The following is a 144,179-nucleotide window of genomic DNA, read 5'->3' as shown; positions in this document are numbered from 1 at the left end:
AATCTGTCATAAAACGTTTCCTGAATCTTTTTTGTTGTCTGTATTGTTACAGACATACTTGTTGACAGGTATTTTGAAATAAATTAGCAACATAATTGAAATTGGTGTGAATTTATAGTGTTATTATGATAAATAAAATATGAAGAATTTTGCAGAATTTTAAAATATTATGTGCAGAATTTTAATTTTTTTGATACAGAACTCCCCCAGGAGTACTAGAGAAGCCCTCTGTTAGCAAAAAACCTATTTGGTTAATTGTTCAGTAATATTTGGGAAAAAATAATATATTCATAAACAAATCATGGTTTCTGCCAGTAAATCACTAACTAAAAAGTGGGCTAAATTTGTAATGAATACTTATGTCTACTCTCATAACTAAAACAGAGATCCTCACAACTTGAGTTTTTTTGAATGCAGGTTTTCATTGATGCTTAGCAGTCTACGAGAATGTTTGGTCCATTTCAAAGTGGTAGCAAAAGCCAGGCATGTTGAAAATGGTGATCTCTCCTACCTAAACCTCACCCCAAATTCCAACTGAATCTGAGATGAGCATATTTTCAGGGTCCATGTTGAAGATTAATGTTTTGCTCTTTTTTGTGCACCTTTGTACTTCCTGGTTTAGCTTGCAAGTACCAACATTGGATTTCCATGATAAAGCTTTTCTTGTAGTATATCCAATCTATCCAGAATCAGGAATTGCCCAGTCTCATGACAACTTCTTGTGTGCTTTCTAGCCTGATATCAAGATGGAAGTGGTTGGGTATCTAAACTTATCATTGCTTATCAACACAAACCAAATCCCCAGAATTTAGAGGGTTGTCTACTATTAATCATAGAAACATATAGAGTCACAGAACTATAAGGTTAGAATGCACCACAAGGGTCATCTAGTCTAACCCCCTGCCAAGATGCAGTATTGTGTCTAAACCATCCAAGACTGATGTCTATTGTGGCAAAATGTACTATGTTGGTATGGTGGGTCAGGGGGGCAGGAGTTAGGACACCACCCCTCGCTCCTTGCTTTGGGTGCCAAGGGCCCCACTTGTGACCTGGGAAGGTTGTAGAGGAGGGAAGCATGGAAGGGATCTGGGTTTACTCCTCACTCTGAGCCCCAGACCCTTTCAACCCTGGCAGGTTTTTTAACCTCTTCTCCCTTGGGTAGGGTTAGCCTCGATCCTTGACACTGGGGGACAGAGTCTCCCTTCCTCCAGTTCTTTGGTCTTTCAATTGTCAGTAACACACCTCCAAACTCCAATCCTCTCTCCTTCCTCACTCCACCCTGTCTGCCTGAAGCACGGGATTTTTATTAGGTTCCTTACAGGGCCTTAATTGACTACAGGTGCTCCAATTAACCTGTAGCAACCCTCCCTAGTCTACAGGAAACCACGCCTTAATTAGCCTAAGGCTTATATATCTCCCCTCTCCCACTCCTCCCTGGCTCTGCTGTATCACATGATATAGCCTCTTTTTGAAAACCTCCAATGAAGGAAATTCCATGACTTTCCTAGGCAGTTTGGACCATTGTCCTACTTTTCTTACAGTTAGGAAGTTTTTGCTGAGATTCAATCTAATCTGTATTTTTAACCCATTGCCTCTGGTCCTGTCCAATTTGGCAAGAGAGAACAATTTGCTCCATTTTTTATGGTAGCCTTTCAAGTATTTGAAGACTGTTATCATGTCCCCTCCTTAATCTGCTCGTCCAAACAAAACATCTACAGTTGCTTCAGACTTTGCTCATATGGCTTGCATTCCATCCCTTCAATCATTTTTGTCGCTCTCCTCTGGATCCTTTCCAGTTTCTCTACATTCTTTCTATATAGTGGTGATCAAAAGTCTTGAGATAGTGTTGCCTGTGAAGAGAGTGGGGATTAGCAGTTAAAAGTAAGTAGAAGTAGGAGACTTCAATGATTTATAACTATTTTATACAGGTAACACCAATGGATGGGGAAGTGTTATCCAAACTAGGCTAACATTTTGGTAGCTGCTGGTTTCCCTGAAGAATGTGGAAGATCTAAATTTGTGGATATGATTAAATACAAGTTTTTTGTGAGCACTGCAAGAAGAACATAGTTTACTGTAGACATTATAGCTTCTGCCAACAGCATAAAGTATTTTATCTGTGTTTTTGATTCCTGAAGACTTACCTTCACTTATTCCACATAATAAGGTCAGATTTGCAGCTTTGTTTGTCATTATGCAGGTCTCTGCAGTTCTTTTGTATTGTAAATGCAGCAATCTCTAAATAATTCATAGACAGCGGAAACACCAGCTGTCAGTGCCATAACCAGGTAAGTTTTAATTCATGACTTTTTTTTTTCTGAGACCACAAGGGGTAGGATATATACCAACTATGCCAAAATGTAGTATATTGCAGGAAGTTTGTTTTTATTTCAGAGCAAATCTGGCTGATGAAGGCAAGAATAAAATACCTAGAGAAAGAATATTGATCAAAGAGAATTTTGCTCTTGATATAACCTGGAAAGTGAACCTTATTTGCTTAAATTAGCATCATATCTGACAGAAAATGTATTGGAAAAACTACTGACAATATATCTAAAAATAGGAGGAATGTTCCTTTCCCAGGAGCAAGTTCTGGGATCTGAGGAATAGTGAAAATAGATGCAGAAGTATGTTAGGCTGACAGTCTATCAAAAATACTGCTATTATTCATTATTTTGCAGCTAATGTGATATAGGGTGGTGTTTATGTGACCATCTCTAATTTGCACTGTAGTGTCCAGGAAGTGGATCTCTTGTGTGGACTGGTCCAGGCTGAGGTTGATGGTGGGGTGAAAATTAACAACTAACAATTTCCGCCCCCCTTAAAACCTCTCCAGCACATCATCAATGATCTACACCCTATCCTGGAAAATGAGCAGGGGGTTGGACTAGATGACCTCCTGAGGTCCCTTCCAACCCTGATCATCTATGATTCTATGATCCCTCACTCTCACCTTGGGAAGTAAGCCAGTCTTCGCTTACAGACAGCCCCCCAACCTGAAGCAAATACTCACCAGCAACTACACATCACACCACAGAAACACTAACCCAGGAACCAATTCCTGTAACAAACCCCATTGCCTACTCTCTCCCCATATCTACTCTAGTGACACCATCATAGGACCCAACCACAGCAGCCACACCATCAGGGGCTCATTCACCTGCACATCTACTAGTCAAGGTTGCTGTGGTCCACTCCCAATAATTGATGGGGAGGCATCAATACCAAGAGAGGGAAAATAGCTTTTGTAGTGAGCCAGCCACTCCCAGTCCCTATTCAAGCCCAAATTGATGGTGTTAAGTTTGCAAATGAATTGTAGCTCAGTAGTTTCTCTTTGAAGTCTGTTTTTGAAGTTTTTTTGTTGAAGGATGGCTACTTTTAAATCTGTTATTGAGTGTCCAGGGAGATTGAAGTGTTCTCCTACTGGCTTTTGTATGTTACCATTCCTGATGTCTGATTTGCATCCATTTATTCTTTTATGTAGAGACTGTCCAGTTTGGCTAATGTACATGGCAGAGGGGCATTGCTGGATGTATCGTAGGGCTTGGCTGTAGACAATGGATCATGTGGTGTTTATGTGACCATCACTTATTTGCACTGTAGTGTCCAGGGAGTAGATCTCTTGTGTGGACTGGTCCAGGCTGAGGTTGATGGTGGGGTGGAAATTGTTGAAATCCAGGTGGGATTCTTCAAGGGCCTCCTTCTCGTTGGTCCATATGATGAAGATGTCATCAATGTAGATGAGGGGCGCTAAGGGGCGAAAGATGAGGAAGCATTGTTCTAGGTCAGCCATAAAAATGTTGGCATACTGTGGGGCCATGCGGGTACCCATAGCAGTGCCGCTGACTTGAAGGTATAAGTTGTCCCCAAATCTGAAATGGTTGTGAGGACAAAGTCAGAAAGCTCAGCCACCAGGTGTACCTTGGCTTCATCAGGGATACTGTTCCTGACAGCTTGCAGTCCATCCTCATGTGGAATGTTGGTGTAAAGAGCTTCTACATCTTTGGTGGCCAGGATAGTGTTTTCAGGAAGATCACCAATGCATTGTAGTTTTCTCAGGAAGTCTGTGGTGTCTCAAAGATAGCTAGGAGTTCTATTAGCATAGGGTCTGAGGAGAGAATCCAGATAGCCAGATAATCCCGCTGTAAGAGTGCCAATTCTTCAGATGATGGGGCATCCAGGATTTCCAGGTTTATGGATCTTGGGTAGCAGATAGAATACCCCCCGTTGGAGTTCTAGGGGTGTATCTGTGTAGATTTGTTCTCGTGCTTCCCTCTCTTGGTATTGACACCTTCTCATCAATTATTGGGAGTGGACCACCTCCACCCTGACTGAATTGGCCTTGTCAACACTGGTTCTCCGCTTGTAAGGTAACTCCCTTCTCTTCACGTGCCAGTATATTTATTCCTGTATCTGTAATTTTCAATCCATGCATCTGAAGAAGTGGGTTTTTTACCAATGAAAGCTTATGCCCAAATAAATCTGTTAGTCTTTAAGGTACCACCAGACTCCTCATTGCTTAATTTGTTGTGACTGTAGACACCCCTGTATTCAAGACCCTACACACTACTGCCATGATTTTTGTACAAAATATGCCTTGTGAGATATCATTTGAAAACTAATAGCAAACTGGTCAATAATAACAGTGTAAAATATATGTAACAATTCTGCATGTGAAATTATGTATACTCATTAATATCTTGCTTTAAAGTCTGTGATTAAATGGTGTTTAAACCTGGCATTTCAGGGAGAGTTGGTAAACAGGTTTTCTCTAGACAAAGGAAAGAGGGCTAACAGGTGTGGCCCAAATTCAATGGGCTATTCATTTGTATTGGAATATATAATTTGCATAAAGCAGCAACTACCAACAGGGGCAGAACCAGCAGAGAGTCTCATCTTCCAGACCTCATGGCTCCTTTACTCTGCATGAACAATGAAGTTCAGCAGAATACATTTCAAAGGTTCACTAGACTATAAATGAGAGTGGCAAGGAACCCCAAGTTATCTTTAATCTAAGACAAAGGAACTGAGCACTTTGGACTTTGTCGGAGATCCTGACCAAGGGCGTGGTCAAGCATCTTGCAGGAAGGAAGTGTGGTAAGAGCCTTACCTTGAAACAAGATTGTAGTTTGGTTAAAGCCTTAGTCACTTTTATTTGCTTGTAGCCGTTTCTGACTTTATCCCTTATATTTGAACTCACTTAAAATCTTGTTTTTGTTAATACACTTGTTTTACTTTTGATACATAATAATGTTTGAATTGAAGTGATTGTTAACTCCAGTTAAAGCAACAAGCTGCTGTACTTTTGTCTCTTTGAAGGACCAACATACCTTATTATTTCTCTAAATGTTCCAGGAGAGGGCTGAACATTTGAAGGTAGACTGTTTTGGGGGAATTTGAGACTTGGTTGCGTTGGTCACTTGGGTATTCATAACCAAGGCTGGTGAAGACCAGAGTGTGACTGTGGCGTAAGAAGCAGGCTGCTGGAGTCAGAGTTGTTGAACTAGGGCTGTTTAACATACAGATACTCTGTGCTTGCTTGTATGCTGACCAGGAGCATCCAGCAGGCACTTATAGCTGCAAAGCATTTCAAGGCACTCATGGTTAGGACAAGCGGTGACACAACGTCTCACTGGTCTGGGTTGCACCCCAAAAAGTGATGTATGTGTACATGGATTGGCTTGCCAGGCTTTTCATGGTATATAAAAGAGTTTTGGATAACTGCAAGGGCACATCATCATGATGGCAAGAATCATGCTGCTATTCAGCAGAGGCCTGATCCAAAGTCCATTGACGTTAATGGGAGTCTTTTAATTTACTTTAATGGGTATCACATTAGGCCATATAACAGAGCCATATCAGACCTGGAAAGAAAGAATGCTGTCAGTGGGTCAGAGTATGAAGTTTACCATTATTGCTTTAATTTAAAGTTCTCCTACTCTCAAGTCTATACAAGTGTAAAACACCATAAATGGAACTGGATGGCAATCTGAACTATTTAAATTCTGTTTTTACTTCATCTGAATAGCCGGGAGAGTTTAAAGGCAAAAGTAATTTCCAAATGCTAAGCTTGATTAGCACAGTTTGACAGCAAACTTATAGCAGCAGTTATACAATCCAGGTTTTACTTACATTGTGCCTATTTGCTCACAGATTTGACAATTTAATTACCTATCTACATAAAGCACATTGTAAGAAACAAATACCAGTACACTCTGAAAATACAAAGACTCTTATATTCTGTTACTGTACTTCATTCAATATTAAAAAAACCTGCTCTTTTACAGACAAAGTGGCCATTTTCTTCCATATAGTGTGCATAGCAATTTAGAATTACAGGTCCTGATTTTGATCTATCACGTGGGATGGAAATCTGGAGTAAATTCACTGAAATCAATAGAGTTACATCAGTGAAAGTCAGATCAGAATCAAACCTATTGAATTTTGTCACATAGCTCATAGTGTAACAATATATACATATGCCAGACGAAGCTAAGTATAAAATAATGGACATAACAGTATAAATGTAAGTTACCACTTTTTATTTGGTGCAATTTATAAACTGAAATACTGGGCCAGATTCTGTACTATACTGAACATGACTGTTACTCAGAGTCAGTGCAGTTGAACCATTTTACAGTGGGGTGCATTTGAAAGGCAGAGAATAAAGATACAAGTTTGGTAATCTCCATGCCTTCAACTGATCATTAAAACACATAAAATCCTGATCAGTGCGGTCATTTCTCCTCCCACAGAAATTGTATGTTTAGTTTATTCAACTAGTTGAATAATAAAGCAGAGATCTTAATCAGGAGTAGAGTCATAACAGACCAGATCCTGCAAACAACTACCTACTCCTATGTCTAAATGTTTATAGAATTGTGGGCCAGTAAATGTAATCTTCAGAGACTTATGTTCATTATGAGTTTCATTTTTGCTCAATAAAGAGAGGGGAAGAAACGATCATGACATGGCATCTTGCAATGTTTTTTTTTTATCTTGTAACAGTGTTTGTATGGGCAACTAATTAACAGCCATGGATAGGCTTGGGTTGAGGCCCTCCACTGGCTGTCTGGGGCAGTGTGTCAAGTGTCCCCAGGGTAGAAGCCCCACATTGGTCCATCTGATTTCATCCCCAAGAACCAGCACTACTTTTAACATCCATGGCTAGTATGGAAAACACTCTTCACACCATTGAAATGAGGGCTACAATAGAAGATGTGGCTGGAACAAACTCTGCATGCACAAAAGCCAACAGGAATTTTACTGTTGACTTCTAATGGGTCCAGAGTAATATCAATATTGATTGCTTTTGAAAGTCTTATGTCAATGCTGTTTGATTCTCAATGTCTCACCTCAATGTCTGTGCTACTTTTATGCATCTCACTTTAATTTTAAGGGTCCTATAGCAGTCCTGATTTTGCAGGGTTGATCGTTTTTCCCATACTAGGCAGTAATTTGGTGGCAAGGCTACTAATATTTTTGTAGGAGAACATGTTAGGGAGTGGCGGAATAATATTTTGAGCTCACCAGTTCTCACAGTTTCTCTCTAAATTGTGTGCTACTTTCTGTTCTCTAATTAAAACTTAATATTAGTCTGATAAACAGTGGGAAAAAACAGATGTCTGTAAAACTGGTGAACAACCATGTCTTGGAAATATGAACAAAAAGTTTAGAATAGAGTTTGTGACTTTTGTTCCTCTATATTAAAGGTAATCAGTTTGAAAGTAAAAGCTGCTTTTCATCTAAGCAAATGCCCCACTTATACAGACAGTATAGTTTGGGTAGTGAAAGTTACTTCATCAAATGTTTGTAGTCAAGGAAAATAATGGTCACTGAGTTTGCGTTCACAGAGTTCAGGCATTTGAAAAATGTAATGGTTTGATTCTGCTCCCCTTGAAGACAATGGAAGTTGGATCAGGCCAGTTGTAAATTCTTAAGTAAGGCTCACCTCACAGAAAATGTACTTCCCAGCAGAAATGTAGACAGGTTCCTCACTAAATTAGCCTTTATGAAATTGTGTCAAGTAGTGTTAACAACAGCTTTTCAGACATACAGTTAATGTGGAGAGAAAGGAATTTAACAATACATCAGATACTTTGAATCTGACTTTTACTTAAAATTAATGGCCCATTTCTTCCTTCGATAATATTTTTACAGTCATTTTGACCAGTTACATGATAGAAATGCTAATATATATCAGCAAAATGTCTAACCAGAGTGAGATGAGCCCCCCTCCCATTTCCCATTCGTTCCTATCATAGTACTGATTTCAGTTAAATGCCATCTAGTAAAGATTAAGAGAAAAAAATAAAGCCAAATTCAGTATAGGTATTAATTAAAATGGGATTTGGAGTAACCAAGAAATATACCTTTTTAGACTTACTATATATAAACCTTTAGTTAAGATTAATTTTTATTTGACTCACAAAGATATTCATGGTTATTTCTAGTAGATATTTCTCCATGAGTATGTCTGAAATATAATAAACTTACAATAAAACCTTGATGCATAAGTCACTGAGTGTACTGCTACAATCCCATCAATATAGTGATCTGACAGATTTAAAGTTAACATGGGTATGTGGAAAATTTAATTTCAGTATGGGCACTGGGAAATATAATTTTGTCCTATATAATCATGAACTGTTGACAACCACAGGAATAAAAGTAACCAATGCACCAAACAGATTTTTTTAAATTATCTAGTAGCTCTTTGGAAGGCTTGACAGTTATATAGGTTAGAAAAACATCATTAATATTTATAGTATTGTTCAGAAGACAGATTTAATTAGCTGAAGAGTAGAATTTGAACCCAAAATGAAATTGATTTCATATGAATACACCCCAAAACCAGATTCCCAATGAGATCCTAGATATTTAATAATAGTTGTTATGCAATTTTACTTTAATCTAGAAGCCTCCTTTGATAAAAAACTATTTTCTGTCAGTTGTTGCAAATTATTTGATAAGCTTCATAAGCTATATGTGTTGAGCTATGATAACTCAGCTCATTTCTTGCATATCAATGAAATTTTTAAGTCTTCAAGATTTGCTAAGCTGGTGAGGTTTTTTGCAAGTCACTCAATTCCCTTGAAAGAGCCAATTTAGCAACCAAAGCAGATCATATTACAAAGCATTAAAATCACAATCTATAGTAGCAAATGATAACATTAAAATATAGCCCTGAATTTCCCACACGATTTGTTTAATCTTACAACCACTGTGTAGCATTCTTTTACTGGAAAGTCTTGTAAAAGTGTAGCTTTGCCAGAGTCTAGCAACCATGATTGCAGCCCAGTATACTATTTTATAGTAGATGATAGAGGGAAAAGGACACACTGTTCAATATTTACATTAATTACTTGGATAATGGACTGGAGAGTATGCTTATAACATTTGAAGATGACACCAAGTTGGGAGGGGAGCAACTACTTTGGAGGACAGGATTAGAATTCAAAATGACCTTGATAAGTTGGAGAATTGGTCTGAAATCACCAAGATGAAATAAAATACAAAGTACTACACTTAAAAAGGAAAATCAAATGCATAACTACAAAATGTGAAATAACTGTCTAGGCAGAAGTACTGCTGCAAAGGATCAAGGGGTAATAGTGAATAACAGATAGAATATGAGCCAACAAAGTAATGTGGTTGCAAAAAAGCTAATATAATTCTGGGGTGTATTTACAGGACTGTCCTATGTAAGACACAGGAGGCCATTGTTCTGCTGTAGTTGATACTAGGGAGGCCTCAGATGGAGTATTATGCCTAGTTTTGGTGCCATGCTTTAAAAAAGATGTGGGTAAGTTGAAGACAGAGTCCTGAGAACAACAAAAGTGATATCAGGTCTAGAAAACATGACCTGTGAGAAAAGGTTTAAAAACCTGGATATGTTTAGCCTTGAGAAAAGAAGACTGAGGAGGGACCTGATAACAGTCTTCAAATATGTTAAGGACAGTTATAAAGAAGATGGTAATCGACTGTTTTCCATGTCCACTGAAGGTAGGACAAGTAGTAATTGGCTTAATCTACAGAAATGGAGATTTGGGTTTGATATTAGGAAAACCTTTCTAAATATAAGATTATTTAAGCTCTGGAATTTGCTGCCAAGAGAGGTTGTGGAATCCCCATTATTGATAGTTTTAAAGAACAAGTTGGACAAACACCTGTCAGGGATGGTCTAGGTATTCTTGGTTCTGTCTCAGTGTGGGCAGATGGACTAGATGACCTCTTGGAATCCCTTCCAGCCCTACAATTCTATGATTATCACGGTCGGAGTGCTGTGCTGTGCGCTCTGCTGACTATACATTCTCTTGTCAAGTAATTTGCCATGAATCTTGGGTTTTGTCATACTTTTCACAGCTGGACGCCAATATGAGATTCAAGGAAAAGTGACTTACAATGTGTTTACTGTAGTTTAGCTTTTTACTTCAAATGCTGCTGAACGTAGCAGTCCTGTGAATACAGAATGTTAAACATCACATTGATATCTAGAAAATAAATATTGACTTGTGTTTCTGGCACATATGTATAAGCTTACATAAACTTCTGGTTGCAGGGATATAGTTTATGATATAATTTTCTAGGATTTTAAAATATGGATAAGATGAGGTGAAAAGACTGGGAGGCAGACGGTTGGCGCAAATAGCCAGTCATCCAAGGCAGAGAAAGCCCAGTCCATATTACAAGAAAGTCTGAAGGTCCTTGCTTTGGATACTTCTGCAGCTGCTCTTAATGGGTAGAGTCTCTGGCTGGTGCATCATGGGAGATTTGTCCAACCAGGGAGTCTGACCTCAGGTGTAGAATGAGAGCATGAGGCACCTGAACTATAATTCAGGTCATCATGGCAGCATCTCCAAATCAAAACATTTTAGGTTTGGGAATAAATATTTCAGGTTTTGATTTTTCATTAAAAGTTGACCTTTTCCAACCAGCTCTCCATAGGATTTTTTTTTTTATAAAAAGTATTCAAAAATATATTGAATGGTGATGGGTGGACAAAGCTTGGTAGGAGGCTGAGAAAATCTCCATAGTGAGGGCATGGAAGGGATTTTGTGGGGATGCTAATTAAGGTATGTAATTGACCAGTTTTTTTATTCATGTATACTTTTAAAAGCTTGGCAAATGTGCCCTGAACATTAGTTCTTTCTGGTAGAGTAGTAAAAATCCACAAATAAAATATAGATAACAGCCACACACAGTAATAGCCACACCTCAGATTAAAAATGTATAATATATTCCCATTGGTGATTGTTGATCTGTTTAAAATACACAGAACTGGGAGTAAGGTGGGAGGATTAGTAAATATCAAGAACATTCAGAAGTCAAAAATACAGATTCAATATGCTGCAGTAGAATGACAAAAATCAGTAGATTGCCTGTGTAAAGATCTTTTTTCAGAAAAGTAGTTCTTAGTCAATAAAAAAAATGACTCAAATGTGGAGGCTATAAAGATAACCAAAATCAATCCTTATTTTGGCTAATTTCTATTATCATACACTTTAGTCATTTTCAGCTTGATTTTCTGCAATTCAGAAATTAAAGAAGTATTAGAATCTTATTAGATCTTAAATTACCCGAGACTCATTTCAGTTTTTTTGTCAATATTCTAGAGCAAGATTTTAATCTTCGTGTTTCAGCAACTCAGGAGGCAGTGTGTGGGATTCCAACTGATGTTTATATTATCCACAATTAAAGAAACATGTATACGTAACAAAAAATGTGACTTGGATGAGAACTAGCACTTCTTGTACTTTGAAATTCAAAATTTTCATGACAAATCTGTGCCCTCTCATCTGAATTATATGAGGATGTGAGATTGTATTACTATGAAGATAAATTTACTTTCATTTCCACATCCCCAATTACCAGTTTCTACAGCATTTTGAAAATGCAGAGCACTCTATTTGTAAGTGCTAAGTATATTAGTATCATGGACTCTATCTCTAACTGACATTCTAATAAAATAATTTGTGTTTCTCCTACGGCGGCTTCAGATCTAAATTTGGAAAATGAGTTATTTTCTGTTTCTTTTTTCTGCTATTCTTTCCCTAAGTGATTTTCATAAAGCCAATGAAGGCCCGAGATAGTAATAGATTTATTGGAAAATGCTCACTAAGAGGATTCAATTTTCACCTATGAGTCACAGATCGTACATTCTCTACAGCCTCCTTACTTTGCAGTTTCCTCTGTTCCTAGCTGCATTGCCTCTCAGGGTACATTTACACTGCAATTAGACCCTGCCAGTTGACTAGCCCGTGCCAGATGACTCAGGCTAAGGAGCTGTTTAATTAGGGTGTAGACATTTGGGCTTGGACTTCAGCCTGACCTCTAGGACCCTCCCACCTTGCAGGGGCCTAGAGCCTGGGCTCCAGCCTCAACCCAAACATCTACACTGCAATTAAACAGCCCCTTAATGCAAGCTCTGCAAGCCTGAATCAGTTGGCACAGGTGTCTAATTGCATTGTAGATATACCCTCAGTTGTATTTTGTTGCTCTTGATTAGTTGCTTGTGGCCTATTGGTGGTGGTGGGTTGTCATTTTCTTCAGAATTTAAGGTTTCAGAAGGAAAAACAAATGAAGGGTGAGGTTTTTAAAGAGTTTAAATGCAAGATTGTGTGTGGATAATGTATTTTTTGCCATTACAGTCTCTTCTGTCAATGGCTCAGCTACTCCTTCTTACTACCTTTCCTACATTGCCATACCACACTGTGACAAACACCAAAATACCCAACATATGGTTCCCTCACACAAACAACATTTCCATGATTTACTAGTGAGGATGAATACTTAAATGCATAGCAGCAGAGGTGAAAGTAAGCCGGTACGCTCTGGTACGGCGTACCGGCAAGAGCTGGTTTGCCATACCGGGGCGGCCCGGCTTCCCCAGGCCTTTTAAATTGTCACCAGAGCCCACTGCTGGAGCCCTGGGGTAGGGCTGCGGGGCTCTGGGGGCTATTTAAAAAGTCCGGGGCTCCCACTGCTTCTACCGCCCTGGCCCTTTAAATAGCCACTGGAGCCCCACCCCCACTACTCCAGTGCTCTGACAGCTATTTACAGGGCCGGGGCAGTAGAAGAAGGGGACCCCGGGCCCTTTAAATAGCCCCCAGAGCCCAGGGGTAGCGAGGGGACTCCAGGGGCTACTTAAAGGGCCCGGGGCTGCAGCTGCGTCTGCCGCCCTGGTCCTTTAAATAGCTGCTGGAGCCCGGCACTTTGGATAGTCACCAGAGCCCCGGGCTGCTGCTGCTACCCTGGTGGGGGGGGCACTTACCTTACAGGGTGGGCTGGGCCTGGTTCTGACTCCCTCAGCCACTCCCCTTCCACCCTAGGCCCCGCCCCTTCTGGGGACCACAGCTGGCCCCAATGTACCGGTAAGTCACTGGATTTACTTTCACCCCTGCATAGCAGGCAACCTATTGACCATCTGGGAAATGGGAAGCGTCTCAAAAAAAAGCCTGAAGACTGTATCCAAGAAGGATTATTGTGGAGGAATGGGGAAATGGAACCTCTTTCATAAGTGAAACAATGCTGTTCTTAATGTTGAAAGAATGTCAAAAACAATAATCCATTTTACAGAAATGCTGAATCCTTTTTTGTGTTTCACGATATGACTATCATCTACAGGGTTTTTTTTTTTAATTTCTAACACTTAACATACCTTTTTTTACACTTAAATAAATTTGGAGAAAATAAAAAACCCAACCCTACTTGCATGTGCATGGGCCTATTCAATCACTGATCTTTGCATGGAGCTCCCACTAATCATTGCACCAGGTCACAATTCCACATGAGGAATGGGTGGAGAATATGTCCTAAAACCATTACACATTGATATTTTTATACCGTGCACATGCTCAAAAGCCCAACATATCAATACCCCTAAATCTGGTAAAATTTGGAACCAGAGATGAAGTCTTGGCTCTACTCAAGTCAATGGGAGTTTTGCCAATGATTTCAACAGGGCTAAGATTTCACCCCAGATCTTTAGGGCTGACCACTATCTATATAAAGGGTCAAACCATAACATCTAATCTGGACACGCCCAAACTTTGGGGAACTTCGGATCTGAATTGGAATAGTAATTTTGCAGCACTGAAACAAACCACTAAACAAGTGGATTAAGTACTAGAAATGCTGACATAACCATAACTATAATGCATGGAACCAGTAATGTCATAGTACATCTCTCTCCTTCCTCACTTTTTCTGATTAACCTACTGAAAATGCATGTTTTACTTCTGCTATCTTCTCTTGTCACTCAAGATTATTTCCAAATCGACCAGTCTACCTAATGTTAAACCTTCCTTGAATATTTATGCTTGAAAGAGGTGGTAGGCAGATTGCATATTCACTTTACAATCTGCTTTGAAAGGAATGTGTAAAATAAAAAGAAACCTGAGTCTAAATCAACAGAAGACATTTGAGTGCAAATGCCCTTGTTAGAAGAAGCTCACATTTTACTTATATATTTGTGTTTACTCTAAAGATAGTTCTTATATGAAGCCATTTTGTGATGACGGATTTCTATGTGACTTTTTCTATTCCCTTCCTCACCACCTGTGTTGGTCTAGCAGTGACTTCTTTCTTGTCTCTTGCCACAATTCGGTGGTGCAAGACTAGGCCAACTGCAAAACAAGAATTCCATTCTGCATAAAAAGTCAAGGTTATGACTTTTTTATTAATTTCACATTGTTTTGTTTTTGTGTCCAGGGCTGCCTCCAGGCACCAGCCGAGGAAGCTGGTGCTTGGGGCGACAGCTTGTAGGAGGCGGCATTCTGCCCGATCCTAGGGCGGCATGGCTGCTTTTTTTTTTTTTTTTGTTCCGCTCCAGCCGCCCTGTAGTGGGCGGCGGCGCGGAGGAGAGGAGCGCCCTGCAGTAAGCCTGGCAGGGCAGCCCGCGTCCTTCCCTCCCCGCTGACTGGAGCGGCGCGTAGCCCTCCCAGCAGGCGGCAGGCGGCCCTGCGGGAGGGGCCGCGGGGCAGCGCCCCGCTGAAGCCCTGGCCGCCCCCGTTCTCTCTCTCCCCCCCGCTCCGCTCCCCCGCTAGCTGGGGCACATCTGCAGCGCAGGGACTCCCCCTGCACCCTGACTCCGGCCATGCCGCAGGGTTTTTGTTTTTGTTTTTTTTTTGCTTGGGGTGGCCAAAAAGCCAGAGCCGGCCTATTTGTGTCAATCCCTCCTCGCTGGAAGAGAGACACAAAGAGATCAGAATAGCTAATAGTCTGGTGGTTAGGGCACTTGGGATGTGGGAGACCCAGAGTCAAATCTTCAGAGCAAGAACTTGATTCTGGGTCTCCCACATCCCAGGCGAGTGCCTTAACCACCAGGCTATTGCCTAGTCAAAGGAAGGAAGTGTGTTCTCTCTCATTTTGACAAAAATTCTATCCATCTCAACAAACAAAGTGGACACATTTCTGCAAAATGTTTCAATTTCAATGAATTAGTATTGTCCAACAAAAAATTGTTGAAATATTCCCCACCAGCTCTATGCAAGACCTAAAACCTTTTTTTTACAGCGTATACCATGTGGAACCATTTTCCTACATCTCTTCTCATCAACTTCTCTCATTTCAACTCCTGCTTGAACATATCTTTTCTCCCTTGCCCATACTTCTGTTTCTCTGTCTCCCTCCTACAGTATTGGTTATGTAACTCTAAAGTGTTTTGGGATGTAAGCTGAATTATTGTAGGTGGGATGGAGGTGATGCCTATAGTTAGGGTTGCTCAACACCTTCCATTGTGAGATCTTGTTTTCAGTTGCTCATAATACTCTATATAACATTAAGGGACAGACTTTATCTTAAAAGATACATTCATAAATATTTGCTAAATGGATAAAATATTCTAAACATGTAACAGACATGAGTAGTGTGTGTTATAGATTATTCTAAGCAGATCAGTAGAATTTATTAAAGATAAGTAGGGGTGGCTGAAAAATTTTTCATTAAAACTGTTTTTCAGTGGAAAATTGAGGGCTTGAGTAAAAAAAAAATTGCCAAAAAAGTGTTTGCTTTTTATTGAAAATGTAGACTTTTCGTTGAAAACCTGAGCACCCCAAATGCAAAAGTCTTTCATTTTTTGTCCCAACCCCCCAAATTTTCAATTAAGAGTCATTGCAGTGCCTTTGTGGGAGTTGTAGTTCAGGTGCCTAATGCCTCCCTTTCTCCTCTATGAGCTGGGCTCCCAGTCAGATTACATCTCCCATGATGCATCTCAGTGGCTCAGCAAGAGTGGAGATTGTGGTGCAACATGGGAGGTGTAGTGTAGCTAGGGGTCCTCACTACAGAGGAAGATGGAGCATGAGGTGTCTGAACTACAACTGCTGCAGCTTTTCTGAATAAAAAGGTTCTGGATGAAAATTTTCAGTTTCCAGATGAAGGTTTTCAATTTTTGCCAAATAATTTTTGGTATTTGATTTTTCACTCAAAAGTCAAAATTTCTGAGCAGTTCTAGATATAAGCCATGGTTGTAAGCAACTTATTGATTTTTAGTTTCTGTAACAATTAATCTTTTAATAGCATACCTGTTAGTCATGTATTAAACTTTTATAAACCATTCATAAGTGTACCCTTATAATTAAAATGTGGCCGAATAAATTTACAGAGCATTTCATGAAGTATTAGAGGGTTCATTTTTTCCAGCTGAAATTGCCAAGAGTTTGTACCATTTTCCTTAAAGATTCCTATTTTGAAAGCTTGTTTTTAGACTCTCATTCATCATGTTAGGGCTTCAACTGCTACCTAAAAATGGATAATCCTCCCCCCCTTATCTAAGTCATATTTATTTCTTCTCTCAGCAATGTACTGAATCAGAAGAATGATATATCAGAGCATGTCCAAACACACACCACAGTAACAATTTCGATGTCAGAAGACATTCAACAGTTGACAGAAGCAGACAGGAGAACACAGTTTAGATCAGAGGTGTACTAAAGGATGCAAATCTTCCAAAAATGGATAGCTCTAGCATGTCTTGGTTATATCTTTGAACAATGACAACAAAAAGTACTAAAACTGTAAAGGAAGGAAAGGCAAAGTATAGGCTAACAGCTGCCACAAAGTAGCACATTTCACTGGCAGTGTAGAGGTAGTCTGATCAGTAAAAAGAACAGGAGTACTTGTGGCACCTTAGAGACTAACAAATTTATTTGAGCACAAGCTTTCGTGGGCTACAGCTCACTTCTTCAGATGCATAGAATGGAACATATATTGAGGAGATAATATACACATACAGAGAGCATGAAAAGGTGGGAGTTGCCTTACCAACTCTGAGAGGCCAATTAAGTAAGAGGAAAAAAAACTTTTGAAGTGATAATCAAGATAGCCCAGTACAGACAGTTTGATAAGAAGTGTGAGAGTACTTACATGGGGAGATAGATTCAATGTTTGAAATGGCTCAGCCATTCCCAGTTTCTATTTAAGCCTAAATTGATTGTATCTAATTTGCATATCAATTCAAGCTCAGCAGTTTCTCATTGGAGTCTGTTTTTTGAAATTTTTTTTGTTGCAAAATAGCCACCTGCAGGTCTGTCATTGAATGACCAGATAGGTTAAAGTGTTATCCCACTGGTTTTTGAATGTTATGATTCCTGATATCAGATTTGTGTCCATTAATTGTTTTGCGTAGAGACTGTCCGGTTTGGCCAATGTACATGGCAGAGGGGCATTGCTGGCACATGATGGCACATAGTAGATATGCAGGTGAACGAGCCCCTGATGGCATGGCTGATGTGATTAGGTCCTATGATGATGTCACTTGAATAGATATGTGGGCAGAGTTGGCATCGGGCTTTGTTGCACGGATAGGTTCCTGGGTCAGTGTTTTTGTTCAGTGATAATAATATATGGAGATATACCTATCTCATAGAACTGGAAGGGACCCTGAAAGGTCATTGAGTCCAGCCCCCTGCCCTCACTAGCAGGATCAAATACTGATTTTGCCCTAGATCCCTAAGTGGCCTCCTGAAAGATTGAACTCACAACCCTAGGTTTAGCAGGCCCCCTGAAAGATTGAACTCACAACCCTGGGTTTAGCAGGCCAATGCTCAACCCACTGAGCTATTCCTCCCAAAAAATGATGTGTGGTTGCTGGTGAGTATTTGCTTCAGGTTGGGGGGTTGTCTGTAAGTGAGGACAGGTCTGTCTCCCAAGATCTGTGAGAGTGAGGGATCATCTTTCAGGATAGGTTGTAGATCTTTGATGATGCGCTGGAGAGGTTTTAGTTGGGGGCTGAAGGTGACAGCTAGTGGTGTTCTGTTATTTTCTTTGTTGGGCCTGTCTTGTAGGAGGTGACTTCTGGGTACTCGTCTGGCTCTGTCAATCTGTTTTTTTTCACTTCAGCAGGTGGGTATTGTAGTTTCAAGAATGCTTGATAGAGATCTTGTAGGTGCTTGTCTCTGTCTGAGGGATTGGAGCAAATGCAGTTGTATCTTAGAGCTTGGCTGTAGACAATGGATCGTGTGGTGTGTCCTGGATGGAAGCTGGAGGCATGTAGGTAAGTATAGCTGTCAGTAGGTTTCTGGTATAGGGTGGTCAGTCCATGGGCGAAATCTTGGCTGCAATGAAAGCCATCTAAATTTTGCCACTGCCTTCAATGGAGCCAGATTTTCATCCCTGCGGTTTAATGGTTAAATGATGTGCACTCTCCAGGGCTTGGGGATGTTAGGTGGTTTTGACACCAACTCACTTATCAGTGCTGTTAGCAGAGAAAAAAGAATGTGGAATCATAGAATCATAGAATATCAGGGTTGGAAGGGACCTCAGGAGGTCATCTAGTCCAACTCCCTGCTCAAAGCAGGACCAATCTCCAACTAAATCATCCCAGCCAGGGCTTTGTCAAGCCTGACCTTAAAAACCTCTAAGGAAGGACATTCCACCACCTCCCTAGGTAACCCATTCCAGTGCTTCACCACCCTCCTACTGAAAAAGTTTTTGCTAATATCCAACCTAAACCTCCCCCACTGCAACTTGAGACCATTACTCCTTGTTCTGTCATCTGGTACCACTGAGAACTGTCTAGATCCATCCTCTTTGGAACCCCCTTTCAGGTAGTTGAAAGCAACTATCAAATCTCCCCTCATTCTTCTCTTCTGCAGACTAAACAATCCCAGTTCCCTCAGCCTCTCCTCATAAGTCATGTGCTCCAGCCCCCTAATCATTTTTGTTGCCCTCCGCTGGACTCTTTCCAAATTTTCCACATCCTTCTTGTGGTGTGGAGCCCAAAACTGGACACAGTACTCCAGATGAGGTCTCACCAATGTCGAATAGAGGGAAATGATCATGTCCCTCGATCGTCTGGCAATGCCCCTACTTATACAGCCCAAAATGCCGTTAGCCTTCTTAGCAACAAGGGCACACTGTTGAGTCATATCCAGCTTCTCATCCACTGTAACCCCTAGGTCCTTTTCTGCAGAATTGCTGCCTAGCCATTCGGTCCCTAGTCTGTAGCAGTGCATGGGATTCTTCCGTCCTAAGTGCAGGACTCTGCACTTGTCCTTGTTGAACCTCATCAGATTTCTTCTGGCACAATCCTCTAATTTGGCTGGGTGCCTCTCTATCCTATCCCTACCCTCCAGCATATCTACCACTCCTCCCAGTTTAGTGTCATCTGCAAACTTGCTGAGGGTGCAATCCACGCCATCCTCCAGATCATTAATGAAGATATTGAACAAAACCAGCCCCAGGACCAATCCTTGGGGCACTCTGCTTGATACAGGCTGTCAATTAGACATGGACCCATTGATCACTACCCATTGATCCTGATGATCTAGCCAGCTTTCTATCCGCCTTATAGTCCATTCATCCAGCCCATACTTCTTTAACTTGCCGGCAAGAATACTGTGGACGACTCTATCAAAAGCTTTGCTAAAGTCAAGGAATAACACATCCACTGCTTTCTGCTCATCCACAGAGCCAGTTATCTCATCATAGAAGGCAATTAGAGTTGGAGAGTTGGAATATTCTTTGGGGGTGCGAGAAAAGGAGATAGTCCTGAAGGAAATAAAAGGAAGAAAGAAAAGAGAAGATGGATGAGGAAAAATTAAGTCAGAAGCAGGTTTTCTGCAGAAAAATAGATGCAGTAGGAGATCTATAGAATTATTCAGCTTTATTGGTAAGAGCACAGTCCAGTTTCTTGCTAAGGGCAGCACAAGGAGATCAAAACTTCTCTTGGATTCTCCCCCCCCCCTTAAAAAAATTGACTGAAAAAAAGATGGCGTCCTTACTCAGGTTTCTACATATAACAGTGTAAGAGAAGACGGTGATTAGAGGCTCATTTCTGATATAATCCATTCATCTGAAATTGCCACCTTTTCCCAAATAATGTGTTATGTTCTTTTCAGCCTGCATAGAAAGAAGCATGGAGCACTAGTTTTACTAATTGACCATGTCCTCTAGACTTTCAAGCCTGAGACATAACATTATTAAATGATAAAAAGAAACAAAAATGTAGGTATATGAAAAAAATGCACTATAATTAATTCCTTCAATTAAACTAGCAGGTCTGACTACTGTGGTTTATTGTATTACATTTTAGATCCATCTATTTTTGAATAGCTATTTTAAGTGGACCTAATTCTGATTTTGCACTGTTGTAAATTCCTTGATTTCAGTGGAGTTCCTAGAAATTTATCCTGACAAATGACATCGGAATCAGGCCCTGAATTCAGTATCGGAACAAGTGTTAAAGCCTTCAGAGAATAACAAAATGATCCATTATGTTTTGGCAACTGCAGCCTCATTTCCTACCTGCTGTTCACTTTGTGGTAGCTATGAACCAACTATTTTAGATAATGTGGAAAGCAGGCCACTTGTGAGAATCCATTAAGTAATCATTATTGCGCTATTAGAAACAATGTGGCCTTTTTTTTAGATCATTGTAGGGTATAGAGTCAGAATCTGTTATATGTTTTATTCCATCTCTCTCCTTACCCCCCTTCCCCACACTGAGTAGAAATGTAACTGTTTCCCCATGACTATCATTGCCACTGGCTTTAGAAATGGGTTTGAAAATCAGAAACCTCCATGATCACTAAGAGATGATTACTAAACCATCGCTAGGATTTCCAAAGGGAGGTAGTCACCCAACCTCCACTGGATTGCAATGGGATCTGGTTGCTTCACTCCCTTATAATCCTTTGAAAATCCTAGCCCATAGGTATAACTCAGATACATCCTCTTCACCTCCAGTGTGGCTACCTGGACCATTTACATAACTGAGTTACTTTCTCAAAGAGAGATGTTGCCTTTTAAAGCTTCATTAATTTATAATTAATAAATAATAATGTAAACCAGTTGCCCTCAGACTGTAGCTGCATTTAATCACCTTTAAGGCAAGGTGCAACATAGAGAAACCCGAGGCCAAATTGAGAAGACATATGTAAGTTATACCCCCATAGAGTAAGTTACATTCCCTTACAGTGGCGCATTTAGAGTTAGTGGGGCCCTGTGCTCAGCTTCGTTTTTGGGGGCCCCCCTTGGGACACAGCCAAGAAAAAGAACATTCTCTCTTATTTCCCTCCCCTGCCACCGTTTTTCATTCTTTTTTTCTTCATTCTCCTCCTATAAATAGGAAGTAAATGAAAATAAAGTGAGGTACTTTGTTTCTATAGTCTAATTTATTTTTTCACAGACCACTTGAAAATCACTGAGGGTCTCAGCGGACCACTTAATGATCTTTCCAAATATTGTTTGTACCATTAGCTAACTATTGTAAAATGATTTGGATACAAGCACTTTATAAAAAAATGTAAAAATACGTTGGGGTGAGGGGTCTGGCCAGGACTTAGGGTGCAGAAGGGGGTTCAGAGTTGGGGCAGGGGGTTGGGCTGTGGAATGCTTACCTGGGACAGTTCCCGTTTTGTGCGAGGGGTGCTGGTGGGGATGTGGGGGGTGCAGAAGTCAGGGTGGACAGGGGGCTGGGGATGCGGGGGGCAGGGGGTGGGAGTGTGTGAGGGGGTGCAGAAGTCAGGGAGGGCAGATGGAGGGTTGCAGGAGTCAGGGCTGGGAATGTGTGGGGGGGTGCAGAAGTCAGGGAGGGCAGGTGGCTGGAGGTGGGGGGGTGCAGGAGTCATGGCTGGGGGTGTGTGAGGGAATGCAGGAGTCACAGCTCAGGTGCAGGGTCTGAGAGGGAGTTAGGGTGCAGGAGCAAGCTGGGGGTTGGGGCAGGAGGTTGGGGTGTGGAGCGCTTTACCTGGGGCAGTTCCCGTTTGGTGCGAGGGGTGCAGGTGGGAATGTGGGGTGGGTGCAGGAGCTCCCATTTGGTGTTCAGGGTGGGGGGGGTGCAGGAGTCAGGGCATGGGGTGTGTGGGGGCTGGGTATATGTGGGGGATGCAAGAGTCAGGGAGGGCAGGGGTGAGGGGGTGCAGGGGGTGTGGGTTGGGGTCGTGGGGGTGCTCCCAGCCCCCTGCCCCACCCCATCCCCCTACCCTGAGTGGCTCATGGCAGGGCCTGGGGGGGATGTGTAGGGGGAGTGCGGGGCTCCACCCTGCCCTGATTCCACCCCTTCCCCAAGGCCCTGCCCCCACCTCTTCCCCACCTCCTCCCCCGGAGCGCACTGCAGCCCCGCTCCTCCCTCTCCCTCCTGGAGTGATCTGAGCACTGGCAAACAGCTGTTTGGCAGCGGGGGAAGCGCGGGGAAGGGGCGGGAATGCAGCAGGCTCAAGGGAGGAGGTGGGGGCTGGAGGAGCTTGGCTGCTGGTGGGTGCAGAGCCTGCAGCAGGAACCCCAGGAGCTGGCAAGACCAAGCTTCTGCCCCTGCAGCTCCCCAGCCTTGAGGCCCCCTGTCATTGGGGGGCCCCATGCCAGGTCACCCTGTGTTTTACTGTGAATCCACCCCTGCTCCCTTACACTTAGGTCTTGTCTATGCTACAAATGCTTTGCTGGTCAGAGCTTCCTCATATAGATACATTGTAGGCTGACAGAAGGAGGAGTTCTGCCACTATAATAATAACATATACCCAAATCACATTAGCTGTGCCAACAAAATCATAGAATCATAGGCTATCAGGGTTGGAAGGGACCTCAGGAGGTCATCTAGTCCAACCACCTGCTCAAAGCAGGACCAATTCCCAGCTAAATCATCTCAGCCAGGGCTTTGTCAAGCCTGACCTTAAAAACCTCTAGGGAAGGACATTCCACCACCTCCCTAGGTAACCCATTCCAGTGCTTCACCACCCTCCTAGTGAAATTTTTTTCCCTAATATCCAACCAAAACCTCCCCCACTGCAATTTGAGTCCATTACTCCTTGTCCTGTCATATGGTACCACTGAGAATAGCTGAGCTCCATCCTTTTTGGAACCCCCTTTCAGGTAGTTGAAAGCAGCTATCAAATCCCTCCTCATTCTTCTCTTCTGCAGATTAAACAATCCCAGTTCACTCAGCCTCTCCTCATAAGTCATGTGCTCCAGCCCCCTAAACATTTTTGTTGCCCTCCGCTGGACTCTTTCCAAATTTTCCACATCCTTCTTGTGGTGTGGGGCCCAAAACTGGACACAGTACTCCAGATGAGGCCTCACCAATGTCGAATAGAGGGGAATGATCACGTCCCTCAATCGGCTGGCAATGCCCCTACTTATACAGCCCAAAATGCCGTTAGCCTTCTTGGTAACAAGGGCACACTGTTGACTCATATGTTGGCATACACTGGGATTTTTGTCAGCATAGCAATGTTGGCTGGATGTGAGTGTTTTTTTCACAGCCCTGACTGACATAGCTACACTGACCAAACTCTGTAGTGTAGATCTGGCCTTAGAAAGATTCCCTTCCACTCACTTAGGGCTACACAGTGATCTGAACAAGGGTCGTGGGTAAGATGTTCCCTCTCTAGGAAACCTTGTGACTCAGACATACTTGGGAATCATTCCTCCTTGTTCCCGGGTTGCTGGTGGTTTGTATCAGTAATAAATTACTATTTCACCTGTCCTTGGCATTATATCAACTATTCTGGCTAGTGAGTAGGGGGCTGGAGCCAAGGCTTTTTTGAAACAACAAAAAAAGGGCTTTTCAACTAAATGGAAATTTTCATCACAAAAATTGATTTCAATTGCAATGTTCCTTTTTTGCCAAAAAACTGAAAAGAAAAAAACATTTTTTTCATTTTTTATGAGAACTCCAAATATTTTGAAGAAAATGTTGATGGAAATGGAAACTTCATAAGAAGAAAAAAGTTTCCCCAATCAGCTCCTAGTGAGCTTGTTTGTGACTGACATTTTGAGGCCCCAAAAAGAAGTCTCTGCCCTGAAGAGTTTACAACCTGCTAGACATGGAGAGGACGTGACACTCTGCAAAGCCCAGAAGAGAGAGTTGGCTTGGAAAGGTACTGATTTTTCAGTTTACTTATTTACATTACACTCACTCCTGATGGAGGTTATAAAAGAAACAAGGTTCTAGGAGTGATACTTTGCAGTCCTTTTAGGTGAAAGGACCTGTCTAGGTATAATGTTGATATTAATATTGGTATTTGTTAGAGAGCAAGGTAATTACGCTAAAGGGAAGTGACGAAAGAGAGCAAAAACACCATGACAGCTAGTGACAATCTCGTAGAACTCAGCTAAGCTTCACAGCTCTGGCCATGGTCTGCTGCAGGAATGCCCCGGTAGCAGCATCCTGCCCTTTATTTATTACATTTGGCTTCAGGAGTATCACAGTGACATATCACAAGTCCTCCCTTTAAGAATAAAGGCCCTAATCCTACAATCATATCTATGAGGACAGGCTATTTTGGACTCTTGTTGACTTTAATGGGACTCTGCATACACAAAAGGGTCCACCCACAAGGATTGATTGAAGGATTGGGGCCTAATTTTGTATAGTCCATTGAAGGAATTTGCACTGAGTTCAAGAATTGGATATGATCAGCATATAAAATTAAATGATGCACATTTTTGAACTGTAGATTCAATATATTCTCTGTAGTTACACAACTTAACACCTCATCACTCATATATCATCAAAAAGGAATCATTTAAAATTGTGAATCTTTCTCAAAATGTCATTTGAGAGTATATTATCTAAAAAAAGAATTGTCATTATCTTTCTGTATGATATTAAAAAAAAAAGTGCCATGACCTACAGTTTTTCTCAAAGGTTCTTTTTGCAAGAAGCATTTGCTTTCATTAAGACCTTATTGCTAGGGTCCATTGTTTCTAGAAAGCCATGACCCTTATTGACTTTACTGCTTCAGTCTGATTGATTTTTTTAATATCAAAATATCTTACATTTAATATGGTGATTAACGATAAAGTGGATTCCTAATAATTGTTAGCACAATGCCCCACATACATGGAGTGGGCAATTAAAAATGTGGTAATGGAGCTAGGTGCCGTTATAATCCATAAAAAAGTGTTAGACATGTTCTTAAACTACTTTAATAATGAAGTGAATAGTGGAAAAATAGAAAAATCTTGTCTGAGAATAAAAGTGGGCTTTGAAAAGAAGCATGAGGTATAACAATAATGCTACATAGATAAAAGTTTATGGTCACAAAGAAATATTCAGTAGTTACCTGCTCCTACAGGATGCTAAATTAAGGATGCTGTAAGATCAGGCCAAATGTCTTCATTCTTATTTCTTGTTTTTATTGCAGTAGTAGCCACTAGAGGCCTCAGCCAGGTGGTGGCCCCATGGTGTTAATCACCATACAAACATAAAATAATGTTACTCTCCAAGGAGCTTGCAATCCAAGGTCCCAATCCTACAAAAACAAAACAAAACTTATGCATCCGCTTAACTTTACATATGCGAGTAGTCCCATTGAAATTAACATAACTACCCATAATGTATGAAATTAAGCACTCGTGTAAGCCGTTACTGGACTGGTGCCAAAATCATTGAAGCCAATAGTTACACCCATATTTAACTAGCATGAGGGAGATCAGAATCCGTCCTCTACTCTCTTAGATTTTAATGTGATATCATAAACATTCTGAATGGTTTAACAAACACTGAGGAAGCTTCCATTATTTTTAAACAAGGCTTATTACCCTACTAGGCCTGATCCTCCACACTCTTCTCATGCAGCTTCCACTGAAGTCAATGGCAGTATGACACACAGAAGGTTTACAGGATCAAGCCCAGTATAGTTTCTAAGTTAAGTGTCATCTCAACATAGTGAATAATTAGTGGGCTATATCAGTCATCAAAAGCACTTTTTTTGCTACCTTTGTATGGAAATTGCTGTAGCAATGGGCTTCATCACTAACGTATGCTGTGGCACAACCAGAGTGAATTATTGCAGATGTCTCTGTAACATTCTATCTGATATGATGCTTCAAGGGCTTCAATTAGTACATAATGGCATCATTAAACACTTGCTGATGTTAAATCAAGTCAGTGTGTCAACTCAGTTATTCATTCTGTCTGTAATTGCCTGCCGGTTCATTGATATTTAGGCTAAAGCTTCTTAGGCTACTACTTCTTACCTCTGTTCTGTCCATACCACAGTGAGTTTGCTGCACCATCTTACTCTTGTCAAAGGGAAGCACAGAAGTAGATACTTGGATCTGTACCGAACATCAGTTACAGCTCAACGAAGTGTTGCATCTGATGACCATAGGATTTAATGTTAAATGAGCTTAATTAGGGATCCTCCATGTGTTAATTTAAATTCTTAATTAAGGTGACTACAGTGTAATGGAAAAAAGTCTTAGAGAATTAAGAAAATCAAGTGATTGTACTGTTGCAATGTTTTGAGATTCTGGTTTTTAAAGGCACCATCTTCTGAATACAGAATCGTGGAGGACAAAGTGAGTCAGGAGATTACTTATTTGGATCTCCCCACAATGTTCACAGGTTTAACTCCATTGAGTTTAGTTTTGCAAATCCCAATTTACATCATATAGGTGCGATTGCAATTAGCCACTGGCAAGTGAAATCTGTATTGTGTTGCTAATTTCAGTTTGGCATAGGTTAGTTGTTGTTATCTGATGGATGTTTATTCCCCCATGTGATAAGAATAAGGAATCAAATATCCACAAACGAAACATCATATTTGCTGGAGTTCAGAGCAGAAAGGCCAAGGATTTACAAGACATGGACAGTAAGCCACCATCTCACTGCCTTTGGTGATCCTTCTAGATCATGTTCGATGCCTTCTGGAAGAACTGTATGGGGCAACGTGCAGTGTTGTAGAGCATCAGAATCGGTCCTAAAGACCCATTCTCAGTTAACATCCTGACTCCCCTTGTTCCCCACAGATCTGTATTCAGAAGGATGTCCAGTGCTGTACTTGTTATGTACCTAGAGAGAAGACTTCAGCTCTCAGAAATGTCAGGTCAACAACTTTTGTAAGCAGCTTCCCAAAATGTTTAAAAATTAAATAGGTATTTATTTTATCACATTATAATTACAGTCATTAGTGTGTCTTGTGATTCAGGCACTGGAGTGGGTCTGAGGCGATATAAGGGAAAATGCCCATCTCAGCCAGGGCTTTCTGAGTGACCTTTGGGAAGTCACCTAGTCACTCTATGCCTCAGTTTCCCATCTGTAAAATGGAGATAATACTTCCCTTCTCCCATCCTCTTGTCCATGTGGAGGATAACTTTTTGAGACTGTCTCTTGCCATGAATATGTACATTGAAGAGCACAGAGGGACTCCAATCTTAGTTGGGGGTCTGTAGGCATTAATGTAATACAAATAATAGGATATCATTTGGAACCTAATTTTGCCATGCAGTATATTAGGTTATCCTGAAAGATGTGTTAATTAACTCCTGTACATATAAAATATATTTAAAAGCTCAACACATACCGATTTTAAACTAGCAATATCCACATATTGAGGCATAGGAATTCAGAGCAACATTTCATATAGGCAGATATCTCCAAAATACAATATACTGGTAATCTTTTATTTTCTTTGTGCTTTCATGGAAAACCTGATCTCTCCAGCACCTCCATACCACATGGAGTGTGTTATAAAAGCATGTACTTGCATCTGCTTTGGAAGATGAGACTAGTCACATATCCCTATAGACTTACACTGCTACGCATGTGATACCTAATGCTATACATTTGTTCCAGTGATGACACCATCCAAAGTGAATGCATTGCTGCTCAATGTTACATATAATTTAAAAAATCTAAAAAGTTCTACCCAGAAAGGCAGCATTGAGGACAGCCTAGACTAAATATTCTAACACCTCAGATTTCCTCCTATTGCCCCGCCATTACATTGTTCATTTAAATTATGTGAACTAAAGTTAATATTTAAAACATGATTCTTTGAAGGAGCAAATATACCTAACTGCCTGTGTATAAAGAGAGAGCAATATGTGGAGCCAACTGACCCTGTTTCTTCAATCACGAATCTGGAATTTTACATTTTGGGGATCACTATTAAGTCAAAAACTTTTTGGGGGTCTCCTAGCTCAGCATATGACTCCCATATTTGGATGTTCTCTAGGGAGCCTGATCCAAGATACCTCTGATGACCCAGGGACTGGGACTAATTAAAATAAAATAGCAAACAAATGAAAACTGGCAACACCTAACCATTCTGGGTATGGCACCACTCAGCACTATGAGTGAAATCCTGTTCTCATTGACATCAATAGGAATTTTGCCATTGACTTCAGTGTGGCCAGGATTTCCCATCCTATAACATTTCAGATCCATCAACAACAGCCAGATTTCCAAAAAAGATAATACACTGAACAATACCACTAGGAGAAAGAAATGAATAGAGAGTTTGAGAACTGACCCGTAGTCAAACATGAAGCAAATCTGCACTATTTGAGACAGATCAATGCATATAAGACACCCAGGAGAGAGGAGGGTCAAGAATTGGTATGTAGCTAATAGCCACCAAGGAGGAAGAGATTCTGTATGCTATTGCTAAGAAATAAACAACTCTTTGGAGACTGGAATTTGACATCCAGGAGCAAAATAAAGTAGATTTATCCAAGTACAAAGGTCTGACAAATATGTGCTCACACTAAATCAAAATGTATGATGCTGAGTGGAAAAAACTGTATCTTTGCAATGCATGGTGGAGTGAAACACTGGCAGTGAAGTAGCGTAAAATGTATGGGTGAAATATACTGACAGGCTAGTGAAAGCAGAACAAGTATCAGGATTTGATTACCATCTGGCTTTTTGTCCATTGTTCTCACTGTAGTTTTACCAACTGTTTTATTTTTTAAAAATTGTACAATATTTAGCAAACTAATTACTTTTCATTCTGCCACTTCCCTATTCCTTCTCTAGCCATAGAAACAAAGGAGTTAGAGTAAAATTCACCCCTGTGCATAAGGTCCACACTAGGTCTGTGAACCGGTTAAGTCCAGTTTTAACTCTGAAAACTATGCTTAAGTCAGACTTCAGTGATGGATTGTGCTGGCCTCCTCAAGTGGTGAATTTCATCTTTCTGCCTTGTCTACACCCAAACATTAAACTCCTTTAACTATACTACTGCAACTATACAAAAGTGGTTACAACAGAAAAGCTTATTCCTGTACAGGAAGAGAAATAAACTACACCAGTATAAGGTACCTTTATACCAGTGTAACTGTGCCCATAGTAGGGGTTCTTCTGGTATCAACAATTTTGGTAAACAAATCCACACGCCAACCAAAGGAGATCAGGCCTCAGTTTATTCTGCAGTTACTGCTCATGCTCTGCTCTCCTAGCCTCACCAACACCCATACAAACTAACCAAGCTCAGAAGCAGCTTCTTTTTAAATGTAACTTTGTATCTACTGTTCTTATTGTGCTAAAACTCCCATAAGCTTTGAATATTCTCCTCCATCAAGTCAGCCTTACACTTTCTTATCAGTAACAAGGCTGGTCTTCAAATAATGATTCAGCTCCTCTTTATATTTCTGTGTTCTTTATATTTTAAAATTGACACACTCTGCCTCGTGCCTCCTTCACCCCTATCTAAACCTACTTGCTTTATTGTCCACTAAGCTCTCAGAAAGCATGTAGGTTCTCTTTTCATTTACACCTCTCAGCATCTGCTTTCTCATTATGTTTTTCTCAGTAAAGTTTCTCAAACTTGAATTTAACTAAAATAGCAATTTTCATGTGTGAAAGCTGCAGTTTGGTTTGTGAAGCCATTGCCTCTGGTACTAGTTCTTGAGCCTTAAATAGTCCCTAAGAGCAGCCATATTGTGATCCTTCGCTGAGTGCACAAATAGGACAGGAGTGGGGAAGTGGGTATGGCTCCTTACATGTCAATAGCAAAACTCTCCAGGGTGCAGAATTGAACTCCAATGGACCTATAGATAAACAGATTTTGAAGCCAGAAGAGCCTTTTATGGGGATCTAGTCTGACCTCCTGCATAACACAGACCATAGACCCTCACCTAATAATTTCTGCATCAAGCCCATAAAACAACTCCCATGATGCTTAACTACTTTTATTGTCACCTATGTCTTCAGTTAAGACCCAGTAGAAAAACTAACAGCCAGGTGACTACATTTTTGGCCTGGCCTTCCCTGGGATTCTGTTTTTGCAAATAACTTTTGGAAATCTGGTCCTTAATGAATATTAATGAAAAATATTAATTAAACAGTGTGATTTGGACAAAACTCTGGTACCATAGACCTTGTTGAAGCAGAAGATAGGACTTTTTACAGCTATTAAACCAAGATGTTCACAGAGCTACATGCATTTTTCCTTAGGTAATTCAATGGGATAAAGTTGGGAAATGTACTAATGGGTATCACAGGGTATCACAGCTAGCTGGCAATATGCATTGAATTGCAGCACTTCACACCGTACAAGGAGAAAATTCTCTCTCAATATTTTGAAAAGAGCAACAGACCAGTGTCCCCCCTGTAATTACTGTTTGACAAAGAACATTGTGTTTGTCAATTTAATGACTTTCAGCTTTTCAGGCAGATGTAAACAGATCATATCACTCCCAAATTGCACCTGGAATAAAAATATTATCAACTGAACCTATGGAAAAACAAAACCCATCCCACTGTATTGCAACAAAACAATTCAGGTTTTCATCTCTCTACCCTCCTCTGTCATCTGATAACACATTTCTATCTATAAACTGGGGAAACACCCAATACCCATAACACTATGGGTGGATGAGACGATGGTGTAGGGAGGAGGGGTTTAGATTTATTAGGGACTGGGGAAGCTTTTGGGAGAGGGGGAGCCTATACAGGAAGGATGGGCTCCACCTAAACCAAAATGGAACCAGATTGCTGGCACTTAAAATTAAAAAGGTTGTAGAACAGTTTTTAAACTAAGGGCTGGGGCAAGGCCGACAGGTACGGAGGAGCATTTGGTTTGGACATCCCTTAGGGGAGATTCTATAAATGGAGATTCCCTATGTCCTAATAAGGAGGAGAGGATGGAAAATGATAAAATACATGGAGGATCTGATGAGAAACAGTCAAATGAAAAAAAGTCCCATTCAATTACATCATGCAATAGGGGACAGCCAAATAATGACAAGATTTTAAAATGCTTACATACCAATGCTAGAAGTCTAAATAATAAGATGGGTGAACTAGAGTGCCTAGTATTAAATGAGGATGTTGATATAATAGGCATCACAGAAACCTGGTGGAATGAGGATAATCAATGGTAATACCAGGTGTCAAGTATCAGGGGGTAGCCGTGTTAGTCTGTATCTACAAAAACAACAAGGAGTCTGGTGGCACCTTAAAGACTAACAGATTTATTTGGGCATAAGCTTTCGTGAGTAAAAACCTCACTTCTTCGGTACCAGGGTACAAAATATATTGGAAGGAGAGAACAGGTTGTGCTGGTGGGGAAGTGGCACTATATGTGAAAGAAAGCGTAGAATCAAATGAAATAAAAATCTTAAATGAACTAAATTGTACTATAGAATCTCTATGGATAGTAATTCCATGCTTGAAAAATAAGAATATAGCAGTAGGGTTATATTATAGACCACCTGACCAGGATGGTGTTAGTGATTCTGAACTGCTCAGGGAGATTAGAGAGGCTATTACCATAAAAAACTCAATAATAATAACGGGGGATTTCAACTATCCCCATATTGACTGGGTACATATCACCTCAGGAAGGGATGCTGAGATAAAGTTTCTTGCCACCTTAAATGACTGCTTCTTGGAGCAGCTAGTCCTGGAACCCACAAGAGGAGAGGCAATTCTTGATTTAGTCCTAAGTGGAGCAGAGGATCAGGCCAAAGAGGTGAATATAGCTGGACCGCTTGGTAACAGTGACCATAATATAATTAAATTTAACATTCCTGTCGTGGGGAAAATTCCACAGCAGCCCAACACTGTAGCATTTAATTTCTGAAAAGGGAACTCCACAAAAATGAGGAGGTTAGTGAAACAGAAATTAAAAGGTACAGTACCAAAAGTAAAATCCCTCCAAGCTGCATGGAAACTTTTTAAAGATACCATAATAGAGGCTCAACTTAAATGTATACCCCAATTTAAAAAACATAGTAAGAGAACCAAAAAAGAGCCACCATGGTTAAACAACAAAGTAAAAGAAGCCGTGAGAGGCAAAAAGGCATCCTTTAAAAAGTGGAAGATAAATCCTAATGAGGAAAATAGACAAGAGCATAAACTCTGGCAAATGAAGTATAAAAATATAATTAGAAAGACCAAAAAAGAATTTGAAGAACAGCTAGCCAAAGACTCCAAAAGTAATAGCAATTTTTTTTTTAAATACATCAGAAGCAGAAAGCCAGTGGGACCACTGGACAATCGGGATGCTAAAGGAGCACTCAAAGATGATAAGGCCATTGGGGAGAAACTAAATTAATTCTTTGCATCTGTCTTCACTGTTGAGGATGTGAGGGAGATTCCCAAACCTGAGCCATTCTTTTTGGGTGACAGATCTGAGGAACTGTCTCAGATTGAGGTGTCATTAGAGGAGGTTTTGAAACAAATTTATAAACTAAACAGTAATAAGTCTCCAGGACCTGATGGTATTCACCCAAGAGTTCTGAAGGAACTCAAATGTGAAATTGCAGGACTACTAACTGTCATCTGTAACCTATCATTTAAATCAGCTTCTGTAACAAATGACTGGAGGATAGCTAATGTGATACCAATTTTTAAAAAGGGCTCCAGAGGTGACCATGGCAACTACAGGCCACTAAGCCTGACTTCAGTACCGGGCAAACTGGTTGAAACTATCATAAAGAACAAAATTGTCAGACACATAGATGAACATAATTTGTTGGGAAATAGTCGCCATGGTATTTGTAAAGGGAAATCATGCCTCACCAATCCACTAGAATTTTTGAGGGGGTCTACAAGCATGCGGACAAAGGAGATCCAGTGGATATAGTGTATTTAGATTTTCAGAAAGCCTTTGACAAGGTCCCTCACCCTAAGGCTCTTATGCAAAATAAGCAGTCATGGGATAAGAGGGAAGGTTCTCTCATGGATTGGTAACTGGTTAAAAGATAGGAAACAAAGGGTAGGAATAAATGGTCAGTTTTCAGAATGGAAAGAGGTAAATTGGGGTGTCACCCAGGGATCTGTACTGGGCCCAGTCCTATTTAACATATTCATAAATGATCTGGAAAAAGGGGTAAACAGTGAGGTGGCAAAATTTGCAGATGATACAAAACTACTCAAGATAGTTAAGTGCCAGGCAGACTGCGAAGAGCTACAAAAGGATCTCACAAAACTGGAGCGGGCTTTGCGCTAAAACTCTGGATATTGCAATGATAGTTTAGACCGTTTTCTTTGTCTGCTTTGGGCTACGTCTCTATAGATGAAGACAAAAGTCACAACCCAAGGCAAGGTTTGCACATGTGACTTATTGAAGAGGCACTCTCAGCAAGGTGCATTTGGAAATCTTTCTGAGGACTCTTCTGTGTGGGAGAACATGTTACTGTTGTTTACGCAGAATCCCAAATGTGCTAGGGATGGCATTTGACTTTAAATGCCTGAAGTCAGTGGGAGTGTCAGGTGCTCGGCATCTCTGAAAGTCAGGCTGCTTTTATTTAGGTGCCCAAATATAAATTTGAGTCCTTAAACTTAGGCACCTTTGTCCTTCTGACTCTCAAGACATAAATTAAAGACAAGTGCGTGCACTGAAGAATCTACTGCAGACTATACTCCTTCTTCGATCTCTTTCCTCCCCTACTTGGCCACCACATAACCATGCGTCTGTCATATGAATCACCATAAGTGTCTGAAGTAGTTGCTGCTCGATAATCTCCTCTTACTTCTGTTGGCACAGATTGAGACAGCCTTGTCTACATCCTTCCAGAGATCTCTATGTCATTTTAATTATCCGGTCAGCTCCAATGCACTTAAGGCCTGATATATAGACCATTGAAGTCAGTGGACTTTGGATCAGGCCCATATACAGATCTCTCCAATGGTGCAGGGATTTATGGATAAGGCTGTCAGGATCACCACAGCAATTCTTTCAGGAATTATATTCGAAAGGCCATTACCACTTCGAAAATTCATACGCTCATTTTGAGTTTGTCCAACATTGTCTGTGTTTCAGTCTCTCAACCCATTAGATTGACTTGAACTAGGATTCTGACATCCACCTTCCTGGCAGAAGTGCAACAGCCTGTCCCAAGGATAATTCAAATGCTCAGCTATTAATTAGCATTGCTTGAATCTGCTTGTAATCTTTAGGCTGAGAGAACCCAGCTGTGTGCACCACAGCCCAGCTCCCTGGCCATACCTGCACCCACCACTACGTTGCTCGTGTCACCACCGCTGTCAGAACACCTCACAATAAAAATCACACACTGTAATTAACACAAAGGCAACAGTTCCCTACAGCTGCACAGACCTTCTTTACTGCAGGGACTTATAATCATCAAGAGATCTGCAATCCAAATATAACACTCTGAATGGAAGGGAGGAATCTACAGGCCCAGAAACATACATGAGGGACAGAACTTTATTGCAATAAGATTGAAAGCATCACTTACGGTAACACCTCCTGATGATTTTTTCCCTTCCCTCGACAGGGCAGTAATTTCTATACAGAGCTTTTCCCAGTCTTAATTTGACTTGAACTCCTTTGGATTGGACTCTGTAACCATCCAACATCTTCTACATTTGATTCCTTCCCACACTGTCTAGAGTGCCAATGGCTGGTCAAAATCACAATGAACAACTCCCCCTAATAGTCCCACTTAAGCCTTCAAGTTGAACAATCTTCCTAGTTTAACATGGATTTAAATTTGATTCTAGAATACAAATATTCTTATAGAGTTGAGATTTTCAAAAATGTCTAGCAGGAGTTAGTAGCCCTGTCCTATTGATTTTCAGTGGGACATGAATACTTAACACCTTGTGTTTTGGAAAATCCTCTCCAAAAATTATCATCAGTACAAGCAATATGGCCTCATCCATCCACAACCCTACATAAAAGAGCCTCATTAATATAGTAATTCTCAGTACACTCTAGTAGCACATATACTTCCAAGGAAACTTGCAACTTTTGCTCTCATGTTTCTCTCTAGTAAAATATCTCTTATCAGAAGTAATAGAAGTATTTTAGTGCACTTCTATAAGAAACAGAGGGCAAATGGCTTCTAGGGATTCCTTTCTAAGTTAATGATTTGCAAATTCCTTTTCAAAACTCACTTAGAACAGCTCCCCTTTTTATTCAGAGAAAAATAAATTAAACCCAGGGCTGCTGCATTCCAGCTAGTGCTTCAGTGCTTCTCTAGTGCAGAGGTCTGCAGAGTAATGTAGACTTTCTTACTCTCAGACTCTCTTAGCCTTGCTTACACCCACTCATGAGAAAGGAAGTCTTAGCTCATATAAGTTACACTCCAAGGAGTTGGAAGGCATATATTAAGGTAGTTCTGATTCTACTCTAACTTACACCTTCTTCTGGCTCCTCGGCTAGTAAGTTTCACCCATTTAAACCCAAGCTGCACATTGGTAAGTGGATAGTAATAGGTCTAGCTAAGGGAGACTAAGGACAGAAAAAAAATTCCCCTTTGCAAAGTCTGCATAAGGGCCAGTTCATGTGCTATGGGGACGGAAGGGGCTGCTCCACCCATGAACCCCTCCAGGATCTAGAGTGATACCAAAGTGGTAGATACACTGGAGGGTAGCGATAGGATACAGAGGGACCTAGACAAATTAGAGGATTTGGCCAAAAGAAATGTGATGAGGTTCAACAAGGACAAGTGCAGAGTCCTGCACTTAGGACGGAAGAATCCCATGCACAGCTACAGACTAGGGTCCGAGTGGCTAGGCAGCGGTTCTGCAGAAAAGGATCTAGGGGTTACAGTGGATGAGAAGCTGGATACGAGTGGACCAGGGGTGGCTCTAGGCACCAGCAAAGCAAGCACTTGGGGCAGCCCATTTGCAGGGGCGGCAGGGATCCAGCATTGGAGCTGAGAACCAACAGGGGCCCCTGGGAGCTAAAATTCCTTGGTTAGCTCCCTGCCTATAGAGCCAGCCCTGGAGCAGGGAAAGAACTACATTTCCCAGCATTCCCTTGGCCACTACCAACAGGAAAGAGGGGGTGGGAGGGAGGTAGCTGAGACCTCAACAGGAAAGAGGGGGAGGGAGGGAGGGAGGTAGCTGAGACCTCATGCTGCAGTGAATGGAGAGCTGTGCTGTGAGTAGGGATTCCATATTTTAACATTCAAAAAATAAGACACTCCACAGGGAGGGAGGGTAGCCCCACCCTGCCACTATCCACTCCCTCCGACTGCCCCCCACAGAAACCCCAACCCATCCAACCCAACCTGCTAACTGTCCACTGATCACCCCCTCCCGGTCCTTGTACCCAACTTCCCCCTTCCTGAGACCCCCCCCAACTTCCCCCCTAGGACCCCACCCCCTACCTGTCCCCTGACAAACCCCTGGGACTCCCATGCCTATCCATCTGCTGTCTGTCCCCTGACTGCCCCCTCCAGACCTCCACCCCATCCAACCCCCCCTGCTCTCTGGCTCTTGACTGTCCCCCCGGAACCCCTTACCCCTTCTCCACCCCCCCAGCCCTTTACCGCGCCACTCAGACCAGCGTGTCTGGCTTTGCGCAGTGCCAGACACGCTGCTGCATACATGCTGCCGTGCTCCCCTGCGGAGCCACAGGCTCCGCCTCCCGCCCAGCACCTGCCTTCCAGATTTGAACACCTCAAAATTCAGGAGTGCTCAAGCTCAGTTTGGGCGGCTGTTACTTCATTTCTCCCAAATCAAATATACTGATCCACTGTAACTTGCTGTAGAAAAAGTAGGATAAAATTGAGCAAGAAATGCTTCCCCGTGGTTATTAGGACTGGAATTGCTATTTTCAACAGCCATTGCCTTTTTTTTTGTTTGTTTGTTTAAAAGGAAGACAGTGATATTGCATTGGCAAATTCCCCATAGAAAGAAAGAGTGGAACAAAAGAATAATAAAGGCACCTCAACTTTTCCTCATTTATGTAGGACAGTCTTATAATATGCATTCAGATATCCTCCAATCACACAAGCTGAAAATTGTTCCACTTTACTGCAGTTCTGTAACCATATGGGAACCAATCCTGTCTGTGTCCTGTGCACATCTAAAATTCCTACTGAATGACCTACCCTGGGAGTGAGTTACCGGTGACCCGGGGCTGCGGTGGAAGGAGGGTGCAGGTTGGGGGGGGTGAGCCCAGGGCTGGGGCAGCAGGAGATGTGTGTGGGGGGCATTGGTGGGGGGGTAGGGGGAATCCAGAGCTGGGGCAGCAGGGTGTGTGTGTGTGTGTGTGTGGGTGGGTGAGAGCCCAGGGCTGGGGAGGCAGGGAGGTGCAAGTGGTGGGGGAGATCCCAGGGCTGGGGCGGCAAGGGGGTGCGGCGAGGAGCCCAGGGCTGGGACGGGGGGCAGCCAAAATTTTTTTGCTTGGGGCGGCAAAAAACCTAGAGCCAGCCCTGGAGTGGACAATGTGCCCTTGTTGCCAAGAAGGCTAGTGGCATTTTGGGCTGTATAAGTAGGGGCATTGCCAGCAGATCAAGGGACATGATCGTTCCCCTCTATTTGGCATTGGTGAGGCATCATCTGGAGTATTGTGTCCAGTTTCGGTTCCCCCACTACAGAAGGGATGTGGACAAATTGGAAAGAGTCCAGCGAAGGGCAACGAAAATGATTAGGGGTCTGGGGCACATGACTTATGAGGAGAGGCTGAGTGAACTGGGATTGTTTAGTCTGCAGAAGAGAAGAATGAGGGGGGATTTGATAGCAGCCTCCAAGTACCTGAAAGGGGGTTCCAAAGAGGATGGATCTAGACTGTCCTAAATGGTACCAGATGACAGAACAAGGAGTAATGGTCTCAAGTTGCAGTGGGGGAGGTTTAGGTTGGATATTAGGAAAAACTTTTTCAGTAGGAGGGTGGTGAAGCACTGGAATGGGTTATCTAGGGAGGTGGTGGAATCTCCTTCCATAGAGGTTTTTAAGATCAGGCTTGACGAAACCCTGGCTGGGATGATTTAGTTGGGGATTGGTCCTGCTTTGAACAGGGTGTTGGACTAGATGACCTCCTGAGGTCCCTTCCAACCCTGATATTCTATGATTCAAAGGGTGGGCATGAGGTGAGGCCAACACAGCATGTTGCATACCGTGCAACAGGGAACTCTGCATGGTGCAAACTACCTGAATTATCCCTTGGTGCTGTTGCTCTCAACTCCTCCTCTAACACAGGGCTATGCCTCAAATGCATAATCTAGTCCTAAGTGGGGGGGAGAGGCTTCTAATTTACACACCACCTCTGAATTTGGCCCTCAGCATCTGGAATTTACATGAGAATGTCTTTTTATTTCAGGGAGAATGTGCCAGATGAGGGCAGTTCTACCCCGAAGGACACATGGAAAGCACAATATTATCTCAATTAAACAAAAGTGTTTTTCTGAAGATCTATCACATCACATGGAATAGAATGACACTCTGCTCAATGTACATCCCATAATTCAGAAAAGATATTCAAAAATGTTCACTCTAGATTAAATACTTCCCTCCTCCAGCGAGTGTCCTTTTCAATTTATCATAGGGGGAAATAAGAGGGTTGTCATTAATTAATACTGATTAGTCAACCGCGTTCTATTCTCTTGTTTATCTTTCACTAACAATGTAGGGGTATCTGATACAAACACACACTGGAGTGCTACCGAGAATTTTTCAGTTTTGATAAAAGTGATTTCTTTCCCTCCATCAGCAAGTCATTGTATTGCTAACGTGGGAGCAAGGAAAGTATAAACATATAAAATGTGATCATGCTGAGCACAGATGGGTGGATAGGTCTCAGCTCACATTTTAAACCACTGTGCTATTTTAACGTGTCATTATAGTAATAGGAGATTTATGCTAGCAATTCTTGCTGGGTTTTTGTAATAGTACAAATCAGCTGAAATGAGGCTATTGATTTAGTGTCCATCTCCCTAAGGTACAATAGAGAAGCTACAGAACAGAAACCCAGGCAGTGTCATTGTGATGTTCTTAGCGAGTCACATGTGGAATTATACTGGAAATGATCAAAATGCCTTTCCCACCAAGAATAAGACATGTCTCTCTGCAAAAAATAAGGTCATTCTTCCCGTGTTTCCACATTGTATTTTTATTATTTGCCCAGCACTTACATGTGTCCTTCATGAAGTAGGGCTAATATCATTTATAGCATTTCAGACAGTCTGGTAGTGCTCTGCACTCATCATATATCACACATTGAATGTTCTCAAAACAGACCTGAGCTACGCGAAGGATGAAGATCTCTTTTGCAGGGTTACAGTGAAAGGACCAATGCTTGTGCAAGTAAACGGTTGAAATCAAAGTGAGTTCCACTTTTGTGTGAGATACAGTTTCAGACATTTAAAAGGGTATCTTGAATGTTGGTTGGAGAATGGGGATATTTTAAGTGCTGCCAAATAATCACTTGAAAATTTGAAATTTCATCAAAAAATGAAAACCAAAAAATGTCCAGATGAAAATGGCCAACTCTCTTCCTGCCCAAAATTCAGCCCAACCCCTTAAAAATCTGCCAGAAAGAAAATAAAAATCAGTCTTCAGACAGAAATTTCTGGTTTCCAGGGTTTTAGTTTTCCAATGAAAACCTGAAGTATTTTGATGAAAACAAACACTTCCCACAACATTTTTGAATTGAAATCATGATTTTCCTTTGACAAAGAAATTTGACAGGGATGGTTCAACATTTTTTAAATATCACATCCCTCCAGTTCAACAACATAAAGAGCAACTTTGAAGTTTTCTAGGTGCAATTTATTTTCAAGTGATCTGTCAAAGAGAAAAGATGTAAACTTACTTGTGCCCTTTATGCCATGTTGGGCTGAAAGTGATTCTTATTGGACATACCTCGCTTTTCTTCTACTTTATTCACTCATGATACAGCTCCAGAAATTAATAGAACAAAAAAGAAAGAGGTTGTGCAAAGTATTTCAGAAGAAAGATGCTTATGCCCATCATCTGGTGTGGGTACATTATGGCATACAGTGCTAATTACCTACACAAAAAGGTTTCAGAGAGACATAAAGAAGAAACAAAAAGGTTGCCTCAAGCCTTAGCTTGCATAATGTAGGAATCTCCATTCTCACAAAAATTCAGAGACGTGGCAATCATTATATTTTGTCATATCAGATCAAATTGGATGACGAGAGCCAACGCGATAACGATGAAAGAATATTTTTTTAAATATTTGGAATTTTCATTTTAACCATTGGCAAACAAGTAGAATCAAATAAAAAATGCCCATTGAAGTTACACAGATGAAGGATGGTTTAAGGAGAAGAGGTATGCTTTAGTGAGCAGGACACTGAATTTGGACTCAGGAAAAATGGGCTCATTTCCTAGCTCAGCCATAGACTTACTGTATGACACTGGGCAAGACACTGACTCTACCCTGTGCCTCTCTTCCCCAGCTCTAAAATGGGGATGTTACTTCTGACCCTAACAGGGGTGTATGAAGGTAAAATTCATTAATGATTGGGAAATACTCGTACTCTGGTGAGGGTCACTATACGTCCTGAGATACTTAGATCCCTGTTCTATGCTTTGGAGAGCTGGCCAACAAATGCCATATATTTTTCATGGAAAAAAAATTAAAATGAAATGTAAATGTCTGCCTGGACAGGCTTGTGGAACTGCCTACACACAGAGAGGAGCACAGAAACCACCCATTTCAAAGCAGGCCCTCTCCCCAAACAGGCATACTTCCATAACGTTAAAAAGAAGTAGGGACACACTGCTCGTAGGTGGACAGTCTGACTAAAAAGGTGACTGATTGGGATAGGGGAGCATTTAATGCCAATGATGAAAACTACCTATGACTGATTTTCTGCTGTGAACAATTTAGTGTAGCACAGCTCTTATTAGCTCGGATGCCTGAGCCTCTCTTGTGCCTCATGTTGTACAGTTGTTGGCTTTCGGTCCATGAAGACCCTGGCTGAACTTTTGGTTGCTATGCAGGAGACGTATACACAGCAAGTCCAGCCACCATATACGGACTCTGCTAACCCGTTATATACCTGTGACCATCTGTTGACAAACACAACAGGTTGGAGTCTGCAAAACAATGGACCATATCCTCTACTGGTGTAAATCAGCATAGCACCATTGAAGTAAACAGAGTTATGTCACTCGCACCAGCTGGCCCACTGGCCCTATATGCTATTTTCGCATTTTAAAAAACAGAGTCTGACATTTACCAAGCCATCTAGAAGCAGTCCTGATATTTTTGTCCTCTGTGACCCTCTATGCTTGTGAAAAGATGGGGTTGGTTCAGACATTAGAAAAAGGCATCATTTAGACTTGGTCTAAATTCACCCATCCCTCAAAGGGAATCAACTTTTTCCCTCCTGCTATGCTTTTGCCTCTGCATTTTGCCACCTTTAACCAGAGATGGTCCCAGACCAAAATCCCAGAACCAAACAATCTTAAACTTTGGGATTTTGGTTCCAACTCTGGTTTAAAATTTCCAAAACCAAAACCAAAACCCTGGATCTGAACTTTGGAGAAGTATGGAATACGGATAACACCGACCTTCATTTTTTTCAAAAAAACATTGGCACAGGCTGCAAGAAAAGCATTGCCATTAAGAAATGGTTATGCTTTTTTAACTTGTTTATTCTGACAGACATGTTTTATTTAGGGGACACAGGACAGTGTGGTATTTGCTCCCAAGGAAAACAACTTACATTTCAGTATTTAGCTGTTCTGTGTTATTTAAAAAAGAGATCCAGAGGAATGATCCCTGGGAATTGCTATATGACTCATGCTCAAACAGTGGAGAATATTGAAACTACAATTCCCTGTAGAAGCTGCACTGAATCAAACACAATCTTTTATTTCTTCTCTTAAGAATTGTATAAGAAATTCTATAGCTTGTTCCCTAGTCTGTAGAAAAATCTAAAAACACCTTGGAAGTTTTGTGTGGGAAAGAAGTCCAGAAATTGCAAGGAATACTGTACTATGGAAAAATAATCCTAGAGCCCAGATATTGTAGTGATGAGCATGATTTCAAAGCATATGATTGTGCAAAATTCCACTCTCAGATCTGTACTCTGAATTATTTAATCTTCTATTTTAAGTAAAGTGAATCAAAATTACTGACTTTGTTTGGGTTATGGATTCATGACCCTATCCTTCTGCCAATACCACAAAGCAGTTATTGACTGGTAATATCAGACTTTTCAAGGTTTCAAGGACATGATTTTGAGACTGAAGCCAGTGGGACCCTCCCTGCTGAGTTCAATGGGTGTGGTGTTATCAATGCATGAGTTTATAATAAGTCTCGTGATAACCTGTGTTTTTCATAAAGCCCCAGGTCCTAAAATCATAGGATTACACAAGAATTTAACCTTTTCTTGAAAAAGAAAATGTCTACAGCACACATAGCTGTGCAGCAAAGCTTGGAACCATGCGCCCTAAAGGCTCAAAGACCAGAAGGCAAATAAAAAGAATCCCAGAATTTATTATTTTTAAAAATCTCTTTTTTTTTTTTTTGGTGTCTGACTCATGATTTGTGAATGCTTGTGGTTGGCTGTACTGGGGCTGTAGGATCAGGACCTAATCCAAGAAGCTGCTCAGAACCTGGGACACCACAGAAGAGATTTTCTTATGTCTCCAATATTTGAGGCATAAAAAGGATATTTTTGCAGTCAAAAGACTCATTGTAGACCAGCCCTCAAACAAATGCTATAATTTGATCCATTTCTCTTATCAAAGTTGGAACTGGGAAGGAAAATAACATACCAGGAGAACACTGAACCCACCTCACACCAACACTAACAGGAGGAAAATACCATTCTAAGCTTATTGGTCAGGCTTTCACTGGTGCTATTAACCCAAAGTAATAGCATGGTTGCTGTGTCTTCACTTCTATTTTTAACATGAATTAGAAGAAAATTTCTAACCCTCAGAGTTATAAAGTTCTGGAGCAACATCCCACCAGGAGCTGCAGGGGCAAACAACTCATTTAGTTTTAAAAGAGAGCGGGACAAATTTATGAGTATAATTGTATGAGATTGCTTGTGCCATCTGAGGTTGTTTAACATAAGAATCCTCTCCTTTCTTGGTATGTGTGAGCCTGAAAGGTCTTGGAGATCTTTTCTGTTCTAGATTTTTGTTTAAAAATTATGCTTTAAAGTTCAGAGGGTTCCAAATTAAAACCTGGGTCTGAGCACTGCTGAAATTTTGGATCCACTTCCCCATCTGAACTTCATGACCTGGCCCTATATCCATAATGGGCAAGAGGTAAGAACTCCTCAACTTTGAGACCGTTTTCATGTGACTCTGAACTTGTTCTGAATATCACAGCTCCAGCCTGTCTCTAGATGCATCCAAAAAGGTTTCTACACAGTTTGTCCAACTAGTAAAGATGGGACCAAACCACTTAAGACTAATGTTTAAGAACTGCATTTTAAACTCCCCTGTTCTTACACAGTTTGGTCTCATGCACACTAGGTTGCTCAAACAAAGTTAAAACCCAGGTAATAGATTTGTAGATTTTAAAGCCTGAAGGGAACATTATAATCATCTAGTTTGACATGTCTCATAGCACAAACTATAGAATTGTACCCAGAGGCCAACATATTTTGCTGCAACTAAGTTCAAATATTTTTTTTTAAAAACGGTTGAAAAAAACACGGTAGATGTGGCTTTGAGATCTGCAGAGGAAAGAGGGCCTTATGGTTAAGGCACTAAACTAGAACTCAGGACATCGGGGGTCAGTTCCTGGTCTGCTACACATTTTGTGTGGGACCTTTGGCAAGTCATTGAAGCTCTACATCTCAGTTCCCCATCTGTAAAAGTGGGGTTAATATTACCTTTGTCTGTCATGCCTATTAGGACTGCAAACTTTTTGTAGCAGGGGCTGTCTTTCACTGTGTGATCTGCCCAATCTCGGTTGGGGCCTCTCCATATTATTGTTAATAATTACACTTCATGTGGCAAAACACTACAAACAACAATCTCTGCTTTTAAATATATTGCTGTTTAATACACAAGACATGCTGAGAAACTTTCCTCAGGGAACAAAACTGAGTGGAAGGTAGAGATAAAATTGTGACTGTGTTACTAAAAATAGATTCCTAAAAAAGCACCTGGGTAAGACGGCAAGCAAAACTATAGGCCTTTGGGTCTTAGATTTATTTGCCTTTATTGATTGCATTTTATAGGTGAATGATTCATAAATTTTCCAAGATGTTTACCCAGGAGAATATCCTAAAATGGGGAACAGCCTCATCCCGCTCCCATTGAAGTCAATGACAGAAAAGCCTCACCCCCAAATGCAGGCCTTTATCTTATTGAGTGGAAGAATGGTCTTGTGATTAAGGCACTAGACTGGGCATTAGGCTGTTTAGATTCAATTCAGTGCTCAGGCAAAGGCTTTCCTCTGTGACCATTCTCCACCTGTAAAACAGGGATAATAATCTTTCCTTTGGCTATTTTCACTATTTTAATTGTACATTTTATGGTCAGGAAATCTTTCTTACTATATGTCTGTATCTAGCCCCATGGAACCCAAGTTTCCATCAAGGCCTCTACAGATGCTATAGTATATGTTATACATAATGGCACAACTTGGCTTTTAAGGTTTATTTTCACAGACCCGAGGCGATGTTTTAAAAATGACCCTCTATGTCTGGAAGGATGCAGGACTACTAGAAGATGCATCAGTTCAATCAACCCTCCAAAATCATTTGGGAAATTATGGAGCTTCATAGAGGGAAAATGGATAAGCTTTGTGTCAAGGCTGCATAGTTGTTTTAATTGGTTACCATTTATGATTGTTTAATACTCCTGGTGAGCTGAATGTATTTATCTCTTTATGATTATAATGCTGGCAGGTGGTCATTATTTTGTTAATTGTCAAGGCACCTAGAGCTTTTGGTACAGACTTTAAAAAAAATCTACTGCTTAATCTAAATAAATCAACAGCTGTGCTTATATATTTCAGCACACTCTTATGCAAATTTTACCAAATGATTTTGGAAAGCTGCTTATGTTTAATATTATATTTGTGAGTATATATTAAAATCCTTCTCAAAGGACTAATTAGCATCAAGAGGAAATAATTCCTGACATTGATCACCTGGTGAATCTAAGCTACTAAGGCAGCGATGCTAATATTTTAACAAAGGGCTCCAACAGAATCTTCCCCTCTTGGGTCCATGGTACACAGACTTTCACCTCGATAGGTGAAATAATCTACTTATTAAAAAATGCTTTTCTCCAAACCATAAAAAAGAAAGCAGGCAGCCCCCTAAGAAACCAACTTAGCAGAGGATTTTGTTCCTGAGAAAAAAAGTATGTTATGTAGATTGATAGTATAATATAGCATTCAATTTGTATAATGCAGAATGGTGACAGGGAATGGTGTGTAGAGCTGTGAGACAAATGGATTTTTTGTTTTGTTGGCAATTTTAAAAAAAATCAGAAAAAAAAACCATTTTGGGTTAACCCCAAATTTCTTTGACTTGAAACAAAACATTTCATTTCGTGGCAGCTCCTCCCTCTCCTTTTAAAGATATTTTAAAATAAAACTAAAGGTTGTTTTGAAACAAAAAGTCAAAATGCTTAGACTTCTTTTGATTTATTTCATTTCATTTCATTTTTTATAATAGAAAAATTTGCCAGAATAGATACATAGTTGCAATTCTGAATATTTTGTCAGGAAAAAGTTTTGGTAAAAAAATTACCCACAGCACTATATGTGTGAATAAGCAGTGTATAAGTGCATAAGCCTGATCCATTGTTTCCCTGCACTTTGTTTCATTTACATCAGTGTAAAATTAGTGTAAAATGCTTCTAAATCAGAGTAGTAGTGCAAAGTTGACTAGGGTTACTTGTGTCAGGGAGTGGTTCAGACACATCGACACTGGGAATTCTAAAATATAATAATTTTGCTCTTCAGGAATGTGGTGAAGGCCCCCAGAAGCTGAGAATTTACTCTCAAATTTCCATGTAATTTAGTCATTTTAATACAAGTTTTCTATAACCTCCTGTTAGCTTCCTCTAGTATCTCTGTAGTACAGGGAGAAGCTTTTCTAGAAATATTGGAATGCATCCCAAAATAGATCCTTCAAATCTCAACACTGATGGCTGATCACAAAAAATAAAAAGATTGAGTGTACTGTTTGCAGAGAGAGCAGAAACAGCTTTGTTTGTTGACAGGAATAAAATGTTACATGTCACCAGAGTTGATATATTGTATTAATGGCCCTTTTTGTGAAACATGGATACTATGGTGCTGGCTATTATAGATATTGATGTGATCACTGCATTCTTGTGCTGCCTTTGGAAGCTTGTGATGGATGCACCTTTTTAGAGGGGGTGTTTAATTGTCTTTGGTGCTTCTCTGAGTTGAAAACTAAATATCCCCTTCTAATTGGATCTCACTACATTCATAGCAGGCTAGAACTCTAGCCGCCGATGCCATAGAGACAGCAGAGAAATATATCTATACATAGATAGATATAGATATCTCTATATATACACACGCATCTATATCTATCTACCTAGATAGATATATTTATATATCTATCTATATATAACACCTACATCTGGTATTCAGAGCTGCCAACATGTGAAAAATAAAAATCCAGAGACCAACCTCCAAATGAGCTGGAATCCGGGACCCTCTAGATCCTTTGCTGCAAGTGGGATTCATATATGTTCTGGTGAATTTTAGTTTAGGTTGTATGTGAGTCTCTTAATCATACATTTACACCCACAACTCAGATAACTGTTCTGCTCTTTGCTCCCACAAGGAGATTCCACCACCTCCCTCTTCTCTTCTGCAGACTAAATAACTCCAGTTCCCTCAGCCTTTCCTTGTAAGTCATGTGCCCCTGCCCCCTAATAATTTCCGTTGCCCTCTGCTGGGCTTTTTCCAATTTGTCCACATCCCTTCTGTAGTGTGTGGGGGGGGACCAAAACTGGACACAATACTGCAGGTGTGGCCTCACCAGTGCTGAAGTGAGGGGAATAATCATTTCCCTCGATCTGCTGGCAATGCTCCCACTAATACAGCCCAATATGCCGTTGGCCTTCTTGGCAACAAGGGCACACTGCTTACTCATATCCAGCTTCTCATCCAATGTAATCCCCAGGTCCTTTTCTGCAGAACTGCTGCTTAGCCAGTCGGTCCCCAGCCTGTAGCGGTGCATGGGATTCTTCCTTCCTAAGTGCAGGACTTTGCACCTGTCCTTGTTGAACTTCATCAGATTTCTTTTGGCCCAATCCTCCAATTTGTCTAGGTCACTCTGGATCCTGTCCCTACCCTCCAGTGTATCTACCTCTCCCCCAGCTTAGTGTCATTTAATGTGCAATTAATCCCATCATTGATAAAGATGTTGAACAAAACCGGCTCCAAGACCGATCCTTGATACTGGCTGCCAACTAGACATTGAGCCGTTGATCACTACCCATTGAGCCCAACAATCTAGCTAGCTTTCTATCCACTGTGACAGGGCAAAGCCAGATGGCTATAGTAAAGTAGTGAGGAACAGGTATGTTAGCCCCAGGCTAAACAAATCCCTGGTACCATGGTAACCAAATGGCAGATGCTCCAGGTTAATCAAGACACCTGGGACCAATTAAGATCTTTCTAGAAAGCAGTGGAGATAGCTAGGTTGATTGGGACACCTGAAGCTAATCAAGGGCTGGCTGGAACTAGTTAAAAGCCTCCCAGTTAGTCAGTGAGGCGTGCATGTCAGGAGCTGTAGGAGAAAGCTGTGCTGTTGGAGAGACTGAGCAGTAACAGCCATATCAGGCACAAGGAAGGAGGCCCTGACGTAAGGGTGAAGTGGATCTTGAGGAAGTGGGGGCTGCTGTGGGGAAGTGGCCCAGGGAATTGTACGCATCCTGTTTCTAAAAAGTCAGCTACCATAGCTCATACTATTAGGGTCCCTTAGCCCCCGATTAATCACTGAGACTGGGAGACAACAGAGATTGTGCAAGGGAGGGTAGCTTCTCCTCACCTCCCTTGCTGGCTTATGATGAAAATGGCTCAGTAGGCTGTGACCCTTGCCTCTAGAGAGAGAAGGGCTATGTGGAGGGTCACAGTGAGCCTCTGATGCTAGTGAAATCTGCCAGGAAACACGGGACCCACGGAGACAAGGACAGAACTTTGTCACAACTGGTGTTAAAAGTGGGATTATCATTCAGAGCATGGCAGAAGAAAGAGGGTTTTTTAAAAAAAAAATGCACGGGAGTTTTGGATTTTGTTTTGTTTTGTTTTGTTTGTTTGCTTTGTACCACAATGGAGGAGTTGGTAAGAGCTCTGGTACAAGCCACAGCAGCCCAGAAGGCGGCCATCTAGGTTCAGGCAATAGCATAATAGGAGTCTATGTGGCTACAGCAAGAAACCAATCAATTATTAATGGGCCAGGTGACCCAAGATCGTGCCCTCTTGCAAGAGGTAGTGGACCAGTTGAAGATCTTCACCACCCAGGCCCTGGGGTCCGATGGGATGCAAACCCTGAGGGCCACTGGTTGTCTGCCAAAGATGATGTCAGAAGATGACCGAGAGGCATATCTCCTCTTATTCGAAAGGACTGCTCAGTGTGAGACATGGCCCTAGGAGCAGTGGGCCAGCATTTTCACCCCTTTTTTGTGGAGAGAGGCCCAGAAGGCCTACTTTGACTTGCCTGCCATGGATGCCACGGGGAGGGATAGCTCAGTGGTTTGAGCATTGGCCTGCTAAACCCAGGGTTGTGAGTTCAATCCTTGAGGGGGCCTTTTAGGGATCTGGGGCAAAAATCTGTCTGGGGATTGGTCCTGCTTTGAACAGGGGGTTGGACAAGATGACCTCCTGAGGTCCCTTCCAACCCTGATATTCTATGATTCTATGCCACTGACTACACCTGGCTGAAGGCGGAGATCCTAGCACGATCAGGGGTGATGGCAGCAGTACGACCCAGAGGTTCAGTGAGTGGAAGTACCAGGAGAACAACCCCAGAGGAGTTTTTGGAGACCCTGGTCATGGACCATTACATGCAAGGACTGCCACCAGATCTCTGCAAATGGGTAGGCCAGAATGATCTGTCCACCTATGATGAGATGATCATGCTGGTAGAAAGACGCATGACAGCCAGGGAATTGACCCGACTACCAAGGAAGGCCCCTTTTGAAGCAAGCACCTGACCCCAACCCTGGAAGGTTGGGCGGCCAAACCCCTGGGGAGTCCTAGGTGGAAGAAGGGGGGGCTGAAAACCAGCGGAGACCCCAAAAGGAAGGGATTGGCCTGAGTGGGGGGAACCCTGGGACCTACATTATCAGTTCTCTTCTTTGGATGTATTGCACTGAAAATATCTCAGAGCTGGACAAGGCCAGGTGAGGAAAAAGTTAAGAATGAATCTATCAGTCTGTAGTGAAGTCAAAGTATATTGCTTTGCTCTCTCCTATTTCTTTCAAATTAGACTCTCTCTCTCTCTCTCTCTCTCTCTCTCTCCTGCCCTGAAAATATGAATAATATTTACATTTCAGAAAAGTCCCAGTGAAATCAATGGGAGTTCTTGCATAACTAAGCACTATGAAATTATGAGTAATAGTTTGAAAGATCAGGCTCTATATAGTTCTGTTTTTACTAATTTCTGTAGCACATAATCACCTATTAGGAAAACATATTTAGAATAAATAGAAGGCAAAATTCATCCCTGGTATAACTTCAGGAAAATCAAGTTATTTTGTACATGAACCATACAGATGTTGGCAAAATTTTACCTTCACCAGAGTGGATGAGGTTTTTTTATATGAAGTTGAAGTCAAGGGATTGCCGCCAGGGATGTATTTGGAACACTGTGTGCAAGATTCTTCCATTGGTGTTAAGTTACAAATTGCTTTACTATAACTTGGAAAAAAGTCAGTATGTAAGCTGTCATTCTGTACAGAACAAAGGTCCAGAAGGAATGGGAGTCTTTAGCAATTGTTCATTTAAGATCCAAATAGTAAAAGTTGTGTGTGCAGCACTGAATCCCTATTCTGCACATTCTTGTTGGTTTTACACATGAACACACATATGTGCACACTTGCACCGGGGGACTGAGTTCCTAATTAGCTGACACACATCTAAAAATGTGTGATTTGCTGTACAAAGTTAGCTGATTAATACTAAAAGAGAAAAGGATATAGAGTCAGATCCAAACCCCATTATAAGTAAACGGAAAGATGCCCACTGATTTGAAATGGGCTTTGGATCAGGCCCAAATTAGAGAATTTCTGTAAGGGTGGTTGTACAGTCCAGTGTGTCCCATTTGACTCACATCCCCAAGTGACAGCAAATGCTGATAGGCATGAGAACTTGTTCGTTTTTGCCTGTGATCATTTGGACATGCATACTAAATCTTGGAAACATGGGATTGTTCATTTGTACAGTACTAAAATAACTCACACAAGTCACAAACCACATGTTTATTGGGCTACTACAGATTAATTAACAGGACCCAAAGACAAATACATAAAAAATAGCCCTTCAACTTTGATTGTCCAGTGTAGATCCAAAGGAAAACAAACTGATGCAGTTAGTACTGCTTCGGCCTGCCTAGGACCATGGCACCGAGGCAGTTAGACAGAGATAATCACATCTTTATTCTTTGGATTTGCTTTGATATAGATTGGAATAGCACCCAGGCTTCAGAGTGAACTTTACTAGCCCTGGGAGCTCCTGGTTTTGGATTTTCAGCATCCATTGGTGGTGTTTCAGTCCGGTTCATGATGAGGGAAGAACAGTCTTACAGAACGGGCCAGTGGCAGAAGCCTACTCAGCTTTCTTTGCAATGACAGTGAGTTATTTGATGCCCAAATGTACACGTCCATGGGTTTAATAATTTTGGGACAGGTTAATCACACTTACTTAGGGCCTGACCCTGGAAACACTTATTATAAAAATTACAGTTCAGTCCTGCAAGGTGCTGAGCAGTCTGGGCCTAGTCCATTAGAACACCTAAGACCAATATTCAGTGTCCATGCAAATAGATGAATTGACTTCAGATGGGTCTATTCACATACAGAAAGTTAAGCACATACCTTAGGAGCTCCATAGGATCAGGGCCAGAGTACTCAACAACTTTCAGGATTGAGCAATTAGCCCTGATCCAGCCAAGCACATGCCTAACTTTAAGCACAGCACTAATCTCACTGAAGTAAATGAGAATACTCCCATGCTTAAGGTTAGGCTTTGCTGGATTGGGATCATAATGCCGAATGTCATAAGAAATCCCTTTGAAATTCTCAGTGTTTTTTTAAGGTACTAAGCATTATGCCTGGCAATAAGTATTTGGACGCTTGGCTAACCCTAAAAGACTCTCTATTCAGCTGAAACACATATTTTAATTACACAAAGAATTCCCTTTTTGTAACAAGAAAACAGAGAGCAGGTGTGTAGGTGAGCATCTGAAGAGTGTATAAAGGACAACTACAGTGCTTGCTAGTGTCGGCCTCTTCAGCTGTAAATTTATGGCTACAGACCTCATAAATATCCTGGTGGCTGTGAATCTCCAAATTTATTATTCAGCTCTGATTTATAGATGGAATAAATCCAAGGAAAACAGAATTGTAAAAAGAACATGTAGAATAATGGATGGCTTCAGTTAAGGTTAGGGTTTTTGCTAGTTATTTACTTTATTCTTAAAATTAAGATTTGTGAGGAGCCAATTATCCATGGCAGCATGTGCTGACAGCTGGAGTTCAACCTATTAACTGCCTTAGACGGTACTGACTCTGAGATACTAAAGACTGCAGTTAAATATATAGGACAGAATCTATATCCAATATATTAAAAAAGGGAAAACAAGTAGTAATCCATTGTGAAGTATAGCTTCCCTACCCCAAAGAGTAGATTAATGTACAATTATCTAACTCTAGGACCAGATCATCAGGTCGTGTAAATCAGTGTAGCTCCATTGAAATCATGCTGATTTACATCAACAGAGATCCAATGCTAATGCTTTCATTAAACCATATCTCAAGAACAACTTGCTCTGGGACCTGCACATTTGCTCATTTGTGTGATTCGTTACTCTGAAAGCAAGCTGACACTTAGGCTTGGTCTACACTAAACCCCCAAATCGAACTAAGATACGCAACTTCAGCTACGTGAATAATGTAGCTGAAGTTTGAAGTACCTTAGTTCGAACTTACCTCGGTCCACACGCGGCAGGCAGGCTCCCCCGTCGACTCCGCGGTACTCCTCTCGTCTAGCTGGAGTACCGCAGTCGACGGCGAGCACTTCCTGGTTCGACTTATCGCGTCCAGACAAGACGCGATAAGTCGAACCCAGAACTTCGATTGCCAGCCGCCGAATTAGCGGCTGGGTGTAGACATACCCTTAGGGTTATAAAACTGGGTGCAAAATGTTGGAGTTATTGGTGTAGTTATTTCTTTCACATTTGAATGTTCTGTCAAGTCCTGTGCTGACAAATTCTGCCAAATGTCTGCTGGAGATGGAAGCTAACACAGCTTATCTGCCCTCCCACTCCTCACTGGGGAGTGAGCTATAAGATGGAGAATATCTCCTCCAAGCACCACTGGACATAGAGAAGGAGACTTAAAAAAATTATAGGCATCTCCAGCTCTCCTGCCTGGAGAAGGTGGTGAAGAGGCTCTCCACTTCCGTGACACTTGGTCCATGATACAACTGAGCTTTCTCTTCCTCTCAGGAGCATCATCTCAATGACCCAGTCATAGGCAGGGAGGAGCAGACACCACTGTGCTTCTCCTCCAGTGGCAGAATCTTCAGGTCCATGCATTGGGGAGGAAGTGGGGTGGTAGTATTTTCACACATCCCTGCATGGAGGACATGGGTGGCATTATGTTCCTTACCACCTCCTCTAATGGAGGGACAGGTGGCAAAATCTTCACCTTCACAATCTCAGGAGGGGGGAGCAGTAGTCAAATACACACCTCCCTCTGCAGATGGAACATGTGGTAGCATCCTCCTTTCGGATGATGGCATTTTTTTGACCTGTGTTCCAAAGCTGTGCCTTCAGGCCCATCCCCTTGGGGAGGTTAGCATCACTGGTGATATTTATTTATTGCAGCTTCTGTGCTACCATTCCTGATTCTCTCCTAGTGTATCCACCTTGGGCCAGGCAGTGGTGGCTGGCCTTAAGTAACTTCTTCCAAAGGTCATGCTGAGTGAATGACAGTCAGGTTGGGAACTCAGGATTCCTGACTCCCAGTCACCTACCCTAACTACTAGAATATAAAGTCACTCTTAAAAGGATTCTGGCTGAAGTAGTATTTATCCAAACCAAATCATATATTGTAGACTAGATCCTAAGTTAGCTGCTTTATATCAGCAGTTTGTGATTTCCCTGGCATAGGGGGAATCTCTAGGTGTCATGAAGGCACTATATCACCAACCCAGCAGTTGGGGGTGTTCAGGGGCACAGGTGTGGCCAGAGAATGCTATTCTCCAGCAATCGATCTTAGGCTGTTGGAATGGCTCCAGGAATCATAGAATCATAGAATATCAGGGTTGGAAGGGACCTCAGGAGGTCATCTAGTCCAACTCCCTGCTCAAAGCAGGACCAATCTCCAACTAAATCATCCCAGCCAGGGCTTTGTCAAGCCGGGCCTTAAAAACCTCCAAGGAAGGAGACTCCACCACCTCCCTAGGTAACGCATTCCAGTGTTTCACCACCCTCCTAGTGAAATAGTTTTTCCTGATATCCAACCTGGACCTCCCCCACTGCAACTTGAGACCATTGCTCCTTGTTCTGTCATCTGCCACCACTGAGAACAGCCGAGCTCCATCCTCTTTGGAACCCCCCTTCAGGTAGTTGAAGGCTGCTATCAAATCCCCCCTCATTCTTCTCTTCTGGAGACTAAACAATCCCAGTTCTCTCAGCCTCTCCTCATAAGTCATGTGCTCCAGACCCCTAATCATTTTTGTTGCCCTCCGCTGGACTCTTTCCAATTTTTCCACATCCTTCTTGTAGTGTGGGGACCAAAACTGGACACAGTATTCCAGATGAGGCCTCACCAATGTCGAATAAAGGGGAACGATCACGTTCCTCGATCTGCTGGCAATGCCCCTACTTATACAGCCCAAAATGCCGTTAGCCTTCTTGGCAACAAGAGCACACTGTTGACTCATATCCAGCTTCATATCCACTGTGACCCCTAGGTCCTTTTCAGCAGAACTGCTACCTAGCCATTCGGTCCCTAGTCTGTAGCAGTGCATGGGATTCTTCCGTCCTAAGTGCAGGACTCTGCACTTGTCCTTGTTGAACCTCATCAGGTTTTTTTCTGCCCAATCCTCTAATTTGTCTAGGTCCCTCTGTATCCTATCCCTACCCTCTAGTGTATCTACCACGCCTCCTAGTTTAGTGTCATCTGCAAACTTGCTGAGAGTGCAGTCCACACCATCCTCCAGATCATTAATAAAGATATTAAACAAAACCGGCCCCAGGACCGACCCTTGGGGCACTCCACTTGAAACCGGCTGCCAACTAGACATGGAGCCATTGATCACTACCCGTTGAGCCCGACGATCTAGCCAGCTTTCTATCCACCTTACAGTCCATTCATCCAGCCCATACTTCTTTAACTTGGTGGCAAGAATACTGTGGGAGACAGTATCAAAAGCTTTGCTAAAGTCAAGAAATAACACATCCACTGCTTTCCCCTCATCCACAGAGCCAGTTATCTCATCATAGAAGGCAATTAGGTTAGTCAGGCACGACTTCCCCTTCGTGAATCCATGCTGACTGTTCCTGATCACTTTCCTCTCCTCTAAATGTTTCATAATTGATTCCTTGAGGACCTGCTCCATGATTTTTCCAGGGACTGAGGTGAGGCTGACTGGCCTGTAGTTCCCCGGATCCTCCTTCTTCCCTTTTTTAAAGATGGGCACTACATTAGCCTTTTTCCAGTCATCTGGGACCTCCCCCGATCGCCATGAGTTTTCAAAAATAATGGCTAATGGCTCTGCAATCTCACCCGCCAACTCCTTTAGCACCCTCGGATGCAGCGCATCCGGCCCCATGGACTTGTGCACGTCCAGTTTTTCTAAATAGTCCCGAACCACTTCTTTCTCCACAGAGGGTTGGTCACCTTCTCCCCATGCTGTACTGCCCAGTGCAGCAATCTGGGAGCTGACCTTGTGCGTGAAGACAGAGGCAAAAAAATCATTGAGTACATTAGCTTTTTCCACATCCTCGGTCACTAGGTTGCCTCCCTTATTCAGTAAGGGGCCCACACTTTCCTTGATTTTCTTCTTGTTGCTAACATACCTGAAGAAACCCTTCTTGTTACTCTTAACATCTCTTGCTAACTGCAACTCCAAGTGTGATTTGGCCTTCCTGATTTCACTCCTGCACGCCTGAGCAATATTTTTATACTCCTCCCTGGTCATTTGTCCAATCTTCCACTCCTTATAAGCCTCTTTTTTGCGTTTAAGATCAGCAAGGATTTCACTGTTTAGCCAAGCTGGTCGCCTGCCATATTTACTATTCTTTCTACACATCGGGATGGTTTGTTCCTGCAACCTCAATAAGGATTCTTTAAAATACAGCCAGCTCTCCTGGACCCCTTTGCCCTTCATGTTATTCTCCCAGGGGATCCTGCCCATCTGTTCCCTGAGGGAGTCAAAGTCTGCTTTTCTGAAGTCCAGGGTCCGTATTCTGCTGCTCTCCTTTCTTCCTTGTGTCAGGATCCTGAACTCGACCATCTCATGGTCACTGCCTCCCAGGTTCCCATCCACTTTTGCTTCCCCTACTAGTTCTTCCCTGTTTGTGAGCAGCAGGTCAAGAAAAGCTTTGCCCCTAGTTGGTTCCTCCAGCACTTGCACCAGGAAATTGTCTCCTACACTTTCCAAAAATTTCCTGGATTGCCTGTGCACCGCTGTATTGCTCTCCCAGCAGATATCAGGGTGATTAAAGTCTCCCATGAGAACCAGGGCCTGTGATCTAGCAACTTCTGCTAGTTGCCAGAAGAAAGCCTCGTCCACCTCATCCCCCTGGTCTGGTGGTCTATAGCAGACTCCAACCACGACATCACCCTTGTTGCTCACACTTCTCAACTTTATCCAGAGACTCTCAGGTTTTTCTGCAGTATCATACCGGAGCTCTGAGCAGTCATACTCCTCTCTTACATAGAACGCAACTCCCCCACCTTTTCTGCCCTGCCTGTCCTTCCTGAACAGTTTATATCCATCCATGACCGTACTCCAGTCATGTGAGTTATCCCACCAAGTCTCTGTTATTCCAATCACATCATAGTTCCCTGACTGTGCCAGGACTTCCAGTTCTCCCTGCTTGTTTCCCAGGCTTCTTGCATTTGTGTATAGGCACTTAAGATAACTCAACGATCGTCCCTCTTTCTCAGCATGAGACAGGAGTCCTCCCCTGTTGCGCTCTCCTGCTTGTGCTTCCTCCCAGGATCCCATTTCCCCACTTACCTCAGGGCTTTGGTCTCCTTCCCCCGGTGAACCTAGTTTAAAGCCCTCCTCACTAGGTTAGCCAGCCTGCTGGCGAAGATGCTCTTCCCTCTCTTCGTTAGGTGGAGCCCGTCTCTGCCTAGCACTCCTTCTTCTTGGAACACCATCCCATGGTCGAAGAATCCAAAGCCTTCTCTCCGACACCACCTGCGTAGCCATTCGTTGACTTCCACGATTCGACGGTCTCTACCCCGGCCTTTTCCTTGCACAGGGAGGATGGACGAGAACACCACTTGCACCTCAAACTCCTTTATCCTTCTTCCCAGAGCCACGTAGTCTGCAGTGATCCGCTCAAGGTCATTCTTGGCAGTATCATTGGTGCCCACGTGGAGAAGCAGGAAGGGGTAGCGATCCGAGGGCTTGATGAGTCTCGGCAGTCTCTCCGTCACATCGTGTATCCTAGCTCCTGGCAAGCAGCAGACCTCTCGGTTTTCCCGGTCAGGGCGGCAGATAGATGACTCAGTCCCCCTGAGGAGGGAGTCCCCGACCACCACCACCCTCCTCCTCCTCTTGGGAGTGGTGGTCGTGGAACCCCCATCCCTAGGACAGTGCATCTTTTGCCTTCCAATCGGTGGAGTCTCCTTCGGCTCCCTTCCTTCAGATGGGCCATCTAGTCCACTCTCCGCATTAGCACCTGTAGAGAGAACATGGAAACGATTCCTCACCTGTATCTCCATTGCTGGTGCATGGACGCTCCTCTTTCTTCTTCTGGAGCTCACATGCTGCCAAACCTCCTCACAATCCTTCTGTCCCTGCTGCGCCTGCTCTGAATCTTCAGAACATTGTGGCCGTAGAAGCATCTCCTGACGTCTGTCCAGGAAATCTTCATTTTCCCTTATGCAACGCAGAGTTGATACTTGTTTCTCCAGCCCTCGAACCTTCTCCTCCAATATGGAGACCAGCTTGCACTTTGTGCAGACAAAGTCGCTTCTGTCCTGCGGAAGAAAGACAAACATGGCACAACCTGTGCAGGTTACAACAGCTGATCGCTCACCTTCCATATCACCGTCCTCTTAGGAGCTTCCTCAACTGTTGCAGGAACTACTCGGAGAAACCTGCAGATGAAAGCCTCAGTGCGCGCTCCCTAGGCGAACTCCCAGGCAAACTCCCGCTGTTAGCCTCTGCTGTTCGCCGCTCAGCTGGTTCGCTGCTGACTGCCCTTATATACCAGTCAGGCCCACTCAAGGCCCAGCTGGAACAAAGCACTCCCAATTCACACTTTTCAAACAAACAAGCAAGCACACGTTCAAACTGACCAACTGTCCCAGCAGCAGACACTCAGATACTCACCAACACAGCCCCCCTAATGCAGCACTTAGCGTACAATCTAAACCTCCCCCACTGCAACTTGAGACCATTACTCCTTGTTCTGTCATCTGGTACCACTGAGAACAGTCTAGATCCATCCTCTTTGGAACCCCCTTTCAGGTAGTTGAAAGCAGCTATCAAATCCCCCCTCATTCTTCTCTTCTGCAGACTAAACAATTCCAGTTCCCTCAGCCTCTCTCATAAGTCATGTGCTCCAGCCCCCTAATCATTTTTGTTGCCCTCAGCTGGACTCTTTGCAGTTTTTCCATATGCTTCTTGTAGTGTGGGGCCCAAAACTGGACACAGTACTCCAGATGAGGCCTCACCAATGTCAAATAGAGGGGAATGATCACGTCCTTTGATCTGCTGGCAATGCCCCTACTTATACAGCCCAAAATGCCGTTAGCCTTCTTGGCAACAAGGGCACACATACTGATGTAACTTAGAGGATCCCTGTAAATCAAGTCCCCAGAATTGAAAGACCACAGAGGTGTTTAAAAGCCCCAGCTCTCAGCCCTTAAGGCTCACTGAACAGAGCTCTGTGGCTCTTAAGAACATAACTCTGCATTTTAGTTTCTGGTAGTGTTAGGTGAGTAATCTGATGAATTTTACTTCTATCTCAATTTACAAGATATCAGGGAACCAACTGTAATTCCTTATTGGAAGTTACTCCCTGATTAATTCCTGAAAAAAAGATTCTTAGACTGTAGCCTCTTTGAAAACAGTTCAAATGTGAGTATTCAAAAATCATAAATGTGAGTGGTTTTGATCTGACACAGCAGTCACATGGTATGTTTCCACTGTGACTGAATGAGCACAACTCTTAGAATTAGAATTTGCTTCTTGGCACATGTTTTTGATCATGAATTAGAATGCACTGCCTGCAAATAATCTGCAATACGCCAAACAATTGCTGAGCTAGGACCTGCTGAACAGCCCACTGAAGGCAGTGGAAAGACTTCCACTAATGTCAAGGCTATGGATCAGGACCTAATGAACTTTTTTGCCAGTGGATTCTTTCATTACAACATTTCCAGAAAGTTAACACAAAAGGGATGTTCACTATTTAAAATGAGCGGAGTATTTTGTGCAATAATTGCTCAGTCCTAATTGCTCGTGTTTCTCCTTTTCTCTTTCTAAGTGTCTCTCCTTTTCCTTTCTGTAGCTTCCCCACCCCCACTCCTTTAGCCTTCCCTTTCCGTATAATGATTGGCAGCCTAACATTCTTTCTGTCGCCACTACAGTTTGTTGTGTCAGTGTCTCTCAGCTGGTGGAAGGAAAATGAAAGCATGGAATTCTTCAGATCGCTGATCAGGCAGCACATGGCTGAAGACATTACAATTCCCAGAAGTGTTATTCTGCAATTAGCTTTCATTCTGTAGAGGCTAATCATCATGACATCATATGTTTGCTGAGTAGGTGATCATTTTGGTTGGAATGTTAGAGTTTTATCCTTATGTATATGTGTTAAACATGCACAGCTAAGGTTTGTAAACAGCCTCCTCCTGATAGGCCTGATTTTGCATCCCTCATTAAAATGCTCATAAATAGACATTTCCACAGACATGGTCTGAGCCCAGAGTTGAATCATAGAAATGTAGAGCTAGAAGGACCTCAAGAGGTCATCTAGTCCAGCTGCCTGTCCAGAGGCAGGACCAAGTAAACCTAGACCATCTCTGACAAATGTTTGTCCAAATTGTTCTAAAACAAAATAAAATTTAGTGATGGGGATGTCACAGCCTCTCTTGGCTGCTGATTTCAGTGCTCATCTACCCTTATAGATAGAAAGCTTTTCCTAATATCTAACCTAAATCTCCTTTACTACAGATTAAGCCCATTCCTTCTTGTCCTACCTTCCATAGACGTGGAGAACAATTGATCACAGTTCTCTAAATAACAGCCCTTAACATATTTGAAGACTGGTATCAGGTTCCCCCTCAAGTCTTTTCTCAAGACTAAACATGCACAATTTGTTTTAAACCTCATAGATCAGGTTTTCTAAACCTTTTGTTGTTCTCCTGTGGACTCTCTCCAATTTGTCCACATCTTTCCTAAAGTGTCACACACAGAATTGGACACAATACTCCAAATGAGCTCGCACCAGTGCCAGCTAGAACAGGATAATTGTCTCCTGTCTTAGGCCAGGTCTACACCTAGTGAAGCATTGGAATAGGTTACCTAGGGAGATGGTGGAATCTCCTTCCTTAGAGATTTGTAAGGTCGGGCTTGACAAAGCCCTGGCTGGGATGATTTAGTTGGGAATTGGTCCTGCTTTGAGCAGGGGGTTGGACTAGATGACCTCCTGAGATCCCTTCCAACCCTGATATTCTATGATTCTATGATACACTACCAACCTGTATCTGTATAACTATGTTTCTCAGGGTTGTGAAAAATCCACACCTCTGGGTGACGTAGTGTAGACAATATTGTAGACAGCGCTGTGTCAATGAGAATTCTCCTGTTGACATAGCTACAGCTTCTCAGGGTGGGTGGATTAACTATTCCAATGGGAGATGCTCTCCCATCAGTGTAAGAGTGTCTTCACTTAAGTGCTACAGTGGTGCAGCTGTGCCGATGCAGTGTTTTAAGTGTAGATCTGCCCTTTCATACAACCCTCCTGTTAATACACCCCAGAATGATATTAGCCTTTTTCACAATTGCATCACATTTTTGACTCTCATTCATTTTTGTTTCACTATAACCCCCAGATCCTTTTCAACAATACTACCACCGAGACAGTTATTCCCCATTCTGTTGTTGGGTGTCTGATTTTTTCCTTCCTAAGCATAGTTCTTCAGACTTACTTGTATTTAATTTCATCTTGTTGATTACAGACTAATTCTCTAATTTGTCAAGGTTGTTTTGATTTATAATCCTGCCTCCAAAATGTTTGCAATTCCTCCCATCTTGGTGTCATCTGCAAATTTTATAAGCATACTCTCCACTCCATTATCCATGTCACTAAAGAAAATATCAAATAGTATCAGACACAGGACTGACCCCTGTGCAACCCTACTAGATATGCCCTCCCATTTTGACAGCGAGCCACTGGTACTTACTGAGAATGGCATTCCAACCAGTTTTATGCACCCACCTTATACTAAATTCATCTAGACTGCATTTCCCTAGTTTGCTTATGAGACTGTCATATGGGACTGTGTCTAAATCCTTACTAAAATCAAGATATATCACATCTACTGCTTTCCTTCTCTCCACTAAACCAGTAACGCTGTCACAGAAAGAAATTAGGTTGGTACAGCATGATTTATTCCAAAGAAATGCATGCTGACTATTCCTTATAACCCTATTATCTTCTAGGTGCTAACAAAATTGATTGTCTAATAATGATTTAATAATAATTTTAATAACACTTGGCCAAGTTTGAGGAAAGTCTCTTTGAGACATTGGAATATGAGAAGTTAGGGGTTCATCAAGTGTGGATTATTGCAATGCTTTTTGCTTATTGCAATGCTTAGTCCACTTTGTTAGGCCACAGAGTTTGGTCTTGAAACTTCAGTTTGGGTTTATACAAGAGATGTGGAGGAGGGTCTAGCACATTAAAAAAATTTGGAAAGGGAGAATCCATATTTCTGAAGCTACTCAATTATGAACAAAGTATTCTGGCTCCTGAATATATCATAACATTCACCAAAGGTCTAACAGACCTTGTAAAGTCTATGAAAAACATTGAGGACCTGGGTGAGCCAAGGGGGAACCTTGGAAAAGCCTCAAAAGTTCTGGCAGACTTTAACTGTGCTGGAAGCCCTGAAACCAGGGCAAAAATTTCATCCTCGCTCTGACACATACAACACACCATCATCACCTAACCACCTACTAAACACACAACTGCACCACTCATACTCAGGCTTCACACCGATGCTGGGGTTCTCAAACTTGTCCATTCTGAGAGTCTTGTCTAGCTGGGGGACACCTCCCATTTATCAGTATAGGTAGACATAGTCATGAGCCCCAGGTTGAGAACCCATACAATAACCCACAAACACAAATGGTTTGTCTAGCTGGATAATGGTATGTATCAGCTTTTCCCACAGCTCCCTCACATCCACTTTCCCTTGTGACACACTGGCTTTACATTTCTCCCTTCCACTCTTTCCTTTGTGACTCTTTTCTATTCTCCTACTATGTGCACAGAGGAGCTAGGGGAAAATGTACTCAGTCCTTACAGATAAAGCCCCAGATTATAACAGTTTTAAATAAAAATAAAAACTTAACATACCCTTCATTAAGTGCTTAACTGAACTCAAATCTTTTTCAGTCCTTCTGGATGTATGCGTTAATGGTGCAGGGCATCATGGTAATTTTTAGATAAATAATAGCTTTTCATACACTGTGTCTACAAATGGAATAGAAATGTCAGACTTATGTTTTGTAGACACCCACGAATCTAAAAAGCGATTATTTTAATACAAAATATATAGAAGATAATATGGCCTTGAGATAGATGAGAGTGTTTCTAAGGAGAGAGTCTGCTTCTAGGAACTGCATTCCCCTTCTGTGGAGAAAAATATTTACATTTCCCGTACTACAAAGCTTATAATATAGTTTCACAAAGATAGCTGCACTTTATAATGATTACCTGTTTACTAAAACTGACAGTAAAAGCACTGAAACTTCCTGTGCTCTGCTGTAATACAAATAATAGGCAGATAACCACTGAACTCCTATAAAAACCACAGTTCATCAGTTAAAATCTTTGTTAGTTTGTTCAAATAACACTGCTCTACAATTTTTGAGAAGTCGTCTGCTTCAGAGATAAAATGTGCTATTTATTATATATTTTGATGTGCTGAATTCAGATATGACAATCAAAACAACTGATTGGCTACTGTTTCTAAGATACATTTTATGTCTATGTATATTGTGTAGATAGTAGAGTTTTAATCATAAATTGTAAACCTAGGTCTTTTCATGTGTTTATGTTTGCTGTACATGATAATATTTCACCTGTCCTGTTTATGTAACACTTTAAAAATCAGCAAAAGGGTTATAGAAATAAAATTTATTATGAAACAAAAGGCAAAAAACTATTATGTACATAGTTTAGTCCTATTCAGTGTCTACTCGGCGCTTCTTGGCTTGTCTCTTATATTCATTAAATGGAGCATCTCTTGTCACTGTCCAGCAATAGTCTGCAAGCATTGATGGGCTCCATTTGTCCTGATAGCGTTTCTCTATTGTTGCAATGTCCTGGTGAAATCACTCGCCGTGCTCGTCGCTCACTGCTCCGGAGTTCGGTGGAAAAAAATCTAGATGAGAGTGCAAAAAATGTATCTTTAGTGACATGTTGCAACCAAGGCTTTTGTATGCCTTGCGGAGGTTTTCCACCAACAACCTGTAGTTGTCTGCCTTGTTGTTTCCGAGAAAATTTATCGCCACTAACTGGAAGGCTTTCCATGCCGTCTTTTCCTTGCCACGCAGTGCATGGTCAAATGCATCATCTCGAAGAAGTTCACGAATCTGAGGACCAACAAAGACACCTTCCTTTATCTTAGCTTCACTTAACCTTGGAAATTTTCCACGGAAGTACTTGAAAGCTGCTTGTGTTTTGTCACTGGCCTTGACAAAGTTCTTCATCAGACCCAGCTTGATGAGTAAGGGTGGTAACAAAATCTTCCTTGATTCAACAAGTGGTGGATGCTGAACACTTTTCCTCCCAGGCTCCAATGACTGTCGGAGTGGCCAATCTTTCCTGATGTAGTGGGAATCTCTTGCACGACTATCCCATTCGCAGAGAAAACAGCAGTACTTTGTGTATCCACTCTGCAGACCAAGCAAGAGAGCAACAACCTTCAAATCGCCACAAAGCTGCCACTGATGTTGGTCATAGTTTATGCACCTCAAAAGTTGTTTCATGTTGTCATAGGTTTATTTCATATGGACTGCATGATCAACTGGAATTGATGGCAGAATATTGCCATTATGCAGTAAAACAGCTTTAAGACTCGTCTTCGATGAATCAATGAACAGTCTCCACTCATCTAGATCGTGAATGATGTTGAGGGCTGCCATCACACCATCAATGTTGTTGCAGGCTACAAGATCACCTTCCATGAAGAAGAATGGGACAAGATCCTTTTGACGGTCACGGAACATGGAAACCCTAACATCACCTGCCAGGAGATTCCACTGCTGTAGTCTGGAGCCCAACAGCTCTGCCTTACTCTTGGGTAGTTCCAAATCCCTGACAAGGTCATTCAGTTCACCGTGTGTTATGGGGTGTGGTTCTGAGGAGGAGGATGGGAGAAAATGTGGGTCCTGTGCCATTGATGGTTCAGGACCAGAAGTTTCATCCTCTTCCTCTTCCTCGTCTGACTCAAGTGAGAATGATTCTAGTGCATCAGGAACCGGCAGTCCTTCTCTGTGGGGTACTGGGCGTATAGCTGATGGAATGTTTGGATAATGCACAGTCCACTTTTTCTTCTTTGACACACCTTTCCCAACTGGAGGCACCATGCAGAAGTAACAATTGCTGGTATGATCTGTTGGCTCTCTCCAAATCATTGGCACTGCAAAAGGCATAGATTTCCTTTTCCTGTTCAACCACTGGCAAAGATTTGTTGCATAAGTGTTGCAGCATATGTGTGGGGCCCACCTCTTGTTCTGATCTCCAATTTTGCAGCCAAAATAAACGTGTTAGGCTTTCTTAACCAAAGTGGTTATACTGCGCTTTTGTGATGCAAAAGTCACTTCACCACAAACATAGCAGAAGTTATCTGCACTGTTCACACAAGTACGAGGCATCTCTGCTCATTTTGGCTAAACAGAAATGTGTCCCTTTGCAAAATCAAACACTGACAAATAAGAGAGCACGACACTGTATGATTTCTAGAGCTGATATAGGGCAATTTGTTCAGCAGAGTGATGTAAGCTTCGTTATGATTGCATCATCCATGACTTCTAGGAATAACATGATGCAATTCACAGCATGTATGACGCAATACCAGCTTCAGATTGCATCATTCATTGTTTTGCCTAAAAAGCAAGTACTGTCCAAACCCAGTCATAGATTTATTCATAGATCCAGTCAAAGATGTATTTTAGTCATTTCTGGTTTAAATTGAGATCCCTTCCCTCTATAACTCACTTATCCTCCACCCTTCCCAAGTCAAGGGTCGTATATACTGACCCAATAGCATATCTTGAAAACTAGAGCCAATCAACAATTTTAAGCATCATTTTTGTTCTCAGTGACCGGCCCAGAATTAGTAAAGTTTGACTACATTTATTTCAGAAGCATTTTGGCTGTAGAGCAGTGTAATAAGAGAACTTTTTACTGTGTTGCAGGAAAGTCCAAACATTTTGACTCTGGCAAATCTGACTTCCAACCTTTGCCAACAACCTGCCTCCACCTGTTCATGTATCTTTTAGCTAACGATGTTTAAATAGGTCTGACTGTATTAGTTAAGACTATGAAATGCATCTCCAGGCTGTACATTGGGATGACTAAACTGGTACCATGTCCTGTCATCCCAGCCAGATTCAGCACTGTTCTTTGGACTCTGGACTCTGTCTTGAAGACACAGGTCTACATTGTGGGAGGGACAGAGTTACCATACCCCAAGCACAGATTGTGTCTCTGCAATGTCCCGGGGTACTGAAAGGAAGTGCCCAGCTGTACCATCCCTTAGCATGGTACAGCATACTCTTCTCTTTGCACCCAGCTTTGCTGGCTGGTTTGGAAGGAGGTAGGGACATAAACCACCTTTTCCCATGTGGGGGTATTTGTTTCCAAATGGTGGTTGTGTACAACTAAAAATCAACGGTATTTCAGATCTGAGTTTGACTAAATTATCAAAATGTGTGGTATTTCAATATACAATCCTGGTCCCCGATAGCTGACTTATAGTTTTAGAACTGGAATTTTGAAGTGATGGACTTAGATACTGTTGACTTGTTACAAAAGTAATTAATCACTCCACTGTTCAACACACTTCAGATACTATGTTTTGAGCTGGGGTGTGTTTAAAAGGATAATAGAGAACAGATGCAGAATAATCAAAAAAGGCAGTCATGGGTATTTAAATGTACACTTTGATTTCCAAATTTTCCAAGTATTTTTTTTAAATCTAAGCCCAGCCTAGCAGAATGCCTCAGGGTCAAAAGCAATGTGACATTGCCAATTTAAATATCCTAATTTGCATATGCAATCAAGAACAAGTTTCAGCTTCTCTTTCAATAATAAGAACAAGGTTTAACCTGTCTATTCTTAATCCTTACACTGAACAATCAACCAAACTATTTACTCTGCCTGCTCTCAAATGACATTCAATCATGGACTCAGTAGTTAGACAAATGAAACTATTTAATATTCTAAAGCAGAAAACCACTTGATTAATTTTGTTTTCTATACTGGAACCAGCTTAGGTGCATGGCACAAGAAATTTTGTCTGCATGTTAGTGCACTAAGAATGATCGTGTTCAAGGTTGATTACTTACTGAAAGTCTATTTAATCAACCCAAGGGAAAAGGCTTTCCACTAAAAGTTGAAAACTCCAAGCAATATCTGTATTATTTAATAGATTTGAATGCAATTTACCAACCTGCTAAGTTCTGTGCAACCCTGGGAAGAGGCCCCATGAGGCCTGTAAAACTGTTCCCATCCACAGCAGCCTGAAGAAGCGGCCCCGGACTGCATAAGATGAAAGCAAAGATTATGATGCAACTCTATAATTTAAAATAGATTTTCTATTTCCACTCCTACAGGATCTCAGAAAGTCAGCAGGAGGCTACTGTATAGATTTTAAATTTAAATATCAATAAGTAGCAAGTTCAAGTGGGCAACTTGAAGTGATTTGTTTCCATTCTTAAGGCCAACATGTGAAGAATTGTATCAAAGATTTAGGGCCAAGTTGTAGCTGACCTCTGAGCCAATGTGCAAGTAGGATAGGGAGGTTGCAAGTCCACTGGTCAGCTCAGTAAGAGGCTCCAAACACCTGAAGAAAGGTGTTTTTCTCTTAAAGCAATATAGACCTTTTATCTGTTTATGGAATGGTGCACCTGTGACCCTTTAATTCCACCAAACCTAAACAAGCTTTCTTAAACTGGTTCAGCTCAGTCCAGAGTCATTTATTTGTAGTTTAAATTTACCAGCAAGTCAAAGGTAGAGGCCTGGCCATGCCTATTCACACATGGTGTCATTGGTGTAATAATGTTCAGCCATAAAAACACAATATTAACAGTGGGTTATTTTTCCCCTGACGCTAGTCTTCAGTGCAGTTTTTGAAGTTCTTTGTTTCTAAATGGTCATTCCCTTAAAATGAAAAGCGATTGTCAGTCAGAAGGAGGAGGATGGACATTTTGGCATTTGGACTTTAACATTGCTGTTTGTAGGAGACAAGGAACATAATAGAAGAGGACGGATGGCTAAGAGAAAGGGAAGGACCAGCTGAAGGGAGAAATGAGTTTTACATGGCAGTGATTGCATTTATCTAGTTCCCTTAAAGGTTTGTTTACTACCACTGCAACCTGAAAGGTCTGCAATATTTCTTTTAGGTTGAACTGACATTACATTTATTGCAAATTTCAAAGATCTTCAGAAAGTACAGCAAGATCAGAGCCTATCCAATATAAAAGAAAACCAGAGAAGTGTATTACTTTTTCTTCTTAATATATTTTCTGTGTCCATGTTAAAAGTCATGGCAGCCAAATTCAAGCAATACCATAAGTCAAAGAGGGGTATATTTCTGGCCATCACATTTTAAATGCCATTATTTTTAACACTGACTTATGTATGAAATAAACACAAGAATTCTAGGGATTCTGTCTCTCCCCCTTTTGTTGGTGGCAGCAAGTGTCACAGTTCAGGGCAACTGCACTTGTAATCCCCACCCTATGGTCTGGCAAGAGCACTCACTTTAGAATCCACGCTCCTCAGCTGTCACCTGTCTTGGGTGGAGGGACATCTTCTGCCTCTTGACCTGGGTATTTCCAGGTTGCACAGTCCCCTGACTGCCTAAGCAGGCTTGCTTTGCTTTTCTCCTCCTTACAGACAGTACATAGTGTAATAGCCACAGTTATAAATTACCGCACAGCTATTTCTAAGCAAGCACTTTTATTCTTACGGTAAAAACATTACAGAGAAAATATATTGAAACCTACACTCCTGTTAATTAGCTTACCAGAGATCACCCCCTAACTTCAACAAGGTCTCTGGTTGTTGATTAATCCTGCAAACCCCACAGAGGATTTTTTCCTGTGGTCACCAGTTCATAACAACTTTCATTCAGAACAAGCTTCCCCATGAGTTAGACAGTCCCTTCTCTATCCAGTTTGGACTTTTGAAGAAATTGTGAAGCGGCAATCAGCCAGACAATGGGTTTCTCTTTAAGACACATCTTTAAAAGGATGGTTTCACAAGTGAGTAATTGGCATTCTCCTTTTCCCAAGTATTTCTGAGAAACTCCACTCAACTGAAAGTTTAATTTTGTCTAGTCCATTGTTTTAAAAGAGACCTTTGAAGCACATAACATTTCCCACTCTTTGCATTAGTCCTCTCTCCCCCTGGGAAGAAGTTACATACCACCCCCAGTAATACAAAAACGTCTGCATTTTTAATACAGTGACATTCTAAGGCACTTTAACTTAATTCAATAAGGTTTGTCCAGGGTATTGCAGGATATTGTGATATCTGTCACAGTGTGTTCTTTAGAAAAGGCCTCTCCCACAGTGTTAGGTACCTTTTGGAAAATGGGAGACTGGTCATTTTCCCTGCTCTGGTGTTCTTTCTGCTAGGCATTGCTGGTGCAGATTCAAATTTACTGGCATCCTGGGCCTTTCTTGGTACTTGTAACCAGAGGAACTTCTCCTTTTAAAACTAGTCTACTCCCAGGCACCAGAGGTCTGTGGTGCTCTCCTGGTCACAAATACTGAGAAGCCCCCAAACAGCCCCCAAAACAGCCATTTGCTGCAACAGGGATGGTAGAGGGCTACCAGGACATGGTACCTTGTTGCTGCTTCTGGTGGGGTGGGGGAGAAAGAATGTCAGTGGTCCCTTTCTCTTCTGAAGAGGAACTACTGAGAAGGAGGAGAAAAAGCTGTACGAGCCTGTCTTTGAAGCTGGCACTGGAAATACGAGAAAGCCATTTACCTTCAACCCTCAAAACACATCACCCTCAAAACACAGGCTCAAGGTGTCCTGCCACCATATGCAACTGAGAAGGAAGCAACACCACTTTATCGTTTACTTACCGACATTTAGAAGTAGTATAGGTTTGGTTCTGAAGATGGATGAATATTCAGGCTGTCTTATTTTCCTGGAAGGATTCCTCCATCCCTTAGACAAAACCCAATGTAATGCTTTGAAAATATGTAAGATTAAAGGAAATGTCAATATCAGTGCCTTGGACCGGGGTTACAGGTGCCAGCTGCTTCTACTCTGTCTCAAGAATTTAGTTGAAAAACAAAACCAAAAAGCATACACAAAACCCAGGCCACAACCTGATTACAGGTTTGAAGGTGACCAAACTTCCATAAACATGTAGGATATGTTAAGTAGCGTGAAGTAACCGACTCCTATTTTTCCACACTCTATGATTATGTTCTGTTGCTCCTGAAGGTTAATAATTAATCAACACACATATTGACATTGTCACAAAGAAGTAAACCTGATAATGGAATATATATATAACAAGAAATGTACTTGGCCAGTACTTCACTTTGTTGGCTTTGATGCAACTGAGGATGTGTTATCTTCCTCATTGATTACACCAGTTGAAGATCTAGCCCATAAATACTAATTTATTTATTAAGGGTGAACTTCACAATAAAATGCCAAGGACCACTGTCATAGGTTTCACCCCCATTCTGAACTTTAGAGTACAGATATGGGGACCTGCATGTGAACCCCCAAGCTCAATTAACAGCTTAGATTTGGTCTGGCTGTCACCACCCAAATGATTTATGAGTTATTTGGGAAACTCTGTCTTCCCCCAAAAAACCTTTCCCTCCCTGGATAGCCTTGAGAGACTTCTTCACCAATTTCCTGGTGAATACTGATCCAAACCCTTGGATCTTAACACAAGGAGAATTTAACCATCTCCCCTCCTTTCTCCCACCAATTCCTGGTGAGTCCAGACCCGATCCCCTTGGATCTTAAAAACAGGGGAAAATCAATCAGGTTCTTAAAAAGAAGGCTTTTAATTAAAGAAAAGAAAGGTGAAAGACAAACCTCTGGGAGAGATTAGCATACCAGCTACTCTCACAGACAACAGATTCAAAACACAGAGGATGTGCCCCTGGGCAAAACTTAGTTAGACAAAAGAACACCCATTTGATTATTCCCCTAATTTCAAGACAAGTTACAAAAAGAAAATAAACAAAACCTATTTATTCCTTTTTTAATACTGAGTACTCTGATAAGAACTGATTCCCTTCTTTTTCACTTCGGCCAAAACTGAAACTGACCCAGACAAAGGGAACTTTCCTCCTTCCTTTTGAAACATTTTGTCCCCCCATTGGTTCCTCTGGTCAGGTGTCAGCTAGGCTAGGTGAACTTCTTAATCCTTGTCAGGTAAAAGAGGTATTAACCCTTAACTATCTGTTTATGACAGCCACATAAAAGATCCCATACACCATTTAAACTTCACATTAATGGCTCAAGATGGTCTTAAACAATTTTTTTTGGGGTGGGGGTTATGTATGAGCTCTCCACTGTTGTGAATTTCCTCTTTAAAATGCTTCTAGCAGTTCAAGCTTTGGTATGATGGATTTCTGCTCACAATCAGCAAAAGTAACAGAAGACCAGCTATCTCTGTATGGTATCCGGTGATAATTTTGGATCTTTTGTTTTGATTATTGTTACCTTTCTTATATATTCTATTTCTCTTCAGACGTTCAACTGCTTTTCAAATATTCATGATATAATAAATGCAATATTGTCAGTGCATAGAAGTAGTGATTTTGTGCTACCGCAGCATGATAGGGTTTTGAATTCCACTTGGGAGAACATTACTAAGCAGCAGAGAAAAATCATACACTTTTCACACAAGAAAGATTTTGCAGAGGATAAACACAGCCAGTTTTTAGTTTTTCATGCATATTATTTTTTCAAAATGGCTTAGCATGTTACTTAGCTTTGCAATTATTCTCTGTGATATTGTATTCAAAGTAACTGTGAGTTCTGGAGTGTTTTTCAATAGTTAATAAAGTACAAGGTTGGAAGGTTTTTTTAAAAAACGGCAATATCTATTCGTTTATTATCTAAACACTAAGCATACAACATAACACGAGTTAATATCCCAGCATTACAAAAATAATTACTGATTTGCCACAAACAGGAGGGGGAGAAATATAAAACATTTCTCTAAATGCATCCAACTCCTGCCTAACACCTGATTTATCATTTTTGTATTGAGCAGAGCTGAGCAAATAATGGGTCGTGAATAATTTATGGAATGTAGGGAGCCAAGGTGGTGAGGTATCATTTATTGGAGCAGACCTGCCGAAGAGCTCTGTGTCGCTCGAATGCTTGTCTCTTTCACTAAGAGAAGTTGGTCCAGTAAAAGATATTAGCTCATCCACTTTGTCTTTCTAATACTGTGGGACCAACATGGCTACAATAACACTGCAAACATTAGTTAATATATCTATTTTTCCACACCAGATCTGACTTTGAGCAGTTTCATTTCTTCAAATACATGGTTCATTCACTGTTTGGGAGCAGTTCATTGTGTATTGGATATTTTAAATTTGGTTACTTTCAATTGAGCGCACCTTATAAATGGTATTGTTTCTGTTCCTTATTGTTCTGAGTGCAATAATTAGAATCTGGAATCTAACTTTCCAATCTATTATCTATCTAATCTAGGCTATCTAATTATTCCCATGATCTGAATCTGAATCTAATTATCTAATTATTCCCATGATCTGAAATTGGGTCATATCTTCCAACACACAGCATTTTCCTTTTGTTTAATTAATTCCATGGTATAGACTTGGTTCAGATCAATACGAGTCAAGACTGGGTTATCTAATCAGAGCAGGGCACCTAAAGTCCTATGGCACCACTGAAAATCGCAAACCTAGTATATGGCCGGATTTTGCTTGGCTCCTGCATGGTTGGGAACATATGAGGCCTCCCACCTCTTTGTACCACCTGTGGAAGAAAAAAGAGTTGCAGTCCCTAGACTCTACTGAATGCAGGGACTACTGTTTTTTAGAGCTATATGGGGCTCTAGGTACTCCAGGGGTGCAGAGAAGGGTTCATCTATCATTCTACATACCATCCACACCCCCAGGTAGTATAGCTAGCTGGCCATAGTGGGAGAACATGCTGCAATCACTGATGGGATGAACAGAATTCGGCCCACTTTCCCAAATTCCAGGCAGCTTGACCATATGTGTGATATGGTCCAGTGACTATCAGGTACAATCTGGCACAATAAACTGTAAAATCATAACTACGTTGTGATCCTTTGACATGATAAACACTTTGTAAATGCAACCCTATCATCACTAAGATTATTGAAAGACAGGAAGGCTACAACTGGAACTTGAGGATTCTAATATACATAGAGGGAATGCCCAAGGATGCAGTCTTTCTGGGACTCAGTGAAAACATACTGTAACAATATTTAAACCAGAAATCACTGGAAACATAAACTACCTTTCCTAAGAATCAGCCCACTGCTGAGACATGTTTCATTTGCACCACACAAACCATTTGCAACAGGGTGGTGCTATTCTCCTGTGTCAATCTGCCACTGATGGTTTGCTAAAACCTGGGATATCTTGGTAATAGAGTTTAAAAAAGTGATTATTCTCCATATTTGAGCACTTGGCTTCTTATTTTATATGCAACAAATATAGACACCGCTGGGAAAACCTGAGCATTTTCATCAAATCAACAGGATCAAAGTTATCACTTACCATTACTGCCTGCCTTCTCTCAACTGAATCTCCCTGTGGCACTGAGAAGTGTAAACCACAACAAGAATGTTTTATTTTTTTTAAAAAAAGGTGATCTAATGTTGGGTTCCTAAATCCATATCTAAATATCTGCAGCCTGATTTACAACAGCATTCATCATCTGCTGCTAGGTGCTCCACATCTCTAGCTGCATGGGTTTTTTTAAATCTTAGCCATAATTTAAAACTCTCTGACCCATCCTGAGTGAATGAGGCCCCTGGGATTAGGAGATACACTGAGCTATACTATGCATCCAGCACCAAATCTAAACAGAAACTCTCAAGTGACTCAGGATAAGGCTCATGACTGAAGCATGAATCTATTGAGAGGGATGGTGGCCTGTTTACTTCTCATTCACTGGGTAAATAATTTGCTGCAGAGTAATTTACCAGGAAAAGAAACAATGTCCAAAAAAACTGCAACACATTTAAGATTTTGGGGAAGAGATCTAACTCAATTTCAAACTACAAAGGGTCAAATTTACAAAGATATTTAAGTGCCTAAGAATTGATATGAGCTTTTGTAATTCCTACTAGGCATCTAACTCCCATTGAGCTCCTAAACATATTTCTATGTCTGTCCCAAAGTCTCTAGGGCAGAACCTCAATGACTATAAATCAGCATAGTTCCATTCAAGTCAATTGAGCTTTGCCAGCTAACATCAGACAGGGACCTGGCATAAACTTTTTCACCAAGTTGCTTCTTTGTGCAGTATTCTGTGCAGTTTTCTCTATCAGGGACAGTACTATCCTCCAGATTGACTTGACTGAATGCTGGTTAAAAAGACTGCAAGATAACCGGAAACTTCTCAGCTCTATCTTTCCTTTTTAATCAATAAATGTACTGTATAACGTAGAAACATTATTTCTTTAATACCATGAAAATTTAATTCCTCAAAGATTAGAGAGGGTTCAATCATGGGTCAAGGAGGATCTATTGGATGTAGCATCAGAAGAGGAAAGACAAAATATTTTATCATGTTTCAAGCCCAGATTTTCTCATGATTAGTATTCAGGAAACATGTAGTTGAATACCTGGAAGATTAGAACTAGTAATAAGTGATGCTTTTTAGAGGAAGAGAAATATTCAGCCACATTATCAATACTAGAATACTCAAGGAGCTAATAGAGGAGGTATCTGAGTCTCTAGCTCAGGGGTCAGCAACCTTTCAGAAGTGGTGTGCCGAGTCTTCATTTATTCACTCTAATTTAAGGTTTTGTGTGCCAGTAATACATTTTAATGTTTTTAGAAGGTCTCTTTCTATACGTCTATATTATATAATTAAACTATTGTATGTAAAGTAAACAAGGTTTTCAAAATGTTTAAGAAGCGTCATTTAAAATTAAATTAAAATGCTGATCTTACACCACCAGCCTGCTCAGGTCGCTGCCAGCCTGGGGTTCTGTTCACCTAGGCCGGCAGCAGGCTGAGCAGGGCCTATGGCAGGGACCCCAGACCTGGGGGCGGGGTATTTCAGGGGTCAGGGCAGAGGGCTAGGGGAGGGGGTTCAGGGCAGAAGGCTGGGGTGTGTGTGGGGGGGGGGTTCAGGGATCAAGGCTGGGGTGTGTGGGGGTGCCGGGCAGAAGTCTGGATGTGTGTTGCGGTGTGGGGGGTGCAGGGCAAAAGGCTGGGTGTGTGTGGGGGGGTTCAGAGCAGAGGGCTGTGGGACATGGGGGGCACAGGGCAGAAGGCTGGGGTGCTCGGCTCGTGGGGGTGCTCCTAGCCCCTGCCATGAGCGGCTCATGGGAGGGGGCTGGAAGGGATATGCCCTGTTCCACCCCCTTCCCCCAGGCTCCGTCCCTACCTCTCTCTGCATCCTCTACGGAGCTGTGTGCACGCTGCCGCTCTTCCCCCACCCCCTCGCTAGGGCCATCAGCTGATTGGCGCAGGAAAGGAGAGGAGGAGGGGCAGGAAAGCACCACGCTGGGGGAAGAAGCAGGGGAGGGGGAAAGCTTGGCTGCCCCAGAACTAAGCTGCTGCCTCCTGCCCCTGCAGAGGAGAGCGGTGGGTGTGGAGGGCTGAGTGGGGCTGGGGACCGGGACCGCATCAGGGAGCTGCATGCCACTCAAAATCGGCTCGCGTGCCGTGTTTGGCACGCGTACCATAGGTTGCCGACCCCTGCTCTAGCTATTATCTTTGGAAAATCATGGGAAACAGGTGAGATTCCAGAAGACTGGAAAAGGGCAAATATAGTGCCCATCTATAAAAAGGGGAATAAAAATAACCCAGGAAATTATACAGACCAGCTAGTTTAACTTCTGTGCCAGCAAAGATAATGGAGCAAGTAATTAAGGAAACCATCTGCAAACACTTGGAAGGTGGTAAGGTGATAGGGAATAGCCAGCATGGATTTGTAAAGAACAAATCATGTCAAACCAATCTGATAGCTTCCTTTGATAGGATAATGAGTATTGTGGATAAGGGAGAAGCAGTGGATGTGGTATACCTAGACTTTAGTAAGGCATTTGATATAGTCTTGCATGATATTCTTATCAATAATCTAGGCAAATACAACTTAGATGGGGCTGTTGCTGGCACAGGGGCCCGAGGATAGCAACAGTGAGGTTCGGTGCCTGGAGTGCTTCACGCCAATAAACATACCGGGGTGGAGAAAAAATCAAAGTTTATTTGAGATCTCAAAGTGGTGCAAGGAGACAGGCAAGTCTCAAATCGAGCACACCAGCAAAAACAGTTTCTCTCTTCTTTATACATTTTACAACTAAGCCCCCCCCTCTCTCCCCCTCTCCACTCCCCCCCTCCCCCTCCCCTTTCTACCAAAGACATGTTTATACATTTAAGCAACTAAATCATTCTAGGGCTATAAATCTAGCTTGTTAGTAACTTCTCTCTAAACAGTTATTTGGTCCTGTTTACCCTTAGTTTATTACCCCTTCCTCAGCTAGAAACATGCAAACCTCATCATTATTGTTTGGTACCTGAAATGAGCAAGGTCGTAATTGCTAACTAGCTATTTACACATTCCAATACCTGTCCTTGGCTGTTAAGGTCGATCAGAGTTAAACATGGAAGGACAGAATTTAAACATGGAAAAACTCTCAGGCAGGCCTAGTAACCCCAACAGTTCCCTCCTTTGAGAATACTCAACAAGCTTTTGGCTGAGTTTTCTCATATTCTGTAGACAAGATACGATTGAGTGCCATGGAGCTGGGGCTCTCAATGAGAGAGAATGCTGGGATTTCTGGGGAACGAGGGGCACAAAGCTTACGGAGAAGCAATTTAAAACAAGCAATCAGGAGGAGGGTGACCAGGCACAGTACCACACCTGTAAGGAGGAGATGCACAAGGCTATTACCCAGTCCTCCCAGGTTGGGCAACCAACTCCAAAGGGAATCAAAAACAGTGGGTTCCTTTTCCTGAGCCTTCCACTGATCAAAAGCCTGTTCGGCTGACAGGACGTGCTTGTTAATGTCCTGTGAGTTTTCTGGGACATAAGTACAACATTCACTCCCAATAAGGACACACACCCCGCCCTGGGAGGCTAAAACATAATCTAAGGCCTGTCTATTTTGCAGGGACAGCAACCGGAGCTGGTAAAGCTCTGAGTTAAGGCTTTTCTCTATGGCCAAGGTCTCATTGGCATACTTGGTGAGAAACACAGAGAGCCTACGATAAAATTGAGCCAGTCGTCCTACCCCATAGGATGGGAGAAAGATCATACCCAATCTGTCTCCTTCTGTAATGGGCTCTGGGGTGGCATACAAAGATCTATGCTGCCTGGCGCGGCCAGGGGGCAGTTTAGGGAGGACACGAAGGGAAGGGGTAAGATATCCTAGATAACAACTTCCATACCACTGATGCGGTAGCCACTTATAGGCAGAGGCACCGCAAATATAAAAGGAGTGGCCATTTCCTACCAAGCCATTGTAACCGCTACTCCACCTATTTACTTGTCTGTCATTAAACGATCCGAACCGGGCAGTAGAGTCGGACTTGCCGTTAACATAGACAGGGATGGAAGCATCACTGTCAGGGGATAAATAATACTGACAGGTGCTATTCCCAGCAAACCAGGTGGGATTGCTGGACTTAAACTGTCGATAGCACACCAACCCAGGGGCTACTGGCCGTAACCTAATAGGGGAAGGGATATATGTTGAGTTGGCCTGCGGCTTCCAGGGGTCGTCCCTTAATGCATACTGGGACTCAATGGTACAGTTCTGTGACAAGGGGGTACCTGAGGCATTTTTCCCCCTACTGAACCATCCCCAACAGATATCTGACCAATTCTGGGGAACCACCCTCCAGGGTAACCCTGCAGCATGGTGTGGGATTTGGGAGCATACCCAGCAGTTGGGGAGGTTAAACTCTTGGGCAAAGCGAACCTTCAGGGACTCATATGTGTTTGTCTCTAAGTTAGTAGGGATTCCTTTCCATCCCGCATGTTCCTGGGGGGAAACGGGAGTTAACAAGAGGAGTATCCCTATGGCAAAGAGCACCACTATGGCAGACCCTGGATCTGAACTCATATTAGGCAGGTGATCCTAGGGCCTAACAATCACAATTCCCCAAATACCCACAAAATAACAATTACCAATAGTAAGCAGATTAAAAACAAAAGGGACCAGGCCACCAGGTTAGGCCAGCCCTGTGAAAACAAATACAACCAACGCTCAGAGGTCTCGCAGGGAGTGCGCTGTGACTGTCCAAAGAGATCACAGGGCATTCCCAGCAGACACTATTGTCGTCTGAACAACAGCTTAAGTCCCAAATCGTCGCTGGCAGTCTTCTCTGCAGGCTGGACGGTCCACCGTTCAGGAGCAGGCACTGCTTTCAGATGAGAGTGATGAATCCAGTTTTTGTGTCCCTCAACCTTTGCTGCTGTATGGGAGACCAGCAGGACGGTGTGGGGTCCCTTCCACTTCTCTTGGAGAGGCTCGTCTTTCCAGGTCCAGACGAGTACAGAATCGCCTGGCTGCAAGGAGTGGATCGGGGCATCCAGTGGGAGAGGTTGCAAATCTTTGGTATACCTGTGAAGAGAACAGAGAACAGCAGACAGAGAGCACATATACTGAGATAAGAAGCCACACCCCATTTCCCACTCCCCTGCCAGAACTGGTGTACCATTCATAGGCCATGCCCTTCCAAACATAATCTCGAAGGGACTGAGCCCTAACCTGCCCTTAGGGAGAGCGCGAATGCGGAGCAGAACAAGGGGCAAAGCATCAGGCCACTTAAGGGAAGCCTCTTGGCAAACCTTTGAGAGGTGCCGCTTAAGTGTCTGATTTGTACGCTCCACTACCCCACTGGCCTGCGGTCGCCATGGCGTGTGAAGCTTCCAGGGGATCTGTAGGGCATCCGATATCTTCTGAACGACTTGGGATGTGAAGTGTGTTCCGTTGTCAGGTTCCATCCACTGGGGGAGCAATCTGAACCTTACTCTGTGCTACTCGATATCCTCAGAGTCCAACGAAGTTCAGGAGGCTCACAGTGGCTTTAAGGCAAGAGGTTAGACCAACTGCAGCAATTAACAAGTCATCCACATATTGCAGGAGGAGGACTTTGTCCTCATTGTCCCACTCCTCCAAGTCTCTAGCCAGGGCCTGGCTGAAAAGGGTGGGGGAATTTTTAAATCCCTGAGCCAACACTGTCCAGCAAAGCTGCTTTCTAACCCTCCTTCTGTCCTCCCATTCGAAGGAGAAAATCTCCTGAGACTGGAGGTCAACCGGAATCGTGAAGAAAGCATCCTTTAAATCCAGGACTGAAAAATGGGTGTACTGCCCCCCTATAGAGGCCAACAGTGTATACGGATTTGGAACAAGGGGGTGTATAGTCTTAACCCGCTCATTAACTGCTCTCAGGTCCTGGACCAGCCGGTATGTGCCATTGGGCTTTTGCACAGGCAAGATAGGAGTGTTCCAAGCTGACTGGCATTCTCGAAGTACCCCACACTTTAGGAACTGGTCTATAGTTTCCTGCAATCCCTCTCTGGCTTCCCTTTTGATCGGATACTGCTTAATTCGCACTGGACCTTTTCCTGGCAAGAGCTGAACAGTAATAGGAGTATGATGGGCTGCCTTTCCTGGGATCCCTGATGCTCATACCAGAGGAAAAACCCGCTTCTCCCACTGACTCCACTCTGGGGCTTGCATGGCTGAGGGCTCAATTGCAAGTGTCATTATCCAGGCATTCTCTGGAGGTAAGGTGAGGCTTATTTCATCTTGAGTGAAATGCAGGGTGGCACCTAAGCGACAAAGCAGATCCCGTCCTAATAGTGGCGTTGGACAATCAGGGAGGTAAACCAGCTTGTGTGATACAGTTCTGTTTCCCAAAACACATTCCACTGGGGCATATACTGGGCACTTAGTTCCTTTCCCTGTGGCTCCCACCACAGTGAGGGAATCTGCCACAGGCAGCTGAAGGGGTTGGTTTACAGCAGTTCGTGCAGCTCCAGAGTCTATTAAAAAGTCTATGTCTGAATCTCCCACCCGCATTTTTACTCGGGGTTCCGGGGGCAGGATAGTCCGTCTCCCCTGACACCCCTATTCTTGGTCCTTTGCTGCCATCATAGGGGTACCTTCCCTTTCGGGGCACTCATTTTTCCAATGTCCCTCCTTTCGGCATATGGCACACTGGTTGCGACCCAGACGCCTTTCCTGTAAGCCAAGGCGCCCACGCCCACGTCCTCTCATTCCCCGGCCCCTTCCACCTTCCTGAAATCTTCCCCTGCCACCAGCCTGTACTGCTGCAGCCATCATTTTCACTTGCCTCTTTTCCTTCTCTCCCTCCCTAAGGCTGTAAGCCCTGTTTGCAGTTTCCAAAATCTGTGCCATTGTCATGCCCATCAAATCCTCCTTTTTCTGCAGTTTCCTTTTAATATCAGGGGAGGCACGGCTGGTAAAGATACCCTTTATAATTGCCTCAGTAGCCTGATCATCGGGGTTTGCATTAGTAGTTTGCCTGATGGTATCCCGAATACGCTGCAGAAAAGCAACCGGACTCTCTTTTGGCTCCTGTACTAGCTCATACGGCTTAGCCCAATTGTTATGTCAGACAGCTGAGTGTCGGAGACCATGTAATAGGAGCTCCTTGTATACAGTGAGACAGGTGAGATCTGCCGGCACATTGGGATTCCACTGGGGGTCTGCTGTAGGGACCTGAACTGCAGCAACAGGAACGTTTGCTGCGTTTGCCTCATGTCTAAGCTGTGCCTCCTCCCGTGCCTTAGACACAACCTGATTACGCTCCACCTCAGACAGCAGGGTCCGCATAAGGACATTACAGTCATCCCAGTCAGGCTTATGGCTAGCCAGACACCCTTCAAAGACTGAGATAAACTTGCTTGGATTCGTAGAGAATTCCCCTGCCTGTGCCTTAAAAACTGCTAGGTCCACTGGGTTAAAAGGCACATGGGTATAAACCTGCATTGTAGTGGCTGGGCGATTGTCAGTTCCAGTACGGGCTATCCGAGTCTCAGTAATCAATGGATAGAATCCCACCGAGGGGGCAATCTCTGGGACCTGAGGCACCCTATCTTTATATGGTGGGGGTGTTGGAGCCGAAGGGGACACCGACTCTGCCATTACAACCGGGGGAGGGTTCTGAGGACTAACAATAGTTACTACCGAACCTGTCGGAGTCAAATTACACTTTTGCAAAAGATCTGATCTATCTCTTAACAACATAAACAACTGTACATACATATGTTCATTCCATTTACCCGTACGCTGACAAAACAAAAGCAATTGAAGGATCGTATTATAATTAAGTGATCCCTCCGGTGGCCACCTTTCCTGGTCCTCTAGCTGATATTGAGGCCAGTCTACTGTACAGAATCTTTTTAATTTACTTTTAATCAACGGATCCGATCCAAACACTTTCCAGTTCACCAGAATGCATTCTAAGGGTGTACACCTTGCCCTGCCTGCAGTACTCTGTCCCTGCCCCATACTCTAGGGAGACACTGGGCGTCCCCAGGTCAAAACAGGTAAAGTCCCCACTGGACTGTTCCTACCTTATCCAAGGGTCCGGTTCTGCACCGTGACCGTCGCCCTATCAACGGGACCGGTTCCCCACCGTCGCCCGCAGCTGCTTCTCCACTAATCAAGCGCGTTGCACCGTTGTGCCCTCCGGGGTCGACCAAATCACGTCTCCGCCGAGGCCCCCGATGAAGTCACTGGTGCGCGCTGGGCGTCGGGCGTCGCCGTAATCCGTCGGCCACCAGGAGGGATCCGGGCAAGGCTAAATTTCAGCCTCGAGCCCACCCAGGGACGCCAAGACTGTTGCCAGCACAGGGGCCCGAGGATAGCAACAGTGAGGTTCGGTGCCCGGAGTGCTTCACGCCAATAAACATACCGGGGTGGAGAAACAATCAAAGTTTATTTGAGATCTCAAAGTGGTGCAAGGAGACAGGCAAGTCTCAAATCAAGCACACCAGCAAAAACAGTTTCTCTCTTCTTTATACATTTTACAACTAAGCCCCCCCCCCTCCCCCTCTCCAGCCCCCCACTCCCCCTCCCCTTTCTACCAAAGACATGTTTATACATTTAAGCTACTAAATCATTCTAGGGCTATAAATCTAGCTTGTTAGTAACTTCTTTCTAAACAGTTATTTGGTCCTGTTTACCCTTAGTTTATTACCCCTTCCTCAGCTAGAAACATGCAAACCTCATCATTATTGTTTGGTACCTGAAATGAGCAAGGTCGTAATTGCTAACTAGCTATTTACACATTCCAATACCTGTCCTTGGCTGTTAAGGTCGATCAGAGTTAAACATGGAAGGACAGAATTTAAACATGGAAGAACTCTCAGGCAGGCCTAGTAACCCCAACAGGGCTATTATAAGGTGGGTGCTTAACTGGCTGGATAACCGTACTCAGAGAGTATTTATTAATGGTTCCCAATCCTGCTGGAAATGTATAACAAGTGGGGTTCCGCAGGGGTCTGTTTTGGACCTGCTCTGTTCAATATCTTCATCAACGACATAGATATTGGCATAGAAAGTATGCTTATTAAGTTTGCAGATGATACCAAACTGGGAGGGATTGCAACTGCTTTGGAGGATAGGGTCATAATTCAAAATGATCTGGACAAATTGGAGAAATGGTCTGAGGTAAACAGGATGAAGTTTAATAAAGGCAAATGCAAAGTGCTCCACTTAGGAAGGAACAATCAGTTTCACACATACAGAATGGGAAGAGACTGTCTAGGAAGGAGTACGGCAGAAAGGGATCTAGGGGTTATAGTGGACCACAAGCTAAATATGAGTCAACAGTGTGATGCTGTTGCAAAAAAAGCAAACATGATTCTGGGATGCATTAACAGGTGTGTTGTGATCAAGACACAAGAAGTCATTTTTCTGCTCTACTCTGCGCTGGTTAGGCATCAACTGGAATATTGTGTCCAGTTCTGGGCACCGCATTTCAAGAAACATGTGGAGAAATTGGAGAGGGTCCAGAGAAGAGCAACAAGAATGATTAAAGGTCTAGAGAACATGACCTATAAAGGAAGGCTGAAAGAATTGGGTTGTTTAGTTTGGAAAAGAGAAGACTGAGAGGGGTCATGATAGCAGTTTTCAGGTATCTAAAAGGGTGCCATACAGAGGAGGGAGAAAGCTTGTTCATCTTAGCCTCTAAGGATAGAACAAGAAGCAATGGGCTTAAACTGCAGCAAGGGAGGTTTAGGTTGGACATTAGGAAAAAGTTCCTAACTGTCAGGGTGGTTAAACACTGGAATAAACTGCCTAGGGAGGTTGTGGAATCTCCATCTCTGGAGATATTTAAGAGTAGGTTAGATAAATGTCTATCAGGGATGGTCTAGACAGTATTTGGTCCTGCCATGAGGGCAGGGGATTCGACTCGATGACCTCTCGAGGTCCCTTCCAGCCCTAGAATCTATGAATCTATGTATTGCTTGGAGACCTTGTTAAACTCCGAGTGTACATTTTAGGCTAATGCCATTTTGGCATAACTAGGCAGTAGTCAGCCAGCTGCACATTGGAATAAATCTACCCTGGTTTGCGTTTTTTTTAATGTAATTTTAGTCACTATTAAATGGCAAATTGCTTAAACTTTGAAGTACACACAGTACATCTCCAACACAGATAGCTGCAAAGAGAAAAAAGTGTGTAATTTTTGTTTTTTCTTTGTTAGTGAAGTTCAGTGCTGTTTAATTCTGTGGTCTAAGGGTTAGTGTTTGATGTACAAAGTTACAGTTTTAGGAAGTAGGACTATATGGTTTAAGGAAACAGTACTGGAATATGGAACTTTCCACCTGCAGGTTCAAATTCTGTCCATGTCAGCAATGATGGAAAGTTATTCAAATTGATGATGGCTTCATGAGTCACAAGAAAGAGTTAGGGGTCTAAGAGCCCAGATTTTAGCAAACAGGCATCCATGTCAAAATATACTTTATTGTTGGTATCCTCCACTACTGAATAAGCATGGAGACTTACCCAACTACTGGCCTATAATAGTCCAAAACTAAGGCCAATTACTGAATGGGCATGCAAAAAAACTATTGTGTGTAGAGATAGTCCTTCAGTGCCAAAGTGAAGGCCCTTTGATGGGCAGCATAGCTTAGCTTGCATTGCCACTGCCTAAGCTGTGGACAGAGGACTTAATTTTCTTGGTCTGTGCATCTAACGATTTTCATGAGTGCTACACTCACGTAAAGAGAGATCTTACCAAACAAAATTACTGGGTTGGATTCTTTTACTCATGAGAATCAGGAGTAATTCCACTGAAGTCACTGAAGTTACATGTTGTGAGTCAGGAGCAAGTCCAGTGAAGTCACTAGAATTACATGACTGTAAAACTAGTGTAAAGGAGGAGAATCAGGTTTATATTTTTCAAAGTGAAACCTCTTAAAAAGAAACTCAGTGGTGATAGAAACTTAAAGAGGATCATGCCCATTATCAACCTCTGAAAACGTGACATGTGTATGTTAATAGAAACTCATGTTTAGCTGACTTTGTGCAATTATTTTTTTGCTCTATTTATTGACTTACACTTTAGTGTGTTATAGTGCATTAGTACACCAAGTGTTTCTTGTCCATTGTAAGTTTGTTATTGTTTCCAGTGATGCGTGAAATTAAAGCCTGACTGAAATTCTCTTCAGTACTTCTGCATTGTTGAAAGATCAAAATATTGACAGTCTGATTTTATAATTTTAGCTCAGTCTTATTTCATGACCATGAGCTGTCATTTAAATTTTGCTTTGGGATTATGTTATACTGCTTGTTGCTTTTCTTCGGTGATACAATGATTAAAGTTGCTTCTGAACCCTGTTCATTAAAATTGCCTGAAAGTGTTCCAGTGGAATGTTTCCCATTGACATATGAGCTTTTTTCATGGGAATGTGTCAATTTGAAAAAAGTTGAAACAAAGTATTCTGTTAAGATCAAAATTGAACATTTCATCCTATTGGAATGGAATGTTTCAATTTTTCATATGAAGATTTTAATTATTGCTTATATTATAATAAAATAAGAGTCAAATTTGGAATGAAACATTTAAATTGACCCAGAATTACATTTTTTTTGAAAATTTTGTTTTGCAGGAAATTTCAACTTTGTTCCAACACGGCTCTTGAAATTGACATTTTTGAGGTTTACAAAAATTTGATTAGTTTTTTGAAGAAAAAAAATATGGTTGGGATTTTAAAAAGTTGGCTTAGGTCTGGTTAATTCTGCTCCAACTGAAATTAGTGGGAGCAAAGTTAGCCAGTGCTGAGTGCTTCTGAAAATCTCAAACATATATTTTGTTTTTCTTCTCTCGTCATATCCTGGGTTCATCAAGGTTTGGCAGCAGAAGACCTCAGCGAATGACTGCCCTGTGATAGTTATAGTCCTCTGTCTAAAAGTATGGAGTCATGTTTTTCTGAGGAGACTAGTGGTTTTGGGTGCCTGAATTGAAACACATTAAGGAAGGCTGATTTTCAGATTATGCCCCAGCTCCCTTGCAAAATCAGACCCCTTCAAGTGTTCCAAAAATTTAGACATTCAAAACCACTAGTCACTTAAAAAAAAATTCGCCCGTAAGTGTAAATAAAACAACAACAAAATATTGGGTCAAATTCATGTCTAGATTACAAATAGGCCCTTGTGTAATTCCACTGAATTTCTTTGTCTCTCCACCCTACCACTAGAATCTTATTTTTCTATTTCCTTATCTTTAAATAAAGGGGAAACTGATCCATAAAAGTTACATGATAACACATGAATGCTTTTGAATGTATGCAACTTTTCTTAGCATTTACAAAATATAAGGGAGTAGAAGCAATTGAATGAAGATCTTTGTGCATAATTTGGATCAGAAAGAGAGATGCAGTATCTGTCTATAAAACCAGCTCTTAATGTAATTGTTTAAAGAAGGAGAGAAAAATTACTTACTACTCTTGGTGAAATTCAGTGCAGTTACCTAAACAATAGCCAACTAACTATAAGAGCCCAACTAATTTTTGCACTCATAGTTTTGGTTGCTACACTAAGTTAACAAACATTTATCTAAGTTCTCATATTAAAAAGTCCACTGAAGATCTGAGACTAGAATCTGAAGATAATCTAAAACTAGGGCTCTAAGATGTTTGCTCACACACTGATATTCTGATGAGGTGGCTGAGGTAAAAAGTAATTCTCTGGTATAACAAACTGTTTGGTAGTGATCCAAAGTTACAAAGCACTCAGGTTAATTAATACAAGAATTAGCATGTTTATCTGGTCACTTGAGACACTGAAATGTCCAACCTGACTGGAAATGGAGTAGGAATGAGATGTAATCTAATGAAAAACCCTGTTCTCATGCAACTTCTGGTCCGTCTCTATGAATCTCTGAAAACTGAAGTCCATAGGGGACCATTATGATCTTCTAGTCTGACCTCCTGTGTAATAGACCACAGAGGTCCCCCTTACAGTTCTGCATTGACCCCATAGCTTCCAGATGAGCTACAGTGAATCAACATGTGCCTATTTTAAGCATGTGAGCAGACCATTGATATCAATGGGGCTACGTATGTGCTTAAAATTAGGTGCATGCTTCAATATCTTGATGAAGTGACTAGAATAGGTTCCAAGGCAGCAAGTTAATGATAGGCAGTTTTATTCCTCAGAATACACACAAGTATATTTTTGCTGTACAACCCAGTTGAAGAAAACATTCACTTTCTTTCACTATCATTTCCACCAGCATTTTAAAATGACTATATATATGTATTTGCATTTGAACTAACAGAAACTTCTTAGTATGCAGGATCCCTTAGTTCTGAGGGCAAGTTAAGATGACTAGCCATAGGAGTTGTCAGTCTGTCAGATTGAAACTGATATTGGGGAAGTAAAGAATTCCTTTCCCCAGAGAGTCAACAGAAAGGAACGGATGTAAGATGTAGATATAACAAGAAAGATCAATAAAACCACAAGCAATGGAAAGCAAATCAAGGGAGGCAAAACCAAAAATGAACATTTGCTTGACTGATGCAGCTGCTTCTTTTCATATTCTTGTTCCATATCTTATTTCCTGAATATCGAGTATAAGGTAACCTGTATAACTCTCTGTTACTTGCTCTAGACCGACAGTGCTGATCTTTAACTGACACAGTCTACTCCACAGTACAAATTATGGCCCTTCAGGAATATAATGGTATCGTTTCAGTAAGCACCTTGGAATAATTGCAATTGCTTTGTTTCAAAACGGTATGTTTGGAAGCCCAAATAAGTGGCTTTGGTATATCGATAAACCTGGCACTAGGAAACTGCTGGCCCGAAAGGTCTGTGATATGAATTTAACTACAGCCCTGTGTAGAGACGGTGCAGTGCTACCTTGCCCAAGTGACAACTTCCAAGAGAGATTGTATCAAAGAAGGTATAATGTCTCACAGATCTGCAGAAAACACAATGGGAGTAACTTGCAGTGGTGCAGTATACTCCCCTGTCTACTGCTGCTGAATATGAAGTGAGGTTGTAGCTAGATGTCCTCCCTGACCCCCCCCCCCAGGAGGACATGAAAAACTGGTGTTCCACGTTTGCCTGTGTGCAGAGACTGCCAATATTCACTCACACAAGGATAAGGAAGTTGGGGGAACTGATGAGGAAAGCTGGTTGAAAAATTCTCTTTGGAATGATTGCCCAACGAAATGGGCTATTTTCTCAAAACCAGAGTTTTCCTCAAGAAAGATTTTGGCAAAACTGACACTATTTCTATCGGGAAAAATATTGAATTGAAATTCTGCCCACCTGGAAGGCTCTTGTCGATTTCACTGTCCATTGACAAAAGCTTTCCCGGAGGCCTGCCCAGACTGAACACACTGACTCTCTGCCTCTCCATGTCCTCTTCCAGCTCACGAAACTGGACAGGTAGAGAGGTTCTTTGCCCCTCCAATTCCCTGAACTGCCAGGGAAGGCAGAACACCCTAGTTCTCTGCCTTTCAGGCAAGAGCCTTTTAGCTCAGCAACCAGTTTTGCAAGTGAAATTGACAAACAGCCTTCCAGGCAGGTGGCCGAGAAGCTGAAATATTGTAAGACTGTGTTCCAAGTAGAGCTAGTCAGGGATATTCTTTTGATGAGGTTTCCTCAGTATCAAAGTTTTCCATGGGAAGTGATGATTTTCTAGAATATTGTCCATTTTCTATTCGGTAGATCAAGACAAAGGTTTTATTTCAGGTTAGTCTGATCATAGTGGTTCAGCTGGAGGGAAAGATCACAGCGCATCACAGCAAGTGTAGTCCAGCCAGATTCATGGGGGGGAAAGGGGTATGAGATCCCTGACCGACAGTTTTTATGAAGCACTGCAGCAGCTTTGGCAGACACAGATTGACATATATGTGTTTGGACATTTTCAAATTAAAATTTTCCCCAACTTTTCATTTTGCAATAAGTTTAGATGTTTCGAATTTTTGTCCCATTTGGAATGGAAAGAGATGTCAAAGCTCTTCTGAGCAAGGACTGCCTCAGCATGTGCATGTACAGTGGGACCCTGATCTTTTCTGGGGCCTTTTGTGTGCTACTACAATACAAAAGAAATAAATATGGCAGCTGCCATCCAATAATTTTTTAGATAAACTAGTCTGCTTAATTTATTTTTTGCACTGGCTAATGATTAAAATATACAATTATTTTTGAGAACTGGATAATTTTGGAATAGAAGGTAGTTAAATATTTCTATCTGAGCATCTCTTCTCCTATTCACTATAAACAAGGGAGAAACTGACTTTAATCAAATAGCCAAATACTGAAATTGTCATACGAGTGCTAGCCTTTAGCCATTTGATTATATTATTAAGAATGCACTCTATTTGGGAATGACAGTTTGACATTCAGAGACAAAAAGACATATCACTTTCATTAAGAGGTGAAGAGAGGCAGAAAGAGGGCTTACAGGTCAGTTGTAATTTCTCCCTGCAATGACAGTATTTGTGAACTGACACTTGTATTCTGTAATCCAACTACTTACACTGACAAAGATGTGATGTATCTTTTTAATTTATGTGAAAAACTACTTTATTTTTCTTCGATCTCAGATTAGATTGCATTCATATGAATTTGATATTTCCCTCAACAAGATGGTTGACAGAGGATTAAAGTGTGATGACTTCCCCAAGAAAGAACACTGGTTTACCTCAGTTTGCTCATTCTGGTGTCTATTAAAAGCATCCTTCTCCTTTGTGTTGAGTTTCTGATTGTGTCAGTTAAGAAAATACTGAAATTGCTAAAACCATGGCTGAGTGTTTTGGCTTTTTCTACCTGGTAACAGCCACATGTAATTTGGTATAAAGGAGCATTATTTAGCCACAGTGAAGTAGGGTAATTGCTGGATTTTTATAGGGGTTTTAACTCAACAGGAGGCAAATCATAGGAGTGTTGGAGGAAGGTCAGAGGGAGATTATTTGGTTTAGAAATGTTATTTTTTAGATCAAAGTAGAACAGCTTGTGAAGCCTGCAATAGTAATCATACATGAGAGAATATACTGCTCATAGAAGGGGACTGTCTGAGCACCCATGAGTCTGAAATGCTCTGCTTAGCCACATAAGGTACAGGATGGGCCATCAACGTCCTCCAATGCTAAACTAGAAGTACCACCTCTAGAAGAAAGAGAATAATTCAGTTCTCAAGCCCACTGGGGACCCACTCCTGCACCATTGAAATCAATGGGACTTTTGCCTTTGATTCCAATGGAAATAGAACCAAGGCCTTACTCCTTGACTTCTACCTATGTAATGGTGTTCTAGAGATATCTACACTCCAAACATTACTAGACTCAGACCCAAATAGCTATTAGCTAGTAACAATTTTTGGTCACTGCCAACTGGGGCTGGATTTGAACTAGCTGCATTATACAATATAAACCATGGATTGAGACTGGGATGAAATTAATAACCTACATCTGGGAAGGGAAGAGAACAGAACAAGATAAAATGTGTGCATTTCAACTCAGGTACTGAGCTAAAAGGATGTGGGAATGGCACCAAGCCAAGTCCTTTTCACCATCTGTCAAGCACCAGATTAAAATTCAAACCAGCAATGGTCACTATTAAGATGTGTGTTCAGGTTGCAATCAGTTTCGCTATTTCCCTAATGTACAGTGTACATAGTGGTTAAGTCCCCTATTGGCCACCGTAATGATGGTGTATCACTATAGCATTCCATCCTGCATTACCATATTATTATTAATAGAATATCCAAGGATGGGTTGGGTGCCTTACAGAAATATGCTGCTAATGAGGAAAGTCTTCTGCCTTTAATAGTGAGGCTGGGGGTGTTGCACCTCCTGGAGGCACAGCACACACAGGAGTAGGGAAGGACAAAGGTAGCGTGTAAGACATTTTTGCACCTTCAGACGTCTGAGCTTGTTGTGATCCAAAATAACCTCTGGTGTAACTTTGGCAACCTAGGGAGCTACAGCAGCCAGCCTATGGACAGCCCTGTAACCAGGAACTGTCCTGATATCTAGACTGGCATATGCCATACCTCCCCACCTGCCCTCCATGCCAATGTGCACGCTGCTCAGCTCTCTGTTTACAAACGGACCAAATGTAAGACTAATATCCATTACAATCTTTACAGAGTTACTTTTGCAAGTAATTGATGTTGCTGTATTACTGAAGACATTTGGTATATTAAGTATGGGAAATGCCATAGTAACTGATTATTTGTACATGTTCTTAGCACAAAGTGAAAGGGATTTGTTTTCTATTTTTAAGAATTCTGGTGTCTAGGCACATTGTATACATACACATTTCACACAAGCACATCACAGGACAGAAATGTACCTCACAAACCTCATTTCAAAATTAAAGGCATTTTCTTTTCATTTTTCATATGTTCTTCATCTCACTGAAGTCTTATTTCCCCAGCCTATTGCTGGAGAAAGCTTGTCTATAATGAGGCTCAGTCTTAGAAATGTCAAACATAATGAAAAAAAGAGAAAAATACAGTGAAGTTGGCCAGAGAGACTCTTGAAGGTCTTATAATGACGAACTCCAGAGATTGACAGTTTCCCCAACTAAAAAAGGTAATGTGCTGCCAATGGGTAAATAGGGCATGTACCTATGATACCATACATCAGAAGATCACCTTAAGCACTGCATAATGGCAATACAGTACCAAGGTTTGATCTGAGATAACCTGAGATGACCATGGTGCTTTTTACAGCAGATATACAGCAAGATGGCCAAATCGTGGACTACAGATCACTCAAACACAGTGAGCAATTTTACAGTCTGTCAGCTGTGCCCTGGCCAAACTTCTCTCAGTCAAATGGTACCAGAAAATACAGACTCCAAAGTGAAACAGTCCATTCTAGATAGATGTAAATTAAATCCTGATTTGTGCTTTGCAAAATTTTCAAGGCAAAACCAGACCATTTTACAAAACAGCACAACAAATTATTGAGTTCAAGTATAAGCCATACAGCCCATTACCTCTGTGGCTTTTCCTGGCACCTCACACATCATATACCCAGCCCTCTGCTGTTTTTCTTTTCTCACTGCAGGACACACTGCACAGGGAACTCACGAGAGGAAGCGAACTAGAAGGAGGAGACAAAAAGTATTGGCTGCCCCACTTGCCTGCCTCTTAGCCTTCATTAGTGGCAGCATCAGCCCTCTCTCCCTGTGGGATACTTTTGACACCCTAAAGGAAGGAGGAAAGGTTGTAAGCAGGGCCGGCTCCAGCATTTCTGCCGCCCCAAGCAAAAAAAAAAAAAAGCTGCGATCGCGATCAGCGGCAGCAATTGGAAAAAAAAGAAGCTGCGATTGGTGGCAGGTCCTTCACTCCTAGAGGGAGTGAGGGACCTGCCGCCCCCGAATTGCCGCAGGTGCCGCCCCTCTCCCTTGGCTGCCCCAAGCACCTGCTTGTTAAGCTGGTGCCTGGAGCCGGCCCTGGCTGTAAGCATAATTAATGAGCAGTACTGGAATTTTGATGATACTGAGAATAAGTGAATACATCCAGCATTCTTATTATACAGTGGGAGACATTAAGAACTTTGACATTTTCAGCCTGCAGTACTTAGAATGATTGGAGTATTTGTGAGTTTCTCCATTCTCAATAAAGGAAATCCCACAAATACCCTGGTAAAAGAATATCACAACGCAGTAAATATAAAGCTTTTAATTATACCTACTGTTTAAACAGATGCTACAAAGGCTATTAGTATTACAGTGCATTTAGTAAAATCAGACCCCATTATGCTAGCATTGTACAAATACAAATACATAGTTAAAACAGTTTGCCTTAAAGACCTTAGAGTTCAAACAGAGAAGACAAATAATGGAAGTATTAGCCGAATTCTACACAAAGGGAAGTGAAAAACAGAAACATAAGTGACTCACTGAGGTTCACACTGGAAGTCTGCAGGACAGCGAAGATAGAAACCTAGACCTCCTGAGTCCACAGGACCCTATTTGCATTATCAATCCCTAAAAGGCATGTGACTATATGGAAAAAGCACATTGGTTCCTGGGTTCATGTGTTTAGCAATTCAGTTCCAGAACAGGTATCCAGGCAATGCTGTCTGCAGTGCCTATAGTTTGATCTTGTAATAAACCTGCTTGCTCATTAATGGTCACTGTGTTGACCCTCAGTGCAATGTCTAGCTAGGAGAAGGATCCATAATCCCTACGGCACAGAGTAGGACAATGTTGCCCAGGAGGAAGCTGGAGGCTGCATGTGTGAGCTGGAGCAGCAGACAGTGGGAGCAGCCTGGGAACTGAATGTGGAGAAAAGCATACACTGTTTGGGATCTGGGACAGAGGGTGAGAGCTGGTCTGGAAAGCAACTTGCCTCTGGCAAGGGGGCCACTGATAGCCACACCTGGCAAATACCTAGGAGCAGCCTGCAGACAAGAGAGCTGTATGGATGGCTCTATACATTTAATCCTGGGAATTCTGTGCAAAATTCTGCAAATTTTATTTGTCAAAATAACACTACATAATCACTCCAGTTTCAATTATTTTGGTAATTTATTTCAAAATACCTGTCAGTAAGTATGTCTGTCAGTAAGTATGTTTGATGCTGTCTATGATTCATAGATTTTCATAGATTCATAGATTATAGGACTGGAAGGGACCTCAAGAGGTCATCGAGTCCAGTCCCCTGCCCGCATGGCAGGACCAAATACTGTCTAGACCATCCCTGATAGACATTTATCTAACCTATTCTTAAATATCTCCAGAGACGGAGATTCCACAACCTCCCTAGGCAATTTGTTCCAGTGTTTAACCACCCTGACAGTTAGGAACTTTTTCCTAATGTCCAACCTAGACCTCCCTTGCAGCAGTTTAAACCCATTGTTTCTGGTTCTATCCTTAGAGGCTAAGGTGAACAAGTTCTCTCCCTCCTCCTTATGACACCCTTTTAGATACCTGAAAACTGCTATCATGTCCCCTCTCAGTCTTCTCTTTTCCAAACTAAACAAACCCAATTCTTTCAGCCTTCCTTCATAGGTCATGTCTGAAACAATACAGACACACACAAAATTTCCCACAGAAGTAGAGAGTTCCTCTTTCACTGAGTTCCTCTTTCACTGCCCCCTTATCCACCCAGCCATGCCCCCCACAGTCATTACTCCCCTCCCCCTCGAGCCCAGGAATCAAGAGGGAGAAACAGCCTGATGCTTGGTCCCAGGCTTGCATGGAGTTTCCTGCGCATCGCCCTCTCCTTCCTGGGAACTGCAGCTGCCAGGAGCCCTCTAGCTCCCTCTCCCTCCCCCCAGCATTGTCTTCTATGTGCGAGCTGGGCTCTGCTGGGTCTGGTGGCCTCTAGTGGTGGCTAGCAGCACTGCAGCCCATTTCTGTGCAGGAAAGAAACAACTTTAATTTCTGCAAAATTCTGCATTGTGAAGTGGCACAGAATTCCCCCAGGAGTAATACATTACAGACAAAAGACATGATCTCTGGCTGGGGATTGGCAGACCAGTGTGTGATTGCTGTCTGTGATGCTAGGTTTGAGGACCCCTGACCTCCTACCACCATACAGGACTGCCCTTAGGGGCCAGACTGGGACCTCTATGTGTTGGGTTTCTCTTCATTTGGAACCATTAAAGCAGTCATGCACTGGTTATTTCCAGCAGTCCTAGTAAAGTCTCTTCAGAATTCTTTGCTATTCGTCAGTCTCCACACGTGTTTGGGCATGACTACACCAGGAGCTGGAGGTGTAATTCCCAGCTTGAAGATACATACCCATGCTAGTTCTGATTGATCTAGAGCACCAAAACTGGAATGTAGCCATGGTGATGGGAGCAGCTAACTGCCCCAAGTATGTGCTGAGTATCTTGGGTGGGTATGTACTCAGGGCAACTAGCCCAACCCAGTGCTTGTGCAGCTGCAGCCACACTCTCCTTTTAGTGTGCTAACACTACCAGAGTTAGCATCAGTATGTCTTCTCAAGCGCAATGTTACATACTCTTACTGTTAATCCAATAAGAGCCTAGTGCTTGGAGCACCTACAGCCCTTGTCTCATGGCACATGGTACAACCAACACACTTCCAAGACACCCTGGGCTGGCGTACTACACCATTCAGAGATTCTCTGCAGTGGGGATTTCTATTTTCAGTCTTGGATAGAAATACCATTAAGGACAGCCTTTATCCCAGTGTCTCAGCACTTCTGTCCCTAACCCCAACCAGCACACACAGTGTCATGTGACAATGAAAGTCAGAAGTGATCGCTGCATTTTAGACCCTCAAATTGCAGTTCTAAATAGTCTGGGATGGTTATTTTTGTCTCAACCATTTCCCCTATCCCCATGTCATATAAACACAAGTATTTATTCATACACATGTTACAGTGTGTGGGGGGGCAGCATTGCCTATTGTTACTTATCAGCTCTAAATAACCAGAAACGTGTGATTTCTTTAACAAAATGTCCTTGGCTGTTTACCAGGCTACTTAATATATTGTGATTAATTTGCCAGGACATAGATGTATACTGAGTAGAATAAAAAATCCTTTCAGACAGGATGAGATCTGGAAGAATTGTGCAAACGTTACTCAGACATTTGAAGTGTCGGTATTGAGTTATCTCTGTATGGTAATTGTGAACAGAATGATAAAACACAATGACTGCAGCCAAGCAGGCTCTTGACAGAACAATCAAGTGATTGATGAATGGGATGTGATGTACACTCGATTGATTTTGCACATTTGGTGCCATTTTCACAAACGATTTATCTTAATTTTCCATATATTATCAGTACATTCAGCTTGACCAGTAAGATGTCACTGGTAATGCTCATCAAAAATAGGAGGCATTTTTTCATAAGAAATCTAATTTTACCTATAATCCATCACTTGTCCTTAGTAGGGAAAGCCTCCTTTGTTACGGCTCTGTATGTCTAATGTCAAGTGAAAATGTTCAGCAACATTGATGATCCTTTGAAGCCTCATCATTTTGAAATACTAATAACAAACTTTATGAGACACTTTCCAAGGTGAAACTAGATTCCAAATCCATCCATACTGGAACTCCACTGATGACAATGAAGTTCTAGTACAGCAAGAATAAAATGGTCTTACTGCTGCCTCTTTGGAAGAAAAATACCCCTCTCTTCTTTTCTCTTGGTGTACTAGGTCCCTTACTCATTGTGCTAAATAATCTTGTTGCTCCAGGTCATTAACAAGTTTCAAGAGCTGGATTGTACTATCATTTGCTTCTGCATAAGAAAAATAAAATAGTGATGTTTCCATGGATCATAGAATCATAGAATCATAGCATATCAGGGTTGGAAGGGACCTCAGGAGGTCATCTAGTCCAACCCCCTGCTCAAAGCAGGACCAATCCCCAACTAAATCATCCCAGCCAGGGCTTTGTCAAGCCTGACCTTAAAAACCTCTATGGAAGGAGATTCCACCACCTCCCTAGGAAACCCATTCCAGTGCTTCACCACCCTCCCAGTGAAAAAGTGTTTCCTACTATCCAACCTAAACCTTCCCGACTGCAACTTGAGACCATTACTCCTTGTCCTGTCACCTGGTACCACTGAGAACAGTCTAGATCCATCCTCTTTGGAACCCCCTTTCAGGTAGTTGAAAGCAGCTATCAAATCCCCCCTCTTCTGCAGACTAAACAATCCCAGTTCCCTCAGCCTCTCCTCATAAGTCATGTGCCCCAGGCCCCTAATCATTTTCGATGTCCTCCGCTGGACTCTTTCCAATTTCTCCACATCCTTCTTGTAGGGTAGGGCCCAAAACTGGACACAGTACTCCAGATAAGGCCTCATCAATGCCGAATAGAGAGGAATGATCACGTCCCTTGATCTGCTGGTAATGCTCCTACTTATACAGCCCAAAATGCCATTGGCCTTCTTGGCAATAAGGGCACACTCATATCCAGCTTCTCGTCCACTGTAACCCCTAGATCCTTTTCTGCAGAACTGCTGCCTAGCCACTCAGTCCCTAGTCTGTAGCAGTGCATGGGATTATTCCATCCTAAATTAAGGATCTTAAATGCTGACAAATTTAATGGGGTCCACAAGCACATCAAGTGGGTAAATTCCCTCAAGGAAAAGAAAAGGATATTGTATAGTACTTGATGCTCATTTAACACATCTAAAACATAATTCTGAAGAGTTATAGCAATGATTCAGCTAGCTAAAATATATTCACTGGCAAAACTGTTAACACTAAAAGCTAGGATAGTTTGGTGATAGGTTGTCCCCTTGCAGAACGCTGAGTTGAACAAAACTCAAACTTCTGAAAACCAGGAAATGCATAACTAAGATTGCCCATGCAATTTTAACTCGACCCTCCTTCAGCCATGCCCCATTATGCCCTGATTAACACACAAAATTGTACTTTGCCAACCTCACTGTTGCTGAAATGTACAGGCTTTTCACCTCCTTTTACAATCCAGGCACTTCCTGGTACATCTGCAGAATCTTTTAAGTCACTAGTTAGAAGCTGCAGAGTGGGCAAAATATGATGCCAGTGCAGGCCACTTCTCTCTACCGAAATCAGCTCATAGTCAGTAATCCTCATTTCATGATGAACAAGGGCAGCAGGTTTGTGTAATTTTTGGTGGTGCCCAGAATGGGTCCAAGTCCTGCCCCCCCTCCCTCCCCACACACCTGCCTAACGCTCTGGGAGGGAATTTGAGTGTGTGTGGGGGGGTGCGGGCTCTGGGAGAGAGTTTGGGTGCAGGAGGGGTGCGGGTTCCGGGAGGGAGTTTGGGAGCTGGGTGTGGGCTCTGTGCTGGGACAGGGAGTTGGGGTGCGGGAGGGTGTGCAGGAAGGGGTTTGGGGTGCTGGGTGCAGGAGGGGGTTTCGGTGCTGGATGCGGGCTCTGGGCTGAGACAGAGTGTTGGGGTGTGGGAGGGGGTGAAGGGCATGGGGCTGGGCCAGGGATGAGGAGTTTGGGGTGCAGCAGGCACGCTGACCCAGGGCTGGGGTGGGGGGCCACAGAGGAGCACTCCCCCCACCCTCTTCTCACAGGCAGCAGCAAGCTCCAGGGCCCCTTCCCCACCCCCCCTGCATGACATTCTCTCAAGCATCCCCTCTGGAGGTCCAGACAGGATAAGCCCCCACTGCCGGCATAGACTTGGAGTTGCCTGCCGGGGGGCGTGGGGGTGTGCCATGCGCCTCTTCCCCTCCTCCCTCTGCAGGTGCAGCAGCTGCCTCAGCCTGCCCCTAATGCCGCTCTCTTGAAGCCGGCCACGGCAGTGGCTGATGAGAGACCACAGCACTGAGCTGCAGGGGGCAGCTGTCCGCTTCCCAAGGCAGACAGGGATGTTCGGGGGTGGTGCGTGGAGGTGGTAGGCAGGGCCGGGGGATGCTCCGAGGGAGGCATACGGGGGCAGCAGGTGGGGCCAGGGGAGAGACCCAGCCCCAAACATTGGTGAAGCCGGGGCCCCCGGGCCCTGAATTTGCTGGAGCCTGGGCACCATGGGCCATATAACTTGTCACCCCGATAGTGAACTATTTGCTCTCCCACAAGTTTTGGGAACCTCATTACTCAGGAATTGCCAAGAAACCATATGTTGGCAACCCTGGATTTATTTCCCCTCAGTATTCAAGGTACCTGCGCTGTCATTTCAAAACCTCCATGCTATGTGTCTTTGGAAACACCACATTAATCTGCCCTAAAATCAGGACGTAGCCAATTGCACTCCCTCCTCGCCAAGCACTAGTAAAATTCAGATTTTCTCAAACAACAAATTGAAGGCGTGCCTACCACCGATCCTCATTTCCTGTCCCCTTCACAGACACAATCCCTCTTCCTATTGCTCTCCTGTCACCTCCGCTCCCGCCAAAGTCCTGTGGCTTCACCTCCTCCGCATCTGATATAACGAATATTTTGGTTAGACAAGATGGTGCCAATTCTGCTGTGTTCACAGTAAACCTCCCCATATCGTAAAAACGTGTTATAATATAACAAAGACAACTTGTAGCAAGCAACATGAGTAGTTCAATCTTTAGTGTACAGGTGTACAAAGGTTTGGATATGAAACATCTGTGGCAGGGTGTTCACTGGGGGCAGTGGCTTTGGCACATTCCCTTAAGCTACCGTAGGGAAGAATAAAGTGGTTGCATAGAAACCCTTTCACTTTTTTTCTTTACTGGTGCATGCCCCGGTTGGTGGGCATGGTCCCTCAGTAGATGACACACATATAGGGGGCAATGAGATGGGCTCTGACACCTCCAGAGGGGAAAATGCCCCTCTGCTTTCGGTACAGACACACAGGAGGAGAGAATGGAGGCTGATGGCTCCTCCTGCCCCTATTTTGACACAGTCACTCACACCCATATCCCGCCCCCCCCAAGCATCCAACCCCTCCACTCCTCATAACCCCCACTCCTCCCTCACCTCGGGCTCCAACCTCTTTCCCCTCCCACCCATCCCTATTTACATCCCTCTTCATAACCCCCTGCAAATCCAAATCCTTCTCTTTCTAATCCCCACTCTACTGCCTGTCATACTCCTCCCTTCCTAGGACGCATTAACATGTCTATTCCTCCCACCACCCCAAATACTTTGATTACATGTCATCCAAAATAAAACTGCCCCCCTTGACTCTCAAACTGTACCAACCTCCAACTTCTCAGTCCCAAACTCCATTTTTTGACGGGACTGTAACTTGGGAACCCATCAATCAAAAGACCCCAAATTTGAATGACTAAAGCTACCCTGCATGAGACACATCACATTCCAAGAAAGCATTTAAATTTTAGAGGACTTATAAGACTTGAGCCTAAAAGCACATAAAGTGGTGTGAATGGAAACTTTCTAACTATTTTTCTGTATTGGTGCATGTGCACTGTGAACAATGTACATTTTTTAAAATACTTATTCTTAATTTGGGTCTCCCCCGTATTTAGTGGGTACCATGCACTAAACTAGGCTAAAACTTGACACATTGAGACCATTTTGCCCACATCACATCAATAGGTTGACTTCTAGCTTCACCACACCTAGAAACATTTTGAAAAATGGCTATTTTTTAGGGATTATCTCTCTGCAATCCCAAATAGAAATAACCCCACATTTGGATCACTAACCCAACACTGCACCCACTTGAAGCACACCAAATTACAAAGGAATCCAACTATGCGTGTTGATTTTAGAGGATTTAGAAAGATTTACCTTGAAACAGAAGTTGTGATACCACCTTAAATATAGTGCTGCTGACATGCCTCTATAATTAAACTCTGGCTGTCCATTAATTGCAGTTAACTCACATGATTAACTCAAAAAAATTAATCGCAATTAAAAAAATAAAACTGGATACCATCAGATTAGAACTGAATAAAGACTGGGAGTGGTTAGGTCATTACAAAACCTAAACTTAATTTCCTCAGTACTAATTTCTCCCTACTGTTACTCACATCTTCTTGTCAACTGTCTGTAATGAGCCACTATCTTACCACTTCAAAAATTATTTTTCCTTCCTTGGTATCCTGCTGTTAATTGATTTATCTCATTAGAGCTTGTTAAAGCAACCCCCATCCTTTCATGTATTTATACCTGCTCCTGTATTTTTCACTCCATGCTTCTGATGAAGTGGGATCTAGCCCACGAAAGCTTATGCCCAAATAAATGTGTTAGTCTCTAAGGTGCCACAAGGACTCCTCATTGTTTTTACTGATACAGACTAACACGGCTACCACTCTGAAACCTGTAGATTTGACAAAATGCAAAGAAGGTACCAATGTGAGATTTCTAAAGATAGCTACAGTACTTGACCCAAGGTTTAAGACTATGAAGTGCCTTCCAAAATCTGAGAGGGATGAGGTATGGAGCATGCTTTCAGAAGTTTTAAAAGAGCAACACTCCGATGAGGAAACTACAGAACCCGAACCACCAAAAAAAGAAAATCCACCTTATGCTAGTGGCATCTGACTCAGTTAATGAAAATGAACATGTGTCGGACCACTCTGCTTTGGATTGTTATCGAGTAGAACCAGTCATCAGCATGGATGCATGTTCTCTGGAATGGTGGTTGAAGAATGAAGGGACATATGAATCTTTAGCGCGTCTGGCATGTAAATAGCTTGTAACGCCACTACAACACTGCAATGTGAACATCTGCTCTCACTTTCAGGTGACATTGTGAACAAGAAGCTTGACAGCATTATCTCCTGCAAATGTAAACATTTGCTTGTCTGAGCAATTGGCTGAATAAGAAATAAGACTGAGTGGACTTGTAGGCTCTAAAGCCGTGGTGGGCAACCTGCGGCCTACAGGCTGCACCTGGCCTGTCAGGGTAATCTGCTGACAGGCCACCAGATAGTTTGTTTACATTTGCACAGCCGCCCGCAGCTCCCAATGGCCGTGGTTCATCGTTTCCGGCCAATGGGAGCTGCAGGAAGCGTCATGGGCCACAGGGACATGCTGGCCGCCACTTTCCACAGCTCCTATCGGCCAAGAATGGTGATCCGCGGCCACTGGGAGCTGCGGGCGGCTGTGCAAATGTCAACAAACTGCCTGGAGGCCTACCAGCGGATTACTGTGATGGGCTGCGTGCGGCCCGCAGGCTGCAGGTTGCCCACCAATTCTCTAAAGTTTTACATTGTTTTATTTTTGAATGCAGTTATTTTTTGTACATAATTCTACAAATCTAAGTTCAACTTTCATTATAAAGAGATTGCATTACAGTACTTGTATTAAGTAAATTGAAAAATACTATTTCTTTCATTTTTTACAGTAATCAAAAATTACTTGTAATCAAAAATATAAAGTAAGCACTGTACACTTTGTATTCTGTGTTATAATTGAAATCAATATATTTGAAAATGTAGAAAAACATCCACAAATATTTCAATAAATGGTATTCTATTATTGTTTAACTGTGCGATTAATTGCACGATTAATCACAATTAATGTTTTTAATTGTGTGATTAATTGCAATTAATTCTTTTAATTGCTTGACAGCCCTAAATTAAACACAAAATGACAGAGAAGAGATAAAATCTTACTGCCGGGATTATATTGACATTGGAATGGACAATATTGCCAGTTTGGAGTAAATCACAATTTAGAGCACTTTTTGTCTAAAAGAAGATTTAAAAAACTACTCTAGTTGAGAAAGATTATAGTTTAAATTTCATTAGACTATCTTATGTTGGAGCTTTCGATGGACAAAAAATGCACAGCACATGGATTATGTAGGCCTCTCTTCATTTGGGTAAAATGAATATTCCCTGCAGGTGTCACTGTCTACAGTACATCAGAGGGTTAGCGAAAGAGAGCAAAATTATGAGAGATATACTTAATGGATCCATTGCAATTTACATTTGAACTTACCAGGTCTGGTCTCCTTGTGAACTGTAATCAATAAGATGGAGAAATCCACAAAATCTAGAGATTGTGTATATATGGTTTTACTGTAAACATTTCTGAAACACAAACCAGAAGTTTTAATCATCATCAATACTCTTATATAAATCCTAATCATGTAACGTTTAGTCATATGAGTAGACCTGTGGAGTTGTTCCTTGATCATTCATAATAAAAATTAAGCAAATCTTGAAGCCCTCACTCAGGCAAAACTACCATTGACATGATTTAGATCACAGGTGTTTATATTACCAAGAGCAACAAAAATGTATGATGGGCAAACTCCTAGCTGCATTGGTATCAATGCACATAACTATATTCAGGTTGAATTATGGGAACATGCTGTGACAATTAGTCCATTGCAGATACACTATTTATCTGCTTCTTCCATATCCATGACAGTATGTTTTCTCAGGCTGCATCCTATGTATGGAATGCCCTTCCAGAGCTACTTCACAAGGCCACTGTCCTTTCTGAGTTCCAATTGAACACTCAGTTCTACCATGATACCTGCAAAAGAGGCCATGTTTATACTACAGGCGGCACAGCAGCACTGCTATGGTGTTGCAGCTATGCTTTTGTAGTGCAGACACTTCCTACAGCAATGGAAGGGTTTTTTCCCCCATCACTGTAGGTAATCCACCTCTCCCGATGGCAGTAGGTAAATTGACATACTAATTCTTCCAATGACCTTGCTATATCTACACTGGGGGTTAGGGTTGGCTTAAATACAGTGCGTGGGGTGTGTGAATTTTTCACACCCCTAAGCACTGTAGTATATAAACCTAACTTTTAAGTGTAGATCAGGCCAAAGTACTTGACTGGGATAGTCTATGAGCTAGATCTTCAGCTACTGTAAATCAGTTTGGTTGATCACTGAAGTCAGTGGAGTTACATTGCCCTAAAACAGTGTATTTCTTTTAAAAAATCATAAAACATCTGACAATTACATCATCAAATATTGTGTTACCAAGGCATGGCCACTCTTACTTTTATATTGCACTTCTTTTTCCAATCTTTCAACTGTTAGTCGTCTCCTTCACACAAGGACTTTACCTTTGTTTGTATAGCACCTAGGACATTGAGGGTGCTACTGGAAGGAAATAAGTCAGAGTAATAGTAGCACTAGCTTAATTGTAATGTAATAGAGGCAGACTCACCTATGTGATTAAGTGTATTATGACTTTGGCATAACCAGGGAATGCAACATAAAAGGTATCTCCTTTAATTCTGCATTTCCCATGGTTTTTTATTTCTAAGAGGTCAAGTGCCAGCTCTTCAGCTTACAGAGCTAAAAGTTTACACCAGCTAAACAACTTGCCCCATATTCTATAGGAAGCTGCATTCTTGCCATGCAGTTGAAGTATATGCAGTGGCATTTTTATTTATTTTTAAACAAACAAAAATTTAAAAACTTTTTTCAGACTTATTTTGCTGCAACTGCTTGTATTTGTTAATGGAATCAGCAAACATGCCTTCTGTTTAATCTAGCATTATGGAGATAAAGTAAAGACTATAAAGCTTCTCAGATCTTGTTACAACAGTTTCAAGCAGTTTTTAATATTGAAAATTATTCAGTTTAGGACACAAGTTTTTCCTACAGTAATGAAGTCCACAGAGACTGTCAGTAGTTTCTAATCCATATAAGTATTAGAAACAGTAGGGAACTGAAAGATAAAAGGTCATTACTCTCATTATGAGACATATCATGGTTTATTAAAAACACCAAAGGTTAACAAGTTCAAGTAATGCCATGCACTGTTAATAATCAAACCTCTCCACTTTAGGTATTCTAGGGGGCATGCTATTTATAAAACAGAGCTTTAAAAATGATACCAGCATATTTATATTGTTAAAATCCAAACAGTTAATTATTGAGCTAATTTCCCATTCTGTTTTCATAAGGTGTGTTTTGCTAACCAATAATTCCAGATATATAACCTGAGCCAAAAAATGGCCTTTTCACACAGCTATATGAAAATTCCTGCACAAAATACAGCTTTGGAGGTTGAATAGTATTCACAGGGAGAAAACAACAAGACCTTTAGGCACGGCCATATTTCTTGGTGGGCTGGCCATGCCAAGGTCCAGAGCAATAGTAAACAAGAAAACACTCAACAGCCGAGAGATGGGAAAGGAATCCACAGATGGTGTTTCATAAAATCATGCTGTTATTGTTTCGGTGAGACCCAGGGGTGTTTTGTTATTGCCCCATTACTTAAACCTTAAACCAAGGAACAGGGCAAATTTTCAGCATTGTAACCTTAGACGGAGCAGCTTGGGGATTGCAGAGGCAACAGTTTTGGTTTTGCCCAAGGGTAACAGAAAGATTTAATCCTTCATGGTCTTACAGACCATATTTTTAAACAATACAGACTGATGTCCTCCAAAAGATATTATGCACCTGTGCAACTATCTGTCTGGGCACATACGTTTGTTAAGCAAATGCTTAATACTTCTGCTTAGAAAAAAATATATCAGGATGGGCCAACCCATAACATATGCTCTAAGATGATGTGCAATGGTACTTGGCAGCAAGGGAAGTCTTTCCAGTCACTGGACGGTGGCACCCTGTCTAAGCACCAGAGGAACAGAACTAAAATGTATTAATACATGTATATCATAAAGGTAATGCCAGCTATAAAAACCTCAAGATCAGCATTCCTAGCAAAGGAAAAAGGTAAAACACAGTTATTGCTACTGTCATGGGAAATAAGTGGTCACTTTTAAAATTATTTGATTCATCTAAAGTTTAGTTTTCTATTATGGGCCTGACTCAAAGCCTTGAAACAAATGATAAAACAGGACAAAAAGTTTCAATTTTTGATTTTACCTCGACCCCCAAAAAACCCGAACTGGAACACTTTTGTTAAATTTCTTTCCTCCTCCCTCCGCTATTTTTCAACCATCTCCATTTAATAGAAAGTCTCCCATTAACCCAAATGGATATTGGACCAGGCCCTTATGGAATTAGTTAAACTAGTTGGCATCTTTGGATTCAGCTTTTTCTGTATTACATAAGCCCACAGAAATTGTGGAACATGCCATAGCTGGTCCTGCCTCTGGACCTAGTGGATCCTATATCTAGGATCCTCCTAAAGAAGCTTTTGATGCATTTGTGACACTCTGCTTCCCATATTCATGACTATGATATTATTATGACATAATTATGATGCATCTTATGCAAAATATGTCACATGAGGTGTCAGTGGAAATGTTATGGTTTGCTGAATATGATTACCCCATTTGTATGAATGTATCATTTTTGTATCTGGAGTTATGAATATTGACTATGTATCTGTATTTCAAATGTGCTTGCTCCTAGGTAACACCCACAAAACACTACATCCAATCTAGCCAGCATACTGTGAATGGCCTATTGAAGTTGAATGGCCCGTCAACAAAGACAATGGGCCATTGGAAAGGCTTATCCTCACCTGTAGACACTTCAGTCAGCATATGGATAATGGCTGCCATGACTCATCAAAGCATGCAAGGGCTTGTGACTAGGTCATGTGATATTAGACTCCATTTTGGTACCTGTATTTTTTCACAAACTGCTATGAAACAAAGAAAATTTCCCTCCATATGGAAGAAACTATAAAAGGGGGGAGTGACATCACCATGGGCCTCACCCACACAACAGAACACTTGGAAACACCTCAGGGACAAAGACTGAACTGGGGGAAGTGCTGGTCCCAGGCAAGAAAGAAAGAAGCTTGCCTGTGTATGGAAGTTTGGTGGACTGTTTGTATTATCTTACAGGGTAAGACACTGCTTGATTCAACTCCTATCCAGGTTAGAGAACTTAGATTGTGTTTTTGTTTTATTTCTTATGGTAATCTTCTACTTTGATCTGTTTGCTATTACTTATCATCACTTAAAATCTGTCTTTCTGTAGTTAAAAAAAATTCTATATTTTACCTAAAAACAGTGTGGTTTGAGTGAAGTGCTTGAGGAAAAATCTCAGCTCAGTTAACAAAGGCTTGTGCCTTGTCCTGTCCACTTTCAGGGAGGGGCAGAGTAGGTAATAATTCATATACTGGTCAGGCTTTTGACCAAGGAAGAAGAGTACAGCTCTGGGGTCCTTAGCTGGGGAGTTGGAGTATCTTGGTTGGAGCCTCGCTATTGTTAGTTCATGAGTGGCTGAGGAGAAGCATTCATGTAACTGCAGCTGGATGTGTTCCTGCCTGTGTAAAGGTTGTGTAAGTGCAGGATCAGGAGTAATCTGCAGCTTGTCACAGCAGCAGAGAGTGAGAGGGAGCCCAGGCTAGTGAGACAGAGAGCTCAGTGGTACCCCAGTTCCAGGTTGCACCCCTGGGGGAAACCCATCACAGCATTAATACAGTCTGCAGAGAACTGAACAGGACTACTTGGCACCCAAATGATTACTATGCCCTAAGAAAAAAATAACTAGGAGAGTAAACACAGAGGAAAACTGGAGAGGACAGACAGATGAATGGTTTGCAAACTGAATCCCGCAACCACAAATAATATTTCAGAATGGCTTTTTATAATCAGCTGAGTAATTTTGAATTCTTCATTTGTTTTTCCTCAGTGACTTTAATAAAGCACGCCTGAGGCTCAGTTTCCTGGCAAACTGTATTATTTGTGTTTTAAACCGGTTGTTTGCCAAGGTTTCTGCAAGCTCACTAACAACATAATTATGATCGACAACTGGCTGTCCTTTTGCTGGTAGGATGTCCTTTTGACTCTTTATTACCTAGTTGTGTTTCTCATTTCTGTTGCACAAGAAAGATCCTGAAAAACAACAACAACCCTTCCTTTGCATTACCAATAAGATCAATGGCAAGGACTCCATTTTGTCTCCACAAGTACTATAGCTCACCCTTCTGTAAGGGCTTTTACTTTTTGCTCTGGCAGATACTAATGCTTGCCTTTCTCTTCCTTTTGTTGTACCATTGAACACATGTAATAGCAGCAGCGACAGATGGAAAGCAGGTATAGGACCAGTTTCTGAAGCCTTCCGATCTCTGGATTTTAGTCCATCTTAGTTTGCTGCAAATGTATGCAAAGCAGAGTGAGGTGGAGTAGCAGCACAGAACAATGTAGGGAACAGAGGGCATTGGTGGAACACAAAGAGAGAAGAAAGGAAGTAAAGGCAAAGAAAAGAGTCCATATAAATGGAGGGGAAAGGAGGATGCTTGTATTTTTTTTTTTATGATAAGCATATGTTGATTAAGATTCTTAAGGGCAGATCCTCATCTGGTGTTAATTGTCATAACTTTGTGAAGTTAATGTTATCTGCTGGCTTTCCCATTACACTTGCAAATACTGGAGGGTGGGACCTTTTACATATTTATCCCTCTCTGCAAATGGTTTCCAGCATGAAAGTAAAACTGTGTCATGTGATAGTGAATCTTTAAGGAATTAAGTGATATTTTACATTGTTTTTTGGTGGCAGTTAAAATCCATTTTCAAGATTCTCTTAGATTTCTCACCAAGAAATCCTCAGGATTTTTCCCAAGCTCCTCCCTTATCTCCCAATCATCAGAGGACATGAAGGAAGAAACAAGTGAGTCCTTTGAGTTATTCAGCAAGTTCTCTCCTCTACAAATTGAATACCAACCACTGACATTTTAGGTAGATGAACTGCTCTTTTATATGACATCAAAACATGTATGTACTAAGTTAACATGATCTACAGGTTGTCATGACTTCCTTCTTTTGTTACAAGTATAGCAAATAACCTTGGAAATATCAAGGTTGAAAATGTTCTTTACTGCACATTGACTTTGACTGGGTTGTCACTCAAGTGCAATTGGTCTTTCTAATACTAGCATCTGACCCCATGACCCTTGGCTTTGTTTTTATGGTTTCTTTTAACTCTTTTTAGATGTTTAATATCAGATTTCTTTTCCATCAATTTCTCCCCAGATTCACAGTCTGGGATATGTTCTGGTTTGTTAAATGGAAGAGAAAAAAGGGACTGTTTTCAGGAACTATTCTTTCTATAGACAATACCCTTGTGAGAGTCCAAGTCTAGAGCCTGCATCCCAAGCAAGTTGAAAAAATTCATAGGGAAGACCAAGCTGGATGAGCAAGCATCTCAAATGGGTGATTAAGAGAAAGCAGAAAGCCTACAAGGAATGAAACATGAGAGGGCTCAGCAAAGAAAGCTACCTCTTGGAGGTCAGAAAGTGTAGGGATAAAGTGAGAACTGCCAAAAGCCAAGCAGAGTTGGACTTTGCAAAGGGAATTAAAACCAATAATAATAGGTTCTATAGCCATATCATAGAATCATAGACTTTAAGGTCAGAAGGGACCATTATGATCATCTAGTCTGACCTCCTGCACAATGCAGGCTACAGAATCTCACCCACCCACTCCTGTATAAAACCTGTGTCTGAGCCATTGAAGTCCTCAAATCATGGATTAAAGACTTCAAGGTGCAGAGAATCTTCCAGCAAGTGACTTGTGCCCCACGCTGCAGAAGAAGGTGAAAAACCCCCAGGGCCTCTGCCATTCTTCCCTGGAGGAAAATTCCTTCCTGACCCCAAATATGGTGATCAGCTAAACCCTGAGCATGTGGGCAAGACTCACCAGCCAGACACCCAGGAAAAATTCTCTGTAGTAACTCAGATCCCACCCTATCTAACATCCCATCACAAGCCATAGGGCATATTTACCACTAATAGTCAAAGGCCAATTAATTGCCAAAATTAGGCTACCCATTATACCATCCTCTCCGTAAACTTATCAAGCTTAGTCTTGAAGCCAGATAAGTCCTTTGCTCCCACTGCTCCCTTTGGAAGGCTGTTCTAGAACTTCTCTCCTCTGATGGTTAGAAACCTTTGTCTAATTTCAAGTCTAAACTTACTGATGACCAGTTTTTATCCATTTGTTCTTGGGTCCACATTGGTACTGAGCTTAAATAATTCCTCTCCCTCCCTGGTATTTATTCCTCTGATATACTTGTAAAGAGCAATTATATCTCCCCTCAGCCTTCTTTTGGTTAGACTAAACAAGCCAAACTCTTTGAGTCTCCTTTCATAAAACAGGTTTTCCATTCCTTGGATCATCCTAGAACCCCTTCTCTGTACCTGTTCCAGTTTGAATTCATCCTTCTTAAATATGGGAGACCAGAACTGCACACAATATTCCAGATGAGGTCTCACCAGTGCCTTGTATAACGGTACTAACACCTCCTTATCTCTACTGGAAATACCTCACCTGATGCATCCCAAGACCGCATTGGCTTTTTTCACGGCCATATCACATTGGTGGCTCATAGTCATCCTGTGATCAACCAATACTCTGAGGTCCTTCTCCTCCTCTGTTACTTCCAACTGATGCGTCCCCAGCTTATAACAATAATTCTTGTTATTAATCCCTAAATGCATGTGATTTAATTTTTCACTATTAAATTTCATCTTATTACTATTACTCCAGTTTACAAGGTCATCCAGATCTTCCTGTATGATATCCCGGTCCTTCTCTGTATTGGCAATACCACCCAGCTTTGTGTCATCCGCAAACTTTATTAACACATTCCCACTTTTTGTGCCAGTAATAAAAAGATTAAATAAGATTGGTCCCAAAACTGATCCCTGAGGAACTCCACTAATAACCTCCCTCCAGCCTGAGAGTTCACCTTTCAGTACGACTCGTTGTAATCTCCCCTTTAACCAGTTCCTTATCCACCTTTCAATTTTCTTATTGATCCCCATCTTTTCCAATTTAGCTGCTAATTCCCTATGTGGAACCATATCAAATGCCTTACTGAAATCGAGGTAAATTAGATCCACTGCGTTTCCTTTGTCTAAAAAATCTGTTTCCTTCTCAAAGAAGGAGGAAATCGGGTTGGTTTGGCATGATCTACCTTTTGTAAAACCATGTTGTAATTTGTCCCAATTACCATTGACCTCAATGTCCTTAACTACTTTCTCCTTCAAAAATTTGTCCAAGACCTTGCATACTACAGATGTCAAACTAACAGGCCTGTAGTTGCCCGGATCACCTTTTTCCCCTTTCTTAAACATAGGAACTATGTTAGCAATTCTCCAGTTATACGGTATAACCCCTGAGTTTAATATTCTTGGATGAAAATTATCTGGGCCCCCCGATTTAGTCCTATTAAGCTCAAGAAGAAAACAAAGAAAGAAGAAGTGGGACCACTAAACACTGAGGATGGGTGGAGATTAAAGATGATCTAGGAATGGCCCAAAACTTAAACAAATACTTTGCCTCAGTTTTTAATGAGGCTAATGAAGAGCTTATGAGAAGTGACAGAGTGGCTAATGGCAACAAGGCTATGAAGGTAGAAATTACCACATCTGAGTTAGAAGCCAAACTCAAACAGCTTAATGGGACTAAACTGGGGGGGGGGGCGGATAATCTCCATACTAAAATATTAAAGGAACTGTCACATGAAATTACAAGCTCAATAGCAAGGATTTTTTAAACTCAATGGTGATACCCTAAGACTGGAGAATTGCTAATATAGTTCCTATTTTTAAGAAAAGGGGGAAAAAGTGACCCAGGAAACTACAGGCCTGTTAGTTTGACCTCAATCAGGTGCATGGTCTTGGAACAGATTTTGAAAAAGAAACTAGTTTTTGTTGTGTAACTTGTTTCCAGATTGGCATTGTGAGTCCTAGTTATTTAAGAGTCAAAATTAGAGTTGTTTGGCTAGTTTTGACTAAACACAGGTCACATGCTATTGTTTGTGTTCTCTGATTGGAAGTTCAAGTCAGAATCAAGCTTTGAATGTGAATCCTCACGTTTAAGAGTTCAAAGTTTGCTTTCCAAGCATATTCACTTAAAATTCTCTGCTTCCATGAACATTCTGGCCAGTAAACTCATTCTCAAAAGTGAACTCAGGGGGTATATCTACACAGCAAAGAAAAACCTGCGGATGGCCTCTGCCAACTGACTCAGGCTTGTAGGGTCCTCCCACCTCGCTGGGTCCTAGAGCCCAGGCTCCAGCCTGACCTCAAAAATCTACACTGTAATGAAACAACTTGGCAGCACGAGCCCCGTGGTATGAGCCAGCCATGGGTTTTGTTTTTGCAGTGTATGCATATCCAAAAGGGGCATGAATGCAAATGAAGTGAATTTTTGAATGAAGTCATGGAATGGTGGTGATGGTTTTTTTTTTTTTATTTGCCGAAGTCTAATTTTGATCTCAAGGATTCCCCTCTCTTGCCCCTTTGCTCATCCTTAAGGCTGATTTTAAAAACAGCAGCCAGAATGTTATTCACATTATTTTGTTGAATTGCTCACCCAAGAGTGGATTGTTGTATACTACCTACCAGACAGTTTGTGGCTCTTACACAAAAGCATTGACACAGGTAAATCAAACTCTGTTTTAACCTGTGTTTTTAAAAATGCAGCCTAAAGCCTCAGATAGGTAATTTGGGGGAATACCTGTCACTTAGTGGAGTGCAAAAAGACAGTTTTGATGTAATATGTCCTTTGGCCTTAAAAAACTCCCCCAAAAATCATGATGCTACCATCAGTTTGAAACAGCACAAATCTTCTTCATTCTAAGAAGAAAAAATGCTATATGCTTCCATCATTTCAGAAAACTGAATACAGACCCAAGTAATTTCTTTATGATAGGTATTTCAAGATACATGACGTTTCTCCAAATAAAATATTTATTTGATATAAAAAGCAAAGGTTACATTTTAATGGTCATTTGCTGAAATAGAACTATCATGCTATGCAACTGGTTTGACAGCCATTAGTCAGGAAGTAATACTTTAGGGTCTAGTTTTTAGTCTCTGCCAAAGGCATATACATAGCCTCTGGAAAGAATCTATGAAAGGATATACTATGACAATAAATGACATTCTTCTGGGAACCACATGATTCCCTTATGCATTATTTTGATTGCAACAAGTCAGACATACACCTTTATGGAAAATATCTGTAGCACTTACAATGGCATTACATTGCCCCTTCATCTGAAGATGCAATTCCATATCTTAACTTTTATAAAACCTAAGCAATAAAGTATTGAAGAAATGAACCATAGCAAAGCTGTATAAAGAACAATTCTCTCAAATCACAGCTTACAGTGTAAATTCCAGTATATTAAAGCAAACATTTGAAATGTAAAATTTGTCTACTTTTTATATTTAGTTTCCTTTGTGTAGTTTGATCAAGTCTTATGCTGGGTAGAAAAATACAGCTATGACATTTTTTGAATATTTGTGTAACCTTTATTGTTTCCTAGGCAATACTGATGTTTCTGAGGCTCTGTATTCTTAGTAAAGTATAGCTTTCTGTAACTGTCACAAGGTGAGTTTCATATACAGTTTCACAAAGAGGGTCAGTTGGTAAGCAATGCTGGTAAGCATTTTCTAAATAAAAACAATGGTATTCAGGGGTATTCATGATTTTTACATGTGCAAGAGGCTGCATGGTTCATAATGGTACCCAAATTTTCTTGGCCACTGCAAACATGCTTTCAATATTGCACTCTGTGCTTATAGGGTTAAGGACATTATAAACCATCCCTCTGCTGTGTGCTTCAAAACATTTACATGGGAGGAGAAGAATAAAAAAGGATTTGCCCCATCTTCTGGGTTGGGGAGGGAACTCCTGTCTGGGAAGGTAGTGGGAGAGGTGGAGTCACATCATCTGCAGGAACTTAGAAGGCAATAATCTATCATGCCTTTCACCTTAAGTGTAGCTTCAGCCATGCAAGAGGGTTACTTTTGTTCTACAGCAATAATAATTCCTGTTGCTGTCTACTTCAATTGCATGGAAGAGAAGAGAGGAAGAGGGACAAGGTTATCAAAAATAGGAGTCTAACTTTAAGTACCTAAGTATAGATTTAGAAGTCTAACTTTAGGTTCCTATTTTTGAAAACCTTGACCCTGGTCAGTCTTCAGAAATTCACATGGTACAGCTCATCTGGCCCAGACCAGGAGACAACAGAAATCTCATGAGAGATGGTTCTGGCAACTTATCCAGCACAAGTTTTAGACCAGAGAGGCTCAGAATAATTTTGCATAACTGAACAGTTTGACAAAATCAGTCCTAAAGATGTATGTTGCACATGATGCCTGTTGGTGATCAAAGAGCCTTGAATAGAAATGGCAGCAATAAAAGACAATACATTTTTTCTTCTTTTAATGGAAGATGTGGAAGTACCAGGAACCTCATAGGGAAGGGGTTCGGTCAGCAAACTCATGGAATAATTGAGCAATAGGAACCGTATGCTATATAGAAAGTGAGCAGTGAGAGCTGCATGGTGGAGCTGTAATTAATCCACTTGCTGCAGACAACTATGCAGATATCTCATTTATACACACCAAAGAAGCGGGAACTAGAACTCTGGTTCCCCCCACAGTAAAACCACAAGCCTTGAGGAAAACTGCCATAACTGCTAGCAGGAGGAGGTCCCTCAGTCTTGTCAACCTAGCAAACTCATAACACACAAGCTGCAGTAGGACAAGGTGGTTTGAAGCGCCTATCTCCCAGACAATTCTTGTGTTTCCTCTAAAAGCATGAAATACCAGAACTGTTGTTTGTGGTCTATCAACCACTAATTCCACTCTGCATATGGTCTCTTCTCCAGTTATGAAATTTTTTGGTGTGAAACTTGTTACAAACCTGAAATTCTGGCTGGGTTTTTCCAAAAGGTTTGCTGGCATCTGTCAGGTGGCAAACTTCTCTTTCTTATGGTTTCAGATGGGGGTTTTGTGATTACAGCTCAAAACCTGTTTCCAACTCAGTTTTATTTAGAACTAAAAATTCTAAGCATAGCTTGCAAACTTGCTTGGGCCAACACTAAAACCAAAAAGAGTTTTGCATAATTCCCTGAAACCCAGAAGTGCCACATTTCACACAGTTATAATGGCATCTGTCCCTCAATAGCATCATTTCCTCTTAAATCTGTCAATCTGTGCCTTTCAGTCATTCAGTCAGCAATGAAGGCCATTCAGACAATGCACTGATCTTGATGTAAGAAATCTTTGGGGAAATGGTGCTGACTAAACCTCTATTGTATTTGATTGCATTAACTTGATTTCTTTATGCATTTACATTTCAACATGTCAACTATTCAGATAAAAGTATTTAACCCTCTGAAAAGTTTTCCCGCTTTTCTTCTACCAAGTCCTATGGCAGGCAGAGTGACATGAAATTTCTAAAATTTAGTACATTTGTTCTATTTTTCTTTTATAGAAATGTACTTTTAAAAAAATAGCTGCACAAACCAGAAAAGCTGTGGGGAAAATGTTTTTGCAGGACCAACTTTGCCAAAAAATACTTTAAGAATTAGCATTTACTGTTCCCTGTAATGGAATAGTTAAGTGGTAGCTTTTGTCCGGAAACTAAAATTGAACTGGAAGCATTGAAATAAAATTACAGTACTAAGCAAAAATTGTGGTAGATCTGTCAACCATTTTAACACCATTGTCCAACCATGAGAAAATTCATGTAATTATGGCAAGTTTTTAGTTTAACCTAGTATTTAATAGCCCACTGATACTAAGCAAAGTTACCAGTAAAAACAGCTTGCTAAAAATAAAGTCATTTCATGCCTTTCTGATCTCTTCCTCACCTGGAGCTCAGCCTCCCATAACTAAGAATTGTGAGCTATTATTACGCAGTTTTGTTCTGTCCAGCAACATTGAGTTTTAGGCATTTTTTAAATCTATTTTTCCACAAATAGATTTTTAAATTCAGCAACAAACTCCCCAAAGCTCTATGTAGGTCCTTGCTAGTGCTTTGCATTCATGGATCTCAAAGCACTTTACAGAGGAAGACAATATCTTTATCTCCATCTTACAGATGGGGAAATTGAGGCACAGAGCGATAATGATCTGTCCATGGTCCCCCAACAAGCCAAGAACACAGGTTTCCCAAGGGCTAACTTAGCGTTCTGTCCACTAGCTAACACTGCCTTCCCATCTACATTAAAAACATACTAAATGCAGCACCAAGAGGAGGTTGATTGCACGGTTTTTAGAACATGACATTGGATAGTTTTAATGTGAGCTAACAAACAACTACACCATTGTTTGAAATTTCTATTTATCCTTTCACATTTGGCTTTTCTTTAGTACCCATTACCTTCTTTTCTATGCACTTCCTTGGGATTCCTTCAACCGCTGCAGCTGACCAGAAGCCCAACTCAGGCCCCAGCTGCAGCTCTGCTCCACCTCTTGCTCTGCCCCCAACCCAGCTCAGGCCCCAGGTGCAGCTCTGCTCTGCCCCAGCCCAACTCAGGCCCCAGCTTCAACTCTGCTTCACTCCCTGCTCCACCCCCAGCCCAGCTCAGACCACAGCTGCAGCTCTGCTCCATGCCCTGCTGTGCCCCCAGCCCAGCTCAGGCCCTAGCTGCAGCTCTGATCCAGCCTCTGGTCTACCCCCAGCCCACCTCTGCCCTCATTCCTTCTTTTCCCCGAGGCCAGCTCTGCCTCTAGCCCCAGCTCCTCCCTCATCACCAGTTCTGCTCCAACGTCACCTTCAGCCCAAGCTCCTCTGCTGAGCCAACTGTGCAGTAATGGAGTGGGAGGGATGCGGACACATTCCATTACTAGTAAGGCAGGGGCATGACAAGAAAAGTTTGGGCACCACTGATTCAGACTGTAAGCTCTTTGGATAGAGATTATATCTTACTCTGTCTCTGTGCAGTAACAGAGTAACACAATGTAACACAATGAGCCCTGGAGTGCTAGAAAAACACAAATAAACATGAAGTGTTACTTTTTCTTTCATGAAGTATTTTATTAGATGACCAGGGTTTTATTAATGGAGGGTGGGAATGGGAACTACAGGGTCAGAGGACAAGTTATTTTTTACTCTAGATGGTCTAGGTTAGTCCTTCTCCTCCATTTTAGTAGGAAAGCTTAAAAGTAACCCATGATTAGTTTAAAATGAACAAAAAAAATTGTCTCTCTCCTAAAACCACCTTAAAAGAACAGGTAGGCAGGAGCAGAATATGAAATTAATTAATTCCCATGTGAGGCAAAATGCACATAAATCCTCTACTCCTTCAGCTCAATGGGGTGCCACCTTAATGAGTTAGGGTATGTCTACACTATGAAATTAGGTCGATTTTATAGAAGTCGATCGTTAGAAAGCGATTTTATACAGTCGATTGTGTATGTGCCCACTAAGCGCATTAAGTCGGCAGAGCGCATCCTCAATACCGTGGCTAGCATCGACTCACAGAGCAGTGCACTCTGGGTAGCTATCCCACAGTCCCCATAGTCTCCGCTGCCCACTGGAAGTCTGGGTTTAGCTCCCAATGCTTGATGGGGCAAAAACATTGTCGCGGGTGGTTTTGGGTACATGTCAGTCTCCCCTCCTTCCCTCCCTCCCTCCTTGAAAGCAATGGCAGACAATCGTTTCGCACCTTTTTTCCTGGGTTACCTGTGAAGACGCCATAGCACGGCAAACATGGAGCCCGGTCAGCTCAGCGCTGCTGTTGTGAGCATTGTAAACACCTCGCGCATTATCCTGCTGTATGTGCAGAGTCTAGCTAGGAACCTCCAGCACGAGGACAATTATGAGGAGGACATGGACACAGACGTTCCTGAAAGCATGGGATGTGGCAATTGGGACATCATGGTGGCAGTGGGGCTGGTTGTCCTTGGGGACCCAGCCTACCCCTTGCTCCTATGGCTCATGAAGCCATACACAGGCAGCCTGGACAGTAGTAAGGAGCAGTTCAACTATAGGCTGAGCAAGTGCAGAATGGTGGTAGAATGTGTCTTTGGATGTTTAAAAGCTCGCTGGCACAGTTTGCTGACTAGGTTCGACCTCAGTGCAACAATTCTCATTGTTATTGCTGCTTGCTGTGTGTTCCATAATATCTGTGAGAGTAAGGGGGAACGTTTATGGCGGGGTGGGAGGTTGAGGCAAATTGCCTGGTGGCTGATTTTGAGCAGCCAGACACCAGGTCAATTAGAAGAGCACACCTAGGTGCGCTGCACATTAGAGAGGCTTTGAAAACCAGTTTCATGACTGGCAAGGCTATGGTGTGACAGTTGTGTGTGTTTCTCCTTGATGCAAACCCTTCCCCTTTGTTGATTTGAATTCCCTGTAAGCAGTGGTGAGCTGGAGCCAGTTCACACAGGTTTGCAAGAACTGGTTATTAAATTTAGAAGCCGGTGTAGAACCTGTTGTAAAGGGGCCGGCAGGTGGGCAAACTCTGGTCTGCAGGCCACATCCGGCCTGTGGGACCGTCCTTTCTGGCCCGACTGAGCTTCCACCTGGGGAGGCTCCCCTGGCCCCTTCCCCGCATCCCTCCCCCTCGCAGAGCCCCGCTGTGCCTCTGGCGCCAGCGTTCTGGGCAGCCCTGCAGCTCCGCAGCTCCGGCTGCTTTGAGCAGCGTGGTAAGGGGGCCGGGGCTGGGGCTGGGAGGAGGGGTTGGATAAGGGGCAGGGAGCGGTTGGAGGGGGCGGAGGTTCTGGGGGGGCAATCAGGGGATGGGGAACGGGGGGGGTTGGGTAGGAGTGGGAGTTCCGGGGGTCTTCGGGGTGATGATGGATGGGGTCGGGGCAGTCACGGGACAGAGAGCAGGGGCAAGTTGGGTAGGGAGTGGGGTCCTGGGGGGCAGTTAGGGTGAGGGGTCTCGGGAGGGGATGGTCAGGGGACAAGGAGTGGTGGGGTTGATGGGTTGTGGGTTCTGAGGGAGGCAGTCGGGGGCAGGAAGTGGGTTGGGGTCTGATGGGTGGGTGGGTGGGGGGAAGACAGGCACGTGGGGCTTGTACTCACCATGCGGTTCCCTACCGGGTCTTCGGCGGCACTTCGGCGGCGGTGGGGGAGGGGGTCTTCAATCGCTCCGGGTGAAGGACCTGCCGCCGAAATGCCGCCGAAAACCTGGAGTGAGTGAAGGCCCCCCCCGCCACCGAAGTGTCACCGAGGACCCGGTAGGGAACTGGTTATTGGGATTTTGGGAGCTTATCACTGCCTGTAAGCGAATCCCCTCCCCTCTTCGACCACAGCTGGCAAAGGAAATAAAGTCACTATTGTTTTGAAACCATGCATTCTTTATTTATTAATTTTAAAAAAGTGAGATAACTGACAAGGTAGCCTGGCGTGGGGGAAGGAGTGGAGGAGGGAAGGACAAGACCACATTGCTTATTGTAGCCACATTCCAAATCAAAACTGTTTGAATGACAGCCTTCTGTTGCTTGGGCCATCCTCTGGAGTGGAGTGGGTGGGTGCCCGGAGCCTCCCCCCATGTTCCTGGGCATCTGGGTGGATATGGAACTTGTGGAGGAGGGCAGGCAGTTATACAGTGGATGCAGTGGTGGTCTGTGCTCTTGTTGCCTTTCCTGCAGCTCCACCAGATGCCTGATCATGTCCGTTTGCTCCCGCATTAGCCTCAGCATCGCCTCCTGCATCTTCTGCTCACTTAATGCTTTCCTGGCCTCTGTCACTGAATGCCTCCATGCATTCAGCTGTGCCCTATCAGTGTGGGAGGACTGCATGAGCTCAGAAAACATGTCATTGTGAGTGTGTTTTTTTTCACCTTCTAATCTGCGACAACCTCAGAGATGGAGATGATAGGGGGGGCATAAAAACATTTGCACCTGCAGGGGGATAAAAAGGGAGAGTAAAATTTAAGATGATACATTTCTGAGAACAAAAGGGAGACTCTTTCACAGTGAATCAAGCAATTCACAACAGACAGCACATGTGCTTTAGGTACAAGGTCGCATTTTGCCTTTTATATTGAGTGCCTGCTGGTATGGTGACACGTCACACATGGATGAGCAACAGAATTTGGTTTCCAGGCAGCCATGGTAAGCCAAAGGGTATGCAGGATTGGCTTCTTCCACCTTCATAACATGTGGGAATGGTTTCAAACTGCAGCACCCTCCTTTCCCATAGCAAGCAATGCTGGGTGGGTTTGCCATTTAAAAGGAGGGGCTGCAGTTTTGGGGTGGATGTGCAGCACACCCCTCACCCCACCCCACCTTGTGGCTATTCTCTGGGATGATCTCTTCACCCCTCCCTCCACCGCGTGGCTATTCTCTGGGATGATCCCTTCACCCCCTCCCTCCACCCCATGGCTATTCTCAGGGATGATCCCTTTTAGCCCAAAAGCAAACAGCCCAGCATGAATGGGGTCCTTTTACTGTTCCCTTACAAAAATTCCCCTATTTCAACCAGGTGACCATGAATGATATCACTCTCCTGAGGCTAACACAGAAAGATAAAGACTGAATGTTGCTTGAATGCGACCAAAACCCAGGACCATTCGCTGCCATCCTTTGTGCTGTAATGATTACAGACTGCTTGCTACTGGCTTAGCGTGTTAAAGTGGAGGATGAAATAAGGCTGCCCTCCCCAGAAACCTTCTGTAAAGGTTTTCAGAGTACCTCTAGGAGAGCTTCATGGAGATGTCCCTGGAGGATTCCCGCTCCATCCACAGACATGTTAACAGACTTTTCCAGTACCTGTACTGGCCGTGAATGCACCCCAATTCTTCAGGGAAAATCAAACATTAAAAACAATTGTTTGTAAACCCTGTAGTGTAGTTACAAATGTGCACTCACCAGAGGTGCCTTCTCTGGCTTCAGGGTCCAGGAACCCGCCTTGGGATGGTATTGGCTCTAGGGTGATGAAAGGGTCCTGGCTGCCGGGGAGAACGGATTCTCTGCTTGTCTGCTGCGCATTCTCCTCTTCCTCATCCACAAAATCCTCCCCCACGTTGTGTGAGACTCCCCCCTTGCAGCTGTTCTCGGACAGTGGTGGGGTAGTGGTACGGTCCTCCCATAGAATGCCATGCAACTGACCATAGAAGTGATATGTATGGGGCTCTGACCCGGAGCGACCGTTTGCCTCCTTTGTCTTTTGGTAGGCTTGCCTGATCTCCTTAACTTTCATGCGGCACTGCTGTGTGTCCCTGTTGTAGCCTCTCTTCACCATGCCATGTGCGATTTTGGCATATATATTAGCATTTCTTCTTTTTTATCAGAGTTTGGCCTGCACAGATTCTTCTCCCCATACAGCAATCAGATCCAGTGTCTCCCGTTCGCTCCACACTGGAGCTCGTTTGCGATTCTGGGACTGCATGGTCACCTGTGCTGCTGAGCTCACCACGCTGACGAAACAGGAAATGAAATTCAAAATTGCCCGGGGCTTTTCCTGTGTACCTGGCTAGTGCATTGGAATTGAAAGTGCTGTCCAGAGCGGTCATATTGGAGCACTCTGGGATAGCTCCCGGAGGCCAATTCTGTCGAATTGCATCTGCACTACCCCAAATTCGACCCAGCAAGGTCAATTTTAGCGCTACTCCCCTCGCCGGGGAGGAATATAGCAGTTGATTTTAAAACCCCTTTAGGTCAACGGAACGGTGTTGGTTGTGTAGATGCATTGCTTATAAAATCGACCTAACGCAGCTAAATTCGACCTAACCTCATAGTGTAGACAAGGCCTTATTCAATGCATTATATTTTGCCTAAGTATTGCAGGACATATGGTATGCTTCACACTTCACTGCAAATTTCCTGGCTTTGATTTTTTTCTGACACAACCTTAACAGTCTTTTAATGTCACTTTTTTCACTGTGTGATATTAATAAAATTTCTCATCTTAACAGTTCCATACTTTCAGGCTCCTGTAGCTGGCATAGAGCAAAATGCAATTTTGGGAAAATATTTATACTTCATTATTGAGTAATCATCTGGCCCTTTAATATCTGTCAGCTTGATGAGGTTGAAGCAGTCATTGATGCAAAAGACCTCCCACCTGCTTGAAGTGGGGCATATGTTGAGCTCCCCTCAGAGTTCTTTTTCAAATATTCTCAACATTGGACATATGGAGAACTTGTTTCTCCCTCATGCATCTTTTGCTGGTCATGTGTTCCCCAAGCCAGATGCTTCTTCTAGCAGAATTTCTAGAACACGTGAAGGAGGAATTGGAACATGATGAGCTGAACTCATCAATAAGTTACACTGCTCTACAGCCAAAATGCTTCTGAAATAAATGTAGTCAAACTTTACTAATTCTGGGTCATTGAGAATGAAAATGATGCTTAAAATTGTTGATTGGCTCTAGTTTTCAAGATATGCTATTGGGTCAGTATATATGACCCTTGACTTGGGAATGGCGGAGGATAAGTGAGTTATAAAAGGAAGGGATATCAATTTAAACCAGAAATTACTAAAATACATCTTTGACTGGACCTATGAATAAATCTATGACTGGGTTTGGACAGTACTTGCTTTTTAGGCAAAACAATGAATGATGCAATCTGAAGCTGGTATTGCATCATACATGATATGAATTGCATCATGTTATTCCTAGAAGTCATGGATGATGCAATCATAACGAAGCTTACATCACTCTGCTGAACAACGTGCCCTATATCAGCTCTAGAAATCATACAGTGTCATGCTCTCTTATTTGTCAGTGTTTGATTTTGCAAGGGGACACATTTCTGTTTAGCCAAAGTGAGCAGAGATGCCTCATACTTGTGTGAACAAAGTACTGCATCACAAAAGTGCAGTATAACCACTATGGTTAAGAAAGCCTATCACCTTTATTTTGGCTGCAAAATTGGAGATCAGGACAAGAGGTGGGCCCCACACATATGCTGCAACACTTATGCAACAAATCTTCGCCAGTGGTTGAACAGGAAAAGGAAATCTATGCCTTTTGCAGTGCCAATGATTTGGAGATAGCCAACAGATCATTCCAGCAATTATTACTTCTGCATGGTGCCTCCAGTTGGGAAAGGTGTGTCAAAGAAGAAAAAGTGGACTGTGCATTATCCAAACATTCCATCAGCTATATGTCCAGTACCCCACGGAAAAGGACTGCTGGTTCCTGATGCACCAGAATCCTTCTCACTTGAATCAGATGAGGAAGAGGAAGAGGATGAAACTTCTGGTCCTGAACCATCAATGTCACAGGACCCACATTTTCTCCCATCCTCCTCCTCTGAACCACACCTCAGAACACAAGGTGAACTGAATGACCTTGTCAGGGATTTGGAACTACCCAAGAGTAAAGCAGAGCTGTTGGGCTCCAGACTACAGCAGTGGAATCTCCTGGCAGGTGATGTTAGGGTTTCCATGTTCCATGACCATCAAAAGGATCTTGTCCCATTCTTTTTCATGGAAGGTGATCTTGTAGCCTGCAACAACATTGATGGTGTGATGGCAGCCCTCAACATCATTCACGATCTAGATGAGTGGAGACTGTTCATTGATTCATCGAAGACGAGTCTTAAAGCTGTTTTACTGCATAATGGCAATATTCTGCCATCAATTCCAGTTGATCATGCAGTCCATATGAAAGAAACCTATGACAACATGAAACAACTTTTGAGGTGCATAAACTATGACCAACATCAGCGGCAGCTTTGTGGCGATTTGAAGGTTGTTGCTCTCTTGCTTGGTCTGCAGAGTGGATACACAAAGTACTGCTGTTTTCTCTGCGAATGGGATAGTCGTGCAAGAGATTCCCACTACATCAGGAAAGATTGGCCACTCCGACAGTCATTGGAGCCTGGGAGGAAAAGTGTTCAGCATCCACCACTTGTTGAATCAAGGAAGATTTTGTTTCCACCCTTACACATCAAGCTGGGTCTGATGAAGAACTTTGTCAAGGCCAGTGACAAAACACAAGCAGCTTTCAAGTACCTCCATGGAAAATTTCCAAGGTTATGTGAAGCTAAGATAAAGGAAAGTGTCTTTGTTGGTCCTCAGATTCGTGAACTTCTTAGAGATGATGCATTTGACCATGCACTGCGTAGCAAAGTAAAGATGGCATGGAGAGCCTTCCAGTTAGTGGCAATAAATTTTCTCGGAAACAACAAGGCAGACAACTACAGGTTGTTGGTGGAAAACCTCCGCAAGGCATACAAAAGCCTTGGTTGCAAAATGTCACTAAAGATACATTTTTTGCACTCTCATCTAGATTTCTTTCCACCGAACTGCGGAGCAGTGAGCGACGAGCACGGCGAGCGATTTCACCAGGACACTGCAACAATGGAGAAACGCTATCAGGGCAAATGGAGCCCATCAATGCTTGCAGACTGTTGCTGGACAGTGACAAGGGATGCTCCATTTAATGAATATAAGGGACAAGCCAAGAAGCGCCAAGTAGACACTGAATAGGACTAAACTATGTACATAAGTTTTTTGCCTTTTGTTTCATTATAAATTTTATTTCTATAACCCTTTTGCTGATTTTTAAAGTGTTACATAAACAGGACAGGTGAACTATTATCATATAAAGCAACCATAAACACATGAAAAGACCTAGGTTTACAATTTATGATTAAAACTCTACTATCTACACAATATACATAGACATAAAGTGTAAAAACTTAACTATCTTAGAAACAGTAGCCAATCAGTTGTTTTAATTGTCATATTTGAATTCAGCACATCAAAATACATAATAAATAGCACATTTTATCTCTGAAGCAGACGACTTCTCAAAAATTGTAGACCAGTGTTACAGCTCCTTTATGCGGGCTATACTGCCATAAATGAAACATACAGCTACTATAATGGCTCCCTGAATAATTCCCCTGATATGGAAGAAGTCTTTGGCAGATGCAGGGCAAGTGTAACTGGCTTTATACCACCACTGCAGGAGTGCCCAGTGCAAGAGGCATTTGGTGGGAGGTGTAGGGCATGGCTATGGAATGTCTATGTCCTGACTATCCCTGGCTCATTAACAAGCCCATAGGAAATGTTGCAGCTGGGTTGCAATGTAGGACATCCCCTCAGAAATGACTCTAACATGCACTGGATGTGCTGATGTGGCCCTTGGCAAGGTCCAGGAAAATGGGAGGCAAAAAACCCTTTTCCTGATTTACACCAGCACAAGTGAAATTAGCGAATCATGCCCAATTTATATGCTATTCTTTCAGTAAACCTACTTGCAAGGCACACAGTTTTCAAGCAGTGTACATTTGCTAGGAACAAATTATATGGAGAACTGGTAGAAAAAAAAGTGAATTAAAACAATGTGGGTCTTAAATCCCTAAGAATTTCACAATTGCTTTTAAAAGTTCTATGCTTCCACAGACTATGTATGTGATACAGCACTAACCATTAACAGGCTGTTAAATTAAATATGACATTTTACGAGTTACATCAGCTAAGAAGTTGTGTTATTAAAAAGTATAGAAAAACTTCATAAGTCAGCCTATAAAACAAGATACCTGCAAGAAAATAAAAGAGAAGCTATCTCCTTTGCCCACATGGATAATAAACATAAAGAAAGTAATCTGCTGTGTACTCATGCATACATGTGACTTACAAAAACATAGCAAAAACCTTTTATGTTACCACTGAGTATTAATAAAACACTCTTTAGTGGATATTGCTGTTTGTATACATTATATTTTAGCTGGTGCTGGGTTTTTGTCTTGTTTAATTTTGTTATCAATAACTGATTGTGTCAAACAAGATGCTTGACAATGTACAACTCTTGATAGTCTGATCTTTTGGGTCTTTGATTTGCAATAAGTTATTCTCAAAAGGAAAACTAGCCAGTTATTATATTTTCTTGACTTTGCAAAAAGTAAAACCCAAAGAAACCCAAAGCGATTGGATGATGCTGCAGCCAGTTTTTCAACGAGCAGCAATCAGGAAAGTGTTTTACATCATAACCAGGGATGAGGCAGCAGAGAGGAAGGGAAAGCAGCTGAAGGTCAGCAAGTACATTACTTTTGTTGTAATATTTGGGATTTGCCTATGCTCCCAGTGTAACACAGGGACCACAGTTGTGGTTCTTCATCAGCTATAAAAACACAGGCTTCTAATGCTGGATCTAAAGGAGTGCAACTTTAGATATGGGCAGTATTAGGTTCCATATTCTCTCTGTGAGCCAATCACTTAAGGGTGACATTCATATAACTGAATCCCTTCATTACAATGAGAGCTGGAGAAGGAAGGAAATATATGCAGATATTTAAACCCGATTCTCTCCCTCTCTCATTCAGACTGAAAAAGTTTGGAGCAAAAGTGAGTCTCTGATGATTCAATGTGAAAATTACAAATCAAACACCCAGAGGTATTGTCTAGCACTATAAATTATAAACAATTGTATTACTGTTACAGAGCTTCAGGACACCACTCATGCCAACTGATGTGACAAGGAGACAAAAATATCACCTACTGTTAAATAAATCTGGTGAAACAGTGAAATCTGTGCACAGACATTTTGCAATTAGAAAAAAGAGGCTAAATTCTTCAAATAAATTCTTTGTTATGAATTATGCCTTCAGCTTGAATGTTCATCCATGGATGTCAAAGTAGTAGGGACAGCATTGGGTTTCAAAAAATCTTAGGTAACAGTAAACCTTTTATTATCAGAGTCCTTAGATATTTAATACTTTTAGATGAAATTACGAGACAATAACACCAACAAACAGACAATAAGAATAATGGGTCATATCTCTCCCTAACTCTGACCTCTTTGTGTCACGCTCATGAGGAAAAAGGGATACATACAATCTTGACCAATTTCCTGTACCAGGGATTCCCTCAGTTGGAGGTGGGAAGGGCAGGGCAGGGGAGGGTAGAATCTCTAGTAAGTATTCAGCTGATATAGCTGAATCCTCCTCCACCCCCTCCCTTCCAACTCTTTCACAAGAGGCAAATCAGGGGCAGAAGGGGATGTGTCTGGAATCCCCTGAGCTCCAACCATCCTCAGGCTGGCTGATGGTTCCATTGGGACAACTGCCATTTGGCAGTTTAGAGCAGCTCCTAAAATACTCTAACAGATGCAAGGGCTAGGACCTTCCTCTTTGTGATGCCCAGCAAAAACAGTACGGAAGAGAATCCCACCCTGTATGAACATTTTGACAAAATGAAACAATACATCTTTCTGAATCTATTTTCCCTTCAATTATTTCCTCTTCAATTATTTCACAATTTACTGAGAAACAGACTGGTAAATTTAATTCAATTAGCTACCTTTGAAGATACCTTACAGTTTCATGTTAACTCAATAACCAGGCAACCAATCATTAACTAAAGAGTAAAATAACAGTCTCACTGCTTTTGACAGATATATAAAAAACGTGTGAGCAACTACCCAAAGAGATAATTCAGCTAATCATTCATCAGACTGCCCTCAGTTATGGCTTTCCTTTGCACATGAACATAGCTGAAGCTGTGTGCGGCTGAAGCAAAATACATTTCCATATGAGAAAACCTTTCCAGACTACTGAAACTCTTTCAGGAATCTGATTTGTCCTGTATACCCCAAGTTTCACTTCACTGAAAAACTATTTGCTTACAAAATCAGACATAAAAATACAAAAGTGTCATAGCACACTATTACTGAAAATGTGCTTACTTTCTCATTTTTACCATATAATTATAAAATAAATCAATTGGAATATAAATATTGTACTTACATTTCAGTGTATAGTATACAGAGCAATATAAACAAGTCATTGTCTGTATGAAATTTTAGTTTGTTTTGACGTTGCTAGTGCTTTTTACATAGCTTATTGTAAAACTAGGCAAATATCAAGTTGATGTACCACCTGGAAGACCTCTGCATACCCCCAGGGGTACGTGAACCTCTGGTTGAGAACCACTGCTTTAAAGTGTCGACTTCCATCTAAATATTTTGCTTCTGAATACTTACAGAACAATATGATGATGAGGATATGTATGATAAACACTCTCAGTATTTTTGGAATAGATATTTCTGGTTAATGGAACTAGAGAAAGGAAATGTTAGTTCATGAGTATCTGTACAATGTAGCACCATGCTCCACAAACAGAGCTATAGGATACATGCACAGTATCCCAAACCATGAAAGGGCCTACATCTATGTACAGGGATGGTAGACAATTCTCCCTTGCTACCCATTGAGAAATGTCCCTTACCAGTAGGTGTTTATCATAACATGTTAAATCACCCAGGTCTTCTCTATGAAAATTAAGGTCAGTAAACATTTTACACTCCTTTTGTGGCTTCATTAGCCATTGTTGAGAGAACACTCAGATTCTCCTCATGGGAGCTGATGGAGTTTATTTGCGACAAAGATGGTCTGTAGAGGGGAGGCATGGCCTCCCTCAGAGGAAGACATGGAGGGACTGCCACAGCACGCCACCTGGTGGGTGGAACCAGGTAGCCATCGCCCCACCCACCATAAGCAGAGGGGCCAGACAGGAAGGGGAAGTATAAAACCCAGACCCTGCAGCTCATTAGGGAGGCTGTTGCTGAAGGGAACAGACACATCCCACTGGCTTCTCAAGCCTGAAGCTGACCCCAGCCATTCTGAGGACACACCCAAGTGGTTGGAGCTGCCGATTGACCATGACGCCATTAACTGCCTCTGGCCATTTACTCTGGGGACACATCAGACACCCACTGCACTGAGGTACCCAACAGGGGGAACATAAGAACATAACATAAGAACATAAGAATGGCCATACTGGGTCAGACCAAAGGTCCATCCAGCCCAGTATCCTGTCACCGACAGTGATCAATGCCACGTGTCCCAGAGGGAATGAACCTAACAGGTAATGATCAAGTGATCTCTCTCCTGCCATCCATCTCCACCCTCTGACAAACAGAGGCTAGGGACACCATTCCTTATGCGTCCTGGCTAATAACCATTAATGGACTTAACCTCCATGAATTTATCTAGTTCTCTTTTAAACCCTGTTATAGTCCTAGCCTTCACAACCTCCTCAGGCAAGGAGTTCCATAGGTTGACTGTGCGCTGTGTGAAGAAGAACTTCCTTTTATTTGTTTTAAACCTGCTGCCCATTAATTTAATTTGGTGGCCCCTGGTTCTTATATTATGGGAACAAGTAAATAACTTTTCCTTATTCACTTTCTCCACACCACTCATGCTTTTATATACCTCTATCATAGTAAGAAGTAGTCCAGAGGAGCCAGATAACCATCTGGCTGTAGTGCCACCCGAAACATAGTCAGCGCCTTGTGGCTGGAATCCCCACTGAACCAGTGGTGGAACACTTCACCATTGATAGGGCCCTGGGCTGGGACACGGTGGAGTTGGGTGAGCCTGTGTCCCCCTAGCCCTGTCACCCCACCCCACCACAGTGGCAGTTCTCCCCCTCCTTAGTTCAAGAAGCTGGCTTTTGTTGCTCACCCCTGCCTGAGCCCCTAGACTGCTTTGGGCTTATAGACTGCTACCACTCTTCCTTGACTACAGGATAGAGCCCTAATCGTTTGCCACCGTGCCCTGCTTGAGGGCCTGGGCTTATTGACTACTACAGCTCAGCCTTGACTGCAGGCCAAAGCCCTAAATGATTGCTCCCCTGCCCTGCTTGAGGGCCAAAGCCCATAGACGGCTGCTATATCTCCCATCTTTTGAGATTACCCCTGCAGATCAGACTGCAAGGAGGTGTGGCCTCCCTCAGAGGCAGATGCACAGTGTTGGATTAGCCACTGGGCCGAAAGGGCCAGAGCCCAGGGGCCCTGGCCAACTGGGGGGCCCCTGGAAAAAATCCACCATTGGAACCCCGGATGCTGGGCGTGTGTGGTAGGGTGTGGGAAGCCCCAGCAGCCTCCAACCCCATCCCTGGCAAACGCACCAGGCGGGAGGGGTGAGAGAAGCCTCAGCACCTGACTCCCACTGTGGCCCTGAGACTGGGGGAGCTTTCACTCTCCGCTGCGGGCCCTGGGACCATGGTGCAGAGTCAAAGCTTCTCTGACTTGATGCCATGGGGGGCAGAAAGGAGTAAATGGGTTGTGGGAGCCACAGTGTGGGGGTGGAATGGGGGCACCCTGGTGGAACAGGGGCAACCCAGAGAAGGGACAGAAAGGGGAGGGGCCATGGGTGGGCCACAAGTGGAAGGGGCGGAATGGGGCCAGGACTGCAGGCAGAAGCGTTGAGGAGGGGCCCCTCACTTGCTCTGGCCCAGGGCCCCAAGAAACCTTAATCCATCTCTGCAGATGTGGAGGAATGGCCACACCAGTTTACATGGTCATAGGGACTAATATCCATCTTTTGTGCTGACTTAATCATGAATACTTGCCATTCTAATTCTTTTGCATGGAGCTACTGAGGTAAAATCCAAAATGTTTCTGTCTGTTGGTGAGCCCTGGTAGTTGTGGCTGGTTCCTCATACCTGGCCCTACCATCTACAAACATCTACATCTACAGAAATCTACATCAGGAACTGATATGAGGATTGTTTCCCCAGGTGCATACACTGAATATGTTGAACTCTGATACCAGACTTATACTCTTGGAGAACCCACACTGTGTTCCAGTCAAACAAGGTGTGCTGCTGAAAGCTGCCTAGGGAATGCTGTTGTTGCCTTGTGCAAGGGGGTGGACTTCATGTGAGGGAGGCATTATATAAAATGTGCAGATTCTCTGCAGATGTTAAAATACCCTTTAAGGGAGGAAGGGTGATGAACAATTAGGCTCTAGGTTTAAGAACTAGCAGAGAAGAAACAGGATGTGGTGACTCAGGTAAGCATTTTCACTCAAGAGATGTTTAACCATTTCTTACATTCATTTTTTCCAGTGAATAACACTTTGTTGTACAATAAAAATGGTGCATTACAATTGGAATGATGTCATGTTACATAAAAGGCCTGATGCCAGGCATTAGAAGATATTTCCCCCCAGGAGCAACATATGACTCCCTGGCAGACTTACTTGGGCATATTTTTATATAATATATATACATATATATTGGAAGCTTTTCAATTGCCTCTGGGTTTGTCACTTGATTAGACTGCTGATGATTTGTCTCACTGTCAGCAGTCACTGTCTTATCTTCTTGGACACTGGCAGCTTTGGCATCCATAAATTTGTCTCTGGGCTAGACTGTCTTATTATATTTCTGCAATACTATTTTCTTTTTGACTTTGAATCAGAGGAGTGAGTGGTTACTTGAATTTTGACTAGGAGATCTCAGGGTTGAAAGTCAAAAGAAAAAGCAACTGGGGTAGAGAAGGATTTAGAGTGAAATCTAGACTTTTTTCCTTGTTAAATTAAAGACACTTCATGTGAACCTAAAAACCACTCTGATTTTATCCTTGCACTGTGATAGGATTGGAACTAAAGAGCCTGTGGGACATCAGGTAACTAATAACTAATAATAAATAACAATGGCAATTATTATTTAGGATCTATTATCAATCCAAATTACTCTCAAGCCATTTAAGTGGCTCTAATACAGTGTGGAACACTTCATATTTTTCCAGAGACAAATGACCAGGGATTCACTTAGATGCCTTGGTTTCATCTTTTGTGTAAATTTTTAACAATGACCTCAGTTGTGCAAAGCAGAATCTGTATGAAATCCACTAAGGACTTCACTACTGGTGTTGTTTTTACCTATATGGCACTCCGATACTACAGTGATGGTCACTAATACAAAATCCATAGACAGACAGACTTCCTTAAACTTTGCACCTGTAAGTAGCCCCACTGGAAAGCTGATGAGTTCTCTTGTGAATGTGATGATGTGAAACTAAACAAGGAAGTAAAGAAGCCGCATAATCTATATCTACTTTGGGGGTAGATTATGCCATTCTAAGGCTAGATATGAACCTTCAGCACCCCTCCAACTGACATTCTGCTCACTTCACTTCTATAGCAACTAGCACTCTTAGCACTCCAGTTGTTGACGTATGGCCAGGTGCAAGACAGATCCCTGGCCCTGCTTTCTGCCCAGTTCCCCTCTTTTCCCCTTTGCAGTTCTGTGGTCCCCATAGGTGTAAGGTTGGAACAGTCCATTCTCTTGCCTGGGTGCTGGGACTCTGATTTTTGCCTTGCCTTTGCATTGGCTCCTTATGCTATTCCCTGAGTGCACATTTCTGTGATGGCCACACAAAATCTGGCTGTTTATTAAAAATTTTTAGTAATGAATTTGCAATGTTTGTAAATAATTTTTCCACTGTTTGTCCAGTTCTGGTGCTTACTATCTGTTAAACACCGGCAACATGTCTTTTCGAAGCTGGTTATAGACTATACAACAAATAAGGAATGTGTGTTGGAGTGGGATGAAAATTCTCTTCTTGCTCATAGGTTAGTTCTCTTGCATAAATGCCTGAAGATGACTCTACCTCTGTTCACCAACAGAAGTTCTGCCTGTTTTTTATTCATGTGAGACTGCCTGCATTGCAAAACAGTGGAAATCAAGAAGGTCCTGAGGGGACATGGTTGGATTTCAGAAATCTCACTGTTGGCAAGTGTTGAAGAAAACTGTTTTATAAACTCAGGGCCACATTCCAATGGAGCTATATTGATTAGCACCAGCTGAGAATCTGATCCTGGAATCATTGATAGATGCAGTGCTACTGTAACACTGACAGGCCTCAGTCATCAGGGAGGATTGAATCTGGGATCTCTGGAGCTTCTACCGCATGAGCTAATACCCATATGGCGGTTAGCTAAAGCTGTAGAGCAGACTCATTAATCTCTTTCTCTCTCTAATGTGGTCTTGGTGCCACTAGAGATGGGACAGAACACCACACCTAGGATGTGTATGGGTTACACTACAAAATAGACTTTTCCTGTCATTGTACTTGTAACATTACTAAAATCCTGCTACATATATATTGGGAATCTCTGTGATATTTCTTGCAGACTCTTTTCAATGAGGAAGATGTTGAAAAATAAAAGTACAAAAAAAAAAAAAAAAAAAAAGGATTTGAAAACAAACTGGAAGGCCCAGAGGGTGGTGCATATTTAAAGCAAAGCATCTTATCCTATTTCAATGAAGGTTATAGGTGAAAATGGACATGAACATCCACAAACTTTGGAGCAATTCACATCTGGATTCATAACTGGATTCACACTTAGCAGTTCAGGGACCTCTCTAGTTATACTAGGTAACAGCTGATCTACTTCCATTGAAGTTAATGAACAACACCCTCCCCACCCCACCCCCCATGTGAGCAGGATAAGGGATTGTTGATTTATGTAAAGCCTGGGCACCTCTTACTGGAGGCCTGGTTACTGTTATAATGATACCATGGTACTGAAAAAATCTTGATATCCACACTTTGGGGCACTATGAACATATCACTATATACTCCAGTGCTCTACAACAGATATTCAGTTTTTACAGCTAGTATGCAAGTTATCTAAACTGCTAAAAAAGATTATGAATAAGGGAAGTTTTGTGAGATCTGACAAGGTTTCCATGACTACCTAATCCACTTTGCCAGTATGGTACAAGTCTCTCACTTTTTCTGCTGGGTTTTTCCATAAACAGCATTTATTTTGCATGAGGCTGTGAACATACAGAGATCAAGAAACATCTTTAAAAGCCAAGACAATAAATACTAAATGGCTGTGGGCATGGTATCTAAATGAAGGTAATCTTAAACTGGAGGGACTCTTTGATTCTTTTTTCAAAATCTAACAGAATATATGTGATACCTACCCGCAGACTGCAAGGGACTTGGGTGAAATCCACTATGTTTCATTCTTGTCTGAGCAGGCAAGATCTGAAATTCCAGCAATCAGGATTGCAACTGATGAAGTGGAAGGGTAAGTTCTCATCATCAGGTGGCGGTGTCCTCAGGGAAGCTGTCAGTGTTAAAATATTGGTTTTGGAACTTGCAATTTGTGTGTGCGTTCATGCCTAGCTACTTCCTTCTTTTGCACTAATTGGTACATTTTAAAAGTCTGCACCCACCTCTCCAGCCGCTGATTTACACCTCAAATGCAAAGAGGGTGGGTCTGACTCTCTCTGACCCAACTGTACAAAAGAAAGCAGCAATATTGAAAAAAATTCTGGGATGTTGCTATTGTATGTGATGAGACATCTTAAATGTTGCCGGTGCACACCATTAAAACCCTGAAAAAACTATTCAGTAGATTTTTGTACAGGGCTCAATGCAATGCTCATTGAAATCAGTTGAAAGACTCCCATATTCATTTACATTTCTTTGAAGTTGCCTTGGTTTTGGTCCTGTAGCTTTTCTCATGCATCATTAGCTTTACTGCCAAACCCAAGTGGCCCGGAGCTGACCTTTAATCCAGCCATGTGAGAGGTACAGCTGTGTCAGCCTTTCAAATTTGACTCTAAACAGGGCTGTGAATTTGTGTGTGAAAACAAGCTCACAGGCCCCAAAGTTGAACAGAGTTGATTTTGCCAAGGCCTTACTGCAAACTCATAAGAAAGATTCCATTTCAGCTTTTTCATGCCTGTTTGCATGACTGATTCATTAGAAGTGGCTTAAGTCTTCAGGTCTAGGGGAACAACAGAATTCTGGTCTCAAGAAAACATTTTGCCTATTATATTAGTCATAAGCCTAAATAGCGAGGCAATTCCCACCAAGAAGGAGAATTATGGAGAGCCATTGAGTCCTTTCCAGGAATACACTGATGAGAATCCATTTCTGTAGCAACAGTAGATTTCTGATCTCAGGAAAATGTTCTCTTCTAGAATGGGATGTGAGCCAAACTATAACATAATGAGATAGTCTCAATAACTGTGTTAGCTTGTAAGTACAATTGCAAGCTTCTCCGGGCAAGTATGGTGACAATCTCCAAAACATGCAAAGTTTATTATTATTACTAATGCTAATAATACTGTACATCACTGGTAGTTATACATGCCCTAATTCAGTATGTGCAAAACTACAGAAGTTTCTATAGGTTTCCTTCAGGATAATTGTTCTTAAGGATGCTTGGGAAACAGCTTGTCAAAGCACAAACTCCTGGTGAATTTTTAAAGAAGGAAACTTGTTTTTTTGTGATCAAGTTTACACTGAAATACAGATAATGAAAATGTTTAAGTTATTATATTCATGACAAATTATTTGATACTGTTAGTCAATTTTGGAGAGAGTACGGATATCACAAACCTTTTCTGATAAGAAATCAAACTGAGAAAAAAAGGATTGAGTAAGTTTGAGAAATACAATAGAACCTCAGAGTTATGAACACCTCAGGAATGAAGGTTGTTCGTAACTCTGAAATGTTCATAACTCTGAACAAAACGTTATGGTTTACAACTGCTTACATTGACTTAATTCAGCTTTGAAACTTTACTATGCAGAAAAAAATGCTGATTTTAACCATCTTAATTTAAATTAAACAAGCACAGAAAGTTTTCTTACCTTGTTAAATCTTTTTTTCTAAAATGTTCCCTTTATTTTTTTAGCAGTTTACATTTAATACAGTACTGTACTGTAGTTTGTTGTTTGTTTGTTTGTTTTGTCTCTGCTGCTGCTGCCTGATTGTGTACTTTCGGTTCCAAATGGGGTGTGTAGTTGACCAGTCAGTTTGTAGCTCTGGTGTTCATAACTCTGAGTTTCTATTGTATATAGAGAGTTAAGGCAGCCTAAAGCAGTGTTTTTCAATCTTTTTGATACAGGGACTGGATGGCTGCCTTCCTGAACTGTGTCAGGAAGATCTCAGGAAAACACCACCTATCCACAGGCTGATCATTGAGATACGCTGATCTAACGCATTGCTGCCACAGGCCCTTCGAACTCACAAGGGTCATCTTAAAAGGAAGTTTGTTGCTAAGCAACTGTAACCAGAAAATGTCATGATCAAATGTTTGTTTATTCTAAATACATGAAGGTTGATTAACACACATACTTAGCAGATGATGAACAAATGTATCAGAAGTACCTGTGTTATATCAAGACTGGGGACAACATTTACAGTTTGAAAAAAACAAGGTGAAATAAAACAAGGTGAAATGAAAGTCTTCAAACCTAGTTTAAAACTTAAACCTAGTCCAAAGTGAGAACGGCCACAGAGAAACTGCTTGATTGGAAGTATGCAGCTGAAGTGTACAACATAGGTCACCTAAAAAGAAAGAAGAAGCAGATAATGAAAGAGAAGTTAAAGGTGTGATGTTGCACTCTATATGATTTTATGAAAATATGCTAATGAGTGTGAATATAATGTAACTGGAATATGCTTAATTCAAAAGGTTTCTTGTAAGGTATCATTACAAAGCTTATGATCTACTGAGTGTGATCATCCTATTTGTATAAATGTATCATTCTTGTGTCTGAAACTAGAAATATGAAATATAACTCTGAGGTCCTATTGTAATTATGTAAAGTGTGGGCCATTAATGGTGGTTTGGAATCTTGATGGCTCCCATCAACTAGGACAATTGGTTGTAAATGGCTCTGTTTACTTGCAAGCCTTCTTGTGAAGGAAGCATTCCAGGAAGAATGAAGGCTTCGGGGGGGGAGGGGTCTCACAGGACATGTGACCATGTCACCTGGTACTGGAATCCATCTTAAACGTGGTGCTTTTCCATTTAGAAGGAGGGGTGAGGACCCAGAGAGTCAAAAGATTCCTGCCTTGTGCCAAAGCTATATAAGGGGGTGGAAAAGAACAAAGGAGGTTCCAGTCATGAGAAATCCCCTAGTTACCATCTGAGCTGGAGCTAACAAGAACTGTACTAAGGGAAAGGATTGGGCCCAGACTAGGAAGGAGTCCAGTCCGTAAAAGATGCTTATTGGAACATCTCTGAGGGTGAGATTTTATCTGTAATCAGTTTTTTAATGTATTAGCCTTAGACTTGCATGTTTTGTTTTATTTTGCTTGGTAATTTACTTTGTTCTATCTGTTATTACTTGGAACCACTTAAATCCTACTTTTTATACTCAATAAAATCACTTTTGCTTATTATTTAACCAGAGTAAGTAATTAATACCCGGGGGAGCAAACAGCTGTGCATATCTTTCTATCAGCGTTATAGAGGGTGAACAATTTATGAGTTTACCGTGTATAAGCTTTATACAGAGTAAAACAGATTCATTTGGGGTTTGGATCTCATTGAGAGCTGGGTGTCTAGGTTCTGGAGACAGGAGCACTTCTTAAGCTGTTTTCAGTTAAGTCTGCAGCTTTGGGGTGTGTGGTTCAGACCTTGGGTCTGTGTTGGAGCAGACTGGCATGTCTGGCTCAAGAAAGCAGGGTTCTGGAGACCCAAACTGGCAGAGAAAATGGGCTCAGAGGTAGTATCAACACATCAGGTGACAGTCCCAAGGGGGTTTCTGTGACCAAACCCGTTACAAAAGGTATGCAGTTGTATCATTCTACTAATTCTGAATCAAATTAAGCCTGTTGGAGAATGGATAATTCAAGTAATTAGAGTTTATGAAGTCTCTACACCAGGGGGTGGCAACCTTTGGCATGCAGTTGATCAGGGTAATCTGCTGGTGGGCTGCTAGATATTTTGCTGACATTGACCATCCGCAGGCATGGCCCCCTGCAACACAGGCTGCAGTTTGCCATTCCCAGCCAATGGGAGCTGCGAGGGGCCATGCCTGCAGATGGTGCGCTGAAGGTTGTTGACCCCTGCTCGACACACATTCTCTGATGCTGTTATAAAGACCAAAAAAATTCATAAGAACCACAGAGCCATTAGTTAACCCTGGAGGTTGGACCACACCAAACAGAAGGGCCCCACAGAAGCCTTGGAAGTACCTTTAAAAATAAAATTAAAGAGAATAATAATACAGTCTCAGAAGATGTATTGATGAACAAAAAGGGAACCCAAAAGGCACAGAATAAAGTTATATTCAGGGGTGGAAGGTTTGTATAATTTTTGGTGGTGCTCAGAATGGGTTCAAGTCCTGCCCCCGCTCCACACACACACACACCTGCCTAAGGCTCTGGGAGGAAGTTTGGGTGTGGGAGGGGTGAGGGCTCTGGTATGGAGTTTGGATGCTGAGTGCAGGCTCTGGGCTGGGTTAGGGGGTTGGGGTGCAGGAGAGGTGGGGGTGGGGGGAGGTGCTGGGTGCAGGAGGGGGTTTGGGTGTTGGGTTCAGGCTCTGGGCTGGGCTGGGGATGAGGAGTTTGGGGTGCAGCAGGCAGGCTGCCCGGGGGCTGGGGTGGCAGGCCAGAGAGGAGGACTCCCTCCAGCCCTCTCCCCACCAGCAGCAGCGAGCTCTGGGAGAGAGGGGGAGAGGACCTCCCCCATCCTTTCTGCCGGCATGACATTCAGCCAAGCCGCTCCAGGCTGATGCTCAGGAGGTCCAGCCAGGATAAGCCCCCCTCTACCCCCCAGCGTCAACTCAGAGTCACCTGCCGGTAAGTCTGACCCTATATGAGGCCAGCTATGAGGTCGGGGATGGTCTAGATAATACTTAGTCCTGCCTTGAGTGCAGAAGAATGGACTAGAAGACCTCTAGAGGTCCCTTCCAGTCCTGTGATTCTATGAGTGAATGGAATCATACATTACAGTAAGCACTATATAAGGGGGGAATAGAAGGGCCAAAAAGGACCTGCTCTCTTCTGGTATTAAAGAGGGAGCACTCTCAGAGACTTAGATGTTAGAAGAAGATAATCGATAATTTAAAAAGCACATCACCAGGCCCAGATGGTGCATCAAGAGTTTGGAAGGAGCTGCAGTATGAAGTGGCTGAGCAGCTAACACAAATAGCCAATCTCTCATTAAAAACAGCTAGTGTTCCAGAGGATTGGAGAGTAGCAAATGTTGTACATATGTTTAAAAGCGTTTTAGTGGTAATCTGGGGAATTATAAACCAGTAAACCTTACACCTGTACTTGGCATATTGATTGAACTGATAATGAAATACAGGATAGCAAAGGTCATAATATTATAGAGTCTAATAAGCACAGATTCTGCAAAGGAAAATCAGGTCTCATTCTTCTTTTAGAGGTCTTTGAACATATCAATACAATAGTGGATAAAAGAGTACTGGTTGACATAATTTATTTAGACTTCCAAAAGTCCTCTGACAAGATTCCACACAAGAGTCTGCTACAGAAGCTAACTAGGGATAGGATGACAGGCAAAGTGTTATAAACTGGCCAGGGAACAGAAAACAAAGAGTACGATTAGATAGTCAGTTTTCATCATGACAAAAGGTTAACAACAGGTGCTTCAAATGTAGTGTTGTTTAATATTATAGTGCAGCAGAAGCTATACAAAACAAAAATGGATTACAATCCTTGGCTAATCATGAACTTTTTGGTGAATGGGTTGTACAATCTGAAGTTCTGGAAAGTTTATAATAAGCTGTTAAAAAAGGTGTTTTTGTGATTTTTCTTGGGGAGTGTCCCACTTTCCTTTGTACTCCGCTTACAATAAATCTAAAACACTGGTATTCATCACTTTCATCCCCAACACTATCCAAAAGCAATACATATCCTAACTTCATTAAACTTGCACTCAAAACACAAAACCTTAATAGTGACCACATATGCTTTTATATCAGTTAGACCAACAGCTCAGTACATCTGACTGTAACACATTGCATGCTCTTGGGAAGTTATTTTGCACTACCTGCTGAGGTCACTGTTAAGGTTTTGGGTTAGATAGCAAGTTTGATGAAGTTGGGATATATTTTGCTTTTGGATATCTGTTGGAGAGGCAAGTGAAATGTTCCAAAGAACTTTAGATTTCTTGCAAAAGGACTATAAAGCCTCCTGAAGCATCAGAGTGTATCAGGTATTGTAGGCAATATGAAGGGGGAAAGGAATGCACAAATCTTTCCCCTTAACTTCTTATTTTAATGATTTTAAGTTTTTGGGTACATGAAATATGACCTGCTGCAACATTAACTGAGGCTAAACATAGGTTTGTTTGCTACTATTAATAATGGAACTGGGCAAAAAGAAATTTGGGGGAAATTTTTCTTTCAGGTGAAACTGTTTTTATTTTGGTGAAAAATGTAGTTTCAGTGAACTGAAATGTTTCACAAATTTGTGTCAATTTCACTGAATTATTCATGTTGAAAAGAAAAGTCCTAAAATTTGGTTCAAAATTATATTTGTTTCAAAATTTCATTTAGTGAAATGGAAAACAATAGAACCCCCCTTTTAAAATTGCCAAAATTGAAACAAAACATTTAGTTCAACCTAAAACTATTTTTCTCCAATTTTTTGATTTACCAAGAATTCAGTTTTCAGGTCAACCTAAAACACGTTTTTGTTTGTTTTTTAGATTTTTTTGGCATTGCTAGTGAATAGGGGGGGAAGCGGTAGATGTGGTATATCTTGACTTTAGTAAGGCTTTTGATACTGTCTCACATGACCTTCTCATAAACAAACTAGGGAAATACAGCTAGATGGAGCTACTATAAGGTGGGCGCATAACTGGTTAGAAAATCATTCCCGGAGAGTAGTTATCAGTGGTTCCCAGTCATGCTGGAAGGGCATAACGAGTGGGGTCCTGCAGGGATCAGTTCTGGTTCTGGGCAATATCTTCATCAATGATTTAGATAAGAGTAGGCATAGAGAGTACACTTATAAAGTTTATGGATGATATCAAACTGGGAAGGGTTGTAAGTAATTTGGAGGATAGGATTAAAATTCAAAATGATCTGGACAAACTGGAGAAATGGTCTGAAGTAAATAGGATGAAATTCAGTAAGGACAAATGCAAAGTACTCTACTTAGGAAGGAACAATCAGTTGCACACATACAAAATGGGAAATGACTGCCTATGAAGGAGTACTGCGGAAAGGGATCTGGGGGTCATATTGGATCACAAGCTAAATATGAGTCAACAGTGTAATACTGTTGCAAAAAAAGCAAACATCATTCTGGGATGTATTAGCAGGAGCATTGTAAGCAAGATATGAGAAGTAATTTTTCTGCTCTGATAACAGTTTCGATGTACAAAAAAGGTTGTTACAAGGAGGAGGGAGAAAAGTTGTTCTTCTTAACCTCTGAGGATAAGACAAGAAGCAATGGGCTTAAATTGCAGCAAGGGCGGTTTAGGTTGGACATTAGGAAAAACTTCCTGTCAGAGTGGTTAAGTACTGGAATAAATTGCCTAGGAAGGTTGTGGAATCTCCATCACTGGGGATTTTTAAGAGCAGGTTGGACAAACATCTGTCAGGGATGGTCTAGATAATACTTAGTCCTGCCTTGAGTGCAGAGGACTGGACTAGATGACCTCTCAAGGTGCCTTCCAGTTCTATGATTCTATGGTTCTATGAATTGAAAAATCCATTATTTGCACAGCTCTATTTATTAATGATCTGGAAATGCGGTAAATAGTGAGGTAGCAAAATTAACAAATGATGCAGTTATTTAGGTTATTCAGGACCAGAGAAGACTATGAGGAACTTCAGAGGGAACTAACCAACCTAGGTGGATGAGCAACATGATGGACAAATGAAATTCAGTGTTGATAAATGCAAAGTAATCCACATCAGAGGAATAAATTTAAACTCCATATGCACTTTTTACAGGGTTCTAAATTAACTGTATCAACTTAGTATCGGGAACTGGGCATCATTGTAGACAGCTCAGTGAAGACCTGTACTCCATAAGCAGCTGTGATCAAAAAAGCTAACAAGATGTTAGGATGCATAAAGGATGGTATAGAGAACAATGCAGAGTATATGACAATTACACCCCAAAAATGATCAAAAAAGCTAACGTGTTAAAAGACCATTAAGGCTTCAAAGTGAAGACCTGTCTTTGCTACCTCAGTTCAGCCCCTTTGTGTGTATGCATTATGATACTGGAGATAATGTAACAGTGCTGTGCTATAAGCAGTTCATACCCAGTTGATGCTTGGCAGCCTCATAACATTCTGACTTCAGTAAATACCAGAGACAAGTGAGCCTGGAGAAAGCTGGGATACCCTCATTCAAGAACTGGATTGAGGTCTGCAGAGACAGCTATGTGAAGATAGAGGAAGAGAAGTGATAAAAGAGAAGAATAAAGAAAGGTGCCACAAAGGAATCCACAGAGGAGGGACAATGAGGAATCCTGCAGAAAAGAGATTGCATAGAGGACTAAGAGGAACCATGAGGGATCACACAGAGGACTGAGAGGGACCACAAGGGATTCTGTAGATGATTAGAGGGTACCACCAGATTTTAACCATTGGGCAGATATTCACAGGGATGGTAAAAGGTACATCCCTGATTCCAGGGTGACCCCTCTGCCAAATTTCAATCCTTACTCCAAAGCCTGAAGGTGCCAGATATTCTCAAAAAAAATCATTGTAAGAATTTTTAAACATGGGTTAAACAACATATTTCCCCCTTATCTCATTCTCAGAAATAGCTGGTCTTTTTTAGATCAAAATCTGTCCCCCCCCCCCCAAAATGTCTGAGGCAGACACCTGGCATATAAAATTTAAATCTACACAGTTTAAGTTAAGTTTATTATCTATATCTATATCTAGAGAGAGAGAGAGCAAATAGAAAAAAGGGGAAGTTGATAGTAACAAATATAAATTAGAAGCTAGTAATTGCAGAACATTGATAAGGGAAGCAAGGACAAAAGGCGAAATCTATGGCCACCAGAATTAAGGAGAATAAAAAAGAAATTTTAAAGAGTACTAGAAATAAAAAGAATACTAGCAATGGTATTGGTTCATTACTGGATGAAAATGGTAGAATTTTCAATAATAATGCAAAAAGGTAGAAATGTTCAATAAATATATCTATTCTGTGATTGGGAAATAACAGATGATATCATTGTGAGAGATATGGCAATTTCCTGCAATGTCCTTGAAAAACCATACTGAATTCAGTTTAAGTATCTTTGGAGTCCATTGTATTAAATGCAAAGTTTAGGTACTATTGTGGGCTGGGACTGTATGTAATCTCTCTAGGTGGCAGATATGATGTGAACCCTGGGAAGTGTTAAGAACTTCAAAGGACTGTATTGTGTGTTCTTGACAGACACATTGTTATTTTGGGACAAACAGTGTCAAGTGGTTTGCCTCAGGAGTCTCTTGGTAGAGGTGAATGCAAATTCTACACCTCCCATGGTGCAAAAACCCAGTCTTTTGAAGCAACACCCTGAGGATAGGACCATTGTCTGCTGATCACCTGTTTCTGGAGTGTCAAAATCAAAGGCTCAAGCTATAGAAAGGAAAGGCTAACCTATTCATGAGAGTGTTAGTCCTGAGGTAAGGCTGTTATGAACTTGTAACCACAAAAAAGACCCCAACCCTTTGTGGGTTTGAAGGACAGATTCCTACCAGAGCCCTTGTTAGAGTTGAGGGTGGAGTTATCTCTGGTAAGCTTCTTAGCATGCATGTAGGTTCTTTTAGTGTTTTGTTAGGTATTTTGAATCAGCAGCTCCAGATAAATTTAATCCAAGAGTTTTAAAAGAGCTGGCTGAGGAGCTTGCTGAACTGTTAGTGTTGATATTCAGTAAGTCTTGGAACACTGGGGAAATTCCAAAAGACTTTGAGAAAGCCAATATTGTGCCAATATTTTAAAAGGATAAATAGGATGACACAGGTAATTACTGGTCTATCAGTCTGACATTGATTCCAGGTGAGATAATGAATGGACTGATATGGAACTTGATCAATAAAGAATTAAAGGAGGATCATATAATTATTGCCAATCAGCATGGGTTTATGGAAAATACATTGTTTTTTTTAATGAGGTTACAAATTTGGAAGATAAAGGTAACAGTGCTGATATAATATATTCAGACTTCTGTAAGACATTTGACTTGGTACTGCATGACAGTTTGATTAAAAAACAGCAAGATATCAAATTAACATGGCACACATGAAGTGTATTAAAAACTGGCTAACTGATAGGTCTCAAAATGTAATTGTAAATGGGGAATCATCATTGAATGGATGTGTTAGTTGGAACCTGAAGGGATTGGTTCTTGGCCCTCCACTATCTAACATTTTAATCAGTGACCTGGACAAAAACATAAAATCATCACTGATAAAGTTTGCAGATGACACACAAATTGGGGGAAGTGGTAATTAATGAAGAGACTAGGTCACTGATACAGAGCAATCTGGGTGGCTTGATAAACTGGATACAAACAAACAATATGTGTTTTAATATTGCTAAATTTAAATCCTTAGATAAATAAACAGGAATCTCAAATAGGAGTAGAGAGGTTATTCCTTCTCTCTGTTTGGCACTGGTGCAGCCACTGTTGGAATACTATATCCAATTCTGGTGTCCACAATTCAAGAAGGACGTTGATAAATGGGAGAAGGTTCAGAAAAAAGCTACAAGAGAGATTAAAGGATTAGAAAACATGCCTCATATTGATTGAGCTCCTTGAGTCTATCTATTTATTTTAACAAAGAGAAGGCTAAGGGGTGACTTGATTACTGACTGTAAAAGTACTTACATGAGGAACAAATATTTAATAATGGGCAATCTAGCAGAGAAAGGTATAACACAACCCAGTGGCTAGAAGTTGAACCTAGACAAATTTGAACTATAAATACGGTGTAAATTTTTAACATTGAGAGTAATTAACAACTGGATCAATTTACCAAGGATCATGATGGGTTAAATCAAGATTGGATTATTTTTTCTAAAAGATCTGCTCTAGGGATTATTTTGGGCAAGTTCTATGGTCTGTGTTATACAGGAGGACAGATTACATGATCACAATGGTCTTTTCTGGATCCGTGATCTATGAAAAAAAGGTATGGCAAAGTTATAAGCCATTTGAAATGGCATCTGATAATGGAAAGTGTTGGTTAAGCTTCATTCTAGACATTGTTACTGGTGCAGCCTCTAAACCTTTATATAATTCAATGGTGCAGCTTGAGCTGCAATACTGTGTGCTGTATTGGTCACCCAGTCTCAAAAAGGATATTGCAGAACTAGTGGAGGTTCAGAGAAGGCAACGAGAATGATCCAGGGCCTGGAAAAGCTCTCATACAAAGAAAGATTGAAGACTCTGATTGTTTACCTTAGAGAGAAGATGAATAATAGAGGACATGATCAAGTATATAAAAATAATGAATGGACTACACAAGAATAAAGGGACATTTAATGAAACTAAAAGTTGGGAAATTCAAAGCCAATAAAAGGAAATACTTTTTCACACAGTGTGTAATTAACTCTCTGCATGGAACTCGCTGCCACAGGAAGTCACTGAGGCCAAGAATATAGCAATATTCAAAAAAGGAAGTTAGACATTTATAGGGATAGCAGGAAAATCCAGAGCTATAATTAATACTTGCTAAATCTCTTTCTTTGAAGTTCCTAAGGGAAGACTATCATGGATAGAGAAAAAACAACCCATTGACTTTTCCTTGTGAGCCAGCCTTGAAATTCTATGTCGTGAACACCAACCTGATGCAAGTGGTGGATATTCACATAAAGGGGAAAAAAAAAAATCTACAAAAAAGGTTTTATGTAGAACATGAAGACCATGAAAATTTCAAGCAAACCACTTCTGTGCCTGCATGTAGGTCAAGCTCAAAACAGGCTGGTTTAGAATTAGAATCCTTTTGCAGTTTTGAGATCAATAAGCTCAGCATCCCCTACAATAGCATGGGCTATGCTAGAAAAAGCCAGACAAGTTCCCAAGCCAAAGTGAATCCTGAAAACCCAAAGATCCAGAACAAAACACAGACGTGCACTTTTCAAGAAAGTACCCTGTCTTGTGCCCACAAGCATGGCTCCCCTTTTGAAAGATTTTTTAACTACATAAGAGCAGAAGAATGGCAATACTGTGTCAGACCAAAGGTTTCTCTAGCCCAGTATCCTGTCGTCCGCCAATGCCAGGTGCTTCAGAGGGAATGAACAGAACAGGGAATCATCAAGTGATCCATCCCCTGTTGCTCATTCCCAGCTTCTGGCAAACAGAGGCTAGGGATACCATCCCTGCCCATCCTGGCTAGTAGCCATTGATGGACCTATCCTCCGTGATTTTATCTAGTTCTTTTTTGAACCCTTCACAGCATCCTCTGGCAAGGCATTCCACAGGTTGACTGTGCATTGTGTAAAGTGTTCCTACATATTTTATGCCTCACCTCAATGGCCACTGGAGTCCAGTGGTTCTCCAGTGGTGTAGTGGGGTTCACTTGGGGACAGCAGGCTGCAGCTCAACAGTCTCACAAGTCTTGGGATGGCCTTGCCAGACAGTCTGAGGGCCTGGTGGCTGAGTTACAGTCTGTCATCCCCCCCTGCTGACAGCTAGGAAGGGTCCTGCAGGCCAATGATGGTCCATTCTGTTTGAGACACGTTGCACTAGACTGATCATCATGGTCAGGATATTAAACATTTCTGGAGTCATTTTCTCTGCAGAACACATTTTATTTAGGTTTAGCTTTTCTTTTGCCA

Source organism: Malaclemys terrapin, chromosome 3 (assembly GCF_027887155.1).
Source record: "Malaclemys terrapin pileata isolate rMalTer1 chromosome 3, rMalTer1.hap1, whole genome shotgun sequence".
NCBI classification, from domain to species: domain Eukaryota; kingdom Metazoa; phylum Chordata; order Testudines; family Emydidae; genus Malaclemys; species Malaclemys terrapin.
Note: the sequence above shows the minus strand (reverse complement) of the source record.